Source organism: Ochotona princeps, chromosome 1, assembly GCF_030435755.1.
Source record: "Ochotona princeps isolate mOchPri1 chromosome 1, mOchPri1.hap1, whole genome shotgun sequence".
Taxonomy (NCBI): domain Eukaryota; kingdom Metazoa; phylum Chordata; class Mammalia; order Lagomorpha; family Ochotonidae; genus Ochotona; species Ochotona princeps.
Window position 1 is genome coordinate 113,712,833 of NC_080832.1, and position 134,964 is coordinate 113,847,796.

The window sequence follows — 134,964 nt, forward strand, 5'->3', positions numbered from 1 at the left end:
TTCCTTCCTGGTTTACTGCCCAAGTGACTGCAACAGCCAGTGCTGAGTCGATCTGAAGCCAGGAGCCTCTTCTGGGTCTCCCACGCAGGTGCAAGGTCCCAAGGTTTTGGACCAACCTCTACTGCTTTCCCAGGCCACAAGCAGGGAGCTGGAAGGGTAGTCGAGCAGCTGGAATATGAAACGGCACCCGTATGGGATCCCTGTGCATGCAAGATGAGCACTTTAGCCACTAGGCTGCCATGCCAGGCCCCTCAAGTATAATTTTTTGTTGTTAAATTTTTAGTTTGTGGCATAATATTGTATAGACTGGGATTCCCCACCAAACTCCCACCCCCAACAGATTCTCCCCATGTTGCTACAATAGCATAGTCCTTCATAATGAGTCATAATTCCATCCGTCTGTTATTTAAGTATGCCCTGACATTGCCGGTACAGACAATGTCAAACAGACCAGAATCCCATTGTCTACACATTTCCAAGAGTTTCACTGGGAGTCCATCTTTGATTTGGAAGCGGGGATGCATATTGCATTGTATCCCCAAAGTATAATTTTTTAAAGACAGCGATCCTTGTAGACTTCCCCATCTCTTGTTACATCGGTGATGTCTGAGTGCATGTCCTCCCAGAGCTGAGCCGTTCTGCTGTGGGATGTCTGAAGTGCCCAGTCAGTCATGATGCCAGAGCTGCAGCAGTCCGCAGACACTGGGACAAGTGCCCGAGTGCGTGAGTACTTTTTTGCAGGAATTCATTGAAGAGCTGCTGTCTCCCCCCTTTGGGGGTCTGGTGGCATTTGTGAAAGAGGCTGAAGCTTTGATTGAGCGTGGACAGGCTGAGCGGCTTCGGGGCGAAGAAGGTGTGAACCTGCTGTGGTAATGGGGTCAGTGGTAAGGTGAATGGAAAAGGACACAACAGGACACAGGTCAGTTGGAAGGGAGGCAGAGCAGGAAAGAGTGGGTTGGCAGAGGGCCTGGAGGGAGGGTTTGATGGTGAGGGTGGCTGTGCCATGGAGAGGACTTAGCTGAGTCAACCATCACCTGACTTAGTCTACTTCTCTTCTTCCTTTTCCTTCTGCTGTCAGCCCGGGTGACTCAGCTGATCCGGGGTTTCGGTAGCTCCTGGAAGTCATCAGTGGAGTCTCTGAGTCAGGATGTCATGCGGAGCTTCACCAACTTCAGAAATGGGACCAGCATCATCCAGGTGACCTGTAGCTCTTCCCTGCCCCCCCCCAGGGTGGTTAAACCTCATCTACATAACCCTCTGCCTGTTCTGGGGGACTGCTCCTGTCCAGCAGTAGTCCCGCCCCACAACCTGACCCTTGCCTGGCTCTCTCTGCCCAGGGAGCGCTGACCCAGCTGATCCAGCTCTACCACCGCTTCCACCGGGTGCTGTCCCAGCCCCAGCTCCGGGCCCTCCCTGCCCGGGCAGAGCTCATCAACATCCACCACCTCATGGTGGAGCTCAAGAAGCACAAGCCCAACTTCTAATGCACGGGATCCGCCCTGGGATTTGCCCTTCCTCGCCAGGGGTTCCCCTTCCTGGGCCTTGGACGCTCCCCCCTCTGTCTTCATGCCCAGGACCTTGCCTCAGTGGGATGAGCTAACCCCCTTGGCTTTCTCACTCTGCTAGTGTCTCAGGCTTCCCTGGGTTTCTAGAATGACCTTCCTCATTTCTCCAGTTTCGTCACCCTCTGCTCCCAAGCACGCAGGGCTCCTCCCCCAGTAAAAACCTTGGCTGCCACCATCTCCAATTTGCTCAACTCTTGTTTGTCACCATGTTCTGAGGGTGAACTCAACTCAGACTGGTGGCAAGGGGAGACTGCTTCCCAGTCATTTCCCCCCTCCCCCACAAAGTGTTTTATTTTCTGTAGCTTTTTGACCTAAGATCTCAGCAATGTGAACACTAACCCATTCCTTCCCAGCTTGGGAATTAGGCCAAAGTCAGTCTGCAGAAAACAATAAATATTTAATATGACATGACCCTCTTCATCCATTTTCTTTCTCCTTCCTCCTGGGCTTTCAAGCTGCCCCTTGCTTCTCCAGAGTCCCTTTACTCTGACTGCTCCCTGGGCTCACAGCCTCCAGATGGTTGAGTGTACACAAGGGGCATGGACAGTGATTTGTAACCTTTGGCTGCTTCAGGCTCATCCAACTTCCTCCAGTGCCTGAGAGGCAGCACATGATGGTCAAGCGGCTGGGCCCTTCCCCTCACATGCCAGGCCCAGGTGGAGTTTCTGGCTCCTGGCTTTGGCCTGGACCAGCCCTAACTGCTCAGAATATTTGGGAAATGACCCAGAAGGTAGAAGACATGTTTTTTTTCCCCCTCTGCCATCTTGTTTTTTGCTTGTTTGTTTTTAATGGCAGGTGCCTCAAGTGCAGGGGGCACAGTTGTACAGCCTGGGGCACTGTCCTAGAGCCCCCTGGATTGCCACCTTGTGGCAGGTAGTGGCTGACACTGCCTCCTACTGCAGCTGAATGCCTACATGCACATGGTTACTATGCGACAGGGGTGGACCATCTCCCCAGTTTGTCCATCTCATCATTGCTGTGTTTGGCTCGGAGCCTTCCCTCCCCCTAAACACCTCATTTGAACTCCAGATGGAGACACAGGGGCGCCTTTAAGTCCTAAGGGAAAGAGGCTGTCAAGAGGATAGTTCTTTCACGCCTCTGGCCTAACCCCTTCCACCCCAGATGCTCCGCGGGTGGTCAGGAAAGTGGTTTCCACTCTGCTTGGGCCCGGCAGGCGGCGTGGCGGGCTCTCCGGATAGGCTGTGCAATGGGGCGTGCTAAGTGCTAGTGGAAACAAACGGACTTCTTGGCTCCCGCCCTCTCAGGGTTCCAGCCCATTTCTGACTAAGTTCTCTGATTGGCTTTTGAAACTGTATTTCACCCTCCTGACCTATCCGCTTTGAGTGTCTGAGGTGGAGCGTGGAGGGATCGGGCGGCTCCCGATTGGTCCTTGCTCCTCAGGCGCGGTCAGGTCTGTCCTTAACTGACCTCCGTCCGCCACTGCGTCACCTCTCCGCGTGCTTCCAGGTTTTTCACGTCTAAAGCCCCCCTCCCCCCCGTTCCTTGAGGCCTTTCTGGGACTGAGTTAGGCTATGAGGGGTCTCAGAGATCCCGTGTCTCTAGTGGTGCCTTCCCGCTCCTCTTTCCAGCGTCACCCTCAGAAGATGAAGGTCTTCAGCATCCTGAGGGGGTGGGGGTGGGAAGGACCAAGAATTGGGGATTTGCGACCTGGAGAGGGTGGGTTCCTATAGGATGAGTTCCTGGATACTCCCTTGCTAGGCTTTGCAAAGTCAGCCGGTATTCTGATAGGAGGAGGGCTGTGAGAGGGCAGGCTCCTGGTCTTCAGTTTAGACCCTCCCCGTTCCAGAACCCAAACCTTAAATCTCGACCAGTGATTGCAACTTTTGCAGCCCTCGTTGCCGGAGGGAGAGCGATGGGGTTAAGCGATAGCTTTTGAGACCAGTGCAGCACACGGTTTTCCCAGACATTTAACTGCCCCCTGTGGTCCTCAGACCCTGCGAGCTCTCAGGATGGGTGGTCCTGGGGATCCTGAAAAGGAGGCCAGTGGGAGAGGATGCCGCGACACCCGCGCTGACCTGCAGGGGGCAGCAGGGACCAGAGAATGGAACTGCTCCCCTCGGCTCAACTCCCCTGCGTGCCGTGGTGTCAGCTTCCCTAAGACCCTTCCGAAGCTGCCCAGGGCCTCTCCCTATCTCTGTTCTGTCGCTTAGACGGGGCCGGTGCTCCTCACCTCGCGCTTCTCAAAATCCTCCCTCACTTTTCAACATAGACTCACACTGGCCTCGCAGATCCCCTACTGGGGTCACTACATGAGTTTCCTAATTTCTCTCTGCTAATCCTTGAGACCAGTATCGGGTGCAGTGCCGGGTTTCCTAGTTGTCATACAGGTTGGGGAGGAGGGGGAGGGACACATTGTTCCGGACCTCATATTTCTCCCTGCAGTCTCAGCCTCCGTGCGTCTAGCTTGTCCTGTGGCTTTAACTGGGCTCCCTGGGAAATGTCTGCTTCATAAGGGGGACACCCATCTCCGCATCAGTTTCAGAGCTAGTCCCTGTGGACCTGTGTCTTGAGGGCAAGAGAGAAGGGACAGCTTCCTTTCTTGTTGTCCTGTGAACAGGATGGAGACAGCTACCTCTCACCTAAGAAGAGCAGCTTTTCTGATTTCCTGCACCTGGCGTAATGGGAACAGGCAAATTGGCTGGGTTCCAAAATAAGCTAGATTCAAGGAAAGAATGGCAAGGGAAGACTGGTATAAAACATAGAGAACAGATACCAGTTCTGTTCATCCCAGCTATCAAGGGCATGGTTATTCAAACTACATACTAGACAAGTCAAGCGGTTTCAGGTGCAATATTCACTTTTTGAAGATTTGTTTTTTATTGGAAAGGCAGAGCAGGTTTACAGAGAGGAGAAATAGAAAGACCTTCCATCCACTGCTTCACTCCCCAAATGACTGCAATGGTTGGAGCTGAGCCAATTTGAAACCATGAGCCAGGAGTTTGTTCTGAGTCTCCTACATGAATGCAGGATTCTAAGACGTTGGGCGATCCTCCACTGCTTTCCCAGGCCATAAGCAAGGAGCTGAATGGGAAGTGGAACAGCCAGGACATGAACTGGTGCCCATATGGGATCCTGGCACTTGTCAGGTGAAAATTTAGCCGCTGAGCCATTGGGCAGGACCCCAGATACACTCAGGGTCTGCACCATGAAATGGGTTGAATCTCCACCTGTGGTGTCAGTATTCCATATGGGTTCCAGTTTGAGTCCTGGTTGCTCCACTTCTAATCTGGTTCCTGCTAATGGCCTGGAAAAGCAGTGATGAAGGCTCAGGGCCTTGAACTCATGTACCCACATGATATACACAGAATAAGCTCCTGGCTGCAGCTGCAGAGAGTCTAGCTCAGACCGTTGCAGCTGTGGAGAGTGAACCAACAGAACACAGATTCTCTCTCTCTTGTTGATTTTCAAGTAAATCTTTGAAAAATAAATATGCTGGGGCCAGTGTGGTGGTATATCAGGCTAATCCTCCACCTGTGGCACCTACATCCTACACGGATGCTGGTTTCAGTGCCAGCTGCTCTACTTCTAATCCAGCTCATTGTTAGTGACCTGGGAAAGCAGCCTAAGCTGACCCAAATCCTTGTCTTCCTGCTCCCACATGGGAGACACAGAAGAATTCCTAAAATGTTTATCAAAAAGAAAAGTGATATTAAGGCAGAGTTAATCCATCACTCTTTTCTGTTCTATTAGTTTAGTTTTAAAAAAGAAGAAAAACTATTTTTGATAGGACAGTACAGGCTGGCTTTGTGGTAGATTGGGCTGCCCCCTGTCATGCGCGCTTCCCATATGAGAGCCAGATTGAGTTCCAGCTGCTCCGCCTCCCATCCAGCTCCCTGCCTGTGACCTGAGAAAGTAGTGGAGGATGGCCCAAAGCCTTGGTGCCGTGCAACCACACTGGGGAGACCCGGCCCGGATGGCGCTCCTGGCTGCTGGCCTCTGCATGGACTAGGCCCAGCCTTTGCAGCCATTTGAGCAGTGGACCAACAGATGGAAGATATTGCGAGCGATTGTGTGCATTCTCTAACTCCACCTTTCAAACAAATATATATATATATATATATATATATATATATATATATATATATATATATATATAAAGCAAAGCACCTGCTTTGTGAAGAAACAGTGTGAGGACTATGAGGTTCAAAATGCAAAATGCGCTCACCCACAAAGTAGGACCTCAGGCACTGCTGGCTCCTCTGATGCAGTGTGCTCTCAGGACATGGCCCACCGCCAGCACCGCTTCCTGGCGTTTGCCCCGATTTAAATGCAGCATGTCACCTTCTTTATTGTTGTTCTTTGTTTTCAATATTCTTTTTCTTCCTTAATCTGGGGGAAGGGGGGAGAGAAGCTGCATCCAGCATCCTAACTGCATTAGTACCCAAGGATAGGGGACAACCACCTCATGTCATCCCAGGGTGCCCAGTGTGGAGCATGCTCTGAGGGTTACGGCTCAAGTGGTTTCCGTGGTTCTGAAATGTTGTTGATTTTGTTGCTTCAAGGATGAGGAAATCTTTCCAAGGTCCATTGGCTGACATGGTCAACCTTAGAGTCTCCATTCACCCAGATACTTGCTGTCAGAGTTTGGCCTGGAGAGTTGTCCAATTTGTTCTGCCCTCCATCCTCTGCTATGGTACAAGATGTCCTCTGCAGGCCCCAGTGGACTGCCATATCCTGTATGTGCAATTGGACATGCCATCTACTGCACCATCTTCAGCAACTGAGAAGGCCCAGTTCTGACTCATGACCCCAGACCTGACTCTTGTGTGTGCTAGCCAGTATGGGGTCTGGCCTAGTCCATCACTCATATCAGATTACACACATGCTGGTGATTGCAGCCTGACCTTCAGGTTCCTCACACCACACTGCTTGTCCTCTGCCCTTGGGGCCCTCTCTCCTTAGAGATGTAAGATGTCACTGTCCGTGTGATTCAGGAAAGAATCTTTTGACAGCTGAGCTGAAAGATCCCTGAGTGGTCCTCCAAGACTAACCCAACCTGAGGACTGGAAACTTCCATTCAAACGGTTAGTGTGTTGTCATTGAGAACCGGGTCTTCTCCCATTTTATTAAAATGTGCCATCTTTGGGGGCTTTGGCAGAGGTTGGGATGAAAGCACAGCAGGATAAAAGGTCAAGTAGATATGTGGAAGGTCCCTACTCCCTGGGCTTGGGCCAGGGCTTGGGATGAGGAGTGGCTGCTGGGGATGGAACTCTGACCACAGGCATTTCCTGTGGTCCCGAAGTTCGAGACCAGAGAGCAACATGTTCCCTCTGCCTTTTCTGTTCCATCTGGGTCATTACTGGTCAAATGTGGGATTTTTATTTTTAATTTGTTCATTTTTTTATTGGAAAATCAGATATATAGAGAGAATGAGAGACAGAGAGGACAGTCTTCTGTCCCATGATTCACTCCCCAAGTGGCCGCAACAGCCAGAGCTGAGCTGATCCGAAGTCAGGAGCCAGGAGCCTCTTCTGGGTCTCCCACGTGAATGCAGGGTCCCAAGGCTTTGGGCCATCCTTGACTGCTTTTCCAGGCCATAAGCAAGGAGCTGGATAGGAAATGGGTCTGCCTGGATTAGAACCGGCCGGCACCCATATGGGAGCCCATTGCGTCAAGGCAAGGACTTTAGCAGCAAGACTATCACACTGGGCCCAAATGTGGGGCTTTTTGTAGTAGTTGTTGTTTATTTTATTTTTAAAATTGTTTACATGGTGGAGAGGAATGCATGTCCATAAGGCCTCTAATTATGGTGGGGAAGATCAGGTCAGGTATGGAGGAAGGTAGGTGGAACACAAGTTTTAGTCTTTTTTTCTTTTGTTTTTATCTCCTGTGTCCACAGGGGAGTAGGGGGAGGGGCTGCTCCTTGCTGTCAAATACATCAGCACCCAGAGATGGAGAACAGTCCTCTAGTGACGCCTTAGAGACCCCAACGTGGGAAGGAGTGTTCTGAGGCTACCGCTTGAATGATCTTAATAGTTCTGAGATGTTGGTTTTGTTGCTCCAGTGTTGAGAAAATCTTTCCAAGGTCTGTTAGTTGACATAGTCAGCATTAGTGCACCCACAGACCCAGGAACATGCTGCAAGGCTTGGCCAGGAGTACTGTGCAATCTTTTCTGCTTTCATTCCTCTGATAAACCAGTCAGTGTCCCTTGCTGGCCTAGATGAGTTGGTTATCATGTCCTCTGTGTGCATTTGGGCATGCTGTCCACTGTACAGGCATCAGCAACTGAGGAGGCCCAGTCCCAATATATGCACTCCAAGGTTGGACCACACATCCTATGTTTTTTTCCCTGTGGCTGGAATCCCATCAGGCCTGCCTCCAGCCCTCAGCCCAGCTCATATCCCAGCCTGCTCTTGTGCATGCCCATGGGTGCTGCAACTTAGTCCAGCCCATCTTGGCCTAAGACACGGCCCTTATGTAGGCCAACAGGTACTGCTGCCTTGTCCAGAATAGCCCTCTCCCAACTCTGGTTCTCATACTCGCCAGTGGGTATGTACAGCCTAGCAGGGGAATGCCCACAGTTCCCCCACCTGGCATGTTCCCAGCCCAGGATTTTTTGCCTGCCAAGGAGTACTACAGTCCATCCTGACATGATTCACACCCAGTCCTAGCACTTATCAGCTGCTGCTGTGACCTAGCCTGGCTGGCTTGCACCCATTCTAGCCCTTATGTGAGCCAGCAGGTGCAGTAGCCTAGCCCAGTCTGGCTTGCCCCAGATCGGCCCACCCCTAGTCTCAGCTCTCACACTCACCAGTGGAAGCAGCAGCCCAGCAAAGTTCTCTCTACCAGGCCTGCTCATAGCTTCAGGTCTTGTATGTGCCAGCAGGTGCCATGACCCAGTCTGAGATAGCTTATTCCCAGTCTCAACATTTTCCAGCAGATGCTACAGCCAGTCTTAGACTGGTCCACCCCCAGTCCCAGTTCTTTCCGGCCATCTAGTGGTCTGATCAACCTCAGCTCTCATGTGAACTGGCAGGTTTTTGGTCCAACCCTGCCTAGCCTCACACCCCTTTCTGGCCCTTACATGTTCTAGTGTGTATTGTGGACTGGCTCAGCCTGGCCAACCCCCATTTGCCGCATGCTCACATATGCCAACAGATGCTTCAGCCCCATATGGTCAGACCTGCTCCCAGTCCAGGCCTTTGTGCTCACCAGCAGAAGCTGTGGCTTACCAGGGGAGTTCCCCAAGTTCCTCTCCCAGGCCCACTCCTAGGAAATAATCTCATGATCTCACGTGTGCTGGTAGGTGCTGCTACCCAGACTGGCAAGGCTGACCTTCAGGCCTGGCACAAACCAGCAGGTACTGTGGCCTAGTCCAACCAGCCCACACCCATTCCAGCTCTCGTCAATAGGTGCTGTAGCCTAGCACAGCCTGGCCTGCCCCCAAGCCCACATCTCATGTGACCTGGCAGGTGCCATGGCTTATCCTGGCCTGTTCCACACCCATTCTGGCTCTTGTAAGTGCCAGCAGGTGCTGGAACCTAGCCTAGTCTGACCCACCCCCAGACCACACAAATGCTGATGGATGCTGCAGCCTTGTCCAGTCTGGTCTGCCCATAGTCTCTGCTCTCACTTACACCAGTGGGAGCTGCAGCCCAGCAGGGGGATGCCCAGATTTGCCCAACCAGTCCTATTCCCAGTCCCAGGTCTTGTACGCATTGGCAGGTGCTTTGATCCAACCTGGCATGGCCCACTGCAGTCTCAGCTCTTGCTGGCAGGTATTGCAGCCTAGCCCAGCCAGGTACAGCACACACCCTGTCCTGATTTTCATGTGTGCCAGCAGGTGCTGTGACATGTTACCAGACCTGGCCCACACGAATGCTTTCAAATGCAAGAGTCTTGCCTGGTATGGCCTGTCCCCAGCCCTGGTTCTTGTGTCCCCCAGCAGGAGCTGTGGCCTCTTAGGAGAGTTCCCAAATTGTCCTAACAGGGCTACTCCCATCCCTGGATCTTACATGTGCCAGTGGGTGCAGTGATCCCACTGTTCTGTCCTCAATCTTGGCTTTTGCATGTGCCAGCGGGTGCTGTAGCCTAGCCCTACACAGTGTCCTCCTAGCCCCAGCGCCTGTGAGTGCCAGGTGATTTCCTGTCAGGTGAGTTCTGTGGTCCAACTTAACTCAGCCCTTCACCATCCCCAGCTTTCCATGTAAACCAGTGGGTGCTGCAGTCCCACAGAGGTGAACCCACAAGTTCCCATACAGAATCTGCCCCCAGATCCAGTTCTCTCATGTTCTGACAGGTGCTATGGCCCAGCCTAATGTGGCCCATCCCTTGTTCTGACACTTGCAGGCAGGTGCTGTAGCCTAGCACAGCCAAGCAAGGCCCTGGCCCCAGCTGTGGAGTGCACCGTCAGGTGGCAGGTGATGCTATTTAGCCCAGCCCAGGTCGCCCACAGGGGCAGGTGCTCTGGCTTGACCCAGACAGGCCCACTGATTTCTGCTCCTCTCAACCACTCTGTCTCCACTCTCTTGCCTGTCTGTGAGTGCAGTAGCCTGGCCCATAGAAGACTCCAGAGGCTTTTCCTCCCCTGTCAAACATGATCTCAGCTGCTCCCACTCCAGTATGTGCCCAGACTCCCCTCCCTGGACCTTCTGCAGCACCCCTGCCTGGGGCCATGGGCTGCTGTTCCCAGCCATCCACAATTAGATCAATAAATAAATAAATAAGCAAATGTGGTGGCATACTTGTATAGTTAACATAAATTTGGCATTAACCAGGTCCAAAATGCCCGCCAGATATCGGCTGCTTTTTTCCCACCCACTGTAACACTACCTAGATACAAGGCAACCTAGGCAGTTGCCTACATCTGAGTGTTGTTTTAAGGTTTAGTTGTTTTATAATGGATTTTTAAATTGGAAAGGCAGGTTTACAAAGCCAAGAAGGGACAGAGAGACCTTCCATTCGCTGGTTTGCTCTACAAATGGCTGCAATACCTAGAGCTGAGCTGAGATGAAGCCAGAAGCCAGGAGCTTTTTTCAGGTTTCCTAAGTGGGTTCAGGGTCCCAAAGCCTTGAACCATTTTCTGCCTCCTGCCCAGGTCACAAGCAGGGAGATGAATGAGAAGTGGAGCAGCCAGGGCATGAACCAGCACCCAAAAGGGACCCTAGGCCCACAAGGGGAGGATTAGCCAACTAAGCCATCACACTGGGCCCAATATTTATATATTTATTAATTACTTATTTAAAAGGTGGAGTGACAAGGAGGGTGGGAGTGAAAAAGAGACAGAGAGAGGGAGAGAGAAAAGCACTATCTACTACCTGCTGGTTTACTCCTCCAATGCCTGCAACAGCTGGGGCTGGGCCAGGATGAAGCCAGGAGCCTAGAACGCCATCCTTGCTTCCCACATGAGTGGCAGGACTCAAGTATTTGGGCTGTCATTTGCTGCCTCCCACGTAGCTCAATCAGAACCAAAGGAGCCAGAACTGGAATCAGTACTCCAGTAATAAGGGATGAAGGTGTCCCAAGTGTCAGCTTGACCTGCTGCACCACAGCACCAGTTTTACCAGGTTATTTTTTTTTTTTTTAAGATTTATTTATTTTCGGGCCCGGTGCAGTGGCCTAAAGACTAATGTCCTCGCCTTGAATGCGCCAGGATCCCATATGGGCACCGGTTCTAATCCTGACAGCCCCACTTCCCATCCAGCTCCCTGTTTGTGGCCTGGGAAAGCAGTCAAGAATGGCCCAAAGCCTTGGGACCCTGCACCCGCATGGGAGACCCAGAAGTTCCTGGCTCCTGGCTCCGGATCAGCACTGCACCGGCCGTTGTGGTCACTTGAGGAGTGAATCATCGGACGGAAGATCTTCCTCTCTGTCTCTCCTCCTCTCTGTGTATCTGACTTTCCAATGAAAATAAACAAATCTTTAAAAAAGATTTAAAATAAAAAAAGATTTATTTATTTTATTGGAAAGTCAGATACACAGAGAGGAGGAGAGACAGAGAGGAAGATCTTCCGTCCGATGATTCACTCCCCAAGTGGCTGCAATGACTGGAGTTGAGCCGAACCAAAGCCAGGAACCAGGAGCTTCTTCCAGGTCTCTTCCAGGTCTTCTTCCAGCCCCAAATCTTTGGGCTGTCCTCGACTGCTTTCCCAGACCACAAACAGGAAGCTGAATGAGAAGTAGAGCAGCTGGGACACAAACTGGTACCTATATGGGAATCCAGCACATGCAAGGCAGGGACTTTAGCCATTAGGCTACCGTGCCGGGCTCTCTACTGCTGTTTTTACATCACCTTTCAAAAACATTATATATGCTCATTGTTGCTGTGTAGATAATGGTAAAGGCAGAACCATAATTAGAACTCATGATCAGACAGTTTTAATTGTATGACTGCCTTGGTGTTGTCATTTTCCTTCGCTTTCCTGTGTGCTTTGTTTAATGCAGTGGAAGGTTATTCTGAGACTCCTGACTTCACCAGCCCACCATAGGCAGATCTAAGGCATGTAGTTAAGAAGCCCCAGATGTCTAATGAGACAGTGTAGTTTCCTGTTTTGTATCATTTTACAACCACCATACTTGGGAGGGTCTTTGTGCATAAACTAGATGCTTGTGTAATTTCTACTCCTGCTTTTTCTTGACTCTATTGTTACTGTGATTGATCACTCATTCACCAAATACATATAAAATGGCTCCCTTACACAAAACTGTGCTGCAATGGGCAATGCCAACGCCATTTACCACTCACCTGCTCAGTCTGGTCAAGGAGCTGGACTCTGCTCGCACAGCCACTCACACTGCAGCATGGTGGGAGGCCAAGCCAAGGGCTGTCCTGGGTGCAGGCAATGATAGGTTGTGTTGTTTGTGAACTTAAAAATAATTCTAAAACCAACTCCGCATTGTGACCATGCACTGCAATTACAAAACAATGTTAACAACAAAATACTGTTCCCTGTGGTACAGACTGCCACTCACCCTGTCCATGAGCAAGTAAATGTAGCTATCTCCAGGACATATCCACCCACACCCACACCCACAAGCCTTCAGGCTTCCTTTCCCCTCTGCACCCATGCCAGTCCTTACCTCTCTCTATTCAGTGAACTGCTGGGCTGGCGCTAGGATGAGGGTCCCTTGGCCCTCTGTGTCCTCTATAGGCCACGTGGGATCCTGCACACTCAGCTTCCGTGGGCTTTGTCTCTGTTCTCCTTCCTGCCCCTGCACTGGAGCCCTTGGGTGGTTGCACTTGGCAGCACAGATTTGTTTCTTGTCTCCAGATTTCCCACTCTTCCAGAAAGCTCTGGCTTTCCTGGCAACTTCAGGGTGTCATGAGCTGGCTCACGGGCATCTTGGGTCTCGGGGTACCTCTTGTCCTTTGCTTTTGGAGGACTTTCAGTGGTTCTTTGGAAGTATCACTGAGTACATTTGTTTCTTCCTGAACTTCTTGTGATTCTTTTTTGTTTTAAAGATTTCTGTTTTTATTGGAAAGTCAAGTTTATTGAGAGAAGAAGAGATAGAGAGGAAGATCTTCCATTCATTGGTTCATTCCCTGAGTGGCCGCATTGGCTGGAGCTAAGCTGATCCATAGCCAGGAATCTGGAGCTTCTTCTGGGTCTTCCATGTGAGTTCAGGGTCCCAAGTTTTTGGGCCATCTTCAACTGCGATTGCAGGCCACAAGCAGGGAGTTGAAAAGGGAAGTGAGATACAAACTGGCACCTATAAGGGATCCCAGCACATGCAAGGCAAGGACTTTAGCCACTGTTTTTTGCAGCCATGGGGCCTCATGCAGGGCAGGTAGGGAGAAGATGCCTGGTCTGAGGGGACCGAATAGAAGGGAGGAGGTCTCTGAGGGTGAAAGCATCTCTACAGCCACTACTGAAGGCCTTGACTGTGGCCAGGCCATACCTTCCCCACATTGTTTCGCTTTGGATTAAGTCAAAACAAACCAATTTCAGGCTTGAGTTATATCTGCAAAGTCTCTTCCCAGAAGCTAACCTAAAACATGATCAAGGGGCTGGCATTGTGGTGTAGAGGCTAAACCTCCACCTGCGTCACCAGCATCTTGTATGGGAACCAGTTTGAATTCTGGCTGATCTGTTTTCAATTTGGTTGCCTGCTTATGACCTGGGAAACTGAGTGGGAAATGGCACAAGTCCTTGGGACCCTGCACCCACCTGAGAGACTCTGAAGAAGCTCCTGGCTCCGGGCTCCTGGTTTTGGATGGGCTCAACTCTACACTGCAACCATTTGGGAAGTGAACCAGCATATGGAAGATCCCTATCTCTCTCTTTCTGAGTAACTTCACCCTTCAAATTAAGCAAGTGAACAAAAAGACTAGAGATTCCTGACCTATTCTCCCTTTTTTATTTGTTTTTTTCTTTTTTTAAAATTTTGCTTTAAAATATTCAATGCTGGCCCGGAGCAGTGGCCTAACGGCTAAAGTCCTCGCCTTGAACGTGCCAGGATCCCACATGGGCACCGGTTCTAATCCTGGCAGCCCCGCTTCCCATCCAGCTCCCTGCTGGGGTCCTGGGAAAGCAGTCAAGGACGGCCCAAAGTCTTGGGACCCTGCACCCACATGGGAGATGTGGAAGAGCTCCTGGCTCCTATCTTTGGATCGACTCAGCTCCAGCCATCGCAATTACTTGGGGAGTGAGTCAATGGATGGAAGATCTTTCTCTCTGTCTCTTTTCCCCTCTATATATATCTGACTTTGCAACAAAAATAAATAAATCTTTAGAAAAATATTCAATGCCTTCTTATTAGAGATTTCTTTATTTATTTACTTGAAAGTCTATGTTACAGAGAGAGAAGAACACATGCACAGAGAGAGAGAGAGAGAGAGAGAGAAAGAGAGAGAGAGAGAGAGAGGAATTTTCCATCTGTTGGTTTACTCCCTAAATGACAATGGTGAGACTGGGCCGGTCTGAACCAGGAGTGTTTCTTCCAGGTCTCCCACGCGGGTGCACGTGCAGGGTCCCAAGGCTTTGGGCCGTCCTCTACTGCTTTCCCAGGCCACAAGCAGGGAGCTGGATGGCAAGTGGAGCAGCTGATACTCCAACTGGCATTCTCATGGTGTCGTAAGTGGCAGCTTAATCTGCTGTGCCCCCAAAGCAAACCTTTTTGTGCAGGTCCCATTTTGGGGGGTGTCAGCCCTCTATTGCCTGTAAGAATCAGTTTTCTCCACACTATTTTGTTGCTGGATGTTATTGTCCTTGACATCTCCCTATTCTGTTAGATGTCACACCACAGTGGGGATGTCTTCTGACAAAGGAATGCTAGGCAATTTCAGCTTTGTGCACACATGGTGAAGTGTATTTATTCAAACTGGATTGTAGAGCTTGCTGCATGCATGGGCTACCTGGCTTATATACATGTGTGTTTATATGGCATATATAAGGCTATGTGGTACACTTATGGTATAATATAATAAAGGACTCAGTGAGCATGAAACGTAGAAGGCTGTCGCCGGTGAAAATGGTCTTAGAAGAAAGTTTATGACAAGTTGAAGGTGTATACTTTGTGGAGAAAAGCAGTGTAATGAACGCATGAGCCACAAGCACAGGCTTTCATTATCACTTTGAGGTGTCGTGAGCTGTATCTAATTGCACCTGCTATGTGTGTGTAGGCCTGAGGGCACAGCAGGGGTGTGTCCACCAGCATCCCCTGCAAACACATGAGTGGTGCAGTTTTCTACAGAAGTATGTCACCAGGCCTTGGGAATTTCTCAGCACCACTATAATTTTGTGAACATGTGTGGTCCATTGTCAACCACATGGCTGTCACTCGTGCCTTGGCAACTGCTGATCAAGCTTCTTGTCCCCATCCAAGTTATTGCTGTTTGTCACCTTGCCCCAGAGGGCAGGAGGGTGGGGCATGTCAGTAAAGAGGCTGCTCTACCAGAAGTGGAGACCCCTCCCCTGCACCCCAGAAGGTGGGCACTACTGTTATCTCAGCTTCGCAGAAGAGGAAACTCCAGCCCAGCCCAAGGTTCTGGCAGCTAGTACATGACCAGCAAGGCGGGGATTTAGATCCTGGCAGGACCGCGTCTCTAACTACCACTTTCTCCTGTCTCCAAAAAGCCTCCTGCCTGCCTCCTAACCCCATTATTCATTGAAAGTTCCCTAACCTGCCGTCTTCATGATTGCACACTGTCTCCACCGAGCTCTCTGTGCCTGCTGGCTGCAGCCCAGCCCTCCGCTTGCCCCTCACTAACCCACTGTCTCAATTACTGTATTGCCGCCCCTCAGCAACAAAGCTGCTCCACGGAGCAGTGTCTGCACTTCTTGGCACCCCCTGAAAAATAACTTTTCCCCCTGAGATCACTGCCTACTCAGCAGGCTCCAGAAATGAGAGTAGTTAATTTTCCCATGGGTGAAGGGGCTTTGTTTGCTCCAGTTTCCACCTGCAGACTACCCCTCTTGCGGTCCCCAAATCTAACTTAAAATAACTCCTGCCTCTGAGACCTCAGTCACTGTGCTCACCACCTGCCCCATCCTTCTCCTGGCTGCCATCTGCCAGTTCCCACACCTTCTACCAGCCCCATGTCCCCACTCCCCCCACACCCCAGAATGCTGGCGCCCACTGGTCTCTCCACTGTGTGACTTCTTGTCCACCAGGAAGAGCCAAAGGACCTTCTCCACTCCTCAGAGCCACTCCTTGTCATTGTCCCACCTGGATCTTGTCCCCCACTGGAAGCAGCCCCTTGTGGGAGTCACTGCAGTTGCCTGCTCTCTGCCCTGTTGTCCACCCTTCCTTCTTGGCTTCTGCTCTTACAACCAGCTCCAGTCTCTTGAGCACTCCAGGCTAGTGATGCCTCCCTTCTGCCCACTTCGCAGCCTCTCACACCGGTGTCCACACCAGAGCCCGCCACATTTCAGCAGCCCTCAATGCTGCCCTCAACGGCCTTGCCCTCTGGGTTTTCACCCTCTGCAACAACACTGGATGAACCTAGTCATCTGTTTCTGTCAGGTGTTTGCTGTGATAGTCGAGAAGTGTTGGGAGACATCCCACAACCAGGAAACGCTCAGCACTGCTCCATCCTAGTCATCATTCCTGAGGCCCAGCAGTGTGCAGTGACCTGATCACTTCACTCAGGTCAGCTCTAATTTTCTTTTATTTTTTTTTCATTTTTTTATTTTAATGATATTTATATAGTTGATTAGGGCTCAAAGGGTCAAGGGCTACAGGAAAGTGTATAAGACCATTGTTTGCACATTCTCTTTTTTCCTTCCTGTATCTGGGAGAAGGGAGAGACAAAGGGAGAAGCCACAGCCAGCCTCCCAGCCATCCCAGGGTCTCTGATGTGGGGCGTGCTCCGAGGGCGCTGCTCAAGGGTTTCAATAGTTCAACTGTTCTGAATTGCTGCCAATTTCAACATTCCAATCACGATGAAATCGCTGCAGAATTCACAGGCTAACATAGTCCACTTAGCATCTCCACTTGCCCAGATTTTCACTGGCAACACTTGGTTGGGGTAGTTGATCAATTTTTTTTAAAGATTTATTTATTTTTATTGGAAAGTCAGATATACAGAGAGGAGGAGAGATAGAGAGGAAGATCTTCCGTCCAATGATTCACTCCCCAAGTGAGCCGCAATGGCCGGTGCTGCGCCAATCCGATGCCGGGAACCTGGAACCTCTTCCAGGTCTCCCACATGGGTGCAGGGTCCCAAACCCTTGGGCCGTCCTCGACTGCTTTCCCAGGCCACAAGCAGGGAGCTGGATGGCAAGTGGAGCTGCCGGGATTAGAACCGGCGCCCATATGAGATCCCGGCGCGTTCAAGGCGAGGACTTTAGCCGCTAGGCCACGCCGCCGGGCCCAGTTGATCAATTTGTTCTGTCCTCTGTTGCTATACCAGGTGTACTATGCAGGCTCCAATGTACTGCCATATCCTCCTGTGCACCTGGATATGCTGTCCACTGCTCTGTCAGAGTCACCGAGGAGGCTCAGCTTTGACACATGCACTCCATGGTCAGACCATAGAACCTGCAATTGTCTTCATGGTTGGGGTTCTGAGTCCAGCAGCTTGATTGAGGGGATCCCCAAAGAAACTTTGTCTGAGGTGGTCCCAGACCTGATTCTTGTGTGCTTGCCAGTACAGGGTCTGGCACAGACCGTCGCTCCTATCAGTCTATGCTTATGCTGGTGTTTGCAGTTGCTTGGTCAGTTCTGCCTTCAGCCCATCTTCTACATAAACCAATGGGTGTTGGAGCCCAACACGATCCTGCCCACCACACATTCAGCCCTCATGCAAACCAGTGGGAGCTACAGCCTAGTCGGAGCGACCTGCAATAATGCCCACCAGGCCCGCCCTTGCTCTGGTTCCCATGCTTGCCAGTATGTACCGCAGACTGGTCCACTCTGTCCCACAGCCCATTCAGCTCTCAAACACGCCAATGGACATTGGAGCCTAGTTCCACCAACCAGCCCCACTATTCAGCCCACATACCTGTTGACGGGTGCCACTCTCTGTCTAGCCATGCCTGCCTCAATCCTGGTTTTCATGCTCACCAGATGGAGTGGCAACCCAAGAGGGAGGTGCCTACTGTTTCCTTACCGGGTCCACTGGCAGTCCTGGATCAAGTACTCTCCAGGTGGTTCTGCAGTTTGGCTTGACATAATTAGCTCCCCACCCCACCCGCATGCTAGCATCTTCCAGTTGATGCTGCAGCATAGCCCAACCAACCCACACCCACTCGACTGAAGCTTGCACCAGTAGGAGCAGTCAACGCAGCCTGGCTTTTCCCTAGTCCAGCTCACATGAAGCCAACATGTGTTGTAGTTCTGCCTGGTCTGGTTTGCCACCATCCCAACTCATGCTCTCCAGAAGGAATGGAGATCCAGCAGGAGAACCCCGTATAACCCCCACTATGGAAGTTGCCCACTCTCCCCTGGATTTCATGTGTGCTGGTTGAGTGGCCTGTCTGGCATGGCCTGCCTCACCTCAGCTTTTGCCAGTGGGTGCTCTAGCCTGGCTAGGCCCATCCCCAATTCCAACTCATGCTGGTGGGGGCTATAGCCTAGCCCAGCCCAGCCAGCGTCCAGTCCCAGCCCTCATATGTACTGGCATGTGTTGCGACCAAACCTGGCCCAACCCACACTCCATTTTGGTGCTCAGATTTACCAGCAGGTGATGTGAACTGGCTCTGCCTGGTTTACCCCCAACATGCGCCAAATGTTTGCCAGTGGGTACCGTTCCCCGGCCTGATCTGGGCTACTCCCTATTGTGGTTCTTGCGCTCACGTGCAGGGACTGTATCCTGACAGAGGAGTTTCCCAAACTCCTCTATCAGAACCTCTCCCAGTGCCAGATCTCATGCACATGGGTGGGTCCATGGGGCAGCCCTACTCAGTCCACCTCCTGACCTAGTGGGAACAATGGCCTTTCCTGACTGGCCATCAACCCATTCCGGTTATTATCACTGGGTGTTACGGCCAGTCTAGCCTGGTCCACATGCAGACACAGCTCACACCTGGCTCAGCAGGGGCAAAAACCTAGCCTAGCCCATCCTACACCTACCGTGGTCCTCACAAGCACCAGTGGATGCTGGGCTCTAGCCCAGCCCAGCACACTCAGCGCCAGTCCACACTTGTGCCAAGGGACACTGCAGCCATGTCCGGACCAGAATGTGATTCCCATTCCAGCCCCCACACTTACCATGGGAATCACAACCCAGCCAGGGCATCCCCTTACCTCCCCAATCAGATCTGTTCCCAGCTATAGCTCTTTTTTTTCCTTAAAATATTTCTTTTTATTATATTTTTGACATTCTTTACATAGTTTTAGGGTAAAAAGGTTCAAGGGCTACAGGAAAAGTGGGTAAGACTAGTATTTCCACCCAAACTATAGATATTGCACATGCCAGTGGTTGCTCTGACCCAGTTTGGCATAGTCCCTCACCTGTCATGGCCTTTGCCTTTGGATGCTGTAGCCTGGCCTGACCCGGCCTGCCCCCATCCCCACCACTCACTGGTGGGTGCTGCAACCTGGCCCTGCTCAGTCTTTTCCCATCCTAGCCTCATGTAAACTGGTAGGTGTAACAGTCTAGCCCAGCTTGACCTGTGCTCCGGCCTGGTTTCTGCTCTTGCCAGTAGGCTAAGGTTTGCTTAGACCTGCCCTATCTGCATCCCTCCAAAACCAACCCACATATTAGCTAACAGTTGGAGTTGCCCTGCCAGGTTGCCAAACACTCAGGCCTGGACCACATGCTCTTCAGCGGGAGCTGTGACCCCACTGGGGAGTTTCCCAGGTTCCCCCATAAGGCCCACTCCCTGACCAAGATCTCACATGCTCCAGCAGGTGCTAAACCTTTACCCAGCATAGCCTCCCCCTCTGCCCAGCCCACTCCACACTCTGTTTTAGGATGCACACGCAGGTGCTGTAGCTTGGACCTGCCCAGCCTATTCTCGGCTCCAGTACCCGTGAGTGTTGGCGGGTTCCATGTTCACACCTAGTTCAGCCCATCACCATCCCAACTCTTGAGCTAACCAGCGGGACTTACATTTCCACAGGGTTGGGCCCATTTATCCCTCGCAGAATCTACCTCCGGACATGGTTCTATTGTGTGCTGGTTAGTGTCATGACCCTGCCTAATGTGACCCATCCTCTGTTCTGACACTCAGTCAGGTACTGGGACCCAGCCCTGCCAGACAGGCCCCCAGTCATAACTTTCGTGTGGTGTGTGGTGGTCAGCGATGTTCTGTGCTCACAGCTCATCTCAGGACTCCCATTTTGGCTAGTGAATCAGTCTGACCCATAGAGATCTTAGGAATTCTTCCCTCCAAACCACCAGGTCTTAGTCCCTTCATTTACCTGCAAGTACATGTCACTGGGAGTCATAAGGATTCATTCCTCACCTACATGTACAGTGGCCTTACCTATGGATGTCCCTAGGCAGCAATTGCATACCCCCAAGACCCTAGAGCTTGCCACCGGGTGGCCAGTGGGTGGAGTCCAGCACTACTTAGCCGTGGCTTCCTAAAGCCCAGGACTCTCTCACTGCATGGCAGTGGGGCCATGGCCAGGGCCCCAAGCATTGAATCTGACCTGGCTCAAGTACCCCTAACAGCTGCCAGGCTGCTGGAAGCTCCCACCATCCTAGCCCTGTGGCTGAATTTCAGCGGTTATTTTCTTTCTTTTTTTTTTTTTTTTAAGATTTATTTATTTATATTACAAAGTCAGATATACAGAGAGGAGGAGAGACAGTGAGGAAGATCCTCCGTCCGATGATTCACTCCCCAAGTGACCGCAATGGCCGGTGCTGCGCCGATCCAAAGCCAGGAGCCTGGAACCTCCTCTGGGTCTCCCACGTGGGTGCAGGGTCCCAAGGCTCTGGGCCATCATCGACTGCCTTCCCAGGCCACAAGCAAGGAGCTGGATGGGAAGTGGAGCTGCTGGGATTAGAACCGGCGCCCATACAGGATCCTGGCGTGTTCAAGGCGAGGACTTTAGCCGCTAGGCCACCATGCTGGGCTGAGGAGCGGTTATTTTCAACATGCTCCTTGAGCCCATGAAGCTTTGCTCTCGGTCTCTCAGTTCACTCGTACCAGATGAATCTTGTTCTTTATCCCCCATTTTTTTAAAAAAAATTTATTTATTTTTATTGGAAAGGCAGATGTACAGAGAGGAGGAGAGACAGAGAGGAAGAACTTCCATCCGATGGTTCACTCTCCAAGTGAGCTCAATGGTTGGCGCTGCGCCGATCCGAAGTCAGGAGCTAGGAACTTCTTTCTGGGTCTCCCATGCGGGTGCGGGATCCCAAGGCTCTGGGCCGTCCTCAACTGCTTTCCCAGGCCACAAGCAGGGAGCTGGATGGGAAGTGGAGCTGCCGGGATTAGAACTGGCGCCCATATGGGATCCCGGCGCATTCAAGGCAAGGACCTTAACCATTATGCTATCGTGCCTCATTTTAAGAAAAAGAGTGATTGAGTGAGAGAGATCATCTGTCTATTGATTCAATCACCAAAGGACTGCAAAGGCCGAGGCTGGGCCAGGAGACTGAAATTCCTTCTGCATCACTCAGATGGGTGATGGGGCACAAGCCCTTTCACTTTCCAGGTGAATTAGCAGGGAGTTGATTAGAAGTGGAGCAGTCAGGACTTGAATTGGTGCTTATGTTGAATTGGTGTTGCTATCAGCTGCTTAACTTATCAGCTGCCACAACCTGCCCCACACAAGTGTCAAGATTAGTACTAACACATTGTTATTAGTTTTGGTCACTATGTTACAGATAAAGCTCCAGAATTATCCTGCTCTTGTCTAAATGAAATGTTGTATCTTCTGACAACATTTGCCTCCCGCAGCCCCTGGTAACCAACACTTTTGCCTTTATGAGTCTAAAGCTTTCATTCTTTTCTTTTCTTTTTTTTTTTTTTTTTTGAGATTTACATTTTTATTATTTGAAAGGCAAATTTTACAGAAAAAGGGAGGGAGGAATGGAGGCTCTTCCATATGCTGGCTCACTCCAGCACATGGCTACAACAGTCAGGTCTGGGCCAAGCTGAATGAGGTCAGGAGCCAGGAGCTCCATCCTGGTCTCCTTCATGGATGGCAGGGGTCCATGTACTTGGGCCATCTTCCATTGCTTTCCTGGCACATCAGCAGAGAGCTGGGTAAGAAACAGTGCAGCCGACACCCCAGTATGTGAGGTTGGCCTTTGCCAACAGCAGTTTAGCTCCCTGTACCATGAGGTTTCCAGGGTTTTATAGTTTTGTATCTTATCTTTTTAGGATGGTGTTGTCTACAGACAATGACAATGTAACTTCCTCATTTCCAGTTTGGATGCTTTTATTTCTTTTTCTTACTTACTCTGACTAGGGCTTCTGGTACTTGTTGAATAGAATTGGGGGAGTGCACACCCTGGTCTATTGCTCTTGGTGCCAGAGCTCTCCACTTGGCATGACATTGCCTGTGGGTTTGTCATACATGACTCATGTTATGCTGCATCACACCTGTGTCACACCTCATGTGTTGAAAACTTTATTGTGGAATGATGCTGAATTTTGTGAAATGCTTCTTATGCATCCATTGGCAGCATCATATACAGAATCCTTTCTTGTGAGTGGTTTGTTTTTGCTTTATTTCTTATATAAATATACATATTTAAATATTTTATAGAAATATAAAACATTATTCTCTACTCTGATATCATTAGATAGCTTTTTTTTAGCTTTTTTAAAGATACATTTTCTCTGACGTTCTCAGCCTTACCTTCCACATATGTAAGCTCTGTAAAATTTGTTCAGCTGATTTGTGTCATTTTTATCATACACTGAGTCTCATGTGTTTTCAGAGTCTGAGTCCAAAGTGTCCTACCCTGTGCCTGCGACTTGGCCATGTGCCAGGATCATTCTAACTTTCCAGTGAAGTTGGAAGTACATGGCAAGGCAAGTGCCCTGATCCTCATTCACTTCACACTGGTGGCTTTTCTTGATGAAAACTCTTACATAACAATATTAGCTGTGGGAGTTGTTGCTGTGCTGTAGTGAGTTAAGCCTTCATCTGCAATTACATCATCCTATACTGGTGTTGGTTCAAGTTCCAACTGCTCCACTTCCAATCCAGCTCCCTGCTAACATACCAGGGAAATCAGCGGAGGATGATTCAAGTCCTTGGGAAACATTGAAGAAGCCCCTGGCTTTCACCTTGCCCAGCTCTGGCCATTGAGGTTATTTGGGAAGCAGCCAAAGGAAGATCTCTCTCTCTTTCTGTAAATCTGCCTTTCAAATAAAAATAAGTGATCTTTAAAAAAAGGAATACTGACAACGGAGATGGTGTTGTGGAGATGTCATGTGTAATGTGTCACCAGCATCATATGTGAGACCTAATTTGAGTCTCAGCCACTACTCTTCTGATACCGTTTTTAAGAATGCACCTGGGGAAGCAGAAGAAGATGGCTCAAGTGTTTGGGCCCATGTATTTATTTTGAAGACACCAGTGAAGTTCTGGACCCCTGGTTTCAGCCTATCCCTGCTCTGGGCATTGCAGCCATTGGGGACTGATGCTGCAAATGGAAGAGTTCTCTCTCTCTACCTTTCAACAAAATAAAAATAAATGTTGGGGCTGGCATTGTGGCATAGTGAGTTAAGCCACCACCTGCAATGTCAGTATCCCTTATGGGTATTAGTTTAAGCCCCTGCACCCATAAGGGAGACCCAAATGAATCCTCTCTCCTGGTTTCAGCTGGCCCAACCTGGGGCTGTTGAGGCCATTTGGATAGTGAATCAGCAAATGGAAAGCTCTCCGTCTCCCTCTTTCTCTTCTCTCTGTAACTCTGCCTTTCAAATAAATCAATAAATAATTTATAAAAAAATATAAGATATTAATACAAATGTATTCCATAAAATATATTGTTTCTGTTTTGCTTAGAATTACACTATTTTCATAGATTTGGGGAAAGTTGTCAGGTTTGTATTGATATTTGCGTCTTCATGGGCAGGCTGTACCCCTCCAGTTTTTTGGTCTTCGATGTTTTCCAACGTTTTAGTTTTTTTCCCTGGAAAGATCAGACACATATTTCACTAAGTTAATTCCTACATATCTTAGTGTCAATGTCATGATAAAGAATACTCCTTTTTTTAAAAAAAGATTTATCTATTTATTCTAAAGTCATAATTAAAGGCACAGAAACAGAGATCTTCCATTTGTCAGTTCACTGCCCAGATGGCTGCAGCATGCAGGAATGAGCCAGCTCAAAGTCAGGGGCAAGGAGCTTCCCCTGGGTCTCCCACCTGGTTTGTAAGTTCAAGCACTTGGACATCTTCTGTTGCTTTTTCCCAGCCATTAGCAGGAAGCTGGATCAGAAGTGGAGCAATTGGGACTGGAACCGCACCCATATGGGACACTTGTAGCACAACATCAGCTTAACCTATAAGGCCGCAATGCAGGTCCCACCAAGTATGTTTTTAAAATGAAATATTTTATGTGATTATTTTTGTGATATCAGCATGCTTGTATTTATACATTCATCTTGTTCCTAGTCAGAGATGTATTAATTCCAAGGTTTCTAGGTTCTTTTACTTTTTTGGGGTAAATCAATCAATCTATGTAGAGTAGTTATCAAGGTTTTATGATATGGTTTTATTTATTCTTTTTTGTATTGGGTCATTTCAGACACTTCAGTCAATGGTTAAATAAAATCAGTAAAAGTTGGTAATCTTGCCTTGACTTTAAGAGTTACTTCCTAGGCATTTCTTGCTGGCAATAATAATAATAATAATAATAAATCATGTGGGGCCCGGTGTGATAGCATAGTGGCTAAATCCTCACTTTACATCTGTTAGGATCCCATGTGGGTGGTGCCCCAGCTGCTCCGTTTCCCATCCAGCTCCCTGATTGCGGCCTGGGAAAGCAGTAGAGGATAGCCCAAACCCTTGGAACCCTGCACTTACGTGGGAGACCTGGAAGAAGTTCCTGGCTCTTGGCTTCAGATTGGATCGGTTCAACTCCAGCTGTTGTGGCCACTTGGGAAGTGTACAAGCAGACGGAAGATCTTTTTCTCTGTCTCCTTCTCACTGTAAATCTGACTTTCTAATTAAAAATAAAATAAATCTTTAAAGAAAATCACGTGTTAGTGCTCACCTTTATTGAAGAGGTTCTCTATATCTATTGAGTCAATCATATTTTTTCTTTGAATAGGTCAATGTTGTAAATATTACTACTAGGTTTTCAAAGTAGGGAATTTTTGCATTTTTAGAATAAACCCTGCATGGTCAGTCACTTAACATACACATGCATATACACCGGATTCAGTTTGCTAACATTTGATTTGGAATTTTTAGTCTTCTAAGTGTGATTTGACTCTTTAAATGTTATATGAAAAGTTTATATAAGTAACCAAATACATTGTTCCTTCAATCATTTGCATCTGAATGCAAATAATACGTTCAGAACCTTGTTTGTACTTGAAAAAAGTTTATTTGAAAATCAAGGTGACACAGAGAGAGAGAGAGAATCTTCATAGGGCTTGGTCAGATTGAAGCCAGCTGCCAGACACTACATCCAGGTCTCCAATGCTAGTGTAGGAACCCAAGTACTTTTGCCATCACCTTCTGTTTGCCAATGTGACCATTAGCAGGGAGCTAGAATAGGGACTGGAACCAGGACTTGGACCCAGCACTCAGATAGGAGGCACAGGTGTCCCAAGTGGCTCGTTAACCGCTGTGTCAGACGCGCTCCGGTCTCTGAATCAGCTCTGGCCGGCTGTGCTGTGGTTTCTTTACTTCTTCTCCTCTAGTCTCTGCCCCCGTTCCTTTTCTTTTTCTCTGTTCTTATTTGGTGGAATGCAAGCCCTTGGTTACCAGAACGCATCCCCCCAACCCCAGCTCAACCTCTGGCCTCCAGTCTCTCGTTCCTGGGTTTTTTTTTTTTCTCTGTTCCTCTCTGGTCTAGTATTTCTACATGATGCAGGAGGGTTGCTTTGCGATCCCTAATTATCTCATACTTTTTGATGCTGAAGCACTTTCCATCTTATGGACAGGAAAATTGGGATTCAGATTGGTTTAACACCCAGCTGGAGGTCCCATCCCTGGCCATTTTAATAATTTCTGAGCCAGACATTCTTGTTCTGGAGCCTGTATTCTGACTATATTGGCTTGAGGCAAAAACTAGAAAGGGGCACCAAAAGTTCAAGGGGACAGGGCATACAAGATGGAGGCGGCCTAGGATGAAGGTAGGCTGTGGGACTAGCTTGTTGGGAGCACTGCACGAGTGCCCTGCCCTAAAATAATGACTGGTTCAAGGCCAGGAGGCAGCAGGAAGACAGGAGGTCACAGGTGAGGCAGATCTGCCTCCTTTCCAGGGCCTGGCCAGTCAGGTAGCACCCAGTGGACCCACGGGAATGCAAGTGATGGGAGTGAGAGCTGAAATTGCTATGGCAATAAGTATAGTTATTGTTATTTTATAGGCTAGCCTGTTTTTGCAATTTTTTGGAGCATAGAAAATGTAGCTGTTTTAGCCGCTTTTATAATTTTTAGCTAGAGGAATTAAGGATGCTTTTATTAAAGAAAATGTTTTTTGATTATTGTTTTATTTATGGGGTTGCAGGGTCTATAGTTGTAGAGGGATTTAATATTTGTAATTTTTGTTTTTAGATTTATATTTTTTCCCTTGTAAACTATTTTCTCATTGAATAATGGGCAAGTTGTAGAAATAGAAATGTGGTAGGAATGTACTACTGATTAGCAGGTAATCGCATGTGCCTTGGCCTTGGAGTCCTGGCTGCCGCTCCATGGCTACTGTTGAAGAATGAATAATGGCTTGCTTTGAAGAATATGAATACAGTGTTTTAAAGAATTATCTCTGGGGACACCTGCTTAGCCCTGAAGTGCAGACGGAATGACCGAATGTCTGTACATGCCCCCTTAGTCTTGAAGTAAAAAAATAGAACAATTAGTTGCTTGTGCAGAAGCTTGTGAGGTGTCTGAGTAAATAAAAAGGACACCTTTTTCTTGGGCTGTTGTGAGAATGCACCAAGTGTCAGTGTCTGTGTCTTTCTTTATCGCCGACTCCACACACCCTTCCCGAGCTCCGAACTCTCGGCTGGAGCTGGACTCCGGCACTAGCTGATGCCAGCAGGACTGGAGCGAAGGACATGTCAGGCACATGGGACTCCCATGCTGCAGTTCCTGGAGGGAAAATGATGGCCTCGAGTTGTGAAATATTTAGCTCCCTGCCCAAGGTCCTGGCATGCACACAAAAAGTTTAACCAATGAAAGGTCTCTAGTGCTGGGTTTAGGGACGAACCAGAGTGAGCACCTGCAGCCCAGGCCCCTGCCCTCAGGGAGCCTATGCTGTGTGGCAGAAGTTAACCCAAGGGTCCCCAGCCAATAAGGAACTCCAACAGTGCCGAGTGTCTCCAAGGACAGGTGCGAGGGTTCAGAGGAAGGAACTCTGACCCTGAAAGGAAGCCCAGCTGGGGAGACTTCCCTGGGGACACCATAAAGCCGCCTGGGGTGGACCCCAAAGTTCTCTGCAGGAACAAGCAAGAAGTATGCAGGAACTGGCACCTCTGAGAGTGGGGGCTGAGGCTGGAGAGGCAGGACGGCACTTTGCCAGGCTTTAGAGGTCAGGTTAGCAACCTGGGTCTTTAACCTGAGATCAGTGGGGAACTGCCCGCTGAGTTGAAGCAAAGCAACAGAAACAATCAGATTTGCATTTGAAAAAGATTTTTCTGAATCACCACCCATGGCTATGAGGTCACTCCAAAACACTCAGAAAAAATAAAATTAAAAGGTGTGTGTGTGTGGGGGGCGGCGCCCGGGAACACAGAAGGCAATAGTGTGGCCTAGTGGGTAAAGCCACAGCTTGCAGCACTGGCATCCCATCACATGCTGGTTTGAGTCCCAGCTACACTTTTTTTTTGAAAGATTTATTTATTTTTATTACAAAGTCAGATATACAGAGAGGAGGAGAGACAGAGAGGAATATCTTCCGTCCGATGATTCACTCCCCAAGTGACCTGCACTGGCTGGTGCTGCGCCGATCCGAAGCCAGGAACCTGGAACCTCCTCCGGGTCTCCCACGCGGGTGCAGGGTCCCAAAGCTTTGGGCCGCCCTTGAATGCTTTCCCAGGCCACAAGCAGGGAGCTGGATGGCAAGTGGAGCTGCCAGGATTAGAACCGGCACCCATATGGGATCCTGGAGCGTTCAAGGCGAGGACTTTAGCCACTATGCCACGCCACTGGCCCCACTTTTTTTTTTTAAAGATTTATTTTTATTGGAAAGTCAGATATACAGAGAGGAGAGACAAAGAGGAATATCTTTTGTCTGATGATTCACTCCCCAAGCAGCCACAATGGCTGGAACTCAGTTAATCCGAAGACAGGAGCCAGGAGCTTCTTCCAGGTCGCCCACATGGGTGCAGGGTCCGAAGGCTTTGGGTCATCCTTGACTGCTTTCTCCAGAACACAAGCAGAGAACTGGATGGGAAGTGGGACTGCCGGGATTAGAACCAGCGCACATATGGAATCTCCGTGCTTTCAAGGTGAGTACTTTAGCTGCTAGGCTTCCGTGCTGGGTCCCTAAGCAATACTTTTGACCCAGCTCCCTGGGCATGTGCCTAAGTAAGCAGCAGAGGATGGCCCAAGAGTTTGAGCTCTGCACCCATATGGAAGATTTGATCCTGGCTATAGACTGGCTCAGCTCTTGTTGCTTTGGCGTAGAGGTAAAACCCAGGTTAGGATGAGACAGACACCCATGAAAATGCCTGGATTTGGGCCCGGCGGCATGGCCTAGTGGCTAAAGTCCTCGCCTTGAAAGCCGTGGGATCCCATATGGGCGCCGGTTCTAATCCCGGCAGCTCCACTTGCCATCCAGCTCCCTGCTTGTGGCCTGGGAAAGCAGTTGAGGACGGCCCAATGCACTGGGACACTGCACCCGCGTGGGAGACCCAGAGGAGGTTCCAGGTTCCCGGCTTCGGATCGGCGCAGTACCGGCCCGTTGCGGCTCACTTGGGGAGTGACTCATCAGAGGGAAGATCTTCCTCTCTGTATATCTGGCTGTAATAAAATGAATAAATCTTCAAAAAAAAAAAAAAAAAAAAAAAAAAGAAAGTGCCTGGATTTGATGCCCTCTGCTGTCTCCTGACTCTAGCTGGGATGTAGTGGTGACAGCTCAAGTGACTGGGTTTCTGTGCCCACCTGATAGCTGGATTGAGTGTTGCGGCATCCGGCTTTAGACACCCCATACTCACTCACCCCGACCATTGTGGGCTTTTGGGAATGAGCCAGTAGATGGGAATTCTTTCTCTCTCCTGCCTTTCAAGAAATACATTTAGTCTCTCTCCCTCCCTCCCTCCCTCCCTTCCGGTCCCTGGGTCAGATTGGCTCAGCTCTAGCCATTGCAGCCACTTGGGGAGTGAATCAGCAGATGGAAGATCTGTTTCTGCTTCTCTACATATCTGCCTATTCAACAAAAATAAGCAAATCTTTTTAAAAAGCAGCAGCAGCAGCTTGCTGCATGTTTTGCCCAAGAAGGTAACTCACTAAAGGAAGCTTCCACGAGAGTAAGCTAGAGCAGCCCTCCTTGTTCAGTGCCAGGCTAGTCAAGGGGTGTCAGTACCAACCAGTGGGGGCTGAGAGGTGTGTGTGTGGCAGCGGGGTGTGTGTCTGTGTGTGCTGGTGGATGAGGGAGAGGCTCCCCTGGCAGGAAGGTTTCTCCCACCACTCGGCTGGCCCAGAGCTCCTCCCTCCCAGGATCTTGGCCGCTGGCCAGGGCGGAGAGCAGGTAGGCCTGCAGTAGACGGGACCCTTGTGTGCAGATCGAGCCCCCAGGGAGCACCGCGGGGGGCCGCCCCAGACTTTGCAGAGCAGCGGGTCTGGAGTGAGGACTCACTATCCCAAGGTGTCCCTGGTTCACTCCCAACTCTGTCAAGCATTGCGCCTTGTAGAAAGGGAAACTGTCACCCGCCCTCAGAAAGGGGTATTGCTTCTTGAGTGTTGTGTGTGCCTGGCAAGGGATGTGTCACTTCACTTCCCAACCCCACCTTCTAGCAAACTCCTGGAAGCTCCCCGTGTGATAAGGTTCCACCTTCTCAAGACAGGGAGACTCCTGCGGTTTTTTTTTTCTTTCCCTGTTTCTAATAAGCTCCTCGGTGGGTATGGCGGGGTGCAGGGATCCCTGCTGCAGGAGGGCGGGGTCTGTTTAGCAACCCCTGTCCGCATCACTTCCTTAGCATATTCCTGTGTTCTTCCTGGCACAAGTGGCTGCTCAGTTCGCAGTCTGGCGCCAAGCTGTGCATCCAGTTTCCCTCTGCCTCTGCACGCTCAGCTGTTCTGCTCCCTGCACTCCTTTTCTCAACAGATCCCTCAAGTTCCCTCTCCCGTACTGTGTACCTCTCACTTTGGCTGGCCTGGGGACACAGGCTTGGCTGCAGAGGTATCCCCAGTCCCACTTTTCCCTCTCTGGCCAGGGCTCTGCGGGCCAGGAGGGGGATGGAGTCTAGTTCAGGGCTCCCAGTTCTCTGGTCTACCCCACGTTCACTGGGGGCAAGAAGCCAAGGACGCCACAGCAGAGACAGCAGAAGGGGGGTTGGGGGAAGTGGAGAGCAAAGAGCAGCAGAGGCAGGGTGTGTGAGAGGGGCAGAGGAAGATGAGGAACGACGCCCAGGGCAGCGTCTGGAACCAGATGACGCTGTGCAGGTACATTCCACTCTTCGGTCCTCTCCCCATCCCCAAAGTCCCACCTGTACATCCTGGAAGCCACAGCCCTGGGCTCCCATCCCCAGGTTCTGGCAGCACCAGACCCCAGGTCCTTGGTCCCTGAGAGAAACAAGTCAGGGTGGCTTAGGCTCTTGGGTTCCAGGGATTGCAAGGCGGCTCTGAGACTTACGGCAAGCTGCAGGTGAGGGTTCTGGGGTTTTCAAAGGGGCCAGAGCGCTGTCCCCCACCCAGGGTTGTGGGAGAGGGAGCTGGTTGAGTGGGGTGCCCTGGGAGAGTGGTTGGAATTGAAGAGGCCTAGTGGGCTTTACGGTGCAATATGACAGACCTGAGGTGGGGGAGGGATTTGGGGCAAGTACGCTGGGGACAACTGAAACCGGAAGTGAGGTGACAGACCTGGGGAGGCATGCAGTGGAGACAGCTGGTCCTCCTCCTACAACCCTCTCCTCCCCCATGGCTTTGGATCCTGCTATCCTTACTGCACCTCTGGCTTCTGCCTCTGTCCTCCAGCCTCAGGCTTGAGGACCAGCCCGGCCCTAGGAACTTTATGCCCCATCTGGTCTCAGCCAGAATCGTTGCGACCGGCTCAGATCTGGATTCTTCCTAGCCACGGAGCCTCTCTGTTCAGCACTGCTGCTGGGTGAGCCCAGGCTGCATGCTCCTGGAAACTGTAGTCGCCTGTGGAGGTGTTGAGCTCCGGTGTTGAGCAAGGAACTTCTGGCAGTACTCCTCTCCCAAATATCCCTCCCCTTTTCTTGCCAGCTTTCGGCAACACCCAGGACTCCTTTCCCTTCCAAACCATCCCATTCCATGTTCCTGGGACTTCAGCCTAGGTGATAGATTCAGGGGTCAGGTGGCAAGTCTGGGATCTGACTTGGCACATCCCCCACTCTTCCCACTTCCCAGGCCATCCTTATTTCACACGTTTGCTAATTTGGATGTTTAGGAAAAAGGCAATCACACAAGGAATAACCTTTGACCAAATCCTCTCCGCCTGGTCCAGGCTGCCCTCCCCAAGTGCTCTCCTGAATCCCATAAAGATACAGAACCGCAGATTTCAAAGAGAAAAAAAGCAAATTTGTTGTGAGTCAGAGGGTGTGGAGGGGAGGGGTCTTCACCTTCCCCATTGTCTTGAATTGATGGGAAGTTGGGAGGCATAGAAAAGGCAGCAGATGGGGCGCACGCCCCGCTCTGAACAATATAGAAGAATCTGATATAGACACTTTGTATAAAAGCCACTTGTCCTCATTTGTGTCCTCTTGCTGGCTGGCCGGGCGGCACTGGAGAACAAAGAAGCTAGGGTTGCAGGCCTCAACGCAGCAGGGACACTCCCTGGATGACCCCTGTGGGGTCACTTTGGGTCCTTGGTGGGGGCGTAGCAGAGCTCCAGTGGCCGGGACACCTTCCAGAACTTCTCGTTGACAAGCTCCAGGGTCAGTGAACCATTCAGCGTCTGCAGGTGATGGGGAGGAGGAAATGAGAGGCAAAAGGTGAGCAAGGGGGCAGGAGGGGAGGGGGAGAAAGAGGAAGTGACAGGAGAGTGACAGGCGAGGAAGAGGGGCAGAGGAGGGAGGAGAAGGCGGGGAGCTGGCCGTGGGGCTGCCCCAGTGGGTGCTCACCGTGAACGCTCCGCCTCCAGGTGCGATGTAGATGGTATACTGCTTCTCACTGACGCCCTCCAGGCTGGGCAAGGCAGGCTCCTCAGGGCCATCACCTCCTCCGGCGCCCCCACCCTCTCCACCACCCCCATCCGGTCCCCCAGTGTCCGAGGCACCCCCTCCAGGTCCTCCCGGTTCCCCGGCCTCTTGCTGCTGCCGTCGTTCCAGGGCAATACGCAGGGCCAAGTATTTGGAGAGGTGGTCCACGGTGGCATTCCCAGTTGTCTTCACGTACCTGGAGGGGCAAGCATGCAGGATCAGGACAGGGAGGCAGGGATCTCTCCACCAGAGGGCTTCGGGGTTCAGCTGGGATTCTGGGAGTCGGGGGGGGCAGGTGGGGAGACAGGGCTCCTCACCTGGTCTGGCAGTATTCTCCCTTCTCCACGAGTAGGGGGTGGGGCCGGAACACGAGTTCAATTTCTCCACCTGGCTCTGGAGGGCTGGGGGCCCCTGGAGGGCTTGGGGGTCCCAGAGTTCCCCCTCCCAAGGTGCCTGCCCGGTCACCAGAATCTTCGGAACCGGCGCCCCCACCTACCCCTCCAGTGCCACCCCCTCCTGTCCCTACACTGCTCCCCCCTGCGCCTCCCCCACGGGGCCGCTTGGGAGCAGGGCCTGGGGTGGAGTCAGGAGCTGAGTCTGAGCTCACGTCTTCTCCATCCCCTTCTCCCTCCCCAGGCTCTCCTTCTCCCCCACTCATCGTGGTGGTCTGGTCGGACCCTGGCATTGGTCGCCTTACACGCTGGGCCCTGTAAAAACAAGTACCTATAGTTAGAAGCACTGGGGATAAGGTGCTTAGAGTTCAAACCTCTCACAACGAAGACACACAATGTTTATTCAGTGTTGTGGGCCAGGCCCCCTGCTAAGTATCGGTCTCGATCTTAGGACTGAGGCCACAGTTTGGAGAGGCTATGTAGCTCATTTGAGTTCATGATAGACTGTCACCTCGCAAGGTGTGGTGGAAGAACTTATGGCACGAATGGTTTGTAGAAGGCAACCTCAGGTCCAACACCAGACCTACTGAGGTGGAGTTCTATATTTCTAGCGAGACCCACAGGTAGTGTGGATACAGCGGGAAGACTGGGAGACGCAGCTTCATGGGTGTGTGTGGAGGGGAAGAGGGGGCTCATCCCTTGATGCGCGCTCAGAATCCCTCTATGGCTCTAACGGCCAGAGAGCCGGCTCACTAGGCAGCTGCCATTTCCAGTCCTGGTTTCCAGGCTGGCCAGGCCATGGTAAAGGCTCAGAAGCTGACAGGCAGCACAGAAGGCAGCAGGAGTCAGCCCTGGGGGATGCAGCACTCCAGCCCCCCACCCACCTCCCTCCTCGCACACCTGTGCATGGCCTGCATGCGCAGCCCCTCCTCGATGCTGGAGCTCAGGGCCTGCTGGTTGTGCAGGCGGCTGAGGCGGATGAGCACTCGGTCTTGATGAGCCTCGTACTCCTCCCGGCTCGGGTAGATCTTTGAGATCAGGGCGTCAAAGTTTGGGTCTGGCCGCAGGGACCTCTTGGATACTAGCTTCTTGCGGCAGGTGGGACACTCCTTGTTCCTGGGACAGGAGAAAGGAGAGCTTGAGTGGTCAGTCCCCCTAGTATGTTGTGTGGGGGGAGTTGCTGAGCTGGCTGGGATCAGCGAGGGGCCCCCAGTCTCCACCCTGTCCTCCTCTGGTCACCCGCTCCGCAGCGCCGTGACGATGCAGTCGGAGCAGAAGCGATGCAGGCACTCCTTGGTGGTCATGGTGTTCTTTAGCATGTCCAGGCAGATGGGGCACATGAGCTCTGAGTGCAGCGACCGAGGGGAGACCGCAATCTCTGTGCCATCCATTATGGCTTCCTGGAGGGTCAGCAGGTGCAAGGGCTTTTAGAAACAATTTAAAAAACCAGGAGTTTTGAAGAGCATAGGAAGAGGGTCCCGGTGCCCTGGCTTGTCACTGGAGAAAGGTGGGATTTCTGATAGGCTACTGACTTGAAAGGATTAGGGTCAATGGATTGAGTTGTGGACTTGGAGGTTCAGTGAGGGGCCTGGGGTGGGAGTGGCACAGACTCCTCCGACACCTGTTATAAATGCAGATGGCACTACTGAATCAGAATGGGGTGTGTGGGGGGGCAGCTGTTTGTGAAACTTCAGATACCACACTCTCCACAGGTACTTCTTATGGGAACTAACAGCGGACCCGGGAAGAGGCGGCCTTTCTGGGTCGCTCAATTCCCTTTCAAAAGGGAGCCTCTCCAGGGCGGAGGGCGAGGCGCTGGCGGGGGGGCCTCGGGGAGAGCGGGCAGTGCAGGGTAAAATTTGCACGGGAGGCAGTGCATGGTGGGGAGGGTCTGTGCAAGGATCGGGGAGAGGGGAGGGAGCCCGTTGGGAAAGCAGTCACCTGCGGGGTCCGGTGCAGCTCGTAGAGACTCAGTTCCCACGTCTTGCTGGCATTCTGGGCATTCGCCGGCGTCGTCATGGTGACCGGGCACGGACCCCCCACCAGCACTCGGCGGCCGAGCAGGAGCAGGAGAAGAGCGGCTGGGGAGGGGAAGGGGAGGCGATGTTAGGGAGGCCGCCCCTGCGCAGACCCCGCCCCTCCAGAGGCGCCCCCCGCCGGCGCGCGCCCTCACCCGGCTGCTCCGGCCGTCCGCGCGCCCACCGCCGCCGCGCCTCTCCTCAGGCTTGGGCTCCCGGGTCGAATTCGCTCGGCCCGCAGCCGCCTCTCAGACAGCAGCTCCCGCTGCCGCCGCCGCCATGGCCCGGGCGCTGGGCCCTACGTCACTTCCGTTAGTCCCTCCGATTCACTCCACCGCCGCCCCCCCGCCCTCCTCCCTCCCCCCGCCCGCGGAGACGTCACCGGCGCTCAGGCCGCGAGTGGGACGCGACGCGGACGCGGGGGCTTCCCTGCCCGCGCCTCGCGGGAGCAAGGAGCCCGCGGCCCGGGATCCCCGCGCCACGTGGGGCCGCGTCTCCGCCCCGAGCCTCCCGGTTGTCGCCCCACTTGGGGGCCTCCGCCCCGGGGGGTGGGGCCTGGCTCGCCGGGACCCCTAGAGGGACTCGGGGAAGGGGCTATCTCCCCCGCCCCGCGTCCCCTGGCGGCCCGGGGTGGCGGGGGAACCCCGGTCCAGACACGCACGCAACTTCTTCGTAACCCCGTAGCCCGGGGTCCCCGGGGGGGAGGCTGCAAGCAGCCCCTCGGCCGCTGTGGCCCAGGGTGGTGGACGCGGATTTTGTAGGTCCTGAGGCGCTCCGGACCCTCCTCTGGCCACCCTGTGGGCCCTCTCCCCCCTCGAGGTCTAGGGGCAACGGCTCGGGACGTCCAGACGCAACTCTCGGCCGCAGCCAGACTCGAGAATTGCGTTTGGACAATCAAGAGCCGGGGCCCGCGGCGGGGGAGGGCGCGCCCGGGAGGGACGGGGGCGCGGAGTTAGGGGATGGAGACACCACGCGGAAGCAGGGACGCCCGAGCAAGATGGGGCCCTCTGATGGGGAGGGAGAGTGCGCGTGGGGCGGGGGCACGAGGGCGTTCTGTCTGGAGTGGAGAGTGGGCCAGGGGCTCCTCCAGGGCTCTAGTCAGGGGAGGGTTCGGTGAAGAAGAGGAAGGGAAAGAGCCGTTCCCTGGAGGGCAGAGTAGTAAGAGGGAGATAGGAAAGCGACCCAGAGGCCAAGCCGGGCGTCCTAATCCTACCAGGCCTGAGCTGGGGCTCGCGGCCTGAGGCTGTAGTTACCCGGAGATGGGTGGCCTGTCTCCGGGACCAGGCAGCCTTGGGTCCCTTTACCCACCCCACCCTTCCCCAGATCCCCCTACTTCCCTGTCCTCTCCTTCAGTCCGTGGCCAGTCCTTATGTGGGCGCCGGAGTGGATCAGCGCAGACCCCCTCCCCTTCCTCCTCCTCTTCCCAGCCCCCTCCCTTCTGCTTTCCTCCAGCCCCTTTCATCGTCTGGTCCATTCCCCTAATCCTGGTCCCCTCCCCTAATCTCCCCCATCCGACCCCAGGCCGGCTGCAGCTATTGTAAGGTGGAGAGAAAAGGGAGGGGGGCCCTCAGAGAAAGGAGCTGGGTGGGGGGAGGGCCACCTGTTCCAAGACCCTCTCCCACAGCCAAACTGGACATTAGGATGGAGCCAGGAGCAAATCACCCTTGGGGAACCGTAGGGACCTGGGGGGCAGGCCTGATGCTGCAGAACCAGGGTGGACGGGGGTGGGGTGGAGACCCCTCCCTCCAAAAGACCCAGAGTGTCACGCAGACACAGTGACACACACTCTTTCCTCTCGCACCCGGCGGCGGGGGTTGCCCTGGGAGACCAGGCAGTGAAAGGGAACAATCCTTGGGGAAAGGGAAAGAGGGGGAGGTGGGGAAGGGTCTGAGGGCTTGGACACAAGACGAAACCGGAGGTGGCAGGGAAGAGGATTTGGAATTTATTAGGGTCACAAGCACCCCTGCCTCCCATATTCAGCATTCCTGAGCCAGACACCACCACCCCTTTTGTAGCCTGGGAACTTAGAGTCCTCATCCGCAGGAGGTCGGCCACAGCAATGGGGGTGCGTGCAGGGTCCAGGGTCCTCCCTCGAGGCAGCTACATGAAAAGACCTCCTGGGAGGGGCAGGAACATTTGGACAGATGCATGAGTAGAGAGACAAATGGGCTGGGGACTGCCCACTTCTGTCCCTGGACTCGGGAGCCCCCGCCCTTCCCACAGGGTGGCTCTCCACGCCCCTCACTTTGGACGGGATCTGGCTCCATTTCTTGGCCGTCTCCCTCCCCCACACTGGCCCCATACCAGTGACTTCCACCGAGGCCCCTGTGATGTAGCCACTGTCTTCCGAGGCCAAGAATGCGACCACGTCTGCCACATCTATGGGAACAGTGGGGAGAGCACAGTGGGGAGCCATCACCTCCACAAAATATACCCCTCCTGCTAAGCATCAACCACCAAACCTGGTGAAACTCTCAACAATACCCTAGCACTTGGGGTTTCCCCAAGCCCCCTCCCGGCCAACATACACATTCAATGCTCACCCTCAGGCTTCCCCATGTATCCCATCGGAATCATTCCAGTCACCTGCAGGGAAATGCTCAGGTGGGGCAAAGTTTCTTTTATAGAAATTTCCATAGACACAGTCTGTGCCTTTTTTTCTTTTGTTTGCTCCCTCATATGTTGAGGGTCCCTGTCTGCCAAGCACTGGGTGCCACATTCTCTCTGTGATGCCCAGAGTCTCTGGGTGCTTCTGCCCTCTACCCCACTGCCTCCTACCTTGTCTATCACTTTCTCTGGCACTTTCTGTGTCATGGGTGTTGTAATGAACCCAGGGAGGACAGAGTTACAGCGGATCCCGTGTCTGTAGAAGGCAGAGTGGTGCTTTAACTCTGAGGAGGCCTACAGACTGGCCCCTTCTCCAGGCTCATACCTCAGCAAATGCCCCAGGGCCCCCAGGAGTCACACCAACCTTCCCAGCTCTTTGGCTACAGTCTGGGTCAGCCCAATCACTCCAGCCTTGGATGCGGCATAGTTTGTCTGCCCCAGGTTCCCCACCTGCAGGTGAATCAGAGATGTGGGCTGTGGCAGGAGTCCCAGAGAGGGACTCTCTGTGCCCATTGGATGGCTGACTTGATCCCCACCCAACCTGACCTTTCCTACGATGCTACTGATGTTGATGATGGAGCCTGGACGACCGCTGGCCACCAGGGCTTGGGCTGCAACCTGAGTGACCAGGAAGACACCCTGGCAGGAGAGGATAACAGGGCAGAGCAGTCAGCTGAGGTGCCAGCCCTCCTCAGAGACCCACCCCACTAGAGAGGAGTCAGAATCGCCACCTTGAGGTTGATCTCTAGGACTCTGTCCCAGTCCTTCTCCGAGAGGTGGAGCAGAAACTCGTCCCTGGTAATGCCTGCACAGGACACCACGACAGATGGCGGGCGAGAAAAGCAGGCCTATGGGAGAGAGAGGTCATACACCTGCGGCTGGGCGCCGTACAGGTACTGGGGGGCTTCCTCGGGGAGAGGCTGCCCAGCATTCACCTGCACTTGCGCCAGCAGGTGCCTGACGGCCCTGGACTCTGACACGTCCGCCTCGAAGACCGCATGTTTCCCGCCGGGCGCCCCCGCCTCGCTCTTCGGGCCGTCCAGCAGCCGCACCGTCTCCTGTGCTGCTGCCCCGTTCAAATCGCAGGCGACCACAGTGGCCCCCTCTTGGGCCAGGCGCACACAAACCGCTCGGCCGATGCCACTCCCTGCACCTGAAGTGGGGGTAGACCATGTGGGGGAGGGGCAGGGGTCAGAGGGCGCAGTCAGTGAATATTGGACTAGGGATCGTAGTCGCAGCGGTTTCGGGTGCGTCCTGATGTTACTCTGACACCCCAACCCGCCCGGGGAGAACATTCCCTCCTCAACCTGTGACCAGGGCCAGCGCGGAACGGAGCCGGAGCGCAGACGCCATGGCGGGCGGCGAGTGGGCGGACCCCAGAGCACGGAGCCAATCAGAGCACAGGGAGGGCGTGGCGAGGGCAAAGCTGGGGCTAACCCAGGCCCCGCCCCCCTAAGCCATCTGTGGGGCCAGACATCAAGGTTTGCGACTTGAGCAGACTAGGGGCCTTGCTGCCCCCCTCTCCCCAAAAAGACAAAGAATGCATGTGAGGCGGAATATCCAAAGACTTTATTTCTGGTCACCACCCCCATCCCCTCAATTCAAACACAGTGATACAAAATGAATAGAAACAAACCAACAAAATACCAGGCAATCAGATTACCAACTAACCCTCCCTCCCTCTTACCCAGTCACTTCCAAATCGGAACATGATTGATGTTCATCTCCGCTCTCCTCCTCTCCTCTTCCCTCTGTCCAGGATTTTGGTCTTGCCTTGAAAACTCCAGCAGCAGGTGGGGGAGGGAGGGAGATGGGCTCTGGATAAACCCTATGTGGGACAGCTTGGTCCTCTAAGTATAAGGGGGCAGGGGACACAACCATGGGCTACACCACTTTCTTCCAGCCTGTTTTGAAGCTCCTTTTAGTTCTCTACTCCAAAAATATGGTCAGGCAGTGCCAGCCCCACACAATGGTCCCTTTAGCCACTTGTTCTGACCGCTGCAGCCCGCCAAACAAAATTTAAAGGTCCAAATGCCAAAGTTCTCCTTCTCTGAGGCTGCAATACTTTCCTCTGGCAGGTGTCCCAGGCCAAACCACCAGCCTCTGAGCCCTGGCCTGGAGGCAGGGTTAGAGGCAGCTCATTGCGCCTCTCACTCAAGGTGGGCAATCAACACCATCATGGCCACGCCGCCCAGCAACCCCAGCACCTCCAGAAGTGACTGAAGCGGTGATGCCTCCCTCAACAGCTCTGGCAGTACGGACACTGTTGCCACGTAGATAAAACCACCTGCGGTGAACGGCAAAATCCAGCCAGGGCCTGTACCACCTGTGCCATCACTGCCCACTGTCCCTCCTTCAGTTAGAAGGGCACAGGCTGTGCCTGCCAGTGCCCCTACTGCTGTCAGTAGTTGTAGACGCATCGCCTGGTGAGCAGAAAAGAGGGAGAAGCACTCAGCAATAGCTAAAGATGGTAAGAGGTTCAGATGTGGCCGATGAGGTACAGGTGTGTAGGTGTGTGTCTTTAGAAACTAAATCAGGGCCTGGTGCAGTAGCCTAGTGGCTAAAGTCCTCGCCTCGCATGCACTGGGATCCCATAGGAGTGTCAGCTCTAATCTCAGTGGCCCCATTTCCCATCCAGCTCCCTGCTTGTGGCCTGGGAAAGCAGTCAAGGACGGCCCAAAGTCTTGGGACCCTGCACCCACGTGGGAAACCTGGAAGAGGCTCCTGGCTCCTGACTGGCTCAGTTCTGGCCGCTGCAGCCACTTGGGGAGTCAATTATCAGATGGAAGATCTTCCTGTCTCTTCTCTCTGTATATCTGCCTTTCCAAAATAAATAAAATAACTAAAAGTCAAAAGGAGTATATGTTAAAGTCAAGGGGTATGTGTCAAATCTGATCCAGTAGGAATAGGTGTGTACATGTGAGATGTGTGTATGTAAGGTCCCCATAAATCACCCATCAGTTCAACAAATACTGAGACTTAGGATAAAGAAAACAGAACTTTTCTCTCCTCGTAACTAGAGGAGTCGCTGATGATAGTACAGTTGGCACTGTGTGAGACTTTGGATTGAGTGAGAAGTGGCACAGGATTTGAGATGCTCATCTTTGAGGATGTCCACACCAACCTGCTTTTTGCTGCAGCCAGACTGGACCAAGATGGCAAAATCCCCGACCTCATGGGGCACTTCATGGAGCAGGACGGTCATCGTGGTCAGAATGCCCAGCCCTTGGCCCCCTCGGAAGGAGGCGCCAATGGCCAGGCCATCCGTGAAGTTGTGTGCCAAGTCAGCAGCCAGATTCAAGTACCCAGACACACGCAGATCTTGTGCAGGAGAGGAAGACAAAATGACCAGAAGCTTCCGTCAATCCCAGCCCCCTGGTGCTCCTCTGCCATCCCTAACAGGGCCTCACAGTGAGCCCCTTATCCAGGCTGGTCCTCAAGCCCAAACCCGAGCCTTACCTGAGCCCGTTTTCTCCTCTTCAGGGTGCTGTGCTTTCACAGCCCCGTCTTTGGGCCCGGTGCTTCCTCCCTTCCTCTTCCGCAGCCCCCCAGCTTCCTTTTCTTCTTCCTCTGAGCTCTGCTTCTCCTTTGGAGGAGCCTCTGAGGGTAGAAGGAGTCAGTCAGGTCCGGGAACATAGGTCTGCCATGTCCTCCCACCCGCCAGCCAGGAGATGAGAGGATTGGGAGGCAGGTAAGGTGCTCCTGGGCTCACCCTGTCTTCCCTGTCCGTGACTTCCATGGGTGTGACCATGAGCGTGTCCGTGCCCATGACTGTGTCCATGGCCGCCTTTCACATGCCTTACAAACTTCTCCACCACGAGGAAGGCGACAATTCCGCTGAGAACCCACAGTCCCACAGACAGAATGGGGCCTTGGCCTGGGGATGGGAGCAGCGCAACACTCAGGAAGAAGCAGACTCTAGATGCAGCTCCACTACATGAGGTGCAAACAGGGAGAGACAGACCTTCCCACTCTCAGCACTCCAACCCCCCCGGTTCCTTCTGCCTCTTCCTCACCACTGTGTGAGTGTCCGTGTCCGTGTCTGGGCTGCTCCACAGTGTGGTGAGAGTGAGGCTCTGGGGGAAGAGAAAAAAACACACAGAAATGGGGGGGTACCTGGCCCCAAGGGGGAACACCTGAAAATCAGGAATCACAAAGGAGAAAGAAGTCTTCCCCCAAAGAAGAGAGGCTGCTGCTTAAGGAAGTCAGAGCTAGCTTACCCAAGGCATGTGGGATGAGGTGCAGGAAGGCATCTCCCAGGAGTCCACCAGAAGCAAAACTTAACAAGATCTGGAGCAGAGAGCTGTGCCGGGGGGAATTGGACTCCACAGGGATAAGGAAGAGGAAGAAAAATGGAGCTGCGGATATTAGCACTGTGGCCCCCAGTGCCTGGCGAGGAAGAATCAAGTAATCAGGTGGTCAGGTGGTGTGGGATTTCCCAACAAACAAGCACTAACCCTTCTCTTCCCCATCCCCTAGGGGACTCACATAAGCCCAGAGGGTGACAGTGTCCAGGTCCTGCTTGATGACTGGAGTCCCAGATGCCCCATAGCCTCCGTGGCTATGCTCACTGTCATGTCCATGGGAATGGCCATGGTCGTGTGTGTGCCCATGCCAGATGCTTTCGTGGGTATGGCCATGGCCGTGGCCATGGTGGAAATCCTCATGGGAATGTCCATGGTCGTGGTCACCGTGGGTGTGCCCATGCCAGATGCTTTCGTGGGTATGGCCATGGCCGTGGCCATGAGCATGGCTGTGTCCATGGTGGAAATCCTCATGGAAATGTCCATGGTCGTGGTCACCGTGGGTGTGCCCATGCCAGATGCTTTCGTGGGTGTGGCCGTGGCCGTGGCCGTGGCCATGGGCATGGCTGTGTCCATGGAAGCTCTCTTGCAGGTCCTCGTGCTGGTCACCATGGCCCCCGTCTGCAGCCACCAGCAGCCCCAAGGCCGCGCAGGTCAGCAGTCGCACGGCCACCCCGTGGGGGATCTCCAGGCCTCTGGCCATCACGCTTGACCAGCGGGACAGACAGCGACTTCAGTCAACTGGGATCCGTTTTATTTTGCTCACGTCCTCCGTCCACCACTACGGGCTGCTCCTCGATTCCATGCTGCCCCAGCCCCCACACCCACAATGTTCCCCCAAACTCGTCCTCTTTATTTCAAAACCACTCCCGGAGGTGCGGCCCCCAGAACACCGTTCTAGGCCTTGCTCGGTCACGTTACGGTCTTGCTGGGCCCTCGTTTCGGACTCACTAGAGGGGGAACAGGCCTGAAAAGGGACGAGAGAAAGGCAGCGGTTCTCACCGGCTCCGGAGTCCTTTCCCGGCTTGCTCGGACGTGGCAGTCACGCCGCCAGCTCCCGCGAGAAGAGCAGCTTCCCGCTCTCCCTCCCCCCACCGCCGCCGCCACTTTTGTGAATATGGCGGCCGCCAGGCCCGCGGAGCCGCCTCGGCCGGACGCGCACGCGCAGCAGCCGCGGGTCGGCGGCGGGGAGGCCCGGCGGGCGGCATCCTCGGCCCGAGGAGCCCGCCTCCTCCGCTTCCAACTGGGCGAGGGGGGCGGGCGCTAGCGACGAGACTTCCCGTTTGTGCAAAGATGGCTGCCACAGCGGCGCTGTCATTTTGGTACCGAGGAGAGGGAAGCGCCTAACTCTGATCCCAGTTCAGGCCCAGTCTTTTCTCCTCGGGGATTTCCTGTGCTCAGTTAGTCCCTCGACCAAACCTTTGGGAATCCCTGGCACATCTTCATCCCTACACTTAGCCAGGGAGCATGTCTTGGGCCGCTCGCCCGCCCTTCCTCCCCGAGCGGCATGCCGCGGGGCAGTGTGGGCCGGTGGGGGTGCGAAAAGAAATGCATTGTGGGGTCGCGTCCCGGTGGCGGCGGCGGCGGCCCTGGCTGGACCCGGCGGCGGCGGCGGCGGCAGCGGCGGCGGCGGCCGGAAAGCAACAAAGCCCGGAGCCGGAGCCGGGGGAGGCTGGACGGGACGGGATGGGCGACAGCGGGCGGGGTGAGTGTCCTGGCGGACGGGCCGGCCATCCGGGGCCCGCGCTCGCGGCGACCCACCCCCACCCGCTCCCCGGCGCTCCGGCCCGGCGCTCCCGCCCCCTTGTTTGTAAACACGCGTCTGCTCGCTCCCGAGGGCCCGAGCGCCCTCCCCCCGGGGCGGGGCGGGACGGGGCCGCTGGAGGGCCCCGGGCGCGGGGAGGACACCATTCCCCTGCAGCTGGAGCACCCTGGGCGCGCCTGGGTCCGCGCTGCCGGTGCTGGGGCCACCCACGTGCCGCCTCAGCCACCAGACAGGGCCGGCTTGGGGGAGCTGGTGTTTCTTCTCACCACAGCTGCACGGCTGTTTGCCACCAGGGTATTTCTGGGGTGTGTGTGTGTGTGTGTGTGTGTGTGTGTGTGTGTGTAGCAGTACCTGGTGGGGCTGGTGCGAGGATGCGGGGTTAAGAACATGAAAACGTCTTCACCCAGATGATGGAACACTCATTTTCTCTTTTTGTCTCTCCTGTGTCTGTGTATGTCTCTGTGTGTACCCCTCCCTCAGACTCCCGAAGCCCAGATAGTTCCTCCCCAAACCCCCTGACACAGGGGATCCCTCCTCCTTCTCCTCCTGGGCCACCCCTGCCCGCTTCAGCAGCTCCATCCCTTGGGGGCTCTGGGGCTCCACCCCCGCCTCCAATGCCACCCCCTCCGCTGGGCTCTCCCTTCCCTGTCATCAGTTCTTCCATGGGCTCCCCTGGCCTGCCCCCTCCAGCTCCCCCAGGATTCTCCGGGCCTGTCAGCAGCCCCCAGGTGAGAGGTGCTGGCCCACTTTCTGCCTCTCCATTTTATTTCCTTGTTCTCCTGGTAACCCTGGATCCTGGCGGGAACATGCCCAGGGCCCACTGACCTGCCAGCTCTCCCCCTCCTTGAGACCCCTTGCCCTTGGTGAGGTGACTGGTTACCTCGTGTTTATGCATGTTTGCCCCCCAACCCTGTAGAGGAGCCTTAGTATTCTTGAGCCCCTCTGATCCCCTGTCGCAGTGTTGTGCCCTTTTGGGGTTGTGCTCTAGAGGTGGCCCTTCCCCTAGACCGCAGGGGGACTGCTGTCTTTTGGAAGGGGCGGTGCTAGGCCCTGCTGAACCACAGGGAGTGATTTCCACTACCTTCTCCCCCTGGGTCTCCCTGTGACTTCCCTGTTTCCCCCTTACCCAGATTAACTCCACAGTGTCGCTCCCTGGGGGTGGGGCTGGCCCCCCTGAAGATGTGAAGCCACCTGTCTTAGGGGTCCGGGGCCTGCACTGTCCACCCCCTCCAGGTGGCCCTGGAGCTGGCAAACGGCTTTGTGCAATCTGCGGGGACAGAAGTTCAGGTATATCCCTAGGCGAACTGTCAAGGAAAAAGGGGGAGCATCTGGACCAGTGACCATCATTAGTCCCGGGATGCTGGGGTGCAGGCCTGCTGAGAGGTGGGGAACCTGAAGCTCAGATGTGGGTGGGCAGCAGGGAAAGGGGATTATTGTGGAGTTTCTGAACAGTGAGGAGGGTGGTGCTGAGTAACCCTGAACTTCCTGGCTCCTCCTCCTGTAGGAGTATTTTGCAAACATGGGCAAGAGTTCAAACTGCGTCTTTTGTGGAGGTGGGCAGGCAACTTCCAGGGGAGGTCTCCATGCGGCCTTCTCCTTCTCCCCTGCCCCTGTAGGCAAACACTATGGGGTGTACAGCTGTGAGGGCTGCAAAGGCTTCTTTAAACGCACCATCCGCAAGGACCTGACCTATTCGTGTCGCGACAACAAGGACTGCACGGTGGACAAGCGCCAACGGAACCGCTGCCAGTACTGCCGCTACCAGAAATGCCTGGCCACAGGCATGAAGAGGGAGGGTAAGGACCAGCTCTTGGCAGGCTTGGCAACCTACAGCCCCTTCACCCTGGGACAGGAGGGGCGAGGTCAAGAGGATACAGAGGGGGGCCTCTTGGGAGGATGGACTGCTCTCACTCTCCTCCAGAGGGCGCTGTCTGATTTCTCTCTCCCCTCCTCATCAGCTCTTCTCCCTGGTACCCTGCTCTGGTCTCTTGAGTTTCCTTCTTAATGGCCCTGCCTCTGTGACCTGTCCCCAGTGCAGTCTGGCCCTAGGGTAGGATCACTTTTCCTTACTCGTGGGCTTTTCTGTCTCCCCCTCTCTAACCTGCATAGCCCCTCCTTTCTTCCATCTCCTGCTCTTCTGGTCTCTGTTTTTTTGTCTCTCTGGTCTTTCTTCTGGCCCCTGAGGACTCTGTCCCCTGAAGCTACAGGTTATACTGAAACCTCAGGGCTGCCGGCTCTCTCCTGGGCTTTATCTGGTCATTTTGATGCCCAGAACTTTGAGACACTATGGAGGGTCTTTTGGCCCAAGTTCCCATGTTAGAGAAGACGAGCCAAGGGCTCAGAGGCCTGGCTTCTCCACGGCCGCCTCCGCAAAGGGCAGTGGGACTGATCCAGGACCCACGTCTCTGCAGACCCATGCTGGGCTGCTTTGACTGCCTGGTTAGCAAGTCAGAAGAGCACAGACTCAGGCCAGGCACGGGTAGCTTTCCAGTGTGTGAGCTTAGGGAAGCTGTGGAACTGTTTCAGCTCCCAAAGTCTTCATTGCTGAGAGTGCAATCAAGGACTCACAGGGTTGCTCAGATAGCTGAGGGAATGTTAACATAGGGCTATCGTGTTTCTTATATAGTAGTGCTGTGCTAAATACCAGCTGCCTTAATTGTGTCATCTTCTTCCTTTCTCTTTTCTCTGCCCTTTTATTTTCTCTGTCCTTTTAGGACTTCTGCTTCTAGATTGTCCCCAGTCCAACAATTCCTGTAACTATTTCCCGAGGGACATGAGACCCTGCTAAGGCCCTAACAGTCCTTGGGGATCCCTTCATGGTTGCCTGCTGACTTTGCATTTTTTCTTCCTCTCCTTGCCCCTCCACAGCGGTACAGGAGGAGCGTCAGCGGGGGAAGGACAAGGATGGGGATGGGGAGGGGGCTGGGGGAGCCCCCGAGGAGATGCCCGTGGACAGGATCCTGGAGGCAGAGCTTGCTGTGGAGCAGAAGAGTGACCAGGGCGTGGAGGGCCCTGGGGGAACCGGGGGTAGCGGCAGCAGTGTGAGTGATGGGGTTGATTCACCTGCCTTCGTGGTGGGGGCTGGGGGCAGGGGGCAGGGGGCAGGGAGTCTCGGCTTGTTCTCTCTTCCCCTCACAACCCTCCTAAGTTTGCCTGGGTCTCCAAATGTTGCTTCACAAGTTCTCTTAGACATCCGTAGTGGGTGTGTTAGCTCTCTCCTTGCCAACTCTCAAAACAAATTATTGGCAGAGCCACTGGCCATCGAGACCAGTGCCAGTAGGGAAGCATGGCTGGTGTAGATGGGCTTGAAGAGAGACCGTGTGTAATGAGGGGGCATCAGAGGCTCTTAGCAAGGGGGATTCTCAGTATGCTTCTAAACCTTTCCTGACTCTTACCCTCCCCTGTCCCTTGTAGCCAAATGATCCTGTGACTAACATCTGCCAGGCGGCTGACAAGCAGCTGTTCACACTGGTTGAGTGGGCGAAGAGGATCCCACACTTTTCCTCCTTGCCTCTGGATGACCAGGTCATATTGCTACGGGCAGGTCAGTGACCTTGGACCCCTTTGACCTCTTGGCGTTTGACCTGCTAACCTTCAGTGACCCCAGTGGCCTTACCTCACATACTCAGGGAGCCAAGCTTCCTGACCTCCTTGCCCTTCTCCTTCTCATCTGTACCTTGAATGCAATGCCTGACTTCTGGACCCCGACTTTTGCCACCCTCACCCAGGCTGGAATGAACTCCTCATTGCTTCTTTCTCCCACCGGTCTATCGATGTCCGAGATGGCATCCTCCTGGCCACAGGTCTTCATGTGCATCGCAACTCAGCCCATTCTGCAGGCGTGGGAGCCATCTTTGATCGGTCAGTGGCCTTCGACTTGGCTGACCCTATAAGTAGAGAGGGGGTGGGGCTATAGGCTGGTCCGTGTCCAAGGCTGGCTGAGCTGTGACCTTTGAGTGACCTGCAGGTCCCTCTCCAGGGTGCTGACAGAGCTAGTGTCCAAAATGCGTGACATGAGGATGGACAAGACAGAGCTTGGCTGCCTGAGGGCAATCATTCTGTTTAATCCAGGTAAGAGGAGGAGTCACTCCGTCTCTCGAGGCAGAGGCATCCTTGGAGCCTCCTCTTCTGCGGAGACTCCTAAATTACCCAGCTATCCCCTCAGTGAGACTTGCAGTCCAGGAGCCTCCCAGCTGGCCATGGGAAAACCCACTCACACATTTCCTTTGTGACCCCCTTAGCCCACAAGGCGAGTGCCCCTGCTCTCTGGCAAAGAGCAGGCATCTGGTAATGGGCAAGTCGGGTGCCCTTAATGAGGTACCCTCTGGCCACAGTGCCATGATTGCCTTTGTCTTTCTTCCTCTTTCCCTGCCATGGCAGACGCCAAGGGCCTCTCCAACCCGAGCGAGGTGGAGGTCCTGCGGGAGAAGGTGTACGCGTCCCTGGAGACCTACTGCAAACAGAAGTACCCTGAGCAGCAGGGACGGTGAGATGGAGCAGTGGGGCCCAAGGCTTCTGAGGGGGGGGGTGGGTCCCCGGGGTGTGTGCCTCCAGCTCTCACTTCCCTCCTCTTGCTTCCACCGCAGGTTTGCCAAGCTGCTGCTACGTCTTCCTGCCCTCCGCTCCATTGGCCTTAAGTGTCTAGAACATCTGTTTTTCTTTAAGCTCATTGGTGACACCCCCATTGACACCTTCCTCATGGAGATGCTTGAAGCTCCCCACCAGCTGGCCTGAGCCCAGACTCCAGTTTGGGCCATCTCAGCCTGAGGAGGGCATCTGTGACGGAGCATCTGCGCCTGGGGCGGGGCTGTGTGCCACACAGGACCTGGGTGGGGTGAACCGACACCTCCACCAGGACCCGTAAACCCTGCACATGGGTTACTTGGGGTCCTATCAGAAGGGATCCCAGTTCCCCATGGGGACTGGATGACTCCCTTCAGTGGCCTTGAGTCTCTGAAGCTGTTAGGATCTGCCATGGTTTGGGGTCATTTCTCAACCCCAGTTTCCCCAGCACAAAGCACTGGCCCTGCTCCTCGGACTTTGTTTCCTGCTCATCTTGCCTCACTTTGTTCCCCATCTGGAAAGTAGGAATGAAGGATTCCTCTAGAGATGAATGTTGGGGGGCAGGCTCCCCCATAGGCTGAAGGACATGAGAGTAGGGCTCTGGCAGGCCTCTTTGGGGGCCTCTCTGGAAGAAGGACATGGCCCTGTGCCTGTGCTGGTAGAGCCCCTTGAGCTTCTCAAGTCAGACTGAAAAATAAAAGCCCATGGTGGTGGTGGTGAGGGGTTGGTAGAGGTACAGAGACCAGTCTATTTTTAATTTCCTCTGAGGATAGAGACTTGCAGTTAGACTCAAAGAAGTACTGTACTGTTCCAGGTCGACTAAGGAATGCCAGTGGTGAAAGTGGGTGTTGGGGACTGGGAGGGCTCTGGCCTCCCAACTTTGCTGTCCCACACCTGTGGACTAGGAGGAATGGGCCTGGGCCTTTTCCCCAGCCCTCCTAGAGCTGGGCCACAAGGACACCTTAGGCTCACAGGCTCCAGGGCCCATAGTCGAGGGGAGGTGGCCAGCCTGCAGAGAGGGGGGTGCTGGAGTGCATGATCTTTTGCCCTGCATTTCATCTCTTTGGGGTTCCTTTCCCCTCTTTCACTCACATGAAATCGCTTTCAAATTAAAAACGCTGTTTTTCTGGACTCGGCTGAGTGTATGGGGCCGCGGTGTGTGGGTATCCGGTTGGGAAGCTCCCTTTCCCCTGACGCCACTGCGAGGTTCCCTGCAGGCCCCAGATGCAGGAGCAGGGTGGGGGACACAAGGCGTGCTTTGTCGGGGAGGGGGCCGAGGGTGTGCCAGGCTGGGGGCGGAGTCGGCCAGAGGAGGAGGGAGGGGGCGGCCGCTTCTCAAAGGCGCCTTGTTCGCTGCTGTCCTACCAGCGTCAGCGGGCGGCGGCGCCTCGGCTCGCCCAGGACTTCTCCGGCCGCGCCGCGGGCTCCGGGCAGGCCCGGCGCCGTGCCCGTTCGTGAGGGCATGCTGGACGCCGGGCGCAGCCGCTGCGGCAGTCACTGCTCGCCTGAAGACTTGCGTCCCTGAGTGACCTCGTTGCCCATCCTTCCAGCCGCGCCCACAACTCCTTATCCACCTGGATCTTGCACTCCCTTACCTTTCCGATTTCGGTCTCCTTGGACCTGATTAGCCTGCTTGTCTGCCGATCTGTGCCAGCCTCTTTCTGTCTACCCGCCCCCCCTCTCGCCAGCAACCCCCCAAACCAGCGAGTCGCTATCTATAGCCTCGTCTATAAATACCCCGCCCCAGGTCTACTCTGTAATTACGCGGGTTGGGCTGAGGGAGGTAATTACGGAGACCTGATTACGGGTCGGGTCGCGTGGGGGTGGAGTGGCGACCCCCCGGCCCGCCCCCTCCCCTCCTCCTGTGCCTCAAATCCAGCCCAGGAATCTGCTGAGAGGGAGACGCTGGGCTCCCAAGGGAGAGGGATGGGAAGGGGTGTGCCCACGGGTCCAAGAAGGGGAAGGGGCTGGGGGTGGACAGTCCTATGTGGGATTTCCGAGAAGAGTCCGAGATACCACGCCCTGCAAGGAGCAAGGGAGAGCAATTGGAGGGTGGGTCGCCGAAGGAGGGAGGGGAGAGGGTTTCCGCCCCCTCACCCCAGGTGTAGCTGGGGGTGGGGTTTCCCCTCTGCTGTGGGCGGGTCGGGGGCGGGGGGCGGAGTGGGGGCTCTGGGCCGCCGCTGGGGTGGCCGGGGACACACTGGAGCGCCGGCCACCAAGGAGACAGCAGCGTCCGAACCCTGACGGCACCTGGTTGCATGGAGCTGGTCCCCTGAAAGGTGTTGACGCCTGACAGCCTCTGAGCTCCCTGGGATCCCCGGGGTCAGGGACTAGCAGCGAACTCGCTGTCCCCTGTCAGCTGGGCGTCCAACGCCTTCCGCGGACCCTGGGTGCCAGGGATCTGGCGCTCAGGTGGCCCCGCCATGGAGTGGTGCAACCGCTGCCATGGCTTCCTCTTGCTGCTACCTCTGGTGCTGGGGCTGAGTGCCTCCCTGGGCTGGGCAGGTAAGAGGAGTCAGGCTGGGCTCTGAGTATTCCCAGGGAGAGAACCGCTGATGCCTGCCTGCCATCCAAGGAGGGGGTTTGGATGGCAAGGCTGTAGGCTGGAGAGCAAAACAGCTGGGGTTCTGAGAGCCAGGGCAGGACCGAAGTACATGGCAGAAGGCAGGTAAGGTGGAGAGGAGGTCCACCCTGCAGGGAACAGGAGGGGTGGGCTACCTGCGGCTGTGAGTCCGGGAAGGCGCTGAGATGGCTAGGGCCGATCTGGTCCAGGCATGGCTGCTGTGGCGGGGTTTCAGTATGAAGATGGGTGATTTGTGTTAGCTTCCCAGCTATGGGATGCTGGGGAGCATCCGTGGGTCACAGCAGAGCACAGTGAACCAGAAAGAATGGTGCCTCGACTGTCTGTCCCACTGGTTTCCCGCACAACCCCCCCTCCTGTACCCTCGATGCTGCCACGCGGCTGGCTCTGGGGAGCCCTGGGGCTGGCTGCCAACAGGACGGCTGCCGGACAGGCTGGGATCAGGTGTCTGAGGCCAAAGCCAACTCGTTGCATTCCTGCCCCTCCCTTCCCCCTCTGGCCAGCCTGGCTCCCCTGGGACCCTCGTGTCCAGAACCTCAATCTTTTCCTCCTCTTTCCCAGGGTTGTGAAATCCTGACTTTTAGGCAAGGGGATTTAATATCCAGGGTGGGGCAGGGCTAGGGGCAGGAACACGGGGTCCCAGACAGGCTGAAGCAAGCCCCCTAACTCCAGAAACACTGGGGGGGTGATTTGTGTATAAGTGGACCCCTCATTTCTTCCCTGCATAGTCGGGCTAGCTGTGTGGATGCCTTAGATTGGATTGCAGGAGGAGGATCTCCTGGGATGTGACCAGTGTGAGCCTCAGGGGCAGGAAATTGAGGTGTATACTATTTGGGGACTCTAGGAGAAAGAAGAACCCCTGGGCATGGAGGCAGAGGGATGGCCAAGATGACCATCTGTTATTTCAGGGGTTGAGGTGAGGCCTCGTGGAAGTGGAATTCCTCATAGGAAAGGATTAGGCATTGGGGAACCAGAGGTCAGGGGGTGCAGGGCAAGTGGTGCGGCTACCCCTGGGGCAGATGAGGCCCAGGATTGGAGCAGGGATGGGACTGAAGGGGGCAGACGGTGGGCAGACCTGTGGGCAGGCTGTGTATGGATCTGTTGGTGTGCCCTGGGTGTGGGTGCAAGGTTGGGGCCTCTGAGGTCCCGCTGGCCTGGGGTCTCTGGGAGTCGCTGTCTCACTTGCCCTGTGTCTTTCAAAGCCGCCCTTGTGTGTTGGTGTTTGCCGAGCTGCCACCGCGCGGGGGCCAGGCTGGGGCGGGAGGTGTGGGAGGGGGCATGGCCGTGGTTTCCCGGCTTCTGGGCTCAAAGGGCCTTTTCTCTGCCTGCCTGCCCTTCCTCACCCACCCCACCCAGCTCTGCTCTCCCCATTGCTCTGCTTCTGCCCTGCCCCACAGTTCTCCGAACAGTTTGCTCCAGCTGTCTTTGGGATTTTTCCAGCCTGGAGAGGACGGGTATGAGGAGTGTGCCTGTCAGGGATCATGTGAGGGAGAGATCATTTCTGTCTTCCAGGATTTTGGAGCCCAGGAAGCTGACTTCTAGGTAGACAGGCTGGTGGCCAGGTCTTCACTCCCTAGAGGCTGGCGGGGGTCAAGATTCCAGGTGTGGAGAGCTTGCCCGGGGTTTTGGGCAAGGACCCTGATGGGATCCACAGATGTGTGGCTCAGGGCCCTGGACCTGCTCGGGCTCTGCGTGGCAGCTTCAGCTTCCCCTCTCCTTGGCCCATCCCCCAAGCAGGGATCATGGGCTTCTGGGACAGTTCTTGCTCATATCTCTTTCCTCCACATGGGTATAGTGGTGCCCTCCCCTCCTCCCCCTGAGTCTGGCATCCATAGCCGCTTGAAGTCCCCTCCCGAACAGCCTTCTTTCTGCTGTCTGCTTGCCCCTCCTGTGCCCAGGATGATCTATTGCCCAGATGTTGTTTGTGCTGGAGACGGGACAGGTGCCAGAGACTGAGATACCAAAAAGGTAGTGAGAGAGAGGGAAGCAGGGAAAGAAAAAGATGGACAAGCTGGGAGGGAAGTGGAGGAAGACAGAGGGATGGGGAGATGAAAGACCTGTAGGTACAGAGACAGTGAGAGCAGGGAGGAGACTCAGATGAGGCAGAGGGAGGCAGGAGTTGGCACAGAGTTGACCAGGCTAGTGTTGCCCTTCACTTCTGGGCAGCTCTGTGTTTCCTACCCAGTCAGGAGCCAGTGAGAGAGCTTGAGCTGTAGGAAGCTGAGCCCTAGACCCCAAGGTCCTCTGTTTAGTGCCCCCTCTCTTTCTTGGAATATCCTGCCCCTGAACTTCATGCACTGTCACAGGTGCACCACCTGTAGATGTGCTCCGGGCTCTGAGGTTCCCCTCACTCCCTGACGGTGTCCGGAAGACAAGGGGCATCTGTCCAACTGATGTGGCCTACCGTGTGTCCAGGCCTGCCCAGCTCAGCGCACCTACCCGCCAGCTCTTCCCAGGTATGGGCCATGAATTAGGGTAGCTGTGGGATGGGGTCTGGGAGCAGACCCTGAAGGGGAAGGAGCGTGGCTCCTCTGACCTCTCTGTCCACTTGTGTGTGTCTTCTCCGGGCTCCAGGAGGTTTCCCCAAAGATTTCTCTCTGCTGACTGCTGTCCGGACTCGCCCTGGCCTCCAGGCTGCCCTCCTGACTCTCTACAGTGCCCAGGGTGTGCGGCAGCTGGGCCTGGAGCTGGGCCGGCCTGTCCGTTTTCTCTATGAGGACCAGACCGGACGACCTCAACCACCGGCCCAGCCAGTCTTCCGAGGCCTCAGTCTAGCAGATGGCAAGTAAGTCTGGCCTTCCTGGCCTACAGCTTTGGGAGAAAGTAGCCCAGAACTTCAGAAAACCCACTCCTTCAACTGGGAAAGCTTGTTGATCCTTTTGACCACACCACACCTACCTACTCCCTCAACTTTAGTCAATTCTAGCTCACAATTTGTGCCTTCGAGTTCTTGCTGTAGTTGTAGCCTATACCTTTGACAAATCACTTTTTTGAATGTTAATTTTTAAAAATTTTAGTGTTTATTTACTTGAAAGAATGACAAGAGAGAGTGACGAAGAGAAAGATCTTCCATCTACTGGTTCACTCTGGAAATGTCCTTAACAGCCAGGAACCAGGAGCTCCATCCAGGTTTCCCACATGGGTGGCAGAGACCCAAGCACAGGGCTGTCATCGGCCGCCTGCCAGGTGCATTAACAGGGAGGTGGCTTGGAAGCAGGGAGTAGCTGGGACATGAACCAACCACTCCAATATAGAATGCCAGTGTCCCAAGCAGAGGCTTAGCTGGCTGTTCCCCAACACCCCTAGCCTCAGTTTCTGTAAAGATGATGCAGTCATTATACTCCTAGGAAAGAATGGATATGTGGTACCTGGTGCTATGGAAGCACTCAGTAAATCAGTGCCAGCTCTTATTATGACTGGTGGCATGGGCTTAACTCTTCCATCAGTAGCTTCTGGGCCCAGTGGATGTCCCCACTATAGTCAATCAGTCAGTCAGTCAGTCAGTCATGTGAACCTTTCTTTTTGTGAACAGGTGGCACCGTGTGGCTGTGGCAGTGAAAGGCCAGTCTGTAACCCTCATTGTTGACTGCAAGAAACGAGTCACCCGGCCCCTCACCCGCAGTGCTCGACCGGTGTTGGACACTCATGGAGTGGTGATCTTTGGTGCCCGTATCCTGGATGAAGAGGTCTTTGAGGTAACCAGAGCATTTAGAGGAAGCAGGGAATCCTGCTCACTGACTTTGTGCCCTCTGTCTTTCTGGTCCCAGGACTCCATGCCCCTAACCCTTAGCCCTTTGCTTTTCCACTCCTGAACTTTTGTTTCCAGTGGAGAATTAGGGTACCCTGTTCTATAGTAGAACTGTCCACATTCACTTAACCTGTCATTTAGTCTTCATCAGTCTGCTTATCCATCCACCCCTTCACTCAATCACCCACTGACCCATCTACAAATGAGCCCATGTTTACTGTTTACTCACCTACCTCTTACTCACTCACCCATTCACTTACTCACCTTCTCACTGATTTAGGCTTGTATCCAGACACCACCCCATCTTCATCCCCGCTCAACTCCTCCCTCCTTCAAACTGTCACCTGTGCTTCCATCCATCTCTCCATTCATCCACCCCATCTACTCATGCATTTGTCACCTGTCTACCTATCCTTGCACCAACTCAGCCATTCCCTCCTTTAGTACACTCACCTGCTCATCTCCTTAACCACTCACCCTGCCTGTTCAATCATTCATTCACCCATGTATTTGATTCCATCCCTCTACCCAAAACCCAACAATCTACACATGTATGCATCCATTGGTGAATCATCCATCAACATTCCCACCTAGTCACACTTTTGAGCCCCTATTCACCCATCTACCCATTCACTGCTCTATCCATGCATCTATAGATCATCCATTCTCCTAGCCAGTCAACATACTCTGATTACCTGGGGGCCAAAGGGGGCATGGAAGAATAGGACAAGTTCTTGAAAAAGTTAATAGAAAATTCCCTTATCTTTTAAAACTTTTTCTATTTATCTGAAAGGCAGAGAGATGGGCATAAAGATGTCTTCTATCTGCTAAAGTGCTCACGACAGCCACTCCTATGCAGGCTTCGGCTAGGAGCTGAGAACCAAATCCAGATTTCTTTTTTTTTTTTTTTAAAGATTTATTATTATTGGAAAACCGGATATACAGAGAGGAGGAGAGACAGAGAGGAAGATCTTCCATCTGATGTTTCACTCCCCAAGTGAGCCACAACGGGCCAGTGCGCGCCGATCCGAAGCCGGGAGCCAGGAACCTCTTCCGGGTCTCCCACGTGGGTGCAGTGTCCCAAGGCTTTGGGCCGTCCTCGACTGCTTTCCCAGGCCACAAGCAGGGGGCTGGATGGGAAGTGGAGCTGCCGGGATTAGAACCGGCGCCCATATGGGATTCCGGGGTGTTCAAGGCGAGGACTTTAGCTGCTAGGCCATGCCGCCGGGCCCCAAATCCAGATTTCATTGCCTGAGCCATCACCTGCTGCCTCCCAGGGTGCGCATTAACGAGAGGCTAGAGTGGAAAGTGTAGTCAACCCTCACAACCAGTCTTTCTGATAGGGGCTTTGGGTGTCGTTCAACCACAGCTTAAGTGCTGTTCCGCACGTGTCTCTCTCCTCTCTCTCTCTCTTTCTCTTTCTCTCTGTATATATAGATATATATAGATAGATACAGATATACACAGATATTTACTTATTTTTATTTATTTGAGCTGGAGAAAGAGAACTAGAAAGCCACATAGAGAGAAAAACCCACTCTATTGGTTTACTCCCCAAATATGGGCAATAAAGAACTGGGCCAGGATGAAGCTGGGGAGCCAGAAACTCAATCCAGGTCTCCTACTTTAATGACAGGGACCCAACTACTTGGGACATTACATGCTGAAGAAAATGTAGAACTAGCAGAGTCAAATCCAGGTACTCCCATATAGGATGCTGGCATCCTAAGAGGCTGATCAACTGCTGTGCCAAACATCCACCCCTTCATGATCTGTTAATTCCATTCTTCCACACGTGTTTTGAAGTACCCTAATGTAAAGTTTCTGTTATCCCAAGGAGTTCCTAGTTTGGCCCTGGCTTGAGATAGCATCCCCAAACCTCTGTGGAGAGCAGGGTGTGCTAATCAGCATGTGTGGGCACTCATGAATGCCACTGGAGTTTAGGAGGGGTGCCTTGCCCCCAGTTCTCGAGGTCCTGAGAGTTCTCATCTCCAGAAGGCCTGAGCCAAGGCACTCAAAGCTGGACCCTCTCTGGAGAAGTCAGTGAGAAGGTTCATGCCTTGCCACAGGGCAGGGATCAGGCTGAGTGAGTTGAAGCTAGGAGCCTTGAGTGTCAGACCTGATTTCACTTTTCGGAGTGACCTTGTCCAGTATGGCTTTTTTTGAGCTTTTCTGCATGGAGTACTTCTGAAACGCTTGTCCTATTCATGTTCCCAGAGACCTGTAGGCAAGGGCATGGGGCTATGCCCCGGCAAGCGGGGCTTCCTATGAGCATCTTCTCCTGGCACCGGCCTCCCCGCTGTGTTCCTGCGCTGCTCCCTCTGTCTTTCTGAGCATGTCTGGGCCTCTGCCTATCAGCGTTCTCACTCCTTCCCACTGTAGGGTGACATCCAGGAGCTTGTCATTGTTCCGGGCGTCCAGGCTGCCTACGAGTCTTGTGAACAGAAGGAGCTGGAGTGTGAGAAGGAGAGAGCTCCACACCAACAGGCTCATAGAGCCCAGAGATCTCCCAAGCAGCAGCCTTCAAGACTTCACAGGCCACAGAGCCAGGAACCACAGCGCCAGGTGAGTGCCCCCCTGCAGTGCACCCCACAAAGGTTATGACTCAGTCACCCCCCCCAGGGATCTCACCCTGTAGTCTAGATATTCCCATCAGATCATCTGGGGCTCCTGTTCCATCCCGTCCTTGGCTCCCATCCCCAACCACACCTGCCTATCCCCATTCCTCCCCTCCTCCCAGTCCTCATTCACCAACCTTTTTATTTTCATTTAAAAATAAAAAGAGTCAGCATGAAGAATCCATGACTGGGAGCTGTGTTCTCCGCTTGTGTCCCCTCCTCTGCCAGTCTTCCTGGAACTGTGTCCTTGGGTTCCATCCCTTCTTTGGATTAAGAGATTGGGAGATGGGGGTGTGGCTGGTGACTGAATCTAGGGGAAGGAGGGAGGTGGGAGAGCAGAGACAGAATCCAGAGGTTGGGACCGAGCTGGAAAAACGGGAAGGAGTAGGAGGAACAGAGGGGAAATCAAAGGAGTGATGGTTTGGGGGTGTGTGTTGGGGGAGCCCAGCCCATGGCCCCCTGCACATGAAAGTGCAGGATTAGGGGCTGTGGGGGCAAAAGGGAGATTGGATTGGGTGGGGGCTGCATGGTTGGGTGGTATGTGTGATCTGGGGTCTGAAAGTTGGAGGGCCAATCTCTTAATCATGTCTGCTTCTGTCCCACATGGGGATCCATTTCCCCTTTCCCACTTCTCCCACCTCTCCCTTTTCCCTGATGCCTTTCCTCCTCAACCTCTGTCCCCCAATACCATGCTTCCCATTTCCCACCCCACCCCATTTCCTTGTCTGCTTTCCCTACCTTGTCCTCCCTCCAACGACCCCATCACTTTCCTACCTCTTCCCCCCACCTGCATCTTCCCCCAATCCCAGCCACTTGAGCCTCTCTACTATGACTACGAGCCCCTCTATTACGATGGGATGACCACGGGGACGACCCCTGACTATCAGGTAAACCTGAGGGACCCCTTGCTTCCCCCCTTCCTCCAGCACCCCCCCATACACCTCCACAAACTGTAGACAGGATGAGCATCTAGATGGTGAAGGTTTCCTTACGCTCCACCCTCTCCCATGTTTCTCCGTGCAGCGGTCTCGCAGCCCCCACCACAGGGCTCCCCCTGCCCCCAGGGGTCGTCGGACCCCTTCCCGAAAGCCAACCCCACCTACAAAGAGGTCAGCGACCCGGCAGGCATCCTCCACACCAGGCCGGAGGGCTTTTCCAACCAGAGGCTCTGGCCCAGCACGCAGCCAGCCTCCCCACTCCCGAAACCCGGCCCGGCGGGCAGCTCCCCCTGCTGCCCGGGAACCCCCCAGGACCAGAGGCAGCGGTTACCGGCAGGTAGAGCCGGGGCATCTAGATCTCTGCCCCCAAACCTCTGTGACCTAGGACAGTCACTCTCCCCAAAGGGGCTGCAAGATCTGAGATTGCCCCCACCCCCCAGCACAGACAGACACAGCCCTGGGTGGGACAGGTGCTGCTTCACTTCCTCCCTCTAACCGCCTGCCTCTCCTTCCTCCCCTTGTGCTCCTCTTCTGTCTCTTTCCCTGGGGTTAGGACCCCACCCCAACAGAAGAGGAAGGTGTCCTGGAGGCCAGCCCCTTGCCAACCCCTGAGGAGGTAACTCCACGCCCAGCCCAGCAGGGACTGTGGCCCTCTCAAACCCCTCCCCAGTCCCCACCTCTGGCCGGAGGGCTTCGTGGTGTGTACCTGTGGCCTCTGTCCCCTGGTCACTCTGATGGCCGCTCTGCGTCTAGCCGTTGTCTTTCTGAGTCTTGCCTCCTTTTGTTATGAGTCCAATGTAATCTCCACGTGGGTGTCAAATAATCTGATTTCTTATACTGTATTTCTGTTTACAGGAGCTATTTTTTGGTCCCTTGTTCTCACTTTTGTCTTTGCCTGGTCCCCTTATCCAGTTCTTTGGTCATTCCCCATGTCTGTTGTGTTCACTGATTGTCCACAGTGTCCAGCCCTCCGGCCACCCTTCTTGTCATCCACCCTCTCTCCCCAACCCCCGGGCTGATAATCTGGACATCTGACCCCACTGATGGCCTTTGATGGCCAGCCTCTTTCTGTGTACCCACATCCCTTGCTCTCCTCAGGAGAACTCTCCAGGCCCAGCTACCCTCTGAACCCTTTGGGTTATAAGTTGGGTCCATGGCAGAATTCCTCTCAGCCCTAATACCCTGTCTACCCCCTTTTCCTCCCCGCCCCTGGGAAGGAGCAGACAGATCTCCAGGTCCCCCCCACAGCCAGCAGGTTCCAGGGAGAGGAGTACGGGGTGGGTGGCACTGCCGCCCCGGCAGGGCCCTACGATTACGCCTATGGCTATGGGGACGATTATCGGGAGGAGACGGAACTTGGCCCTGCCCTTTCTGCGGAGACAGCCCACTTGGGAGCCGTAAGTGCAACGAGCTCCTTTTTCCTGCGTGGCCACCCAGGCCCAGAGTGTCCTCTGAGAATGGCTTCCGTTGTCTTTGTTCATTGGCTGTGAGCTGCTTCTCAGTGGTGATGTTTCGTCTTCTGTTCACTTGGGACATGTATGTTGCTTGAAAACATGAGTTTGAGCTTTTCCTTGCTGAACGGCCTAGCCTGTGACTCTATGTGGATCCTTCCGCTCAGGGCAATTGGGATTTGTTTTGTTCCTGTTAATCCTATGGCTACTTCCCGTTGTTCTTGGCCACTTCCTGACTAAATCAAGCTGGGTTTGTAAAGCTTTTGATCAGTAAGCCTCACCTCATGTCCATTTCAATCTGTTTTCATGTCTTCTGCTTGACCAAAATGTTTCTTGTCCGTGTTAATGCCTCGTGGTCTGACCTCCTGTGTTCCCATTTCTAACGTACAGGTGACTTCTGAGCTGTCTCCTCTTTTCTCCAGCCGTGGCATTCATCTGAGTGACTCTGTCGGACTGGCCTGGAAGGAATGTATTATTTGTGTTCTGACTGTAGCTTTTATGCTGTTTGTGACAATTTCCTTGGATAATAACCCACTTCCTGTGTGTCTCAGGGCACATGGTGGGCTCAGGTGTCTATCATGTCCATTTTCTGTATGTGTAGACTTGATGTTTGTGCTGTTACAATTCCCCTTGTTGAGTTATTTTCTGTCTGTTTTGTGAATTTCTCTCTCTTGTCATGGCAGCCATTTTGTGGTTAAAGATCCACTTCCCGGATCCTCATTTCTTGGCTGCTTCCCGACTTCCTGTTTGTCTAGTTTGTTTTCTAGTCCTTTTGGCTGTGTTTAATTTTTCTTGGCCCTAGTATCATTCTGGTTTCCAAATGTTCGTCTCTTTGTTGTCTCCTGTACTTGTTTCCCATGTCAGTTGGAGTATTTCCTGTCTATTCCATTTCATCTTTTGCCTGCCTCGCAATTCACGGCTGCCTCCTCTCCTTTGCTGCCTCACACCACCCCTTGCTTCTCTAGTATTCCCACCCCTAGACCCTCTGTCGCCTTTGTCTGAAGCTGCTTTGTGGTTCCTGGGGGGTTGAGCCGGTATTTGGTCTGGAGGGAGATTGGGAGAGGAGTCTTTAGGAGGTGTCCCTTGGGGTGGGCACCCAGGACCTCCATTCTCCCTCTGCTCATTTGGGTTCTGATCCTAGAACTGAGGACAAGCCCTGGAGGGGAGGTGTGGGAGGGAGGGAACTTGGTATACAAGCGGGGGCCAGGGGGAAGTGTGCAGTGTCCTGCGGGGAAGGAAATGGGCCTGAGAGAACAGACCCAGAGCTGCATTTTTCCAAAAGCTGGTTATTAGGTTTGAGTTTGGAGTCTCGGGGGGATGGTTTTCCATGAAGCTCTTGAAATTCTAAGCTCATTTTGACAAAGAAAGACATTTATTTATTTATTTATTTATTTATTTATTTTTATTGGTTACATTGCATTATGTGACATAGTTTAATAGGCAGTGGGATTCCCCCCACCCCCCCAAGACATTTATTTTTTATTTTCTAGAGAAAGACTCATAGCTTTGGTCAGATTCTCACAAGGGTCCAGGTCCTCCTCCCATCCTCAAATAAAAATCTGTCTACAGTCTTATATTCTTATTTGATGGATGGGATAAGGGTGAAGAAGAAGTGGATGCTGTCTTAAGGTCCTAAGGAATTCTGGGGCCTGAGGGTGTTTGGAGGCAGGATGAGGTCCTGCAGAACAAGGTTTGGGAAGGCCAGGTTTGGCTCTCTGGGGCGCAGGGAGGTTGTGTTTGTTGAGGTGGGGCATGGGAGGTCTGTGAGGAAGGGTGTCTCCAGTGGTGGTGGGGAGACTTAGAGGTGGGTGAGGGAGGTCTCCAGAAGATGAACTTGTAGTTGGGAGGGAAATCCCAGTGTCTCGCTGCTCACGGGCCCCACTGGGGGTTACATGTGTGTCTCCCTCAGGCTGCCCATGGACCCCGGGGGCTGAAGGGAGAGAAGGGTGAGCCTGCAGTGCTGGAACCTGTAAGTCACACTGGTTGTTGAGCCGAGCATGGTGGAGGGGAGCAGGACATGCAGCTTTGGGTACAGCCTTGTAGCTTCTGACTTCTCACCTCTGGCCCCACAGGGTATGCTTGTGGAGGGGCCTCCCGGTCCAGAAGGTCCTGCGGTGAGTCTAGCCATAAACTTGCACCTTCTGTTCTTGCCCCACACACACCAGGCCTCCTTCTCAGGACCTCTAAGGATCCTTGTGGCCAGAGCCTTTGGGATCCCAGATCGCTGCTGTAGAAACCGCTGCCCAGCCACCTGCTGCCCCCCACCTGACTCCTCCATTTTTCACTCCTCAGGGGATGACTGGTCCACGAGGCATCCAGGGGAACCCAGGCCCAGTTGGTGATCCTGGCGAGAGGGTGAGGGAGTGTTGTGTGTGTGTGTGTGTGTGTGTGTGTGTTTGTTGTGTGTATGTGTGTGTGTCAGTGCAGGTATGTGTACATACATGTGTGGGTGTGTACATGTATGTATATGTGTTATGTGTGTAAGTATATCCGTGTGTCCATGTATGTGTGTAGGGGAGTTGTACAGGAACTGCTTATACTTAGTATGGTAACCATACTGGCTGATTCGTGAATTAGGGTCTCATGTGTTCCCCAGCACCCAGAAAGAAGGTCAGAGTCTGACTGGCGAGGGGAGTAAGCTGGTGCCTTATGCTCATTTTTCTCCATTGGATGTATGTGTATGTGTGTGTGTGTGGTGGGGTAGCTCAAGAAAGCTAGGGGGAAGTCTATTTATTCTGTCAAGGAGCGTTTCAAAATGGTGCCAAGCTCTTAACATTCCCTTGTCCATCCTCCTCCTGTTTTTCTTTCTTTCCCTTCTGCAGGGCCCTCCTGGCCGAGCAGGACTCCCTGGATCGGATGGAGCCCCTGGCCCTCCTGGCACGTCCCTCATGCTCCCAGTGAGTTGCCTTCTGGGGAGACCAGGGGAACAAGAGACCCAGTGAAGCCCTGGGGGAGTCTCCAGGCACCCCCAGCCAGTGGGCACAGGTCTTTGGGTCTGGGGTGTCAGAGCCTCATTAGGTGACCTAGAGCCAAACTTGGGTCATCTGAAACCAGACAGAAAATTCTGTGTTTCCACAGATTTGGGCCAAAGGAGAACCCCTGGGGAGAAAGAGACTAGGGGTGGATAGGGCAGAGGGCAGACCACTGAGCTTCTGAAACCCAGAGTGGTTACCTGGGACCCCTGGCGATGCAGTGGCAGGTGGCAGGGTGAGGCCTGCCAGAAGCCTGGGGGATGGAAGTGCTGGATGGAGTCCCTGTCTGGAGGGAAGTTTTAATGAATTTCTTGGTCCTCAGTTCCGATTTGGCAGTAGTGGAGGTGACAAGGGTCCTGTGGTGGCCGCGCAGGAGGCTCAGGCCCAGGCGATTCTGCAGCAGGCTCGGGTGAGGAAGGGGGTCCTGGGGGATGGGTGTGATGGGGGAAAGAGGGAGGTGGAGAGAGTGGAGGCGAGGGAGAGGCCTGGGCCGGGCTGGGCCAGGCTGGGGCTAGGAGAGAGGTTGGGGAGAATGTAGGTTGGTGGGGAGTAGCTGGGGTCGAGGGTGTTTGAAGGACATGCTGGGGTTGGGATTCTGCAGCTACCACCTCCTCAGTCTGCCATCTCCCCTGCTTCCCTAGCTGGCGCTCCGTGGACCTCCTGGCCCCATGGGATACACAGGCCGCCCGGGACCCCTGGTAAGTGGATGGGGGGTACTGGGACAAAGGACTCTTTATTCATTTTGGGGTTACAGAGAGTTATGGAGAGAAGCCACATTGCAACTTGTTTCGCTCCTTTTGGGGTTACTGTTAACTGTGTCCTTGACATAGCAATCCTACTCCTGTTCTCACTTGCAGGGCCAACCTGGGAGCCCTGGCCTGAAAGGAGAATCAGGAGACCTGGGCCCTCAGGTAACCACCCTGCCTCTAGCACCCAGCCCAGGCCGCTCCCTCTGTCCATGTCCAGTAACTGTCCTTGTCTCTCCCTATGCCAGGGTCCCAGAGGACCACAAGGCCTCACTGGTCCCCCTGGCAAGGCTGGGCGAAGGGTGAGTGCCCCATGCTGGGTACTGGGTGTTGGTGTGGGAACCATGTTACCTTGCCTCCTGGGGTCCCCTGACACTCCCCCTGCACCTCCAGGGCAGAGCCGGTGCTGATGGAGCCCGAGGGATGCCGGGAGAACCTGGAGTAAAGGTAGCAGCCATGCCCTCTGTGACACCTGCAGCTCCTGCCCCACCAGGGCTCTCTGTTTTCTGAGGATGGCTTAGTTCTCATGTTCCTACATGTTTCAGGGAAAGAGGGAGGGGTGGGCTGGCAAAGGGGCTGGGCCCTCACTGTGGATACCTGTCTTTCTCCTAGGGTGACCGAGGTTTTGATGGACTGCCAGGGCTGCCTGGGGAGAAGGGACACAGGGTGAGTGTACTGGGGATAGGGGAGCAGATGTCAGAGAGGAGGTGGCAGAAGTCTCAGTGAATGGGACCAGCCAACTAACCTGGTCAGGTCAGTGTCTGCCTGGGCTGGGAATGCACAAAAGCCCTCATCTGTGTCCCTGTTTTCCAGGGTGATACTGGTGCACAGGGCCCTCCTGGGCCCCCTGGTGAGGACGGAGAGCGGGTGAGTGTATGGTGATGGGACGGGCTGGGCGCAGGAGGGGCCCAGCAGGCAAGGCTGACCTCACTGAGTCCTCCTCCTCCTCCAGGGAGACGATGGCGAGATTGGGCCCCGGGGGCTGCCTGGAGAGTCAGTGAGTGTACAGGGCCGGGCTGGGGGCTCTGGGGAGGCCAGGACATGGAGGGGACTCCATCTCTCCATGTCTCTCTCATTCATGCTGTCTTCTAACCCTGAATACAGGGACCTCGTGGGCTGCTTGGCCCCAAAGGCCCACCTGGGATTCCTGGACCCCCGGTGAGTGCATCCCTGATTTTTGACCCTGACCTTGCCCCTCGATCTCACCCTTCCTAACTGCCCTCCTTCCGCCCTCTCCCATTCCACTTCCTCCTCTGACCCAGCTCTGCTTCAGCCTTTACCCAGGAGGCCATATGGCCAGGGCACTGAGGGCTCTGAGCAGAGCAAAATAAAATAGCATAAGCCTCAAGAGAAGCAAAATAAAAACCTGAAGACCCACACCCTGTGGCCTGGGTCAGCTCCTTGTCCGTGCTGAGGCGCGACCATGCCTTTCCCTTCGGTGGCTGGGCCCCTCAGAAACCACAGGGCACTCAGTGCCTCCTGCCTGCCAACCTGCTCTCACTCCTCTCTTGTTGCAGGGAGTCCGTGGCATGGATGGTCCCCAGGGCCCCAAAGGGAGCTTGGTGAGTGATGAGCAGGCCCAGCCCACCCCTGCAGTTCCTGTTGGGGTCCTGTGTGCCCCACTGTGACCCTTGCTGGCTCCCGCTCCTGCCTGGGTGGTCGGCTCTGTGGGTATTCAGCTGTCTGCCCTGTGTCTTTTCACTGGTTCCTTATGATCTGCCTGGTTGCCTGCTTCTAGGGACCCCAGGGAGAACCAGGACCTCCTGGACAGCAGGGCACTCCAGGGACCCAGGTGAGTGGCCTGCCCCTCTGTGTTCCTCTGTAGCCACATACCCTGGGCATCCACAGTGTCAGCCTGGGTGAACACTGGAAGGTTGGGGTCCCAGGTCTTCCTGTCATCCTGTTCTGAGTGGAAGAGGGCTGCTGGAGAGTGTGCCCCCATGACCTCTCTCCCGCTGTGTGCAGGGTCTCCCTGGGCCCCAGGGTGCTGTTGGCCCTCATGGAGAGAAGGTGAGTGACCAGTGGTTTTGGGGATGGGGTGGGGTTCTGAGGGAGCTTTGGTAGCCCTAAATGTCTGTTGGGACTCCTGCTGTGCTCAGACGTGACCCCAAACCTCCTCATCTTTCCGCAGGGTCCTCGCGGGAAGCCAGGCCTCCCGGGCATGCCTGGCTCTGATGGACCCCCGGTGAGTAGGGCCCCCTTCCAAGTCTAGATTTCCTTTGGTCCTGGTGCATGAGCTCTGAGCACCTGCAGTGGTCACCTGTATTGGGTCCCTTGGCCTGGAAGGTCACTGGGGGTGCCTGCCCATGGCCAGTAAGCTTTTTCTGGTCACAAGGGGGAGTGTGAGTTGGAAGGAAAGTAGGGAATGGTACAGTGAGGGTGTCAGGGTTCGGCTGACACATTCACCATCTCCTATTCCTCAGGGTCACCCTGGGAAGGAAGGCTCCCCTGGAACCAAAGGCAACCAGGTGAGAGCCTCCCCCTTTCTCCTCTGCCCGCTCCCCAAAGGCCTCTCCACCCAGACCCTGAGACCTGCAGGTTCTTAGGGTTTCCTTATCTTGGTCCCACACCTCTGATTCCTCATCATACCCAAGTCCTATACCTCCACCCATCTCTAAGGCCTCCCCAGCAGTGCCCAGGCCCCCTGGTAAACGCTTTTCCTTCTTCTTTCAGGGTCCCTCTGGGCCTCAGGGGCCCCTTGGCTACCCAGGACCTCGTGGTGTCAAGGTAACGGCCCCTGGGCTGGGACATAGAAGCCTGTGGTCTGGGCAGTGAGGGGAGCTTGGGAACATCGTCCTTCCTAACTGGTCCCTAATTCCCTCTCCTTCCAGGGTGTGGATGGCATCCGGGGTCTGAAGGGGCATAAAGGAGAGAAGGTGAACCTTGTTCCGGACCCTCTACCCCTCCCCACCGCCCCTCTCTCCCTGCCCACCGGCCACCGAGTTCCCTGACATCCCCCACCATAACCCCGCCTCACTTTTCTCAGGGCGAGGATGGCTTTCCTGGGTTCAAAGGTGACATAGGAGTGAAAGGCGACAGGGTGAGTAGAAGCCCCACCCAGGCCCTCAGCTCTTCATCCTTGTCCCTGCAGCCCGCAATCAGCCTTGGTCCTGAGACCTCAGCTTCCCCGCGTCTGCGCCTGGGCCAGACCCCACCTCCAGCCCCTGACAAGCCCCTCCCAACCTTGTCATTTAGGGCGAGGTCGGAGTCCCTGGTTCCAGGGGAGAGGATGGTCCCGAGGGGCCGAAGGGACGCACTGGACCCACGGGAGACCCTGGGCCTCCTGGACTCATGGGCGAGAAGGTGATCGGAATAAGGGGCGTGGGGAAGTGCAGGGGTCAAGGTTGGTGGCATGGGCACTGGGGTCTGAGTGGGCAGGAGGTACCAGCAGCTCAAATCAGTGAGTCAAAGATAGCTGTGTGTTCAGTATGCTCCTGTCTGTATATGGCACCTCTGGGCACCTGATGGGTGGAGGGGGATGTGTGAGTGAAGGAAGAGCCTCCATCATGGTGAGGCATGGAGACCACCTGCTGATGTGTGGGAGTGAGACTGCATCCGACTCACAGGAGTGGCAGGCAGGGCACATCTGCCACGGCCAGAGCCAGCTCTTGCTGCACACCTGGTACGTGCCAGGCCCTGGGTTACTTGGCCCTGTGGTCCTGGGAGGTGACAGCCCTATAGTGCTGGGGAGATTTGACACGGGTCACAGTGCTTGCCAAGTACAGGTCTAGGGAAGGGCAGCTCCAGGGTCCCTGGATGCCTGGCTGAGAACCCATCCCTGCTCCCACCTGTCTCTGTGGACTAGTCCTGGAGTCCCAGCGGGAAGTGGGTGGTGCCTTGGGAGCCTGGCCTTGGTGCTGGGGCAGAGGGCACTGAGGCTGACAGGTAGGCAGTGGCTGCATCACGGCGACTTCTGTCTCCAGCCTCGGTGGCAGGGGGCAACGTCCCTGCTCTGGAGCTGAGGTGGCCTGTGGGCCAGGGACTGGGGGCTCAGGGCGAGCAATGGGCCCTGCCTTGGAGTGCTGCGTCCTTGGGATAAAGCGGGGTCCGGGCTCCTTTCTTAGCTGCTTCCTGTCTCTCTACAGGGCAAGCTGGGTGTTCCTGGTCTGCCTGGCTACCCTGGACGCCAGGGACCCAAGGTGATGTGATGTCCTCTGTGTGTACTCCTTCCCCCCAAGTCCCAAGAAGCACAGATTAGTAGAGCAGGGGGCACCCTGAGGACTGGAGCCAGACCTGCCTATTCTGCAGCAATCAGAGATGGGTAGGGGTGTCCCGGGCCACCTAGATACTGGCAAGGCCCAGCTTGCCCACGCAAGACCTCCCTGACCCCCTTGCCCTGCCTGCGCAATCCCCATGTCCCCCGTGACATCTCAGCTTCCCCTTTTTTCCACCCTCTGCAGGGCTCCCTGGGATTTCCTGGTTTTCCCGGAGCCAGTGGCGAGAAGGGAGCCCGGGTAAACAGGGGGGACCAGTGAGGGTGTGCACAGGGTGGGGCTGGAGGGTGGGGAGGGGGTCTTGGGGCGTCTCTCGCCCTGGGTGATAATGGTCTCTGCTCCCTTCCCCCCCAGGGCCTGTCAGGCAAAGCAGGACCTCGAGGAGAGCGGGGCCCCACGGTGAGTGCAGAGGGGCGAGAAACAGCCCACCCAAGAGGCCAGGGGCGCATCCGGGCGCTTCTGACTACCCCTCCCCCTCTCTAGGGCCCGCGGGGTCAGCGGGGACCCCGAGGTGCCACTGGGAAGTCTGGAGCTAAGGTGAGTGGACTTTGCAGGCCTTGACAGCCCCCTGCAGGTGTGGCCCGGCCCTCCCTCCACCCCTCTGACTTTGGGGACAGCTGGGTAGCAGCTCCCAAACTCTGTGTCTCCTCCACAGGGTACATCGGGTGGTGATGGCCCCCATGGGCCCCCCGGAGAAAGAGTGAGTGTGGCTGGCGTCTCCTGCCCCTGCTTCCCCACCCCAGTGCTCCCTGGGTAGAAGCTGGGTGTCCTGGCCAGCGTCCTCCTCCTCTCTCCTGACTCAGCCTATCCCTATCTCTAGGGTCTCCCTGGACCTCAGGGCCCCAACGGATTTCCTGGTCCCAAAGGACCCCCGGTGAGATGACCTCTGACCTCTGACCCACCTCTGAGTCCTTCTCCACCTCCCCTAGCCTAGAGCTTGTCTAACATTTGAACTCCTTCCAGGGTCCCCCAGGGAAAGATGGGCTGCCTGGACACCCTGGCCCTAGAGGAGAAGTGGTGAGTGATGGCCCCAGTTCTGGCAACCCTTGGCCCCTGACCTGGGTAGAAGGGCCTGGCCCCATGGAGCACACACTGAACCTATGCGTACCCTGCCCCTCGGCAGGGAACCTTGAGGCCAGTCGCATAACATCTACACCTGCTCTGACCACACTGTCCTCTCTCCTCCCTCAGGGCTTCCAAGGAAAGACTGGCCCCCCTGGACCCCCAGGAGTGGTGGGACCTCAGGTAGGTGTGTCCCAGCTAACAGTGAGCCTGAGACTGTGGGGTTAGTCCATTTACCTTCTCCCTTGTCACCTCTTCCCAGGGCTGATTTGCCTGGTCTGAACCCTGCGGGGAGGATTCGAGGGCGGGGAGGGGGAGTTTTCCCGGGCTTTCTGACCAAGAGAAGGCAGTTCCCCAACATGAACACCAGGTGGCGGGGTTGCTCCATGCTGGGGAGGAAAGAGCCAGGGGCCTGGTAGAGGTGGAGGTGGAGATTGGGGTGGCGGGTGGTGGGGTGTAGGCTACCAGGAATTTCGGGTTAGCTTTGGGGCAGGGATTAGGGGTGTTTCAAAGGGCAGTCAGGGTGGGCTGTGAAGTGTCTGAGAATGGAACCCTCTGCCTTTTTCTAGGGAGCAGCAGGAGAAAGTGGCCCCATGGGGGAGAGGGGTCACCCTGGCCCCCCAGGACCTCCTGGAGAGCAAGGCCTGACTGGGACAGCAGGAAAAGAAGGCACAAAGGTTGGTGAGCGGCTCTGTGGGGGCCAGTGCACTCTGCCTGAGGCAGGGTGTGGCTGCGGCCCTTATGCCTTCTTTCCTTGTAGGGTGACCCTGGTCCTCCTGGGGCCCCAGGGAAGGACGGTCCTGCTGGTCTGAGGGGCTTTCCAGGGGAGAGAGGCCTCCCGGGCACTGCTGTGAGTGTGACCCTGTGCAGAACACTGCATGCTGACACTGGCTACGCCACTGCCACTCCCACATCTGCCCTGGCCTCCCTTCTGCCTCCTCTGTCCTCCCCCTCCCTCCTTCATCCTCCTCTCTCCCTCTCTTCTCTCTTCTCCCTCCCCCTTCTCTGTCCTCCCCCTCCCTTCTCTCCTCCCCCATCCTCCCCCTCCCCCTCAATCCTCCCCCCCTTTCTCAGTCCTCCCCCTCCCTCCTCCATCCTCTCCTGCAAGGTTTGGAGCCTCATTCCTGTGCAGTCCCACTTTCCTATCTCATCCCAATTCTTTGGTTCCTAGGGTGGTCCTGGCTTGAAGGGTAACGAAGGTCCGGCTGGTCCCCCTGGCCCTGCGGTGAGTCCTCAATGTGGCAAGGAGTGGGAAGGGAGCCTGAGGGGCAGCCCCTGCCAGGGGCTGTGATCTGGCAGAGCGAAGCCAGGGTCAGCCGGAAAGTGCGAGTCTTCAGTTCTGCTGGGAGTCACAGCCAGGGGTGCTCTGGAATAGGGGTGTTGGGCCTTCTTCCTGGGACCTGACTCTGTTGCCTCCCTCAGGGCTCCCCTGGGGAACGAGGGGCAGCAGGAGCCGGGGGACCCATTGGTCCTCCGGGGCGCCCAGGCCCGCAAGGTCCCCCTGGAGCAGCTGGCGAGAAAGGCGTCCCGGTGAGTGAGGGGGGCACTGGGTGGGCACTGTGTGCTGCGGAGGGGGTGAGGACAGGCTGTGGGGGTCTCCTACTGGTGGTCCAGAGTGGGACAACTGCCCACAGGCTGTGACTCCTGTTTTCATTCCCCACAGGGCGAGAAGGGGCCGATTGGTCCGACAGGGCGTGACGGGGTGCAGGGCCCTGTGGGGCTGCCTGGTCCTGCTGGCCCCCCGGGTGTGGCTGGCGAGGATGGAGACAAGGTGGGGACCCATAGGGTGACATTGTGGCCTCCCCAGTCCCCTCTGTAGCTGCCTCCCTTCTCTAACCTCTTGTCTGCCTTCTCCCCAGGGTGAGGTGGGAGATCCTGGACAGAAAGGCGCCAAAGGGAATAAGGGCGAGCATGTGAGTGTTGTGGCCTTGACTCTTGGCTCCTGGCCTCAAACCCCTGCCCAGCCTCTACTCGTGCTTGGCGTCTCTGACTCTCCTTCCCCCTGCAGGGCCCCCCTGGACCTCCTGGACCCATTGGCCCTGTGGGGCAGCCCGGAGCGGCGGTGAGTGCCCTAGGAGAGGGCGATCTAGTGCGCTGTCTGGGGCCTGGCTCTCTGTGGGCTTGTGCACAGGCAACACCTGACCGGGGACCCATCTTGGTGTCTTTGTCCCCGCCCTGTCCCCGCAGGGAGCAGATGGGGAGCCCGGGGCCCGGGGACCCCAGGGACACTTTGGAGCCAAAGGTGATGAAGGAACAAGAGGGTTCAATGGGCCCCCAGGACCCATTGGTTTACAGGTGAGCTGAGAGGTGAGATAAGGGTGGGGCCGTCTGCCCAGGCCCCTGCCTGTCTGCTGCTGAAAACCAGGGATATGGTGGCAGAGGGCTGGGGGTGGGGCATGTGGGATCCAAGAACGCAGAGCTGGTGGGCCTGCTGTACACTGACCTAGGTGGTCACTGGGTCTGTGTTTGTACACCTGTGCAGGGTTTGCCAGGTCCCTCTGGGGAGAAAGGAGAGACAGGAGACGTGGGTCCTATGGTGAGTGTGACTCCTACTGACCCTGGCTCCAATCCCTACCCCGCCAGCCCCCGCCCAGCTCCCCACTGCCAGCCCAGCTGCCTGCATACAGGGTCCCAGTGCGACTGCCCCCTCCTCTCACGCCTCCACCCACTGCTCTGCCTCACTCCCCCTCCTCATCTCGGCTGTGCCTGTTTTCCCCAGGGACCACCCGGCCCCCCAGGACCTCGAGGCCCAGCTGGACCCAACGGTGCCGATGTGAGTCCCATGGTGTCAGGGCGGCCCACCCCTGCCTCCCTGTCCCCTGAGCAGGCCTCCAGCTGCGGTCTCACCACTGCGACTGCGGGCCTGCCTCCAGCTCTCTGCCTCCCTTAAGCACTGGCCCCTGTTTCTGTTCCTCTTTCAGGGCCCACAAGGACCCCCAGGAGGTGTTGGGAACCTGGGTCCCCCCGGGGAGAAGGTAACTGACAAGTGGGTTAATGAGGAGTGAGGCAGCCTTGGGGGCCGTGCGAGGGGAGGGTGATGAGGGGTGAACTTCTGCCTGTTTGGATTGGGAGGGCTGGGACAGAGTGAGAAGTGGGGCACAGCAGGATTGTTTTGGGGGGCAGGGGAAGCAGGATTTTGACCCTAGTGTCTTTGCAGGGGGAGCCAGGAGAGTCCGGATCTCCAGGGGTCCAGGGTGAGCCAGGTGTCAAGGTGAGTAATAGTTCTGAGGCCGTGCCCCCCAACGCCCGCCACCCCATCCAGACCGCCTCCTTGAGTGGAGCTCCCCAGCAGGCCATACGGGGCCTGATCCCCTGTCCTCTCCCAGAAAGGAGGAGCGCGTGGGGAGAGGTGGAAGGGTCCTGGAGGCCAGGGCTGCCTGCCTGACCTCATGGCTGTCGATGCCCTGTGCTCCTTTCTAGGGCCCACGTGGGGAGCGTGGGGAGAAAGGAGAGTCGGGGCAGCCAGGAGAGGCAGGACCACCAGGGCCTAAAGGCCCCACGGGCGACGATGGCCCCAAGGGGAATCCTGTGAGTCTGGGGAGGTGCAGGGATGTGGGGAGTCCCAAGGATGAGGGTGCTTGGAAGGGGCTCTGGGGTGGGGTCTCCTGGGGGTGCATCATTTCTGGGGTCCAGGGGCGGGGGGGAGATGGACTCTGCTTATTCTGAAGGTGCTGGGTGGGCTGCAGTGCATGGCCGGGGAGCAGGGCCTGCGGAGAACCTCTTCCTGTGGTGGTGCCAGTGGGCACAGCCTGCACAGAGGGATGGGGTGGCATGTCCTGGTGGGAGCTGGGACCCTGACTCTCCTTCTTTCTCTGGACTAGGGGCCTGTTGGTTTCCCTGGTGACCCTGGCCCCCCTGGAGAAGCTGGCCCTCGGGTGAGTCTTCCTCAGGGAGGGGTGGAGTGAAGAGGGTGGGACTTGTGTGTGTGTCCTACTGTGGCTGATGGGCTGGGGTGTCGGGATGCCAGGGGAGGCAGGGCAGGTGGAGGGACACTGCCCACTAGATCGGGCTCACCTATGACCTGCTGCTTCTCTACAGGGCCAGGATGGTGCTAAGGGTGACCGCGGGGAGGATGGCGAGCCCGGACAGCCTGTAAGTGACCAGTGGTCCCCCTCCCAGCTGAGCTTCAAACCCCTCCCCCTTTTGAGCCCCCTCACACTCACCTACCTCACTTCCTCCCTAGGGATCCCCTGGTCCCACTGGGGAGAATGGACCGCCTGGACCACTTGGAAAGCGGGTAAGCAAGGCGGGCTTCCGGGGCAGTGGCAGGTGATAACGGAGTGTGCCAGTGATGCCTGGGTGTGTGCCAGCCTGTGGGCTCCCCGTGTCCTGTGTGTCTGGGCTGTGCTTGTTCGCGGGCTTTGGCACTAGGTTCTTGCCAGGGCTGCTGGCATTTGCCGGGGAGGGAACTGACTTTTCTGGGGTACCACTTTTCCATGCTGGGCTGGGGGTAGGGTTCTAGGTAGGGTGTGGGCAAGTAGCTCTTCAGTACATGGAAGAGCCACACTCTGTGTCCACGGGTCCTGCTGTGCCCATTCTCACCAGCTGGGATTCCTTGTGTGAGTGTGTCCATGTGTGTGTCCATTTATGACTGTGTCCACATGGGAGTGTGTCTATGTATGAGTGTGTGCCCATGTATGTGCCCATATGTGTATGTGCATGTGCCTGGGGGACAGGAGCCAAGAAGGTCCAGCCTGGCTATGTGCTGACCGGCCCATCTTCTGTCCTCCCTGTCTGCCCCTGCAGGGTCCTGCTGGCACACCTGGTCCAGAGGGACGACAAGGAGAGAAGGGCGCTAAGGTGAGGGCAGGGTCACTAAACTAGAACATTCCTGCTGCCCTCCAGATGCCTGCACTGTGGCTGCCTCCTCCATGCTGAGTGCCTATGGGGACAGGAGGGCTTAGTCCTTGCTCCCCACCTCACCCCTGCCTTGCTGGACTCATGGATGCCCCTCACACCCTTTCTCTACCTTTGTGTTTCAGGGGGATCCTGGGGCTGTGGGCGCCCCGGGAAAGACCGGCCCTGTGGGTCCTGCGGGCCCAGCAGGAAAGCCAGGCCCTGACGGTCTGCGGGGGCTACCAGGCTCAGTGGTAAGTCAGGGCACGGAGGGGCAGGTGCAGGGCTGGGGGACAGGTGTCGTGTGGGCATGCCCTCACTGACCCTGTCCCCTGGGCATGTGCAGGGTCAACAAGGCCGTCCTGGAGCCACGGGCCAAGCTGGACCTCCAGGCCCTGTGGTGAGTGACAGGGACTGGGACCTGTGGAGGTGGGCAGAGGGCAGTGGGTACCAAGTGAGGCCCTGGAGGAAGAGGGAGGCCGTGTGGGAGAGCAGCACTTTCCTTGGAGATGGTGACTTCCTGTCTCCCCACAGGGACCCCCAGGGCTTCCTGGGCTCCGGGGCGATGCTGGAGCCAAAGGAGAGAAGGTGAGTGACAAATGAGTGCCATCACCATCACTCAGGCACCCTGAGGGCCACCGGTGCATCCCTGGGGTCCCCACTCAGTGGGACCAGTGCTGTGGCCCCAGACCCTGTGCCTGGGCCCTTGCCGGCCTGCCTGGCTCTTCTTCCCCATTTGTGCAACTCCTCTCTTGCCCCTTCTGCAGGGTCACCCAGGCCTCATTGGGCTGATAGGGCCCCCCGGGGAGCAGGGAGAGAAGGGCGATCGGGGACTTCCTGGGCCTCAGGGCTCCCCAGGACAGAAGGGAGAGACGGTGAGTGGAGGGCATGGTTGGACTGGCTGGGGCATGAGGTGGGAACTCACGGGGGATTGGGGACAGTGGGGCTTGGGACTTAATGTGGGATGAGCAGCTCAGAGGGAGCTGGGAAGAGGACCAGGCTAAATGTGGCCCTTCCCTCCCTAGGGCATCCCAGGAGCGTCTGGTCCCATCGGCCCTGGAGGGCCCCCTGGCCTCCCTGTGAGTACCTGTTGGTTCCTCTGCTGAGTCCTCTAGACCCCACCTTCCTCCTGTGACCTTCCAGTGCCTTCCAGCGGCTGCCAGCCAGCCTTGGTCCTCAATGTCCCCCGTCTGTGCTCACAACCCTGGCGCTGCCTCCCCTGCAGCTGCAGAGCCTCCCCAGTATCCCTGCATTCCCTCCTGTAGCAAGCACAGGCCCCTCCCTCCCTCTGTGTCTGGCCCTTGTCCCGCGCTGACTGTTCCTGCTCCTCGTTTCACAGGGACCTGCTGGCCCCAAAGGAGCCAAAGGAGCCACAGTGAGTGACCCCCACCAGCACCACCTGCTGCCCTCCCCTGCCAGACAGGACAGCCATGGCCCCTGGGGAGTGCCTACCCCCTTCTGTCCCCTCCATGCGGGCCTCGACCTCCTGGCTGCCCTGTAACCTCATCTACCCCTTTTGTCAGGGCCCAGCTGGACCCAAGGGTGAGAAGGGCGTCCAGGGCCCTCCAGGACACCCGGTGAGTGAGGGTCTGGGTTCCCTGTCTGTGAACCCCACGTCTCCATGCTCCCCCCTCACCCTCTCTGTCTTTCCCTCCACCAGGGTCCCCCGGGAGAGGTGATCCAGCCGCTGCCCATCCAGATGCCCAAGAAGACCCGCCGCTCAGTGGACGGCAGCCGCCTGATGCAGGAAGATGAGGCGACACCAACTGGGGGCGCCCCGGGAAGCCCTGGGGGGCTCGAGGAGATCTTTGGCTCACTGGACTCCCTGCGGGAGGAGATCGAACAGATGCGGCGGCCGACGGGCACCCAGGACAGCCCGGCTCGCACCTGCCAGGACCTGAAGCTGTGCCACCCGGAGCTGCCTGACGGTCAGGCGCGAGCGGGCGAGCTGCAGCAGGGCCCCTGGGCTGGCAACACGGCCAGGGTGATGGGGGTTAGGGGATGGAGGGAGGAGAACTAGGAGAGGGTGGCGTCGGGGGAAGAGGGCAGGTGGGGACAGAGAGCATCTCGGGGCTTAGGCCGTCGGCCCTAACCTCCCCTGTCGCTCGGCTGACAGGAGAGTACTGGGTTGACCCCAACCAGGGCTGTGCCCGCGACGCCTTCCGAGTTTTCTGCAACTTTACAGCTGGAGGGGAAACGTGTGTGACACCCAGGGATGACGTCACAAAGGTGACTTGCTGGTTGGACTGTCCCTCTTCTGTCCCCCTCCCCGCTCATCCCCTCAGGATGTGGGGGATGTAGGTGCCCAGCTCCTGTCCCTGTCCCCACAGAGTTGGCTGGCCTCGCCAGGCCCTTCTTGTCCCTCTTACCAGGGCCCTGCTGCTCCTTTGGCTGCTTCTAGACAAAGCTTGTCTTTTGTTTCACAGCCCCTTTGGTTCTGACCCTTTCCTGTGGCCTGCTGCCTGCTCATGCTCCTGGCACAGCCACCCTGCAGATGCTCGTGGTTGCCCCTGCCTGTCCTGTCCCTGACCCCAGGCTGTTCTGTGTCCTGCAGTTCTCCTACGTGGATGCAGAGGGCTCCCCAGTGGGTGTCGTGCAACTCACCTTCCTGCGGCTGCTCAGCGTCTCCGCCCACCAGGATGTCTCCTACCCGTGCTCCGGGGCCTCCCGGGATGGTCCCCTGAAGCTCCGGGGAGCCAACGAGGACGAGCTAAGCCCTGAGACCAGCCCCTATGTCAAGGAGTTCCGAGACGGCTGTCAGGTGCTTGGCAAAGCCCAGACACAGGCTGGAGAGAGACACAGGGCAGGGAGTGTACCCCATGCTGATGTCAGAGAGGCCCCAGGCAGCTGGGACAGGGTGAGGAGGCCAATAGGGATGGAAGCTGCCCTGTGAGCCCTCCATGTGGGTGGCCCCGGGCGTACACAGGCTGAGTCAGGGGGTTTCTACACACGGCCCACAGGCACCCAGGGTGTAAGTACACACAGGCAGGGTGATGCAGGTGTTGTCATTCTCCTGGGGTCAAGGTGCTCAGAGCAGACCAGCTCATGGAAGCTGCCCCCGCTGCACTCACTTCCTGTGCTCCCTCTCTCTCCCTAGACGCAGCAAGGCCGGACGGTGCTGGAGGTGCGCACACCTGTGCTGGAGCAGTTGCCCGTGCTGGACGCCTCCTTCTCGGACCTGGGAGCCCCTGCAAGGCGGGGCGGGGTGCTGCTGGGGCCTGTGTGCTTCATGGGCTAGGACCTTCTCAGGGGACCCTGCCCATGGGAACCTGCCCACAGCTGCCACTCCGTGCTAGCACCTGGGAGCCTGGGCCTCAGCTCTGAGGGTACCCCACAAGCCCAGGGAGGGCACCCCAGGAGGGCTGGCTCCTGGGCCTCTTGGCCCTCCAACCTGGAGCCGTGACCTGTAAGAGCGCTGAAGCCCTTATTTAAAACTCACCTCCCCGTTACCCCAAACAAGTGGAAGAGAAGAGGAAGGACACTGTGTATTTTGTATTTAAAAGTAATTATATTAATTATTTAAAGAGTGGAAAACAACATAACACAAAAGATAAAGTGAGAAATGCCAACCCAAACCAGCAGATGTTTTAGATGTGGGTCTGGGGTGGGCCTGGCACCCCTTCCTTGCCTCAGGGCTTCCCTTAGTGAGTGGGGGTTCTGGGATGGACCCTACCTTCCCTACATCCGCCTGTTGCACCTGCTGCCGTGAGCACAGGGATGGAGGGTCTTCTTGGCCTCAGGGCTCCATCCCTTCCCAGCCCACGCACCCTGATCTGGTCTGGCACCTGCAGGATATGCCTGCTGTCTGGCCAGACCACTAATCCATGGTGGAAAGGAGTCGTGAGTGGCTGTGTGGGTCAGTTCTCAGCAGGAGGGTACATAGTAAAATGCTCCCACATTGGCAAGTGAGTCACCGTGGCCTGAGCACCTCACTGCCGTTTTGGTCAACCAGCCACCTCCTGACCCTGGGGGGGCAATTGAAGGAGTCCTGTCTGGCATGTGGGTGCCAAGGACTCCCTGCACTCCATCTAACCTGGTGTCCCTTCTGACTGATGGCGAAATAATGTGATTGTCTCCTCATGGTGTGTGTGGTTATTTCCATCTCCCTGCTGCCAGGACTCACCCAGAAAGGCAGGGCTTAGGCCTCACTCCCTGGAGGGCCTGTGGTGCTGGAGCATTGGGGCTGAGATGACGAGGCGCACACACATGGGTGGGGGATTGTTCCTGCACGCCTCTGCTGCCTGGTGCCAGCTCAAATACAGCCTTCGCCGCTTGGGTCTTTAGGGTTTGCCTGAACGCTTCACAGAATGGGGACCAAGGTCCACTTTCACCACACCCACCCCGTGGTCACCCTTCCCTCTGTCTGCGGCCTTGCCGTGCCCTGCCCCTAAATGTCAGCCTTCCAGACCTGGTCATGTCCCTATCTCGGAGACTGGACATTGTGCCTATATGGAGATGCACAGGCTGGCCACTCTTGGCTGTCCCCACTGCCCTGTTACCTATGCTGTCCTCGCTCTGGGGCTTTACTCAGCAGCTCCAGGGAAGATGTGAGGTTCAGCCCCTCTGTCCAGGGCTGGGCTCTGGCCCAGAATGGGGCATCCTGGTGCACTCAGCACGGCCAGGCTCCCTCCCATACTGGCAATAGATGAATTGATGCTCAGGCTTCTTTCCTCCTGAATGCCCCTTCCCTGCTGGATGTAGAAGGAATGTGTGCGGCACAGTGAGGCTGCCTCCTGTGCTCCAACCCGGGCTGGGCAGGCAGTGCCCGGTCTTTCCTGGGCTGTGCTAAGCCTTCGGGTTCCAGCGGTGGAAACCCGGAGCATTGGCGCCCATTGGCACCGGGCCGACCTCCCGTGGGCGCCTGGAGGTGCAGCCTCGCCTAGGCTGGCGGGCAGGAAAACCTCCTGTTGGAGCCGGTGCCCCTTGTCCCTGCGCCTCTGCCGACCCAGTCAATCTGGGTCTGAAAGACATTCCAGCGCCTCTGCCAGGCTTCTCTGCCCTCCCAACCCTCACTCTCTGAAAACCTGCGGGAGGCCGAACCAGCGAGGACGACTGCCCGGTCAAGTCATCTTGTGTCCGGGGTCAGTGAGGAGTCAGCGTTTCCCCTCAAGACACCCTCGTCCCCTGCCTTCCAGGCCCCAGATCCAGAGGGCAGACCTCTACAGGCGCTGCCACCTGCCTCGCCCATACCCTCTCAGCCAAGCAAGCCGGCCAGGGTCGAAATTTCCTGCGCGCCTTCGGCAGTGGGTGCCAAATCCACAGAGGTCGCCCTGGAGGGCAGAGAGGGGAGGCTGCCAGGGTCACCCAGGCCGGAAGCGCTGGGCTCCTGGGCCCTTTCTCCATGACAGCGCTGCCCAGTTATTCAAATAACATGTATCTGCATAGCTGGGTCCTCGGGCCAATCCACAAATGTTTATTTAACTCGAGTGCCAACCACCCATCCAATGGCTGTGTGAGTGGCTGTGCCAGCTTGTGTGGGAGATGCCAGCCCAGGCTCTACGGAAGGGTGGGATGAGTGCTCAGGACAGAACTCCAGTGGTTGGCGTAGGCGGGGATGGATGGGGATGTGGTGCAGTGCCCTGGCATTTGGGCAGGTGCTGGCTGGCAGTGGCACCAATGCAGGCCCCCGAATGGGGTGAAAGGAGAGCGAGGTAGAGGCTGTGGGAGAAGTTTTGGGTCCGACGTGGAGTGGGGTGGGGGCCAGAATATGAACTCTGCTAAGAGAATGGGGTTCTGAAAAATTCTGTCTCTCAAAGGAGTTCACTTGAACCCAGAAGTAAAAGAGAGGGGCTGGTGTTATGGTGCCAGCTGCCTCCCATATAAATGCCGGTTCAAGTCCTGGTTGCTCCACTTTCATTCTCCCTGCTGATGGTCTGGGAAGGCAGTGGAGGTCTGCCAAGGCCTTGGGCCCCTGCACCCACGTGGGATATCATGATGAAGCTCTGTCTGGGGAGTGAATCAGTGGATAGAAGGTTCTCTTTGTGTCTCCCTCTTTCTCTGTAACTCTGCCTTTCACATAAATAAATCAATCTTCAAAGAGAAAATTCCAAGAGTTCCTGGAATGAGTCGCCTGTAATGTGGCCGCAATGGCACTGGACAGAGCTCCCCTGGGCACCATGGCTCTGGGCCGCACAGCTGGCCTCTGGGAGATAGGGGGCTGGCCTGTCCTGGGTTATCTCCTCAATGACTGAGAGTTTAGGTCACCTGTGAGAAGACACGCAGGGCACCTTTTGATGGGATGGAGGCTGCCGGGAGCGCTGTGCCCAGATGGCCCAGGGATACTGAGACACCCCAAGCACAGCTGCTGGCATTGCCTCCCCTGCTTCCCACTCAGCTGACCTTGGCTTACATCTGCCTGGCAGTCCTACTGGTCGCTTTGTACTGGCAGGTGCACACCCCACACACTCTGTTCGTCACATGGCTTTGATGTTGTGAGCGCTCCATCCCCCGAGTTTCGCACCTCTGCCAGGCTGGGCTTTGCTGCTTCATTGTTTAGCATGCTGGGAATCCTGGGAGCCCTTGGCAATTGGGCCCCTGACCCATCCCAAACACTTCAAAGTGATGTTTACGATTGTGTTGGTACACCAGCAAATGTCAGGGCACTACAGAAAGCTCAAGGAGGGATGGGTACGTGGCTCAGTGGCCAAGCACCACTTTGTGCCACCTCTCATATCACAGAGCAGGTTCAAGTCCTGGCTACTCGGCTCCCAAGCCAGCTTTCTGTGAGCACTGGGAGGCAGCAGGGATCGTTTTGGGGCTGGGTTCCTGCCACCCACATGGGAGATCTGGATGGAATCTCTAGCTCCTGGCTCCTGGCTCCTGGCTCCTGCCTGGCTCAGCCCTGGCTGCTGTGGATATTTGGAGAGTGAATCAGCAAATGAAAGATCTGTCTGTCCCCCCTCCCCTTGTCACCCTGCTTTAAAATAAATAAATACACTTTTTTAAAAAAAGAAAAAAAACACCTAAAAACTTTCCCAATTATCACATGGAAAAATGACACTAAAAGATAAACTTTTTTTAAACATTTTATATTTATTTTTCTGTTGTTTTTAAAATTTTTAAATGTTTTTAAAATTTTCTTAAATACCTATGAAAAAAGGATTCAAGAAAATAAATTACAAATGGGAACTGTAAGCATTAGATGGCTGTTTCTGATTTTCTCTACATTTAGTATAGACACAAACATGAACCTTGAAGTGTTAATGAAAATGTGAACTGAACTGTTAGCATAAGCCTAGCACATGGCGTGTCAAGATTCCACTGCTGGGAATTCTGTTAAGTTCCATTTGATCATGAACACTACATCACGGAACACAGGAACACGTGCCAGTACAAGTGGTCCTTGCCCCGTAGTCTCAGATTGTATCTGAAACCCCAGGACCCCAAGGCAACTCTTGAAGCAAAGAATACACTCTGTTATACAATGAAAAATAAACTTTATCTTGATGTAAAAAATCTTTTGAGTGCTCGCTTCGGCAGCACATATACTAAAATCGGAACGATACAGAGAAGATTAGCATGGCCCCTGCGCAAGGATGACGTGCAAAAACCTTTTGAAATCCATGCGTGGCTTTTTCTTTCTCTCTCTTTTAAAATACTTATTATATTTATTGGAAAGGCAGATTTACAGAGAGAAAGAGAGACAGAAATATCTTCTGTCTGCTGGTTCACTGCCCAAGTGGCCGCAATGGCTGAAACTGAGCCAATCTGAAGCCAGGAGCCAGAAACTTCTTTCATATCTCCCATGTGGGTGCAGGGTCCCAAGGCCTCAGGCCACCCTCCACTACTTTCCCAGGCCACAAACAGGGAGCTGGGACTCGAACCAGTGCCCATATGGGATTCTGGCACATGCAAGGCAAAGATGTAACTACTAGGCAATTGCGTAGGACCCTTTTATAATGATTTATTTATTTTTATTGGGAAGGCAGCTCAGATTTCCAGAGAGAAAGAGAGACAAAGGGGAAGATCTTCCATTTGTTGACTTACTCCTCAAATGACTGCAATGGCTGGCTGGGAGCCTCCTCCAGGGCTCCCATGTAGATGTAGGGTCCCAAGGCTTTGGGCCATCCTCTGCTGCTTTCCCAGGCCATAAGCAAGGAGCTGGATAGAAAGTGGAGCAGCCAGAACATGAACCATACCCATATGGGATCCAAGTACTTGCAAGGTGAGGATTTAGCCAGTTGAGCCATTGCCCTGGGCTCAGTAGCTTTTTCATAATGCACATCTCCACGGAATTTTGAATATTTGTCATGCATTATTGCATATTAAAACTTTTTTTTTAAGCTGAAAGTTACTTTCTCTGTTTAGTCACTGCTCGGGCACTTTGTCCACTGTACATAATGAAGAAGTAGGACTGCAGTCTTCGTTGAAGGTTTTAAGTTTTACTAATTAAAAGTATCCCTTTGCATTTTAATGAATTTTGGTCAATCTGTTTTGTTTCATTTTCTTGCAAAGTATGTTTTTCTTATTTCCTGATTCATATATGCTTATTTATTTATATTAGAACTTTTCATTATGGAAAATTTCAAACATCCAAAAGTTGAAATAAAAGTAAAATGACTCTTTCTGTATTCTTTAGCCATAAGTTGGTGAAATATTTAAAAAATTTTATTTTTGATGATGTTTACATAGTTGATTAGGGTGGGAAGGGTCGAGGATTAGGGGAAAGTGGGTGAGACCATTGTTTCCAGTTTCCTAACCGCTTCAGTACCTGGAAAAAGTTGGTGAAAACTTCAATTAAGGGCTCATGTGGTGTAGCTGGTTAAGCCACCACTGGCAACAGCAGCAGCCTACACCGGAGTGTCAATTGGAATCCCAGCTGCTCTGCGTCCGACACAGCTCCCTGCTACTCTATGCTTTGGAAGGCAATGGAAGATGGCCCAAATGTTTGGGCTCCTGTCACGCACGTGGAAAACCCAGAGTTCTTGGCTCCTGGTTTTGCCCTGGCCCAGACTTGGGCAACAAATCAGTGGGTGGAAGATTTTCTCTGTCATTATGTCTCCTCCTCTCTGTCTTTCAAATAAATGAATGTTTAGGAATTTTTTTCAACTCATGGGCCAATCTCGTTTTACATTTACCTCTTACTCCTCCATTATTCGTATTATTTTGAAGCAGTCCCAGATGTCATAAGGTTTCATGTATGATTTTTCAGTTACGTATCACTAAAAAGTAGCAACTCTTAGAAACAGGACCATAATTCTATTATCGCATCTGGGCATTCATAGGCATTCCTGCCGTCGCCAGCTGTCCATGTTCACACTTCCCAGGTGTTTTTGTGATTTTTGTTTGTTGGCTGGTTTTAGCGTGCATGCGAATCACAATCCGAAGGAAGACGATAACGTTTCAAAATTAGTTAATTAATTAATTATGGGAGAGCACAGGGGAGAGCACAGCGGGGTGGTTCACCTTCCTGACATTGGGTGGCTGGGGGAGCTGGGACCCCACATGGGACCCAACCACTCGGGACATCACCCCTGCCTCCCAGGGTCCACATGGATAGGAAGTTGGAGTAAGGAGCTAGAGCCATGGCCAGGTAAGAGAATCCAGGTACTCCCAAGTGGCCTGTGGGCGCCTCAACAGGTGCCTTGACCCCCAGGTCAAATGCCCTCCTCTACCCTGAACAAAGCTCTTTGGACTCAGCCAGTGAATCACAGGAGGCACTGCCGTGCTTTCTGTGGGTGCAGAAGAAACTGGCTCTTCAGCTCAGGAGCCTCTGTGCCCCTCGGCTTGCGTGCTGCACAGTGAGCCTGTGCCAAGGTTATTCTGGCTGGAGCTTCTGAGTATTTAGAACCGAACCATTGGGATCTGCCTTAGCCTCTCTGTAGTGTCCTGCACGGGTTAAATGGCTTATTATGCCCTGGGTCCCAATGGCCCCAAATCTGATGAGCCGGGAACACACATCGTCACTTACCGTTTTTTGCTTCTTAAGTTTTTTTGCTGTTTGGTTTTAAAAATATTTATTTTCATTTCTTTTTTAAAAAGATTTATTTATTAATTTTTTTTTTTACAAAGTGGGATATACAGAGAGGAGGAGAGACAGAGAGAAAGATCTTCTGTCCGATGATTCACTCCCCAAGTGAGCCGCGACGGCCGGTGTTGTGCTTATCTGGAGCCAGGAGCCAGGAACCTCCTCCAGGTCTCCCACATGGGTGCAGGGTCTCAAAGCATTGGGCCGTCCTTGACTTCTTTCCCAGGCCACAAGCAGGGAACTGGATGGGAAGTGGAGCTGCCGGGATTAGAACCGTCACCCATATGGGATCCCGGGGTGTTCAAGGCAAGGACTTTAGCCACTAGGCCACTGTGCCGGACCCAAAAATATTTATTTTCATTTCAAAGGAATATTTACAGAGAGAAGAAGAGACAGAGAGGGAAAGATCTTCCATCTGCTGGTTCACTCCCCAAATGGCTGCAATAGCCAGAGTTGAACTGATCTGAAACCAGGAGCTTCTTCCGGGTCTCCCACGCAGATGCAGGTTCCCAAGGCTTTGAGCCATCCTCCACTGTTTTCCCAGGCCACAAGCAGGGAGCTGGATGGGAAGTGGAGCAGCTGGAAGATCAGCCAGTTGAGCCACCACAGCAGCCCTATCTTCTCCCATTTTGTAACGGGATTGTTGTTTTTCTGTTGTTGAGTTATTTTGGATTTCCTGATATATTCTGGTTATTAATCTATTTTTTTTTTTTTTTGGCTAAGTAACTTTTTCCTCCCACACTGTCAGATACCCTTAACTCTATATTATTAGTTGTTTTGGGGATCTTATCTAAAAAATCATTTTTTTACACCAGCATCATGAAGTGTTGCCTGTTTCCTTCTAGGAGTTGCGTCACTTCAGGCCTCACAGTGAGGGCTGTGGTCCACCTGGGATTGGTTCTTGTATATGGTGACAGCAGGAACCTTTCATTCTTACACATATTTCTTGTCCAGCTTTCTAGTTCAATGCAACAAATGGAAGATCCTTTTTCCAACATATGCTCTTGGTGCCTTTATCAAAAATCAGGTGTTTTTAAAATAAAACATGGATAAGTTCTGGGTGTTCTATTCTATTCCAGGGGTCTATCAGGTGTGTGTGTGTGTGTGTGTGTGTGTGTGTGTGTGTGTGTGTGTTTTCAATAGGACAACTTCAGCATAGTTTTACAATCACTGTGAAAAGAACAGCAAAGCCACAGAAGACTTGGTGCCTCAAAGCTTATCTGTGTGGTCATACTTAGCTTGACTCACACTGTTTTGCATACCTTTTTTCACAGAGTGTTGCAGTATTCCCAAGTTGTTGGAAAATTAATTCCCTTATTCTTGTTTCAAGTCCAGATTTCATTTTTTAACCGCTAGGTGGAGCTGGGATCCTATTTAGTATTCTCTAAAACTTGAAGTTTTGATGGTTTTGGAACAGGCAGTCCAGCTTTCAAAAACTTCAGAATATTTCTCGTGAGAAGTAAAAACAGCCAACAGTTTTTAACTCCCTTTCTCCCTCCTTTCTCACTGGGAAAGGAGTAGGGAAATGTACTGAATGATTTACAGACCATGTTTCTATGAGATTCCATCTGCCTCACCAGACCAAAGCATCACAGCCACACTTGACGTGAGAATTCAGAGTGATCCCAGCTTCATGCCTGCACCTTGACACCTCCAGGTTAGGAGGTCTCAGAGGTCTAGGGAAGCTTCCATCTCCTGCTCAGACTGTCCCATAAAGCTGAGTGTTGACTCTTCAGGACCCAATGGTTTTTAAGTGAAATCACTTTAAGACTTAAGATAATAAATATTTTATATGTTTATATATTTTTGTCTTCCTGGAAGGCAGACAAGGTATGGGGAAATGTATCATCCATCTGTTGGTTCACTCCCCATATATCTGAGAGAGCCAGGCCCGGGCAAGATCAGAGCCTGAGTCTGTCGGAGGCAGCAGGGGCCCGAGAACTTGTGTCATCATGCAGTGCCTCTCAGGATGCATCCACTGGGAGCTGGATGGGAAGTGGAGGAGCTGGGACTCGAACCAGGTACTCTGCAATTGGAGCTGGGCATCCCAAGTGGGGGCCTAACCCTTGGTGCTATAATACCTGTTCCTCAAGATAACAGTGGATAAACTTCAAGGATTATAAACTTCAAGGATTATAAACTCCGCCTCCCAGTCCACTGCTGAAGAAGCTGCTTCTCTGTGTGTTTCTTCTTTCTTGAAATCCCAACAGCGACAGTTCTCTTAGGCAGAGCAGGCAGTGTGAGGCGTGCCCGTAGTCAAACTCCTTGAATATCAAGTTGGCTGGGAACAAAGTAAAACTTTTTTTATTTTTATTTTTTAATCAAAATGATTTGCAATGGTTATATCTGATTTTAACTTCTCTCATTTGGGGCACTGAGGGATGAGCTGCCCGCATTACAATAAGTATTCTAAATTAGGAAGCTTGTATCATGTCTTATGGCCTTGAGCAGAAATTTGAAAGTTCACAGAAAACTCCTATTTGCATCCTTAGTTTAAGTTTTGAAAACTGGCTCAAGGGTCTGGCACGGTAGCCTAGTGGCTAAAGTTCTCGCCTTGCACATGCTGGGATCCCATATGGGTGCCCAGCTGCCCTGCTTCCCATCCAACTCCCTGCTTGTGGCCTGGGAAAGCAGTTGAGGATGGCCCAAAGCCTTGGGACCCAGCACCTGCATGGGAGACCTAGAAGAAGTTCTTGGCTCCTGGCTTCGGATTAGTTCATCTCCGGCCGTTGCATCCACTTGGGGAGTGAATAAGCAGATGGAAGATCTTCCTCTTTGTCTCTCCTCCTCTCTGTATATATGACTTTCCAATAAAAATAAATAAATCTTTAAAAAGTACTTAATTGCTAATGGGTCCTCATAGCACATTTATAATAAAAATTATAGAATGAAAAGTTGTTCTATGAATTTTCTGAATGACCTATGTTTCCATAAAAGGATTCTAAATGTCTTTTGTGCTGATACAGGGCTTTCCTTGATAGAAAAGAATACCATGTAATTTAAACATTCCACACCAACAGGCAGCTGGGCCTGGGTGGCAGAGTTAGCACAGCAGCTCTGGCTGCTGTGTGGGCTGGCAGGTGTCTGGGAAGGCAGAGCTCTGAGTGCGGTGGCAGCAAGGAACTCTCCACCCCCAGGCCTGACAGGAGTGGCCGCGCCCCACTGTGTGAATGAGGTGCTTTATGCTGAGCACCCACTTCCCTCTGGGGTTCTGTCACTTTGCTGTGTTCCAAGCACAGGGTCCCTATGTGGTCAGCTCCGGGATGGTTAAGTTTAGGTGCCAACTTGAGTGGACTAGGTGAGACCCCGAGAGCTGATGAGGCGTTGTCTCTGGGTTCACTGTGCTGGCTGCCTAAAGGCAGTAGTGTTTGAATGAGCAGGCTAAGTAAGGAGGGTCTTCCCTTGGCCAAGGTGAGCAGGTGCCATCCCATGGCCGATGGAGCAGGCAGAGCCAACAGACGCAGGATAGTTTTTTGGATTCGGCCTGAGCTGTGTGCTGACTGACTTCCTGGCTCCCCATCCTGCAGGTGCCACGTGCAGGCCTGCTGAGCCTGTGTGGTTGAATGAGCAAATCCCATAGTAAACCCTGTCAATATGACTTCAGCGGCAGGTTCAGAGTCTGCTCTGTCTGGGGTTATTGGGGCAATGGCTCGCCTCCTTGCTGGGGAGGACACGGAATGACCTGGACATCTACAATGACACTAAGCCAATTTTAGGAGTCCTCTGTCAGCTGCCCTCATACTCGACACGGAGACCTGGTCACCATCAAAAAGCTTATTTCTCCAGGCCTGAGCGAGACAATGGTGATATCTCCCCAAGTTTTTCCTTGGATCAAATGAACACCTAACTCTTGAAGCCTCAGCAGGGCTGTCTCCCCCTGAAGGAGAAAGGAAGATGGTGATACAAACTGAGGCAGCACTCCGGAGCCTGGAGAACTTGAGAAGCAGGAAGCACATCAGAGCAGGATGCAGAGACAGCAGGCGGGTCGCGGGCACAGAGCTGCTGTGCTGCCACCTCCTGGGGCTGGTGAGCGCTGGGTAGCAGGACAGCCGACAGCCTCAGCTCAAAGACCCTGCGAAGAAGGATGGGAAACCACAGCAAAGCGTCGGACCTCAGAGACTGCCCTTCCTTTCCCTCTAAGGGCCCAGGAAGGAAGGACTTTCTGAGGGGCCATGTGCTCGCCCCTCAGACACTGGGATGACCTTTCTGGGACTCCTCCTACAATGAGGCCAAGTACAGCTAGCCGCTGACATCTTCCATAGCTCAAAGTGGGCTGGGGGGAAACCTCTGGGAGTTCATGCTCACCCCTGGTCACGTCCTGAATACAAGGTATGCTCTAGATGCCCCCACACTCATCTTACGAAGAAGGAAGAAGGAAGCAGAAATACCCCCCAGGTGGGTGTGCGGCCCAGCAGCTAAGACCCCCGTGTCCTTCACCAGAATGCCTGTGCTCAGTCCCTGCCTCCAGCTGCTGCCTCTGCTTCCGGCCAGTGCACACACCCCAGGAGGCAGTGGTGATGGCTCCAGAAACTGAGTTCCTGACACCCACGTGACAGAGCTGGACTGAGTTCCTGGCTTTGACCTCAGGCTGGCTCAGAGCCACTGTGGGCTTTGAGGAGTGACCCAAAAGAAAGAAGTTCTGCTCCTTGTGACGGACTGTACTACAGTAACAACATGGGGAAGGAAAGTCAGGGGTGGGAATTGGGGGAGGGGAGAAATCCCAGACTCTATGGAATTATACCATAAAAACAAAAAATTCAAAGTAAAAATAAAAAGGAAGTTCTGTCATATTAAAAAAAAGAAGAAGAAGATGAATAAGAAGAAGGAAAAATCACCTGTTGGTTGAAGTCCTCGTTGTCCTGAAACAAAAGCAAAAGGAAATATGTGGCCAATTATTGAAAAAAAACAAAGAATAATGAGATCTTAGAAAAAAATCCTACAGGTAGAATATCACTTATCCACAGTGGTTGGGGCCTCAGTGATTAGAATTTAGAATTTTTAAAAGATTTGTTACCTGAGGTACCTGCCCTCCCCCGCTGCCAAAAAACAATCTAGAGTACTAGTATACATGCAATGAGATAGTTTGGGGAATGAAACCCAAATATAAACACAAAATTCATGTATATGTTATGCACATGGTTTGAAGATAATTTTATATGATCCTTTTAATAAATCTATGCACAAAATTGCCACACTCATGGTCAGATGCGCAATTTTTCACATGTGTCATGCCAATGTTCAGAAAGATTCCAGTTTGGGAGTATTTTGGAGATTGGGATTTTGTAGTAGGGATTCTCAGTGTGCACAAACACCTGCCTCTGGCCCCCCATGTCACCAGGAACGAGTGTTGGGGGCCATCTGTGGGTGTCAGCCTCCTTGCACGTGAATGGACACTCGCAGGGCACGGAGCCAGGAGGCTCAGCCATTGCACTGGTCCAGGGTCTTGCTTAGGGCACCCTTCCCTGCCCCATGGGCCGTCCTGGCATTCTTAGACTCTAACTTCCAGGGACTGCTGGGTGCTGGGGTTTCCACTGGCCTAGTCTGACTTCATCACCAAAGGATAAGCAGCAAAGGCATTCTTCTCAACTGGCCGGCTTCTAAAACGAGACCCAGGCTCAGTGGGAGGGAGACGAGCCCCAGCAGCACCTTGCCAGGAGCAGAATCAGACTGCGCCTCTGGGAAGGACAGGCCCACAGTCAGTCACCCCAGCTTGCCACGGCCCCTGGGCCTTGCCTGACAGCCTGGAGTCTGACCTAGCAGACGGGAGAGAAGAGCAGCTATGGCAAGCAGTAGAGGCTGGAGGCTCCGGGTCTCAGGGTGGCTTCTTTCAGCTGCAGCCTTTAGCCACTGCCCCTCAGATCAGTCTCCAAGGTCATGGACTGAGAGCTGAGGCCCATTCCCATGTCTAAAGGTCAGTCCTGCAGGGGAACCGCCTATTGAAATTTTCTGATAAGGAGAGATTCTCTAGGCTTCCCCGGGACAGGGACACATGCCCGTGACAGAATCACTAGATTGTCCTGCTCCCAGCCCACACAACAGCCAGGGGGGGGTTGGTTAGGGTACACATGGTTGGGCAGAGGCTGGGCGGCTAAGCCCAGGGTGCAGACACGTGGACCCCCAAGCCCGGGAACTCGCGAGTCACTCACTCCAGTCCACCGTGATGGGACTGTCCAGGCTGGGGTGCTCCATGTGGCAGGTGTACACGTCCCCTGCACGAGGGTTCATCTCCAACATCACCAGGATCTGGAAGGTCCAGTCCCTATTCCGGATCAGGTTGGTGGACACAACCCCATCTGTTTCTTCCTGTCCGTTCAGGAACCACCGGACTTGAAGGTCTCCTGGGTAGAAATCTGTCACGTGGCAGATGAGCAGGTGTTGGTGCTGCGAGGATCCCTTCTTGGAGGGGGAGATGTTCACTTTAGGCTGGACTGGGAGTGGGGGACAGAAGCTTGTCAGGTCACCAGAGCAGCCAAACTTGAGCACTCAGCTACTTCCCCCAGCAAATGGATTTCTAGGTGGGAAACAATCACCCTCTAAGCCATGTGAAGACAGAGGATGGCAACCGGGGCAGGAAACAGAATAAGACATTCAAGTATGAGGCCTGAAGAGCAAGAAGGGCTCAGAACCAGCCAGATACCTGCTACCAACCAGTATCCTTACACAGAAATAAACAACCAGGAAGGTCACACAATCCCACCAAGACCATCCTGGAGCCAGACTCCCTGTGTATGCAGCCAATGTCATTCCTGGGACCTTGTGTCCAGAAATCCTGACTTAGGGAACGGGGCAGCTCGTGTGCCATTCTTCAACAACCGCTGTGTCCCATTCTTGGCCACTAGCACGAACACACACAAGCTGAGACACAGACCCACCATCCTCAGCCCTTTCCCGTCAGAAGCCTGGCCTTTGGCCACGCTGGTCCGATTCCGTAGAGGGGGTCCCAGGGTCTCTCCCTCCTTCGGGCACCCTTTTGGCCTCGCCTCAGCGCCAGGAACTCCTGCTGGATGTTCCAGTTCTTGATCGTCTCCCGGCCCAGCTCAGAAACGGCCTGAAACGTCCCCACAGCACTGTCCAACTGGACCAACTCCTTGTTGTAAATGTAGCGCTCCAAGAAGCTGCGCGTCCCATTGGAATCACAGCAGTCATTCCTCCGCTGGTACGCATACAGCTCTGCGCGGGGCGGGTGGCGTTTAGCCAATGATTGCTTGCACCTACCCTGGTTCCCTGGTTCCCAGGCTCCTCTGCCCTCCAGCCCGCTCCAGGGAACAGGGTCCACTACAATCTTCTCTGGGGCTTAAGTTTCAGAGGAAACTCTCGAACCAGAGGTCCCCAGGTCAGCTTTCCCTGCTGCCATGTTGTTCAGTCTTCTGCCTCTCCACCTTCCTTTGCTCCCTGCCCCCATCTCTGGGCTGCTTCATTGTGTTGAGGGCTGTTGTCACTTCTCCTCTGTAGATTCATATGTGTCATCAGCAATAGTTGAGATGTGACCACATCCTCCTTTCTGGAATTTTCTCTTATCCCTAGTCTCATATGAGCATCTTCCTCCTTGTATTCTTCTCATTTCTGGATATTCTTTTGGGAGATGTCTTTGCTAGAATATAGGACCATACATTGAGACCTCTGATCCATTTTTCTTGGGGGGCTCAACCCAAACTTGCACCTGTACCCTCAAGAGGCACTCTCATGGTGCACGGCACTGAGACGAGGTCTGTCCACGATCTCACTCGCCCTCTCCCTGGCTAACTCTGTCTCACCAAGGCTCAGACTCAGCGTTTTATCTTCTCTCCAGCATCCCTCAGCCTCCCTTCCCCCTGTAGTCCTGGTGCCACAACCCTCCCTGATTTTCTCCCGGTTGCTCCGGCTTCCGTGTGCTGATTCCTGGGGACCCTCACGGCCTTCCTGAAGTTCCAGCCTGCTTGTCTTTCCCTGTGCTGCTGCCCTCACCTACCCCCTCATCACTACTATTAGTATTAGTAGTATATATTTTTAAATATTCATTTTTAAAAATGTAGTTTGAAAGATAGAGTTATAGAAAGAGAATTAGAGACAAAGAGAGAGGAGCTTCCATTCTCTGCTTCACTCCCTAGATAGTCGCAACAGCCAGAACTGCCATCCGCTGGTTCCCTCCCTGTGTGGCTGCAACACCCAGGGCTAGGCCAGGTTGAAGCCAGGAGCTAAAAGGTTTTTTTCTGGGTCTCTAATATGGGCACATCAGTCCAAGAACTGGTACATTATCAGGGATCTGGACTGGACGTGGAACAGCTGGAGCTCAAGCTGGTGCCCATGTGGGATGCTGGTGCCACATCCCACTCACTACACCACAGCACACTCTTCTGCCTTCTTCCTCCTCACACAGTGGACCACGTGTCCATGTATGCAGAGTTTGTCCAAACACACAGACCTTCGGGGGAGTACATGTTTGAGTTTGATGAGGATGAGCAGTTCTATGTGGACTTGGATAATAAGGAGATGGAGTGGCACCTGCCGGAGTGCATTCATGCCTTTGACTTTGATGCTTGGAGGGGTATTGCTGACATTGTCATGGCAAGGAAGAACCTGAACACCCTGATCCAACGCTCCAAACACACCCGGGCCACAAATGGTACTGCCTACCTCTGCTCACTCTTCCACAGCCCAGCTGAAGGGGAAGTGGGGACCCCCTGCCTCTCAGGGACAGAGACAGCATCCAGTGTCTGAGCAGCATTTTGCTCGCACTGCTGGGGTGTGGCCCATGGGAGCATGTGCTTTCTTACTCGGGAGTGGGGTTGGGGTCAGCTGCATGAGAGGTGGTGACCCTGGCCTGGGAGTCCCCAGGGGTTGGATTGCAAGCGGTGACCCTGTATTTGGAGAATATAAGTCTGTAGATGGAGCGGTCCTTGAGATTCAGCCAAAGACCATAGACCGTCTGGGTCCTGTCTGCCCCTCCAGAGGCCCCCGAAGTGACTGTGTTTCCCAAGGAGCCTGTGGAGCTGGGCCAGCCCAACACACTCATCTGCCACATCGACAAGTTCTTCCCACCCATGCTCAACGTCACGTGGCTGTGCAATGGGCAGCCGGTCACTGAGGGGGTTGCCAAGAGCATCTTCTTGCCCAGCCCAGAGTTCCGGTTCCACAAGTTCCACTTCCTGACCTTCCTGCCCACGGCTGACGATGTGTATGACTGCAAGGTGGAGCACTGGGGCCTGGAGCGGCCGCTGCTCACACACTGGGGTACGGAGCCCACAGTGGCCAGTGCTGCCTGGTGCCAGGACCCACCTATCCTTGACCCCTGATATCCGTGAGCCCACATCCATCATCATTTTACCCAAACCTTCCATCTCCTGGTTTCCATTACCTTGAGCTGCTGCACCTCAGCTGGGCCCCTGTTCTTGCAACTTCTGACTGCTGCGCTTTGTGCCACAGAACCCCAGGAGCCTGCCTGTGTGCCTGAGACCACGGAGACTGTGCTCTGTGCTCTGGGCTTGGTGGTGGGTCTGGTGGGGGTCGCCATTGGCACCGTCATCCTGAGGACCAAGTGACCCTGCAGCAGCCCTGGGAGGCATTCTGGAAGTATCCATATGAGGTTGGCAGGGAAAAGGGGAGGCTTGTGATAGGGTGGTGTGTGGGACAGGGAAGGCGTCTTATCTGAGTTAGCATGGAGCTGGAGCCTGGAGCTTCCTCAGTGTGTCCCACCTAAGCGCAGGGGCCCAAGCACTTGGTCCATCTTCTGCTGCTTTTTTTTATAGAGGATACCAGAGGTACAGGTGGATGCTTAGCTTGCTATGCCTCTGCGCCAGCCCCGTATTCCTCCCTCTTTTTCATGCCCAAATGGCTTTTTTTTCTAGCCTCCTCTTAGCTTTTCTTGTATATTTCCTACTGAAGAACTTTCCACATTGCCCCTGGGGTGGTTTCTTGGTCTTACTTTTTCTTTAGCAATTCTTTTTTTTGAAGATTTATTTTGTTCTATTTTTTATTGGAAAGAGATTTACAGAGAGAAGGAGAGACAGAAAGATCTTCCATCCACTGGTTCACTCCCCAAGTGGTTGCAATGGTTGGAGCTGAGCTGATTTAAAGCCAAGAGCTTCTTCTGAGTCTACCATGCGAGTACAGGGTCCCAAGGCTTTGGAACATCCTCCACTGCTCTCCTAGCCTGGATGGGAGGAGGAGCAGCCGGGCACGAACTGCCACCTATATAGGATCCTGGCAGATGCAAGGAGAGGATTTAACCACTAGGCTACCAGTGCCAGGCCCTCTGATTGATTCTTTATTTCTTTATTATTTGAAAGGGAGAGAGAGAGAGAGAGAGAGAGAGAGAGAGAGAGAGAGAGGGACCTTCCATCTGCGGGTTCACTCCCACATGGCAGGGACAGGCTGGAGCCAGGAGCCAGGCTCTCCACCTAGGTTTCTCACATGGGTGGCAGGAATCCAGCCTCTAGGACCATCTTCCACTGCTTTCCAGGCTCATCCTCAGGAAGCTGGATCTGGAGCAGAGCAGCTGGGACGTGAATTGGTGCTCTGATATGGGGTGCTGGGGTCGCAAGTGCAGCTTGGCCCACTGTGCCACCACAGTGGCCTCACAATGATTCCTCAGGTGCAGGAGTCCTGCTTGCTACCCCGCTCACTGCATAATTCGTCCTACTACTGAAACCCAAGGTTTTGCCAGATTCACTGGTTTCTGGTTTTGACTTCCTACTGTCGGTGCTTTTTCTTTTAACTGTGATCTAGAGGATATCTGTAAAAGCTACTCAAAACAACATTCGATGTAGTCACTGATTAGCAAAGCAAACTCCAATAGAAGTAGCACCAAGGTCAAGACCACTGGCAGCAGCCATGAGACCCCTGATGGTCAGCAGGTGACCAGACGTTTTTTGGGGGTCCATAATGTCTAACACAGGTCCTAGCACATGGCAGGCCCCCAGTAAAGTCTCTGGTAGATGTCTGCTATTATTTATTTAGCATGTTCTGACCACACACGTCCAACCTTCAAGGCTTCCCACACGTTTGAAGTCAGACGCAGCCTCGTGACGCGTGTCACACAGCAAGATGTGGAAGTGACATGTGGACCGGCAGGACCATCCACGACTCACCAGGTTCCCTTCTCTCAGCTCGGTGATCTCGGGAGCCGATGCAGGGAGCACAGCCTCCCTACTTCTTCTACAGGAAATGCACACAGCGAGGAGCTGGAAGAGATGCTAGAGAGGCAGAGAGGCAGGGACACTGGGAGAATGTTTCATCACATCAATCCTGGGATCAAACGCTTCAGAAGGGGCCAGGGTCGTGGTGCAGCACGTTGAGCGGATGTCTGTGATCTGGCATCCCGTGTGGGAACGCTGACTGGAGTCCCCACTGTTTTTCTTGCAATCAAGCTCCATGCTAACGTATCCAGGAACGCAGCATAAGCAGGCCGAAATACCTGGGCCCCTGCCACTCCTGGGAGACCTAGATGCAGTTCTCAGCCTGGCTCCGGCTTGACCCAGCCCAGTCCCAGCGGTTTCAGCCATTTGGGAAGTGAACCAGTGGATGGACTTTCTCTCTCTCCCTTTCCCTCGCTCTCTCTCTCTTTGACCCCATTTCTCTCTTCTTTTCAAATAACTAAATCTTCAAAAAAAAAAAATTGCATTTCTGGAGGAGGAAATGACTGACGTGGTGCCCTGGGTTTCGCCAGCGGCGCTGGCGCCCTCTGGAGGACGGCTCCGTGCAGTGCGCCCGTCTCCTCGCTCCGTCTTCCATCACTCCTGGCTGGGCGCTGGTCCTTGAGGTTCCGAGGGTGTGAACAGACAGGAGCTGCAAGGGGCGGAGAGACTCCTCCTCTGCTTCTCACTGATCGTTACCCGGGCAGCAGCATCTGCTGGGTCAACCATTTTCTCTTTAGGGGCTGAACTGGGATGGCAAATGAAAGGACAGGGGCCACAGTACCAAACTGGGAGTCTTGACGCTGTTTTCTTGTCCTTCTCCAGCGACCAGCTGTGACAGAAGAGCACCTGGGAGGTTCCCCGCCTCAGGTCTGCGTTAAAGCTCCTGACCAGCTTTCCTGACCCTGCACCCCAGCACAGCCATTGGACTGAAGTGCTAAGATCACAGCAGTACTTGTCTGTCTGATCCCATTCGTATGAGTCCCTAGCAAAGAGCTTCTCACATACAGGGTTGTCAATAAATACTGAAATTTGAAGATTGACGCAGTGGCACAGTGGGTTAAGCCTCCATCTGAAACACTGACATTCTCCAGGTCAACTCCTGGTGATTCCACTTCCAGTCTAGCTCTCTGCTGATGTGCTTAGAAGATGGCCAAGTGCTTAGGACCCTGCCTTGCAGTTGGGAGACCTGGATGAAGTTCCAGGCCACTGACTTCAGCCTGGCCTGAGTCCCAGCCATGGCGGCCATTTGGGGAGTAAGGAAGTAGATGGAAAATCTCGCTCTTTCAAACAAATAACTCTCTTACAAATAAATAATTTTTAAAAATTTATTTATTTATTTTTAATGAAAGATACACACAGGGAAAGAGAGACAGAGAAAAAGACCTTCCATCTGCTGATTTATTCCCTAAGTGACCACAACGCCCGGAGCTGTGGTGATCCGAAGCCAGGAGCCAGGAGCCTCTTCTGGATCTCCCATGTGGGTGCAGGCTCCCAAGGTTTTGAGGCTATCCTCAACTGCTTTCCTAGGCCACAAGCAGGAAGCTGGATGGGAGTGAAACAGCTGGAACACAAACCGGCACCCAGTGCATATGGCATCCCGGTGCATGCAGGGCGAGGATTTAGACATTAGGTTACTGTACCAGGTCTCTGAAACAAATCTTTAAAAACTTTTGAAGAGGGGGCCTGGTGCAGTAGCCTAGTGGCTAAAGTTCTCACTTTTAATGCACTGGGATCCCATATGGGTGTTGGTTCTAATCCCAGCTGCACCACTTCCCATCCACCTCTCTCTTGTGGCCTGGGAAAGCAGTCGAGTACAGCCAAAAGCCTTGGGACCCTGCACCCATGTGGGAGACCCAGAAGAGGCTCCTGGCTTCGACTCAGCTCAGCTCCAGCCATTGTGGCCGCTTGGGGAGTGAATCACCGGATGGAAGATCTTTCTCTCTGTTTCTCCTCTTCTCTGTATATTTGACTTTGCAATAAAAATAAATAAATTAAAAAAAATTTTTTGAGGAGAGTCACAGGATTTTCCCGACACTGGATGGTCTCTAGTCCCAGTCCCCTCTGGAACTTGTTCTTATTGCCATGTCACTCCTGAGGAATCCCAGAGCCCAGTGCGCTCCCATGCAGGTCAGAGCAGGTGTGTCTGGGCTGTCTGTGGTTCCGTGGCCTCTCCGCGTCTCTTCAGATCCTCAGTCCCCGGGGAGTGTGAGTTTGTGATCTTGCTGGAAGGCTGGTCCAGAGAACATTCACTCCCTGGGCACCGCCCCAGCCTGCAGTGTGAGCTCCTCGGATGAGGAGGGCGGAGCCTTGGCTTGGTCCTGTACAGCACAGTGTGTCCCAGGCGTCCTGGAAGGCGCTGAGGCTGGGGTGTACGCCTGTGGCCTGAGGACTTCACCCTGGCTTCAAGACTTCATGCAGAATGCTCACAAGCCCTCTCTTTCTGTGAATGGTTATAACCAAACTGACTTTTTGAAGAGTATTTATTTTTATTGGAAAGGCAAATCAGATTTACAGAGTGGAGATCTTCCATTTGATGATTCACTCCCCAAATGGCCACAACAGTTGGAGCTAAGCCACTCTGAAACTAGGAGCCAGGAGCTTCTTCCAGGTCTCCCATGCGGGTGCAGGGTGGCTGCTTTCCCAGGCCACAAGGAGGGAGTGGAGCAGCCGGAACATGAACCGGCACCCATATGGGATCCTGGCACAAGTAGGCAAGGATTAGCCAGTTGAACCAACGTGCTGACTCCCCATACTGTCTTTCTGATGCGTGGGTTCCTCTTGTGATGGCTCTGAAGCCAGAAGGGAAGAGACCACATGTTCTCATCTATTTCCCCGATGCTGTCCTAGGCTCCCTGTGACGCCTGCAGTCACCGCACAAACCAAGGCAGCAGCGTTTTCATTTTCGGCTGCAGGACACCAACGGGGGCAGCGGTGTTTTCACCGGGCCACGTCTCTCCACAGCTTAGCTCAGGGTGAGCAACAAAACAGTACAGGCTTTGGACACACGTCTGTCTCTGCCATGGGCTAGCTGCGGCACCTCCCTAAGGCTCAGAGTCCACACTGTCAGAACCCAGGACTGCGTCCTCTTGCCTAGGTCAGGAGGGATAATCTGACTGCCTTCCCCCTCCCACATTCCCCCTTGTCGTCACCCCTTGTAGACTCCAGCTGTGGCCATCTCTGTACAGAGGCACCCAAGTCGCACTTTTAGCCCGCGTGTGGACAACTGGTCTCAGATCCGCAGGGGTTTTGCAAGGGGAGCTGGGAGAAGGAGCACAGTGGCTCATGGGAACCGTCCAGGGACAAGGGCCGAGAGGCACATGATGGCCAGAAGCTGCTCGTGAGAAGCCAGGCAAGTGGGTGGGATAGAGAATGGCTGGACGCCCACCACAGGCAGCAGGACAGAACATGCTTCATGCTGACAGGAAGCAGGCCTGCTTGCAACCTCCTGAATTCGCGTGGGTTGTAGAGAAGGTGTGTGATTGAGTGTTGTCCATGATGCTTTGGTCTCTTAACAAGGGGTGCATTTCCCACTGTACCAAGTGCTGCGATGGGCGGTCTAGGTGGGCAGATGCATACAAACTGAGAAGATAACAGTTGTATCTTCTTCTTATATTAAATATTTATTTATTGGGCCCAGCGGCGTGGCCTAGCGGCTAAAAGTCCTCGCTTTGAACGTCCCGGGATCCCATATGGGCGCCGGTTCTAATCCCAGCAGCTCCACTTCCCATCCAGCTCCCTGCTTGTGGCCTGGGAAAGCAGTCGAGGACGGCCCAAAGCCTTGGAACCCTGCACCCGCATGGAGGCCTGGAAGAGGTTCCTGGTTCCCGGCATCGGATCGGCACAGCACCGGCCCGTTGCGGCTCACTTGGGGAGTGAATCATCGGATGGAAGATCTTTGTCTCTCCTCCTCTCTGTATATCTGGCTTTCCAATAATAATAAAATCTTAAAAATATATATATTTATTTATTTTATTGGGAAGGCAGATTTACAGAGAGAAAGATCTTCCATCTGCTGGTTTATTCCCCAAGTGGCCACAATGGCTGGTGCTGTGCTGATCTGCAGCCAGGAGTCAGGAGTTTCTTCTGGCACCCCACATAGGTGCAGGGTCCCAAGGCTTTGGGCCATCTTCTACTTCTTTCCTAGGTAACAAGCAGGAGCTGGATCAGCAGTGTAACAGCCAGGACGTGAGCTGACACCCAAATGGGATCCCTGCACTTAACAGGCAAGGGAGGGGGAGATTAGCCAATTGAGTCACTGTGCTGGGTCCCACCTGGTATCTATCAGAATTCAACAGGCTGAGCCCTATGGGTCAATGCGAATGTGTGATGGATACAAAGAAAATGCTCCAAGTTTATTTTAATTCTGTGCTGGGATCTGTGCAGTGGGTGTGGAGGACATGCAGGTGTGAAGAGAACTGTTCCATTGCAGGCAGGGCTGCAAGGAATTTCCCGCTGCATGGCAGGGTCCTGCGGATGTCTCTGCAACCACCTGAAGGCAGTTCCAGCTCCCTGCGCGTGGACACTGGAGCACCCCGTTGAGAATTCTATAATCTATTCAGCCATTGTTTGCTTCTGCAGAGTTGGTCTTTACTATCAATGTGAGCTTGGAAGTTGATGTTGCTGATAATGCCTTGCAGAAGGGCCTTTTACAATTCCTGCTGTCCCTGTCTCTGCTGCCCCCATTGACCATCCTTCTTTAGGTCCCTCCTTCTGTGATGCATTTCCTCCCTTAACTGATTCAAGATTAAGTTGTAGAATGAGGATTGTAGTAGGAATGTGTTATTGATATGCACCATCTATTGAGAACTTCCTGACCACAGGGTCGGATGGATAATATCCTGCTGTAAGGCGAAACAAACTGCAGAATTGCCCTTGGAAACATCCACTTGACCATGACGTAAACAGTCTGTGCCAGAGCTTGTGACTGCCTATGTATAAATAAAGGGGACAGCTTTCTTGCATTGTCCATTATGATCATGAAATTGTAGTGGTCTATTTCTTTTCTCTCTATGCCTACTCCACTCACCCTTCTCAAATTCTGAATTCAGCTGGAGCTGAACTCCGGGCAATTCTGATTCTATTTTAATTTTTCCATGGTGATGGGAAGACATGCTGCTGTTACGTTATACACTGAGTCAGTGCTATGTGAAGAGGGGAATTACAGCTCAGATTCAATCTGCTTGCCATTAAATAGCTCAGGACAGAGGAACAGCCCAGTGGGAAATAGTGAGTTCAGAGGAGGTCTGTGTCCACTCATTCATCTCACAAGAAACCCAAGTGTTCCTGGCTGTCTTCCCTCTGAGTGTGACAGTGAACTTCCTTCTTCACCCCACTCCCCAGATCCTCAAACAAAAGTGGAAGCAGAGATTTATTTTCATTGTTAAGGCAGATTCACAGAAAGAGACAGAAAGATCTTCCATCTGATGGTTCACTCTCCAAACGGCCACAATGGCCAAAGCTGAGCTGATCCAAAGCCAGGAGCTTCTTCTGGGTCTCCCACATGGGTGCAGGGTCCCAAGGCTTTGGGCCATCCTCCACTGCTATCCCAGGCCACAAGCAGGGAGCTGAATGGGAAGTGGAGCAGCCAGGACTAACCAGCAACCAGCTGGCTCTTACAGGTGGAGGATTACCCAACTAAACCGTTACACTGACCTTGGTGCTGATTCTTAAAAGACAGCAACATTGGGTTTTGATTCTTTTTTGGAGCTGAGAAGGGAGTTTGTGGGAAGGCCCATGATAGAGATGGCGTGGATTAAAGGGCAGAGCTGTGTTAGCTGGGTCCATGCAGTCTCCCATTACCCGGCAGTAGTAGCGGCCTTGGCCTTGGGCATGAAGGAGCAGAACAGAACGGGGTCCAGGGTGCAGCCTCCAGGCCAGGTCAGGAACCCTGTGGGGAGGAAGACAAAGTGAGCCTGGGCTGCTGACACTTCTTTCCCTAAGTCCCAGGAGAGAAAACCTGCAGTGAGAGACTGAGTCTCAACTTGATAGGAAAACAAAAAAGTTCTTCCTGTGCTGGCATTGTGGTGCTCAGGTTAAGACACTGCCATGCTGGATGGCTATCAGAGCGCTGGTTAGAGTGCCAGCTGCTGTGCTCTGCTGCCAGCCCAGCTCCCTGATAGTGTGTCTGTGAAGGCCGCGGAAGGCCCTGCCAACCACGTGGAGTTCAGGCTTCAGCTTGGCTTAGCCCCAGTGGTCGTGGCCACTTGGTGGGTAAACCTGAGGATAGAAGATTTCTCTCTCTCTCTGTCTCTCTTTGTCACCGTGTCTTTCAAATAAATAATGTGGGCTTCATTACTCCATGGAATAAATGAGTGTTTTTCCCCAGTGCCACCAAAGGACCCAGCTGGAAGGAGGGCCCAGGGTCCCAGCCCAGAGCAGCATCTACAGCTGCAGCCTCCGCAGCTTGGCTCCGCAGCAAGGGAGGAGTGTTACCTGGTTACCGGGATCCTCGCTGAACTGCAATGAAAGGGAGAAAGGAAGATATTGAAGCCACTTTATAGGGACATCATTGCTTCACCCCACCCTGCATCTCCCACTGCCTGTCATCGCACAGTCCCCTGGGTGACTTCAGGCAGTGGAGACTGTGTGATCAATTGTGCCAAGAACATGGCCTGGGGACTGCTCTCTCCCTAAGGGCCCCTTCCTCCACCAATGGCCATGGCTCCAGAACTCTGCACTTGGTTAACATGGAACATGGGTGAGGCAGCCAAGGGGCAGGTAAGCCTTGGTCCGCTCTCGGGCTGACTTACCTTTCTTACTCTTCCTGTGCATGAAGACGCCCACTGCGAGGAAGACGAGCCCCAGCACCAAGCCCCCGACTCCAGTGAGCATCTTGCTCCGGGCCAAGTCAGACTGTGCCTCTGCAAGAGTGGAGTCCAGGGTGAGCCTTGCCTCTCCCCGCTGTGGCCCTGCTCAGGTCCTGCCGGAGTTCCCGGGGGGACATCGTGGGGAAGGACCTCTAGGGACGGTGTTGGGGTGCAGAGGCGAAGATGCCACTTGAGATGCGCACATTCTATCATAGGGTGCTGGGTCTGTTTCCAATGTGGCTTCCCACTAAGGCACATCTTGGGGGTGACAGTGATGGTTCAAGTACTTGAGTCCCTGCCACCCACACAGGAGAACATGATTAGTTCCTGGCTCAGTTCAACCAGTCAGTGGGCATTTTCAGACATTTGGGAGGAGTGAACCTGTGGGTAGGAGATCTCTGTTTTGGCCTCTCTTTCTTCCCAATAGTAATTAAAACAAACAAACAAAAACAGGAAAGACCTGTTAGAGAAAAACAAAGAGGACCACCAGTTCTGGATCTTGGGCTTAGCAAAAAGGGGACAAATGCCAATTCTGCCAGTTGCCTCTCAAAGCAATGCCAAATAGGCTAAAAACTAAAGGAGCTGGGTCCAGTGTGGTAAGCTAATTCTCAGCACCATATGGGTGCGGTTCATGTTCCGGCTGCTCCACTTCCAATCCAGCTTCCTGCTAACGTGCCTGGGAAGGCAGTGGAAGATGACCCAATGCCCTGTGTGGGGGATCTGGAAGAAGCTCCTGGCTCCCAGGTATGGCTATTCGTGGCCACTTGGAGAGTGAACCAGTCGCTGAAAGATCTCTTTGTCTCTGCCTCTCTCTGTTAACTCTGAGTTAAAAAAAATTATACATAAAAAAGAAAAAAGCTGAAGGAAGAGAACAGTTGCCACATACGAGGGCAATCCAGGAAAATGCCCAATTCCTGGGATTTTCTGACAAAAGGGAAAAGCTGAATCCTCAGGATTCCCCCACACTGGGAGCAGGTGAGTCTCCTTTGCCCCGGGCTCAGGATTGGCCTCAGAATCTTGTACAGGGAAGCTACGGATCTGCGTATACCTTAGTGCATACACTCCTATGCCAAGAGCGCCTGCTCTTCAGAATGCCACTGAAGGTCACTCACTCCAGTCCACCATAATGGGGCTGTCCAGGCTGGGGTGCTCCACGTGGCAGGTGTACACGTCCCCCGCACGAGGGTTCATCTCCAGCATCACCAGGATCTGGAAGGTCCAGTCCCCATTCCGGATCAGGTTGGTGGACACCACCCCATCTGTTTCCTCCTGTCCGTTCAGGAACCACCGGACTTGAAGGTCTCCTGGGTAGAAATCTGTCACGTGGCAGATGAGCAGGTGTTGGTGCTGCGAGGACCCCTTCTTGGAGGGGGAGATGTTCACTTTAGGCTGGACTGGGAGTGGGAGTAAAGGAATGAGATGTGGGATTGTTATTACCTAGACCTTTTCACTAGGAAGTGCTTTCACATGTTTAAGATGCGTCATAAGAAGAAGTGTGGGAAAGGGATCAGTGGAAAGCACCAGAGCTCCACGTGGAGCGGACATGATCCTGAGCCTCATTGTAAAGCCTGGGAGTGCCGGGGCATGACAAGAGCAGCACTCTGTGAAACCTTCCCTCTGAGCTTCCAGTGACTTCTTGACTGTTTTTCTGCATCTGTGAAACCCTTCGCCCTCTCTCTCCTTTTGCTCTATGTTGATGTAAAGGATGCAAATTCACTCAAACCCTTTCATGATCTTCATCTGTAACAGGCAATGGTGTTTTCTCAGTCTGTCTTTCTAATGATTTTATAGCATCCAGCAAGTATGATGCTCACCGATTTTTAAGACAAGCTACATATTTTATGGCTTCCCTGCCTACAAAATTCCCCTATTTTCATGTTTACAGTAAACCTGGTCTGCTGAGCCTGCACCTGCTTGAGTAGCTGGAGTTTCAGAGCATTCCTCGGTCCCTCTTCTGCGAAATCCCTTCTGGCTTGTTGGACGTCCCTTCCCCCCCCGTGTGGAGCAGGTGCCTTCTGCACCTCTGTTTGCTGTCAGTTCCCCTCCTGTTGCCCACTTCCTGTGGTCTCCCCACACTTCCTGCAGTGTCCACTTTGGCTCCCTTCTCTGGGGAGGCCAGAAGACCCACTTGTGTCTAGAGGAGCACTTGTTTGGAGGAATTTCCCAAGTGGCTGTGCCTTAATAACTTGGCTCTGCCATTCCCCTGTCCCTCTTCCCAGAGAATGGTACTTGGGTCTGGTGAAGGCGCGTTTCTGAGCCACGTTTTCCTTAGTGACCTTCTCTCATACAGGTTCGTCCACATTCAGGTTCAGCCTCATCTACCTGAGGTGATCTGCTTTCAGGGACACCTTTTTACCTTGATGACTTTGTTAAATTCACACTTTGTCAGGCAGTTCAGCTCCTGCCTGTGTGTCATTGGTGAATTAGATTCAGTTTCTCCTTCTTATGGCTCCTAGGCTTCATGCAAACCAGGGGATGTGCCTGGAGGTCTATTTTAAATCCCAGAACTTTCCATGCTGACACCTGTCTGCAGCACACACCTGGCCTCCAGGGGGCGCTGGCGCCACGTCTAGCGATGCTGAGGTCTCCTGTCCCATCCAGCTCAAAACAGGCTTTTTGTTTGTTTGTTTGTTTGTTTTGAGGCCAGAGATGACTAAGCGCTGCCTTGTTGAATGCCCACTTCCACTCACTCACCTCTGGAATCCTGTAGGGTCTCCACACTGGAATTTTCGCAGCTCTCGCTCTCCCTGTCCCACGGTAAGTCATGCCCTAATGGTTATTCCTTATAAAACTGTAACATTGTTTTATTCCATTTCCAGCCCCCTTCCCTTCACATTTCACACCTTCTGCAAATACAGTGCTGATCTTATCATTTGCTTCAAAACCAAACCCCAAACTAAAACCTTCATGGTCTTGGTGACACTTTACTAGTCACACAGGGGGCTGATAAGAGTGTAGATTCCGGAATGCCCCACCTATGGACTATAACTCTCTGGGCAGTGATTCTGGAGGGATCTGTGCCTTAGAACCAACCCTGGGGCTGGTGCTGTGGCCTTGTGGGTTCCCATGGATGCCAATTTGAGTCCAGGCAGCTCCACTTTCCAATCCAGCTCCCTGCTAATGCACCAGGAAAAGCAGCAGAGCATGACTCAGGTCCTTGTTGGTGCACATATGTGGGAGATCTCGAAGAAGCTTCTGGCTCCTGACTTCAGACCAGCCCCACTCCAGCTGTTGAGGTCATCTGGGGAGCAAAAGAGCAAACGAAAGATCCCTGTCTCTGGCTCTCTCTCTCACCATAACACTGCCTTTCAACAGAATTCTTGGTTTATTTTTTTTTTTCCAAAAAGCTCTTTATGAGATCCTTTTCAGCAGAGCTAGCTGGAGACCCCACTGGTTTGGCAGATCAGCCCAGTGGGCATCCAGGGCTCTGTGGGATGGGGTCTCCACCTGTGCTGAAGGCCTGCCTTGGGCCCCTCCCTGATAGCCTCCCACCCTGTACATGCTGCCAGGAGGGAGCCAGCTCTTCCCACCCATCCTCTAACTCCTCTGACTCTGCCCACGTCTCTCCTCTCCTCCCTTCATCCTTGGACCTCCTGATAGAACAGCAGATTCAGCTCCCACTCCCCACACCAGCCGCGCAGTGTCCAAGGCCAGCTGCATGCCACCCGCACGAGAGGCCTAACGGGGCTTTACCCGCCCCCTTCCCAGCCCAAGCGGTCAGCGTCTGCTCTCCCTGGTTGCCGTGCCACACTCCAGCCTGTCTGCCTATCGCACAAGTCCCCGCCCAGGGTCTGCTGTGCCTCCATCACCCCTTCTGCTCTGCTTCTAGGAGGTCTCTGCCAGCTTTCCTCCCTGTCCCATTCTCTCTCAGCAACGCCTTGCTCCTCAGGATCCCACCTCTGCACCCTTTCCATCACACCCTGAATCCAGGTCCTGGGGGAGCTCACCACAGCTACCCTACTACTGCACACCCTCCATGACCCCCCTCACTCCCTGAGATATCCCAAATGGACGCAATCGAGGAGCTAAGTTGATTGGAAGCCAGGATCCAGGAGCCTTCTCCAGGTCTCCCACGCAGGCACAGGGTGTCAAGGCTTTGGGGCATCTTCTCTTGCTCGCCCAGGCTACAAGCAGGGAGCGAGATGGGAAGTGGAGCAGTCAGGACACGGACCAGCATCGGTAGGGGATGTTGGCATTGCAGGTGCTACTGCTGGCCCGCTGCAGTTTATTTTTATTGTTATTCTGTAGATGGGGGAGGTATCTGCTGCCCTTCACTGTCCACACTCCACTCTTGTAAGCCCCGTATATGTGTTTGGGGCACCCCCTCTCTCCTCCTCCCGAGCAGCCCGTTCAGGTCCTCAGCCTCGCCCTTCCGGACCCGCACCCGCCTCCACCCGGCCCTAGCCGCCAAGTGCCCTTCCCGCCCCTGAGACCGTCCCGTCGCTCCGGCCTGCCTGGCTGGCCCCACAGCTGCCCTCCCAGGCCCGCAGCCTCACCTCGGCGCTTCAGGGTGAAACCCTCGTCTAACTCGTAGTTGTGTCTGCACACGGTGTCCACCGAGGCCCGCCACTCCTCCAGGTATTGCCTGTTCCATAGCTCTGCGGTCCTCCGGCCGAGCTCGGTGACGGCGCGGAACTCCCCGAGTGCGCTGTCGAAACGCACATACTCCTCCCTGTTGTAGACGAATCTGTCCACCAGGCGCTGCGTCCCGTTCAAGGCGTAGCATTCAGATCGTCTCTGCCACACGTAGTTCTCTGCGGGGATGGAGGACCGCTGAACCGGGACCGCCCGCACCCCGGAGATCCCACAGCCTGATGCATCCGGCTCAGGTCTGCCGCCTGAAGCCCTGAACGCCCTTGCCTTCCAGACTGCGCCCAGTCTCTCTCCATTTCCCTGTCTCCCCCGAGAGAGAGAGAGAGAGAGCGAGAGAGAGAGAGAGAGAGAGAGAGAGAGAAGGAAGGGCTGCTGGGGAGGAGAGAGAGAGATTGAGAGAGAGAGAGGAGGGAGGGCTGCTGGGGAGGAGCAGGCAGGGCCTGGCGGTGGGCAGTGCTGACCCCCACTACTGCTGCCATTACAATGGCCTGAGTAAGGGGTTCATAGGCAGAGTTCAGTCCTAACTCCACCCTCACTGTACAGGGCCAGTGCCGAGGAGAGATTGCCTGTCATGGTCTCACGTGCCTTCCTCCTCTACAGCAGCTCTTGGCCCCAGCCCCTGAACCTGCCCCTTGGCTCCAAGCCCCCCTGGGCCCAGATCCCTTCTCCCTGTGACAGTCACCAGTCCCCCTGCAGCTGTAATTTTGATCTGTTCGTCCCTGTTCCTCCTCCTCATTTATAAATAAGGGTACATTTTTCATTCTAGAAAAAAATTTTTGAAATTTTTTTTAAAGATTTCTTATTTATTTTATTACAAAGTCAGATATATATACAGAGATGAGAGACAGAGAGGAAGATCTTCCGTCCGATGATTCACTCCCCAAGTGAGCCGCAACGGCCGGTGCTGTGCCGATCCGAAGCCGGGAACCTGGAACCTCTTCCAGTTCTCCCACGCGGGTGCAGGGTCCCAATGCATCGGGCCGTCCTCGACTGCTTTCCCAGGCCACAAGCAGGGAGCTGGATGGAAAGTGGAGCTGCCGGGATTAGAACCGGTGCCCATATGGGATCCCGGGGCATTCAAGGCGAGGACTTTAGCCGCTAGGCCACGCCACCGGGCCCTTGAAAATTTTTTGTTGGCATTTCAATTTTTAAATAGTATTTTCTGCAAAACAAGCATAGGTGAAGACTGGGTTGTTTGGTGAGTATTTAAAGCATTCATTTTTGTGTGATGAGAAATTTACACTGTGCAGCTCTTGAGCACTGATCTGATCTAAGTGAACTCACAACTCAGTGAGAACAGTGTTAAAGTGACATGCCATAAGGTATGGGTACAGGGTGACACTTCAATGGACACAAGCTGGAATGATCCGATCGGGGTAAATTTGTATCCATCATCTCAAACATTCTTCATTATTTTTATATTGAGAGTGTTCAGAAACCTACAAACTATTACAGTCAGTTGGGGGAGTGAACCAGTGGATAAAAGATCTTTCTATTTCTTTCTCTGTCTCTTTCTGTAACTCCACCTTTCAAATAAAATAAATAAATGTTTTAAAATGCAAGAGCATATAATGGCGGGAAGATGGTATGAAAAAGAATCATATTACACATATGGGTTCAAGTCCGCACACTACAATTTATTACTGTGTCATTCTGGACAAACAAACACACAGAAGACCAAAAAGCATACTAAGTCTCTGTTCCTGAAAGGTAAGATCTTAAACACCATTTACCTGGAAGAACTCTCTGGGGACAGAGTGAGTCAACATGCGTGAACTCTGCAGCCTTTGCCTGGCTCAGCTCACTGCAAGTTGGTCCCTTCTTTTCAGTTGCAAATTCTAAAGACCTTTACATGTAGAAGGGGCCATTTCAGGCCACCTGTCACTGGGAATCAGGGGAGGTGCCCTGGGCACCAGCCTCTTTTCGTTCTGTCTTGCCACCTCTGTCCCAGCTTAGTGATTTTACTTGGGATAGTGACAGGACAGAGGAGTAAGTCATGAAGCCCCAAGTGAACATGAGCTTTGGTAAGGGCCCAGCCATTGTGACAGGAGTGTGGTGAAAAGCTCCAGTGTGGAAACAGTGATCAAAAAGTCTGTCACTGTCCAGAGGATTCTGTCTCCATAGTCTGGTTCCTCTGAGCCCCGTGTACCTCCTCAAGTCATGCTCACTAGGGGTTGTCTCCACTAAACATTACTTTCCCTGCACATATCTAAGGCAAAGCCTGCCCTGTCACTGCTGGTGAGCAAAGAGCAGGTGAGCCCAGTTCTCTCATGGGGAAAGAAGGATTCTGGGCTATGGCAGGACCTGGGACAATGTTTTTCAGAATGGCTCTTTAAAAGGAAAGGCCTTTAGGATGCATTCTCCAAGTCAGACCCCAGGGAGTAGCCGCTTGGCTCTTACCTGGAGTTGCCCTGCCCTGGGCCGTGGGACTGAGCAGCACCATCAGTAACATGCCCAGGGAGGTGAAACTCAGGGACCTGCAGGACCTCATGGAGCTGGAGAAAGATGGTGAGATGGAGGAAGGAGCAGCTGGGGAATGAAGTGCCCGTCTGAAGTGTCAGAGCTGGTCTGGACCAAACTAGTTCCTTGTGATCTTAGGATTGGACAGACTCTGAGAAGAGAACCAATGGGCTGTGGGCTTGACATGAGTCATTGCTCACTGGGCAGAGAGTGTGGAAGCTCTGACCATCTAAAGAGTATGCTGCACCTGGGATGACAGAGGGAGGTCGCTGTCACTCACTTTAACCAGTGGAATAAGTCATCACACAGTTTGGGGAGATTATGCAGGTTTTGTTGTTGTTCGTTTTGTTCTGAAGGCAATCTCTTTACAATTTACTTATTTATTGGAAAGGTAGATTTGCAGAGAGAAGGAGATAGAGAGAAAGGTCTTCCATCCGCTGGCTCACTCCCCAAGTGGCCACAACAGCCAGAGCTGAGTTGGTCTGAAGCCAGGAGCCAGGAGCTTCTTTCGGGCTTCTAACATGGGTACAGGGTCCCAAGGCTCTGGGCCATCCTTTAATGCTTTTTCCAGGCCATAGGCAGGCAGCTGGATGAGAAGTGGAGCAGCTGAGATACCAACTGGTGCCCATATGGGATCCTGGTGCATGCAAGGCAAGGATTAGCCACTGGACCATTGCACCAGGCCCTGAGCACAAACTCAATTACTAGCATTCAGTTGGTTCACCTTTGGGGATTATCACTGCACCCTTCCTGCCATCTCTCACACCCCTGGATATAGTTTGGGGGTAGAGCAAGTACTGTGTTAGTATGTCAAGGACCATTCTATGGTATGAATCATAGAAGGATTAGAATACACATCACAGAACTCTGGGTGGGGCTGGTGTTGTAGAAACATGGATAAAGCTGCTGCCTGCAATACTGACATTCCATATGGGTACCAGTTCAAGTCCTGGCTGCTCCATCTCCAATTCAGCTCCCTGTTAATGTGCCTGGGAAGGCAGTGGAGGAATGATTATTTGTGGTACCCCTGTGCCCACATAGAAGAGCAGGAAGACACTCCTAGCTCCTGGCTTAGGACCTGCCTAGCTCTGGCTGCTATAGCCATTTTGAGAGTGAACTTCTTTCTGTTTAGAAAGAAAGAAGAAGGAAAGAAAGAAAAAGAAAGGAAGGAAGGAGGGAGGGAGGGGGGAAAAGAAGGAAGGAAATGAGAAGCAAAAATTCTCCAAGAATTTAAGCTGAGTCTTGTAGTCCGTCTGTCTTTCCTCTGAGCAAGGAGGGGTTTAGAATTAGCAGTCATCCACATCTCTTGCTCTCAGAGACCTGCAAGGACCCAGGGTCTTCCGCAGAACTGCCATCTGGGATGCCTGGGCTCGGTCCATCCTCAAACCTGGGTGAGTGGACATGCCAGCAACACTACCAAGTAAGGATGCAGCTCCAAGGAGAGTGCCATTTTTTTTTTTAACCTCAGTTCCTCATTTTCATCATGAGAAAGAAATCTACCTTTATAGTAATGCTCTTAAGGTCAAATGAGATCGAGATCTGAAATATCTTTAGAAAGTAATCCTTAAGAATAAAAATAAAGAGGCCCAAATAAATAGTAGTTTAAAGAGAAAAGAAGATTTCAGACATGGGGCTGGCACTGTGGCATGCAGGTTAAGCCACTGCCTGCCGGGGACCAGAGAACTGCCTAACAACAGGAGTGACTCCATTTTGTTATCTCCTCATTTTGTAATGGGCTTGTTGTGCAAGTTCCCACAACCTTTCACCTAGATTCTCAGTACAAGTTGTGTAAATGTATGGCCAAGATAAAGTTGTCATGGTGTTATATCCTCCCTGTCAGGCCCACATTCTGCTGTGGAAACCCCCACCCCATGCCTGCTGCCCCTTGCCTACTGCTTAAACACTGCTTGAGAAAAATAAAGTTTTTTTTTTTTTTTTAAGATTTATTTATTTTTATTACAAAGTGAGATATACAGAGAGGAGGAGAGACAGAGAGAAAGATCTTCCGTCCGATGATTCACTCCCCAAGTGACCACAACGGCCGGTGCTGCGCTGATCCGAAGCTGGGAGCCAGGAACCTCTTCAGAGTCTCCCACGCGGGTGCAGGGTCCCAAAGCTTTGGGCCGTCCTCGACTGCTTTCTCAGGCCACAAGCAGGGAGCTGGATGGAAGTGGAACGCCCATATGGGATCCTGGTGCGTTCAAGGTGAGGACTTTAGCCACTAGGCCACACCGCCGGGCCTGAGAAAATAAAGTTTTTGGAGCTTGATCGACATCCTGTCTTGCTCCCATTCTTTCGTGTCTCCTGTCCCCCAGTTGTCGGTTCTCTCCCCAGGACTCGGTTGAAGACTCCGCGACCCGGGGTAGCTGCCTTTGACACCTGACACTTCATGAGTGTCATTTTGAGTCATAGCTGCTCTGTCTCCAATCTCCTAATGCTTATGCCTTGGGAAAGCAGTGGAAGATGGCCCAGCTGCCTGGGCCCCTGCACCTATGTGGGATACATGGAAGAAGGTCCTGGTTCCTGACTTTCAACCCATCCAGCTCTGGCTGTTGCAACCATTTGGGGAGTGAACCAACAGGTGGAAGACCTCTCTGTCACTCTGCCTTTCAAATGAACAAATAAATCCTTTTTTTAAAAAAAATTCAGTCAGCTTCCCTATCAGCAAAACCTAAATAAGAAATTTGGGAGCTCAGATGCTCCACTTCCCATCCAGTTTCCTGCTTGTAGCCTGGGAAAGCAGTCAGTTGAAGATGGCCCAAAGCTTTGGGACCCTGCACCCATATAGAAGACCCAGAAGCTCCTTGTTTTGGATTGTTTCAGCTTTGGCCATTGTGACCATTTGGCAATGAACCAATGGATGGAAGATCTCTTTTTCTGTCTCTCTTTCTCTGTGTAGATCTGAACTGTCTTTCCAATAAAAGTAAATCTCTAAAAAAAAAAAAATAGAAATATAGATAATTCGAGTTATCTACAAATTTCCATAGAAGAATAAGTAGGAATAGAGAAATATTTAGAGACCAACTTCATTCAAGCTAACTAAAACCTCTGGATGAAAACTTTAAAGCTTATATAAATAATTAAATAAAAACCTCAGGCTGGTGGATCTTGTGGAATGATTAATTTTACATTTTACTAGAGAATGAATGCATTCTTAAATATCAGCAGAATATTTTTGTAAACTTGATTAGCAACTTTAAAAATAATTTTCAAAAAAGTAATGGAGAAAAACATGGAATATAATCTGAGTGAGATGGAGTAGGTGTGGGGAACATAGGGAAATGAACCTTGTCACGTAACAGGACCATGTAAGCCATCAGGAGAATGTGTGATAAGTGAGTCACACTTTTTCAAGTCTCTTTTTCTGAAAGTGAATCATGAATTGCCTGGTGATGCTGGTCCATGGCCCTTTACAGCATTATCTCTACCCAGCAACAGAGAGTGTCAGCTCTGTTATTTTAATGATTGGCCATGCCCAGCCATGCTGGTTCCTCCCTACCCTTTACTCTTGGCAGCTTCAGGCCTCCTATCTGCCCCAGCTGGGTCACTGCTCCTGTGTTCACAATTGCCAACTGCAGATCCCTGTGAAGACAATGTTCCAGATTAGAACTGTGATCATGACGGCCCTCTCCCTGACTTCCCTGCTGAATGCCCAAAGAGGGGTGGCAGCCATCAAGGGTGAGTGCTCTGGCTGGGGTGGAGTGGGGAGTAGTGGGGTCAGGGGCATTGGGCGGAGAGGTGGGGCAGGCTTCTGTGCCTTTAGGGGATTTTTTCGGATTCGCTGGTCTGCTTGCCTTGATGTCCTTCCTCTCTCCTTCATTTCTTTGGGGAAAGTCCACCCTTGGCCCTCTAATGTTAGCCCAATGCACTGGCCCACATTCGGTTTCCTTCCTCATTTACATTTCTCAGGAGTCTTCAGTCAAGGAAAAGAAAAAAAATCTGAAATTCCAAAAGATTAACGTATTTTCTGAGGTAGATGTGTGGCCAGCAGTGTGGGTGCCGCTTGGGAAGTGCCAGGGTTTGAGTGTCAGGTTCCCTTCTCAACAAGCTTCCTGCTAATGCACTCTCCAGGAGCAGCAGGTGATGGCTTGAGGACATGGGTTCCTGCTACCCATGTGGGAGACCTGGATGGAGTTCCTGGCTTCTGGCTTTAGCCCTGGCTATGATGGGAATCTGGGGAGAAGATCAGTAGATGGTAGATTTCTCTCTGTCTGTTTCTTTTTCAAATAAATGAAAACAGTTGTTCAACTACAAAGACTAATACATTTTGCAAGGCCAAGCCAGACCGTGGTGTAAGTCCAGACCCACTTCCGAGAATCATACCCGGGCACACAATGGCTGCATACAGTAGCAGAATGCTGCAGGGACCCCATCCTCGTCATAGCTCTCCCAGGTCCCCAGCGCTTTCTGTGTGCAGCTGCCTTTGAGGGATTTAGAGGTGGTTGTGGGTGCTGGGAGTCGAGATCCAGGAAAGTGTCTGGTACATAGTAGGTGCCCACCAATGTTGCTTGTATCTGTCAGTAGATTCTGGATGTCCAGACCTGCCAGGACCAGGAGCAGCCCTGTGATGCTTTCTCTGTTCTCTCTCCTTTCCTTCTATAGCTGCCCTGTCTGCTCACCTTTCTCTTTCATAATGTGGCTTCTTTTTGGTTTTGTCCTTCCTTTGGCCTCTTTCCTTCCACTTATTTTATTTGAAAGATTTATTTATTTGAAAGAGTTACAGAGAAAGAGAAAGACTGAAAGAGACCTTTCACCTTCACTTTGCAATGGCTGGGTGTTATCCAGGAGCCAGGAGCTTCTTCTGGGTCTCCCACATGAGTGCAGTGGCCCAAGGACTTGGGTCAGCCTCCAACTGTTTGCTAAGTCCACTAGCGGAGAGCCCGATCAGAAGTGGAGCAACTGGGACTGGATCTGACACCCATATGAGATCACAGCACTGCACCTTTAGTCCCTTACATCTTGCTTATTTATTTAGCTATATATTTATTTATTGTTGGTGGGGGAGAGAGAATGAGAATGTGAACACTTGCATCTGCTGGTTCACTCCCTAAATGTCCACAATGGTTGTGGTTGAATGGAATCTGGAGCCAGAAGTCAGGGACTCAGTCCAGGTCTGTTACAAGGACAGCAGGTACCAGGGAGCCAACTATTTGAACCATTTCCACGGACTCCCAAGGCATTCCCAATGCATTCCCAAGGCATGCTTTAGCAGGAAGCCAGCAAGGATCAGGAACTGAAGCCAGGAACTGAACCCAGATCCCCTGATGTAAATTGTGGGTGTCTCACTGCTTGGCAAATACATGCTCTTCTGTCTTTTTGTTATTAATTCATCTTTATCCTCTAGCCTCTACCACTTACAATTTGTCTCATTTTCTCTACTTCATTTATGCAGCAGACCATGTGTCAGTTTACGTCACATTTGCACAGACGCACACACCATCAGGGGAGTATATGTTTGAGTTTGATGAGGATGAGATGTTCTACGTGGATGAGGACAAGAGGCAGACAATTTGGCATCTACCGGAGTTTGGCCAAGCCTTTTCCTTTGATACTCAGGGTGGGCTGGCCAATACTGCTACAGCAAAGGAAAACTTGAAAATCTTGATCCGGCGCTCCAACTATACCCAGGCTGCCAACGGTACAGTTTCTCTTTGTGTCTTCTGTAGCCCAACTGGGCAGGCATGGGGTGGAGGCTGTCCCCTCGGCCACACACAGTTGGGAGACCCACATGCCTCTAATGAATGGTCTTCCTGCTGAGTGGCCTTGGACTTGTATCAGCATTGCTAGGGGTTCCTGTCAGTCAAGAGAAAGTTCAGGGTGAGTGAGAGTGATCAGCAGAATGGGACTCATAGGAACCCACAGACACCTTAAGGTCCAAAGGAGATGAGTGGGTGGCACTCCTATGGTGGAGCCTTTGTCCTTCATGCAGAACTGGGGGCTCAATGTGTCCTGTCTGCCTCCCCTCCCAGAGGCCCCTGAGGTGACTGTGTTTCCCAAGGAGCCTGTGGAGCTGGGCCAGCCCAACACACTCATCTGCCACATCGACAAGTTCTTCCCACCCGTGCTCAACATCACATGGCTGCGCAATGGGCAGCCGGTCACTGAGGGAGTTGCCGAGAGCATCTTCCTGCCCAGCCCAGAGTTCCGGTTCCACAAGTTCCACTACCTGACCTTCCTGCCCACGGCTGACGATGTGTATGACTGCAAGGTGGAGCACTGGGGCCTGGAGCAGCCGCTGCTCACACACTGGGGTACGGAGCCCCCTTTCCTCTACATAACCTTTCAGGGACCCTCCCCTCCCTTTCCAGGACCATTTTCCCTTTGTTCCAGCCTTCACCATTTGGTGGGTCTTGGTCCTCTGGTTCTCCTAGGATGCTGTCCAATGGTCTGTAACCTTCAACTCCCATGCACAGCCCAGGCCACCTCTCCTCCCCACACCTTCTGACCTCAGCTCGTCATTCTCCTCCCCAGAGGCCCAGGAGCCGATCCAGATGGCTGAGACGACCGAGACTGTGGTTTGTGCTCTGGGCCTGCTGGTGGGCCTGGTGGGCATCGTCGTTGGCACCATCCTCATCATACAAGCTCTGCGTTCCAGTCATGATCCCCGGGCCCGTGGGCCCCTGTGAGTTATTACAGGTGAGGGTCTTAGGATACATGGAAGAGGAAGGAGCATGGGGTCTGTAGGATAAAAGGAAAGGGGGAGACATTCAATTTGATAGATGTTTGACAACACCTTTTAAATCTTTTAAAAAAAGATTTATTTATTTGTATTGGAAAGGTAGATTTTACAGAGAGGAGAGAAAGATCTTCAATTCACTGATTCACCTGCAATAGCCAGAGCTGAGCTGATCCAAAACTGGGAATCAGGAGTTTCTTCTGGGTCTCCTATATGGGTTCTGGGTCCCAAGGTTTTGGGCCGTCCTCCACTGCTCTCCCAGGCTGTAAGCAGGGAGCTAGATAGGAAGTGGCACAGTCAGGAGATGAATTGGCACCCACAAGGGGTGCTGCTGTTGAAGGATTAACCTGATATATCACTGTGTTTGCCCCATGTTTAACTATCTGGAAAACTTACTGAGGGCTTAATACACTCAGGCACTATTCTAAACCTTTGCACTTACTACTTTAATGCTCACAAATACTATATGAGGCTGGCACTAATGTCAGCACTTTACAGGAGAAATGCCCATGTCTTCTCTTATACACAGAGACAGTAAGCAGCTTGGTCAAGAAGCAACCAGGACACACTGAAATCAGCATGTAAGCAAAAGAAGCCTGGACCTAATGCTGTCCTATAACCGTATTTTTAGGAGAAAAAAATTGGATTACTACTCAACCATAACAAGAAGGAAATCCTGTCTTTTGCAACAAGACGGATACAACTGAAGACCATTATGTTTAGTGAAATAAACCACACCAAAACAAGCAAACAAACAAAAAATGCCATATACTTTCTCTGCTTGGTTATAGCTAATAAAATACAAAAAACCCTTAGTGCATGTAGCTTGGTGACCAATTTGCGTTTAATTTTTTAAATTTATTTTTTATTTTTGATGATGTTTACATAGTTGATCAGGGTGGGAAGGGTCAAGGATTAGGGGAGAATGGGTGAAGCCATTGTTTACATTTTTCTTTTTCTTCCTCCCATATCTAGAGTAAGGGACAAGATAAAGGGAAAAGCTGCACCCAGCCTCCCAACTGCATCAGTACATAGGGATGGGGAACGGCCACCCGATGTCACCCAGGGTCCCTGATGTGGAGCATGCTTTGAGGGTTCTGCTTAAGTGGTTTTGATAGTTCTGAAATGCTATTGATATCACCACACCAAGGATGAGGAAATCTCCCCAAGGTCCATTGGCTGACACAGTCCACCTGAAAGTCTCTACTTGCCCAGATATTTGTTGTCAATGCTTGGTTGGTTTAGTTATCCAACTTGTCCTGCCCTCCTTCCTCTACTATGGTACTAGATGTCCTCTGCAGGCCCCAATGGACTGCCATATCCTTCATGTGCAGCTGGGCATGCCATCAACTGCACTGTCTTATCCATTGAGGAGGCCCAGTTCTGACACATGCAATCCACGGTCAGGCCACAGATCCTGAAATTCTCAATGGTTGGAGTTCTGAGTAGAGTGACTCAGTTGAGGGGATTCCCAAAGAAACCTCATCTGAAGTGATCCCAGATCTGACTCTTGCGTATGCTTTGGCTCAGTCCGTCACCCACATCAACCTATGCACACACTAGTAATTGCAGTTGCTGGGTCAGTTTTGTTTCCAGCCCCATTTTTTATGCAAACCGATGCATGCTGCGGCCAAGCCCAGCCCAGCCCACCACACACTTGACCCTCATATACACCAGCGGGAACTGCAACCAAGTCAGGAGTGACCCCCTAAAATCCCCATTGGCCCACCCCAGCCCATGTTCCTCTGCTTGCCAGTATGTGCAGCAGCCTGTCCAGTCCTTCCCACATCCCATTCAGTTCTCGTACACATCAGTGGATGTTGGAGCCTCGTTCAACCCAGTTGACCCCACTATCTAGCCCATACTCATGCCATTTGCTTTTAACATGTACACTCTTTGTTTGGAGGAGAATTGAGCCGCTGATTATAAAGTAACTTGAGGACCCGGCGTGATAGTGCACTGGTTAAAGTCTTTGCATTGCATGTGCCGGGATCCCATATGGGCGCCGGTTCTAATCCCAGCTGCCCAGCTTCCCATCCAGCTCCCTGCTTGTGGCCTGGGAAAGCAGTTGAGAATGGCCCAAAGCCTTGGGACCCTGCACCCGCATGGGAGACCCAGAAGAGCTTCTGGCTCCTTGTTTCGGCTTGGCACAGCACCAGCCGTTGCGGCCGATTGGGGAGTGAACCATTGAATGGAAGATCTTTCTCTCTGTCTCTCCTCCTCTCTGTATATCTGCCTTTCCAATAAAAATAAATAAATCTTTAAAAAAAATAAAGCAACTTGAAAGTGTGCTATAGCAAAATACTAGAAGAAAAAAAGGGAAAGAAAGGCCGGAGGAGAGAGGAACTGTAGGAGAGAGGAAATTATTGTATTCTTGGAATTATGTCTATGAAATCCATGAAATTTGATCTTTATATATTAGTAAATTAAAATATAAAAGAAAAGAAGAAGAAGATCAAGTCTGAAGTCTCCAAAAGCCCAGAATTGAGTGGTGCAGCCGCACCTACATTCCGGTATGTGATTACAACGCAGTGTGGAGATGCCTATGCAGTGTCATCAGTAGGTGTCCCCCACAGGTGGCAGAGTGTGCACAAAAATGCCCTTCCAGAACTCCATGGATTTCTACTTATCTAACTTCCCATGTTTTCTAAACTTCCCTGTTTTTGTAGTTCTCTTTCCATCGGATAGTGATCTTTCCATGCTGATGGCCACATCTAGTTCTTCCTTTTCGATTTTCATGGTGTACCTCAGGTGAAAAGTGTTAAGTAGTCACAGGTCTCAGTCCATGCATTTGTCTTCATTGGGACCTCCAAGTTCTCTCTGTCCCCTCAGCTGTTACTCTAACCTCTCACCCCCACCACGTAGCTGAACATTCTGATGAATCTGATGAGATGCTTGCCTTTCCAATAAAATAAATTTATTAAAAAAGGAAATTCCTTCTGTTAGTGTTTATGCTGCATGTTATATTATTCAGTCGGTGTGTTTTTAATTAAACAAAGTGGCATTAAAGATCTAATTTTGCACAATTTCTTTGCTATTTACAACTATTTCATAGTATTCTACTCTATACACCTAACTATATTCCCCATGGAATACCTGGATTAAATGCTTTTGAGTTTTGTATTATATCTTAGACTTCTTAAACAGCTATTTTCCAATACACAGATCTAAAAGGTACTCTTGAAAGTCTTTATAGTTTTAAAATTTCACATTTGGCTCTTTAGTTTCTGCGGATACTTTTGTACAACTTTTTGGTTGATAGAAATCAAGCTTTTTCTTCTGTATTTAGCAGGCTGGTCTTTCAACAACTTGTCTTTGTGAGTTTGTGGTGTCCTCATTATTATCCTGAAGTAAGGTCATGTCTGCTCAGCTTTGTTCTATTGCTTTATCTGTCTCTTCTTGGGCCAGTATCCCATTTTCCCTCTCTAAGATTTATTTAATTTTTTTTTTTTTATTGGAAAGTCAGATACACAGAGAAGAAGATCTTCTGTTGTTTGATTCACTCCCCAAGTGGCCATAATGGTCAGAGCTGTGCCAATCCGAAGCCAGAAGCTTGTGCTCGCTTAGGCAGCACATATACTAAAATTGGAACAATACAGGGTCCTGCGCAATGATGATGCGCAATCAGTCACAGCAACACCACACCGTTGTGTCCGCTGTTTTCCTGTGTCTGTCAGTCTCCAGGTACCCTTCTGCTGTTGTTCTGTCCTTTCCTATTTCCTGGAATGTGTTCTCTCTGCTCCACACTGGCTAATATTTCTCGGTATGTTTAAATGTTCCTTACTCTATTCTGTCATCTTGATTTTCTTGGCTAGTTTTTGGTTATATGTATTTGAGCAACTTAAGAAAATTTCATTTGTTTCTGATTTAATACGAGTTTCTGAGGTCAGGGTGATGGCTCACTTGGCTGATCCTCCACCTGCAAGCGCTCACATTTCATTTGAACATTGGTTTGTGTCCTGGCTGCTCTGTTTCTGATTCAGCTCTCTGCTAATAGCCTGGGAAAGCAGTGGATGATGATTCAAGTCCTTGGGCTCCTGCACCGCTGTGGGAGACCCAAAAGAAGCTCCTGGCTTCAGATGGCTCAGCTCTACCCATTGCAGTCACTTGGATAGTGAACCAGCAGATGGAAAATCCTTCTCTCTCCCCTACTCACTGTAAATCTGCCATTCCAATGAAAATTAAAGTTTTTTATAAAATCTTTAAATTCTTCCAATAATACTCTTAGATAGGCACTTCTATTATCCCTGGCTTATAAAGAGGATATGCATTTAAAAAGATTTATTTCTTTTTTATTTGAAATGCATAGTTAGAGGGAGAGAGAAACGGAGAAGTCTTCCATCCTCTGGTTAACTCCCCAGTAGTTGCAATGGCAAAAACCAGGCTGTCTTAAAACCAGGAACTTCCAGGTCTTTTATGAGGATTTGGGGATCCAAGCACTTGGGTTATCCTTTGTTTCTTTTCCAGGCCATTAGTAGGATGTTGGCTCAGAGAGTATCTGGGACTTGATCCAGCACCCAAATGGGATCCTGGCACCTTGGGAGGCTTAACCTGCTAACCAAGGTGATATGCATTTTAAAACATTACTTTTGTAACAGATCTAGTAATTGGTGGTTTATCACTGGAATTTGATAGCATGATGGATAATTTACTTTATAATGGGTTATTTTGGTCATGTAATCATATTTACAAATGAAATGATAATTCTGTTAGTTACTATAAACAACAAAAGGTTAAAGAATTATAAATGTTGGGTCATACCAATGACAGAATATACAGAGAGGTGAAGAAAGATTTAAGAGATCCATCAAGTTTAAATTCTACAGAATTGCTCCAAGACTGAATAAAGTCTCCTGTCTTAGACTGCAGATTGTGGTGGGGCTGTCTGCTGAGAGAATATAGAAATATAAGAGCAGAGATGGGTTTGGGAGAACAACAAGGGGATTCTTATTAATGTGCTGAGTCAGACGTCTCTGTGAGAATAGGTATGGGTCTGTGAAGCTCTGTGGAAGGTGCAGGCAGGAGGTCACCCTGGCAGCAATCCATGTGTATGGATGTTGAAGGCGCGGGAGAGAGCGACATGGGCCAGGAGACAGAACAAGGGCAGAAAGAGGAGAACAGAGAGCTCCAGGGTGAAGAGGGAGAGTGGTGAACAAGGCTGGGCCTGGGATGCGCTGATGGGTGGATGTGCCTTAAAAAAAGCTCAATCATCACAATAAATGAAATACTTCAAATATAAACACAAATTGAGCCTGGCACGATAGCCTGGGGCTGAATCCTTGCCTTGCATGTGCTGCAATCCATATGAGTGTCAGTTTGTGTCCTGGCTGCTCCACTTCCCTTCTAGCAACCTGACTGTGGCCTTGAAGGGCCGTGGAGGATGGCCTGATGCCTTGAGACCCTGCACCCCTGTGGGAGACCCTGAAGAGACTCCTGGCTTTGGATTGGCTCAGCTTCGGCTGTTGCAGCTACTTGGGGAGTTAACCAGTGGGCAGAGGATTTTTCTCTCTGTCTCTCCTCCTCTGTAAATCTTTCCAACAAAAAATAGTTAAATCTTAAATTAAAAAATACAAATCACAGGACTGATGCCATAGCTCTACAGGATAATCTTCCACCTTCAGGTGCTGGTATCCCACATGAGTGGGAGTTCATGTCTTGCCTGCCCCACTTCTGATCCAGCTCCCTTCTTATTGCCTGGGAAAGCAGTGGAGCGTGGCTCAAGTCCTTGGATCCCTCGGGTCCGGCTGTTTTGGTCATCTGAGGAATGAATCAGCAGATGGAAGATTTTTTTCTCTGTATCTCCTTCCTCCTGTAAACCTGCTTTTCCAATAAAAATAAATAATTTTTTTTAAAAAAAGATAAAACTGAAGTTCTCAAAGGAAATAGAGAAACACAAAGAGGGAGAAGAATTAGAACAGTCTGTTATGTAAGCCAAGGAGATGAATTTCAGGAAGAAGGAAAAGCTAAGTAGTGCCATACACTCAGTAGAGGTCATGGTCACATGAGAAGGCCCACATGAGCCTCAGAATCCCATCAGAGAGCCATTATACACAACATGAGCAGTTTTGTTTCCCACTTGCCATCATTTCAGAACTGTGCCTCTCTGACCTCAGTGGTGTGACCTTCCCTTCCTCCCAATCTTTTGGAGATTTGAAGCATGTAGCAGGTGGAATGCCCTCAAAGTCAGCTGGGGTGTGCGGGAAAGTCTGGCACAGACTTTAGGATACTGGGGGGAGCAGGGCTTGTGTAGAGGTGGCCACTTTTTTGGGGGGACCTGAGTGTAGAAATGGGGAACCAGGCACACCAGGTCACCCTGAGCCTAAGGAGGACAGTAACTGTGTGTATTTTACTGCAAGGGACAAAATTCCCAGAGACAAGAGGACTCAGGAGACCTGAAGCGCAGCTGCCTTACAAAGTTGAATCTGTTTCCTTCCCCAATTCCTGTGCTCTCACCCTAAAGCTGACTTAACTGCTCAACCTTCAAGTTCTATCCTTGTTTGTGACTTAGAGCACTCAGCCCTTTGTGACATTTCAACAAGCAAAAGAAGTTTTGAATTTTTTTTTTTTTTTTTTTGCAGCATTGGAATGATCACCAGATCATTCCTTTTGTGGGATTTGTGTCTCTCTGGTCTCCTTTGAAGAGCCCTCTGCTTTATGGAAGTACCCTGAGGGCAATACATTCTGCTCTGTCTCCCAGCTGGGAGACTGAGCTCCCCTGGCTAGAAAACAGTCGTAAGCTGGTGAATCTGAGCATCAGAATGGAGTCTGGGTCGAGTCAGGAGCTTGAACTGGGTACTGGCTGGGTGGCGGGGGCTTGGACTGGACTAGGCTGGGCTGGATTGGCTGTAGTCCCCACCAGCGTGAGTTAGAATTGGGGGTAGGCTGGGCCAGGCTGCAGCATCCACTGGCAAAAGCCAAGGAGAGGGGGACCATGCCAGACCGGGCCGTGGCACCCAATCAGCACATGTAAGACCTGGGAGGAGGAGGGAGTAAAGCTGGTAGAGGGATGTGGAGGGCTCCACTTCCACTGGAGAGCATGAGTTGAGATGGGAGCAGACTAGACCTGGCAGAGCTACAACACCTGTTGGCCTCATGTGAGCTGGACCAGGGAAAAGCCAGGCTGGGTTGACTGTTCCTACTAGTGTAAGCTTAAGTCAGAGTGGGTGTGGTTTGGTTGGGCTCTGCTGCAGCATCAGCTGGCAGATACTAGCATGGGGAGCTAATTCTGTCAAGCGAAACTGCAGAACCACCTGGAGAGTGCGTGATCCTGGAGAGGAAGTGGACCCAGTTGGGAAATAGTAAGCACCTCCCTACTGGGTTGCCACTCCGTCTGGTGAGCATGGCTAGAGAGAGAATGGGAATGGCACCTGTCAACAGGTATGTGGGATGGATAGTGGGGCTAGTTGGGTTGAACTAGACTTCAATGCCCATTGAGATGTATGTGAGCTGAACGGGATGTGGGACAGACTGGACCAGTCTGCGGTACATACTGGCAAAGGGCATGGGATGAGCCTGGTAGGGGTTATTGCAAGTTGCTCCGACTAAGCTGCAGCTCCCACTGGTTTACATGAGGGCTGAATGTGTGGCGGGCAGGATCGTGTTGGGCTCCAACACCCATTGGTTTATGTAGAAGATGGGCTGAAGTCAGAACTGACCCAGCAATTGCGAACACCAGCATAAGCATAGACTGATAGGGGCGACGGTCTGTGCCAGACCCTGTACTGGCAAGCACACACAAGAATCAGGTCTGGGACTACCTCAGACAAAGTTTCTTTGGGGATCCCCTCAATCGAGCTGTTGGACTCAGAACCCCAACCATGAAGACAATTGCAGGTTCCATGGTCTGACCTTGGAGTGCATGTGTCAAAGCTGAGCCTCCTCGGTGGCTCATTTGGAGCAGTGGACAGAATATCCAGGTGCACATGGAGGATATGGCAGTACATTGGCCTGCATAGGACACCTGGTACCACAACAGAGCACAGAACAAATTGATCAACTATCCCAACCAAGTGTTGGCAGTGAAAATCTGGGCAAGTGGAGATGTTAAGGTGGACTAAGTCAGCCAGTGGGTTCTGAAGAGATTTCATCGTGCTTGGAATGGTGAAATTGGCAGCAATTTAGAACAGTTGAACTATTGAAACCATTTGAGCAGCGCCCTCGGAGCATACACCACATCAGAGACCCTGGGATGGCTGGGAGGCTGGCTGTGGCTTCTCCCTTTGTCTCTTCCCTTCTCCCAGATACAGGAAGGAAAAAAGAGAATGTGCAAACAATGGTCTTATACACTTTCCTGTAGCCCTTGACCCTTTGAGCCCTAATCAACTATGTAAAGATCATCAAAATTTTTAAAATTAAAGAAAAAAAAAAAGAATTCGTGGCAAACAGAATTGAAAGATAGTTTATTTTAGTGCCGCCCCCTCAAAAAAAGACAGCAGCCAGGTCATGGTCACACATGACTCATGTTTCAAGCCGGCCTGAGAGAAGTTGCTATTGCAGATTCTGCCCAACCTGCATGGTAGGACTCAAGGTTTTCTTTACCAGAGGATGCAGCAGAGTGGGAAGAGGACACTGGGGAGTTTTACTGGGATGGAGCTTCACTGGGAATGAAGATCTGGATTCCTCTGAGCTCTCTACCCCTGGCAAGGTTGGAACTATACTGTTTCCCATGGAGTATGTTTTGCTTTTTAAATTTTTTATTGAAAAGGCAGATGTACAGAGAGGAGGAGAGACAGAGAGGAAGATCTTCCATCCGACGATTCACTCCCCAAGTGAGCGCAATGGCCGGTGCTGTGCCGATCCGAAGACAGGAACCAGGAACTTCCTTCCGGGTCTCCCATGTAGGTTCAGGGTTTCCAATGCTCTGGGCTGTCCTTGATGCTTTTCTAGGCCACAAACAGGGAGCTGCCGGGATTAGAACCGGCGCCCATATGGGATCCCAGCACGTTCAAGGCGAAGACTTTAACTGCAACACTATCGCGCCGGGCCTGGAGTGTGCTTTTCATATATAAACTAAGAGCCAGAAAGGAAAATAAGAAATTCCCTTCACTCACTCACATCTTCCACCCCACATGGGAGAGCTTGAGTTGTCATCAGCAGAGCTGCCAAAGGTTTGAGCATAGTGCTGGCCAGAAACACAGAGCGATCTTCCATCCAAGGTTCACTCCCAAATGGTTGCAACAGCTGGAGCTGAGTCAATTTGAAATTAGCTTCTTCCAGGTGTCCCACACGGGTGTATGTAGAGGCCCAAACACTTGGGCCATCCTCCACTGCTTTCCCAGGCCACAAGCAGGGAGCTGGACGGGAAGTGGAGCATCTAGGATAGGAACTGGTGCCCACATGAGATGTGGTGGCTTTACCCAACTGCATGGCACCAGCTCTGAGAAAGGATTTTTTTAAAAAGGGTTATTTATTTATTCTTGAAAGGAATTGTGTATATTGGGATGTGGGGAGAGACAGAAAGAAAAGAGAGATATTATTTCCAATCTTCTGGTTTAACCTTTAAATGACTCCAACATCCAGGGCTGGGCCGGCTGAAGCCAGGAGTCAGAAGCCAGGAACTTCTTCCAAGTATCCCATATGAATTGGCAAGGAGCAGGGTCAGAAGTAGAGCATCTGGGACTTGAACTGCATCCAGTTTAAGATGCAATAGCCCAGTAATGGTATCTGCCTCAATAAAGGATTTTGCAATGTAAAAAAAAATGTTTAATGAAATTTATTTTGAAGACAGCAATATGGGGGAAGGGAAGAGGAATAGAGAATGAGAGAAGGGAATGAGATCTTCCACTTGCTGGGTAATTCCCAGTTAGTTGCAGCAGCCAGAACTAGGCCAGGCAGAAGCCAGGATCCAGGAGCGTCATCCAGGCTTCCCACATGGGTTGCAGGGGCACAAACATTTGGGCCATCTTCCACTGCTTTCCCAGGCAATCAGCAGGGAGCTGGATCAGAAGTGGAGCAGTAAGGACTTGAACCAGTGCCCATATGGGATGCCAGTGTGGCAGGAGCCATTTTAACCCTCTGTGCCACAATGTTAGCCCCTGACAAACATGAGGCAACAGGTTATCATAGTTACACATGTGACCCCAAATCAGAGTGAGAACAGAGGGACAATGAAAATTCTACTTTACCTGTCTCTGTGTCCATTCTTTTAAACCCTCCAGTTCTTGTCTCCTGACCAAGCTTATTATTTTTTTTTTTAAGCTAAGAGGTGGCAGCCCAGAGCCTGATCTGCTCAAACAGAACAAGTGAGCTTCAATGTTTCTCGCTATATCTTTCCAAGGATTTGAGGACTTTGGAAGTTAAAGAAGAAGGTAAAGGCGAGTGCTCATTGCAATGCTGGCGAAGAGAAAAGGGTTAGGACTCTGCAGTGTTCTGGCGGAAATCATTGTCTCTGGGGAGCCGGGGGAGACATAGGCCAGGCCCAGAGAACAACTCACAGCATGTTTCGATAACGCTCTGGATGGTGATGCTGGAAGTAGCAGTCCCCGCCCCCCCCCGCCCCCCGCCAAATTGGAAAATCACAGGGCAGCAGAGAAAACAGCAAATGGCAGAATCTGGACAGCTCCTCCCTGGGGCAGCTAGCAGCTCTTTCCTCTCTTCCCTCCCCTCCCCTCCCCTCCCCTCCCCTCCCCTCCCCTCCCCTCCCCTCCCCTCCCCTCCCCTCCCCTCCCTTCTTCTCTCTCCCCTCTCCTCTCCTGCAGGCAGAGGATTAACCCAAAACACCACAATGCTGTTTCCCTCTCCAATTTTTATTTTTATAGATGAAAAGCCCAGGCATATAAAAGTCCTAATGTGTCTCTTGGTTCAGTTTTCCCTCGTGGGCAGCAGAAATGGAACCATCGGAACCATCACTTGCTGCCTCCCAGGGATAGTAGCAGCAGGAAGCTAGAACTGGACACCAGGGTTGAAACCCAAGCATGGGGCACGGGCGTCTCGAGTGCTTTGTTAACTGATGCATCAAATGCCTCCCTCCATACAGGGGATTTGAAGAATCCTGTTCTGGGAAATTCTGCAAACATTCCTCTGTATCCAATTAAAAGTGAGTGAAAGGCAGCATGACTAGTTTCTGGCAGACAAAACAATGAGAATGGTTAAGAAAGCTCACAGTGAGGCTTTTTGTTGTTGTATTGATTAATTACATGATGGTGGAAGATTCAGTGAGCCACCATAAGAGGAAGAATTTCAAAGCTAAACCAACCAACCAACCAAACAAACCAACCAACCACTCTCCTTTAAAACTGCATGTGGGAGTGGGTGGTGTGGAGGAGAATGTTATACCTTTGTATCCATTCTTTGTTGATTGTGGTAGGGGCAAAGGAGAGAGAGAGAGAGAGAGAAGGGAGGAACATAAAAAAAGAAAGAATGTGAATTAATTAATCAGTGATGGTCTGGCTTATCACATGGGGTTATTTCAGCTATTGAAATGTATGATTTTTAAAAATAAAGAAAAGAGAAATTTAAAAAGGGATGATTTGTGGTCAGAATTTGGATGAAAAGTGACCTTCAAGGAAGAAGAATGCTTGCATAGGACATTAAAGGTTACTTGAGAGGCTCACAAGCTCACCTTCTTCTGCCTCCTCTTAGGGCAAGCCTCTATTGCCCTTCCATCCCTGTTGGCCCTGTTATCCCGGCTGTAATGACATGGAGTATCATGAAAATCCTTGAGAGGGAAACAGAACCTCATCAGCCAGCCCTCATTTCCCACCACGTTCACACTCACCTGTGCTGCCTGACACCCTGCTCTATCATTCTACACTGATGCATTGCTTCAGTCCTTGACTGTTCTTTTTTTTTTTTTTTAGGAGTTATTTATTTTTATCACAAAGTCAGATATACAGAGAGGAGGAGAGACAGAGAGGAAGATCTTCCGTCCGATGATTCACTCCCCAAGTGAGTGTAACAGCGGGTGCTGAGCCAATCCAAAGCCAGGAATCAAGAACCTGTTCTGGGTCTCCCACACGGGTGCAGGGTCCCAGTGCACTGGGCTGTCCTCAACTGCTTTCCCAGGCCACAAGCAGGAAGCTGGATGGGAAATGGAGCTGCTGGGATTAGAACCGGCATCCATATGGGATCCCGGGGCGTTCAAGGCAAGGACTTTAGCTGCTAGGCCACACCGCCGGGCCCTTGACTATTCTTTTAAAAGATTTATTTACCTGAAAGTCAGAGTAACAGAGAGGGGGAGGTATGTGTGTGCTTTTGAGAAGGAGAGATCTTCTGTTGGTTGATTCACTCCCCAAGTGGCTATAACAACCATGGCTGAGCCAGTCTGAAACCAGGGGACAAGAGCTTTTTCTGGGTCTCCCACATATGGTCCAGGGTCCCAGAGACTTGGGCCATCCTCCGCTGCTTTCTCAGTCCAAAAGCGGGAAGATGGATTGGAAGTGGAGCAACTGGGGACTCGAACTCGTGCCTATATGAGATGTGGTGTCTCTAGTGGCAGCTTAGCTCGCTGCAGTATGACACCTACCTCCCCCCACCACACTCACACATACACAGTTCTTAAGCCTCCTATCCTTTGTGTCCAAAGAGTAGAGTAACCATGAATGTTATCGGGGAGTGTATGATGGAGAGAGTCTCATGCTACACTTTTATACAGGGAGCCTCTGTATAAGGAACATAAGGACTGTGAGGCAGAAGCAGTGGCAGAGACCTGCTGATTGCCGTGGTTGATGACATCATCGGGGCAATTCCTATTGCCGTGGTTGATGACATCATCTGGGCAACAGCTGACTGCTTTGAAGAAAGGGCCTGGGTTTTATGAAGTGGATGTTGTGAAGGAAGAATTTGAACATTCTCAGGTGTTGAAATGGAAACACTGTGAAGCAGCCAGGGTTCTTGATGAGACAATGCTTCATGTGAGGAAGGCAAGCTGCCAGGTGTACAAAGCCAACACCAGGGCTCATGGGTGAGTGTGTGGTATTGCTGATGTCCTTGGCAGGCCTGGTGACAGCATTGCTGTCAGGGAAATGTGAAGTGAGAGCAAAACACACACCTAGACGGATCCCACTTTTCCAAAACCATAGAAGGGATTCATGTGCCAGGTGCCTGACAGCCCGAGACCAGAAGCCACCACATGGTTGAAGGGCTTTGGAAAGTCCCTGCTGTTCCAACCGTTCTCATCCCATGATTGTGTCATAAATTTAAAACCACTACTTTGGGTGAGTTTAATTTCCTTTTTGTTACATATACACAAATAAGGATTTATTTATTATTTGTAATGAGAGAGAGAGGTTTTCTGCCCATTGGCTCTGTGCCCAAATGGTTGCAGTGGCCATGCTGAAGCCAGGAAGGAGCCAGAAGCTTCATCTGGAGCTCCCATATGAGTTTTGCAGCCCAAGCATTGGGTCATGCTTTGCTGCTTTCCCAGGTGCATTACCAGGGAGCAAGTTCAGAAGTAAAGCTGCTGGGACACAAACCGGTGCCCACATGGTATACCAGTGTTGCATCACAGTGTGGCTAAGCTTCTGCCTGCAGTGCTGGCAACCCATATGAATGCTGGTTCGAGTCACTACTATTCCACTTTCAATGCAGTTCCCTGTTAATGTACCTGGGAAAGTAACAAAGAATAGTCCAAGTGCTTGGACTCTGCACTCATGAAGGAGATTTGGAAGAAGCTCCTGGTTTCAGACTTGGCCCAGCTCTGGCTGTTGTGGCCATTTGGGGAGTGACCCAGCAAATGAAAAATCTGTGTTGTTCTTCTCTCTGTAACTTTGCCTTTCAAATAATAATAAAATAAAAAATGTAAATTGTCATATGATCAGGCAATCCAATTCTAGGCATATATACCTTTTTTAAGATTTATTATTTTGGGCCCGGTGGCGTGGCCTAGCGGCTAAAGTCCTCGCCTTGAAAGCCCCGGGATCCCATATGGGCGCCGGTTCTAATCCCGGCAGCTCCACTTCCCATCCAGCTCCCTGCTTGTGGCCTGGGAAAGCAGTCGAGGACGGCCCAAGGCCTTGGGACCCTGCACCCGCGTGGGAGACCTGGAGGAAGTTCCTGGTTCCCGGCTTCGGATTGGCACAGCATCGGCTGTTGCGGCTCACTTGGGGAGTGAATCATTGGATGGAAGATCTCCCTTTCTGTCTCTCCTCCTCTCTGTATATCTGACTTTGTAATGAAAATAAAATAATAAATCTTTTTTTTAAAGATTTATTCATTTTATTACAGCCAGATATACACAGAGGAGGAGAGACAGAGAGGAAGATCTTCCGTCCGATGATCCACTCCCCAAGTGAGCCGCAACAGGCCGATGAGCGCCGATCTGAAGCCGGGAACCTGGAACCTCTTCTGGGTCTCCCACGCGGGTGCAGTGTCCCAAGGCATTGGGCTGTCCTCAACTGCTTTCCCAGGCCACAAGCAGGAAGCTGGATGGGAAGTGGAGCTGCCGGGATTAGAACTGGCAACCAAATGGGATCCCCGGTACATTCAAGGCGATGACCTTAACTATTACACTATTGTGCCCGGCCCTAAACCTGTGTTTAAAACAAACAAACAAACAAACAAAAACCCAACCAAAACAAACAAACAAAAAACACGAAATGTGGTATACTTTGGACTAATATTTAATCTTTAAAGAAAAGTGAGATTCTTCTACATAATATTATGTGAAATAAGCCAGATCAAAAATACAGTAGAATTTCAGTTACATGAAATATCAAACATCAAATAATAGGAACAGAACATCCAATGATGATTTTCAGGGGCTGGGATGTTGGGAGTGGAGGGGGAAGGGCATCAGTGTAAGGTTTCTTTATATAATGTGAGAAAGTTCTAGAAACATCACACCACCATATGAATATCATTTGTACTACTGAGCTTTACCTGGAACATCATTAAGAGGCAGAACAGGGTGGGTGGGGCTCCAGGCATGCATCCTCCTGGGGTTGATTGCCCTCTGGCCACGAACCTGAGACCATACAGGCTATGCGCTTCCAGAACCGCATGATGGCACAGCCATTCGGCAGGTGTTCCTGTTTGGATGAAGAGAAAAACTAGAAGAGACAGGCAGGACAGATCATGAGCAAGCCCAAAGCCATTGGTTCAGCATGGTCCTCTTGGAATTGGGGCTCTGTCCCAGACCCAGGCACAATGGGAGGTTGTCCCTTGCCCACAGCTATGGCTGCCCCTGCCCTGTGGCGGTTCTGGGGGTGGCCTCATCTGCAGCAGCTCTGTGTCTGGGTGGCATGCCATGCTTCCAATGCAGCTTCCTGCTAATGTGAACCCTGGGAGGCAGCAGATGGTGGCTCAGGCACGTAGGTCCCCACGGTGGAGGCCCAGATTGTGTTCCTGGCTCCTGGCTTCAACTTGGCCCAGCCCTGCTGCTGTGGCCACTTAAGCAGTGAACCATTAAAAAAGAAATTCTGTCTGTTGTTCTGTCTCTCAAATAAATTAAAATAAAACAAACAAACTTATGAAGAAGAAGAAGAAGAAGAAGAAGAAGGAGAGCCCTTTTCTCCTAAAGCTTTCCGGGCCCAGGAGACAGGGTGTGAAGGGGAGGAGATGGTTTTGTGGTGGGCGACTTCCGTAAGACAGAGAAGTGAGAGCAGAACAGAAACAATTTGACTGAACTTGGTTCCGTTGCTCTACAGAGAACTTTCCCTACTCCATAGTGGGCCAATGGGCTGCGTGTAGCTGGCAGCATCATCAGTGTCCAGCACACTGGGTCTCCTAGACGGGCCTGAAGGCAGGCCAGGCCACAGGGCTGGGCGACTGGCTGGAAGGATACTGTGGAAGCTGATAGTGCTTATTAAGCAAGGACCACATTCAGGTAGAAAGCAACTGAAAATGAACTGCCTTTTGGTTTGAGAAAAGTGGAATGTGTGAAACCTTTGTCATTGAATAGTGAAACTAGGAATATGAATATTTTACAATACACAAAAGACATAGGGATTTATTTTGATTTTTAATTATGATCAGGTGGGAAGAGCCAAAGTAGAAAAATGAGCGTATCTCAGTAGGGAAAGAAACACAGGGGTGGGTGCTGTGATGCCTTGGAGCCCCTCTTCCTGTAATGCAGTACGTGAGTCAAGCCTTGGCTAGTCCACGCTTCAATCCAGCTTCCTGCAGCTGAACCTGGGAGGCAGTAGGTGATGGTCCAGGTGCTTGGCTGCTGCCGCCCTGTGAGAGATCTAGAGGGAGGACCTGGCTCCTCCTAACCTGGGCCTGGCCCAGCCTAGCTGTTGTAGGCAACTGGAGAGTGAACCAGTAGATGCAAAACCTATTTGTATCTGTCACTGTCTTTCTCCCTCTTTCAAATAACTAAAAGCTTAATTAAAAAAAAAAAAAAAACCCTGGGTCCAGTGTGGTGGCCTAGCGGCTAAAGTCCTCATCTTGAACACGCTGGGATCCCATACGGGCACAGATTCTAATCCCGGCAGCTCCACTTCCCATCTAGCTCCCTGCTTGTGGCCTGGGAAAGCAGTCAAGGATGGCCCAAAGCCTTGGGACCCTGCACCCGCATGGGAGACCTGGAGGAAGTTCCTGGCTCCTGGCTTCGAATCGACTCAGCACCGGCCGTTGCAGTCACTTGGGGAGTGAATCATTGGACGGAAGATCTTCCTCTCTGTCTCTCCTCCTCTCTGTACATCTGACTTCGTAACAAAAATAAATAACTCTTAGACAAAGAAGAAGAAAAGTACATCCCCACGCCAGGGAAAGAGAACTGATTAGACTTTGCTGTTCATTGCGGATCAGGTCTCAGCACTCAGAGTGCGGGCTGCATAGAGCTGGCTGGGAACAGACGGGGGTGTGACGGCAGTGAAGCTGTGTCTAAGCCAAATGTTGTGCTATGCCATGCCAGCTGCAACTTGGTGACTGGGGACAACTGAAGCGATAAGAGCAAATATTCACCCAAGGCGACACTGTCAAACTGAGGACAGAGCCCAGCAGGACACCAGCAGGTGGGCAGAGGAGCAGAGCCTCCAAACAAAGAATGGGACAGTGTAATATGACATGCAAGTCAGGGAGAGTTGCCAGCGTGGGCAGAACGGCAGAGGACAGCACAGCAGAGAACAACAGGACAGCCTGCTCCACTGGGTGATGGGTGGGAAGCCCTTTGAAGTGGCCGAGAAGGCCTGGGAGGGGAGAAGGAATGAGGAAACAGGAGGTGAAGGATCATCCTTCAGGAGCATCTGAAGAGCAACAAACAGGGTGGAAGTCAGGGAAGTGAGAGGCGTCGAGGACAAGGAGGGTTGAGCCTGGGTTTTCTTTCTCTCTTCCTTTCATTTCCTTCCTTCCTTTCCTTTCCTTCCTTCCTTCCTTCCTTCCTTCCTTCCTTCCTTCCTTCCTTCCCTCCCTCCCTCCTTCTCTCTCTCTCCCTCTCTTTTTCTCTTTTCTTTATGTATCTGAAGGGAGAGAGTGTGGGGCTGGCACCATGGTTTAATAGGCTAAGCTTCTGTCTATGATGGTGGTATCCCACATGGGTGCCGATTTGTGTCCGGGCTGCTCCACTTCCAATGTAGCTCCCTGCTTACGGCCTAGGAACGCAGAGGAGGATGGCCCAGCTCCCTGGGGCCCTGCGCTTATGTGGGAGATCAAGAAGAAGCTCCTGGGTTTGGATTGGCGCAGCTCCTGCTGTCAGTCATTTGTAGAGTGAACCAGTGGACGGAAGATTCTCTCTCTCTCTGTATGTGTGTATTTAACTCTGCCTTTCAAATAAAAGTAAGTCTTTTTTTTTAAAAAAGAAAGCAATCCAAATGAGTAGTTGAAAAAGAAGAAGAAAGAAAAAAGGAGAGAGAACCCCTCAGATGTATGGTGTGCTCGCACTGGGCGCAGACTTAAGCCGGGAGCTAAGAGCTCCCACAGGGGTGGCAGAAGCTCAGCTGCTGATGTCATCATCGTCACTGCCTCCCAGGGTTTGCGTCAGCACGAAACTGGAGGCAAAGCCGGGAATGGAATCACAGTACTCCAATGGGGGCTAAACTCCTGCTCTCTGAGTCTGCAGGGCGGGGCAGGTTGCAGATGCCGAGGATGGAGACAGCAGGGGGTGGGGCTGAGACCCAGTGCAGGTAGGAGAGGAGGGACAGAGGGGGCAAGAGGAAGCTTAGGGCTGGGTTACCCTGACAGTAAGAGGGGTCCCTGGCTTTGAGACTTGGGAAAAAATGGAGGCGGAGCTGGTGTCTTGGTGCACCTGATGCTTCTGATGAGGACATGCCTGAGTCTCTGTGAGGGAAGAGCATGAGGAGGGTGATGAGGAAAAGGGTATTGCGTACAGTCAATCAGGTAATTTGCCCCTTTCCTTCCTATCTAGGTCTTTGGCTTTCAGCTGACTCATCTGGCTCAAAGGCCACAGTGGTGCCTGCTCCCGTTATAACAGCCAGCAATGTTCACAGTTCGATATCAGCCTGGTCTTCACAGCACATCACCTCCCGCAGTCCATCACTCCACAGTCCCGTGCCTGGCGGGGGCCTTGGTGCCCTCCACTTGGGCCGAACTGACTTCATCTTGTGCCAGGCTCGCGCCCTCATCTCTGCACCTGTGCACTCGGAGTCATCTTTCCAGGCAAGTTACAAATGTCATCTGCCTTCCTTAAGCCCTCTTGCTAGGATTGAATGTAATCACTGTTTCCAATGTTACACAACAGTTTATTTGTACTTATAGGGAGGTAAGAAATTGCTGTTATGAATTCATAGAGTCAGAAGCCGTTTTCAAATTCTACAGATGGAGTGAACCATGAGGAGAAAATTGACCTTTGATTTAGGCAGACAAATTAATGGGCCTGTTCATAGGGACAGGTATAGACAAACCTGATAGAGAGAAGTTAATGGAGTTTTATTATGGGATATTAATCTATTAAAGGTCTCACTGATTCCTTCTATTGCTTCCTTGGACGTGCCCTTCACTTGTTCTCAGGGAGATATCCAGTGCCTTGGGAAAAATTAGGCTCTCGGTCACAGGATCAGAGAGAGAAATCCCAAACAGCATATGACAGCTGTCGCAAAGCCATCCTCTTCAGAGTGGACACTGGCATGGGGAGGGGCTTCTGTAACCCCAAGGAGCTCCGTTTTTGGAGCTCCTACCCCGGTTCACTGGAGACGGGGTCACCTCCTCTTGGAGGTTTATTCCTATGTTCTTGGGTCATTTCTATGTTCCTGAGATCTTAAATTGTGGGAATTCTCTCTTCATCTGTCTTCCACCTCCACACAGCACTAGACCCCAGGGGACCCGGGGTGGGCGCCTTGACCTTTGCACTCCTGCTCCCGAGGGTTGGGGTACCCTGTCTCTACCTAGGCTGTGAAGCAGTTGCCTGTGCGTGCTCTCCTTTGCAATCCCGACTCTCTCTCTCTCTCTTTTTGTAAGGCTACTTGGAGAAGTTACAACCTTCACCACTGGGCCCAGTGCAGTAGCTAGTGGCTAAGTCCTTGCCTTCCTTGCACCAGGATCCCGTGCTGGTTCATGTTCTGGCTGCTCCACTTCCCATCCAGCTCCCTGCTTGTGGCCTGGGAAAGCAGTAGAGGATGATCCAAAACCTTGAGACCCTACATCCACGTGGGAGACCTGGGAGAGGCTCCTGGCTTCAGCTCAGCTCTGGCTGTTGTGGTGAGTTGGGGAGTGAAGCAGCAGTTGGAAGATCTTTCTCTCTGTGTCCTTCTCTCTCTAAATCTGACCTTCCAAAATATATAAATAATTTTTTAAATGATAAATTTATTTGTTGTTAAAAATTGTAGAATCCATACAGCTTTTTTTTTTTTTATTACAAAGTCAGATATACAGAGAGGAGGAGAGACAGAGAGGAAGATCTTCCATCCGATGATTCACTCCCCAAGTGAGCCGCAACGGGAACCAGGAACCTCCTCCTGGTCTCCCACGCAGGTGCAGTGTCCCAATGCATTGGGCCGTCCCCGACCGCCCTCCCAGGCCACAAGCAGGGAGCTGGATGGGAAGTGGAGCTGATGGGACTAGAACCGGCGCCCACATGGGATCCCAGGGCGTTCAAGATGAGGACTTTAGCCGCTAGGCCACGCTGCCGGCTCCCACCCATACAGCTTTTCTTTCCTCATAATATGCATTTTTCAGGAACCTTGTGAAGGCTCCCATCCTATGTATGGGCTTCAAAATAATTTTGGACCAAAATGAACATTTTTATTACCTTTTCCACAAACTTACTAAAGCTGTTTTACATATTTTCAAATAGTTGCTTCCCACCCCCACACATGAGCCTTTAT

The 134,964-nt window shown here is 52.8% G+C and overlaps 9 protein-coding genes and 2 pseudogenes across 15 annotated transcripts in view; 6 read left to right on the top strand and 5 right to left on the bottom strand.

The window, feature by feature from the left end:
• VPS52 (VPS52 subunit of GARP complex) overlaps nt 1-1,533 on the top strand; it is a 10,486-nt gene extending 8,953 nt beyond the window's left edge. For all 3 annotated transcript variants that reach the window (XM_058664651.1, XM_004590459.4, XM_058664657.1), the window contains 3 exons: nt 742-853; nt 1,079-1,197; nt 1,338-1,533. In XM_058664651.1, the coding sequence (XP_058520634.1) occupies nt 742-853; nt 1,079-1,197; nt 1,338-1,484 (378 nt within the window). In that variant the 3' untranslated portion in view covers nt 1,485-1,533. The remainder of the gene's footprint in view (nt 1-741; nt 854-1,078; nt 1,198-1,337) is intronic.
• A 30,199-nt stretch (nt 1,534-31,732) lies between these two features.
• RING1 (ring finger protein 1) lies at nt 31,733-35,112 on the bottom strand. The gene is made up of 7 exons (XM_004590264.4): nt 34,940-35,112; nt 34,708-34,847; nt 34,006-34,166; nt 33,667-33,882; nt 32,692-33,081; nt 32,297-32,570; nt 31,733-32,130 (listed from the first exon to the last, which is right to left on the bottom strand). Exons 2-7 carry the CDS (start codon nt 34,783-34,785, stop codon nt 32,029-32,031), a joined length of 1,221 nt encoding a protein of 406 aa, XP_004590321.2. The 5' UTR covers nt 34,786-34,847; nt 34,940-35,112; the 3' UTR covers nt 31,733-32,028.
• A 1,591-nt stretch (nt 35,113-36,703) lies between these two features.
• Nucleotides 36,704-38,790, bottom strand: HSD17B8 (hydroxysteroid 17-beta dehydrogenase 8). The gene is made up of 9 exons (XM_004590263.3): nt 38,699-38,790; nt 38,327-38,544; nt 38,123-38,239; nt 37,938-38,030; nt 37,756-37,841; nt 37,563-37,647; nt 37,328-37,370; nt 37,089-37,163; nt 36,704-36,901 (listed from the first exon to the last, which is right to left on the bottom strand). Exons 1-9 carry the CDS (start codon nt 38,742-38,744, stop codon nt 36,885-36,887), a joined length of 780 nt encoding a protein of 259 aa, XP_004590320.2. The 5' UTR covers nt 38,745-38,790; the 3' UTR covers nt 36,704-36,884.
• Nucleotides 38,791-38,938: 148 nt separating this feature from the next.
• On the bottom strand, nt 38,939-43,015 carry SLC39A7 (solute carrier family 39 member 7). The gene is made up of 7 exons (XM_058664689.1): nt 41,880-43,015; nt 41,612-41,780; nt 41,408-41,467; nt 41,104-41,268; nt 40,851-40,991; nt 40,516-40,712; nt 38,939-39,814 (listed from the first exon to the last, which is right to left on the bottom strand). The coding sequence occupies exons 1-7, from the start codon at nt 42,396-42,398 to the stop codon at nt 39,542-39,544; spliced, it is 1,524 nt and encodes a 507-aa protein (XP_058520672.1). The 5' UTR covers nt 42,399-43,015; the 3' UTR covers nt 38,939-39,541.
• RXRB (retinoid X receptor beta) lies at nt 42,984-49,154 on the top strand. 4 transcript variants are annotated; one of them, XM_004590259.3, is made up of 10 exons: nt 42,984-43,400; nt 43,941-44,188; nt 44,591-44,747; nt 45,077-45,256; nt 46,329-46,501; nt 46,875-47,004; nt 47,189-47,321; nt 47,428-47,531; nt 47,841-47,946; nt 48,047-49,154. In XM_004590259.3, exons 1-10 carry the CDS (start codon nt 43,163-43,165, stop codon nt 48,192-48,194), a joined length of 1,617 nt encoding a protein of 538 aa, XP_004590316.2. In that variant the 5' UTR covers nt 42,984-43,162; the 3' UTR covers nt 48,195-49,154. The 4 variants fall into 4 exon arrangements, with proteins under 4 accessions (XP_004590316.2, XP_004590317.2, XP_058520661.1 ...); XM_004590260.3 differs by having other exon boundaries at nt 42,996-43,400; nt 47,440-47,531; XM_058664681.1 differs by lacking the exon at nt 42,984-43,400 and adding an exon at nt 43,450-43,754.
• A 1,102-nt stretch (nt 49,155-50,256) lies between these two features.
• On the top strand, nt 50,257-76,764 carry COL11A2 (collagen type XI alpha 2 chain). The gene is made up of 66 exons (XM_058664701.1): nt 50,257-50,528; nt 52,911-53,060; nt 53,179-53,389; nt 54,137-54,299; nt 56,735-56,917; nt 57,780-57,857; nt 58,462-58,524; nt 59,126-59,305; nt 61,269-61,328; nt 61,432-61,473; nt 61,652-61,714; nt 62,182-62,256; nt 62,654-62,740; nt 62,973-63,029; nt 63,189-63,242; nt 63,326-63,379; nt 63,471-63,524; nt 63,690-63,743; nt 63,891-63,944; nt 64,030-64,074; nt 64,182-64,235; nt 64,595-64,639; nt 64,816-64,869; nt 65,043-65,087; nt 65,209-65,262; nt 65,501-65,545; nt 65,751-65,804; nt 65,909-65,953; nt 66,064-66,117; nt 66,273-66,380; nt 67,163-67,216; nt 67,478-67,531; nt 67,646-67,690; nt 67,775-67,828; nt 67,947-67,991; nt 68,112-68,165; nt 68,255-68,308; nt 68,483-68,536; nt 68,923-69,030; nt 69,114-69,203; nt 69,525-69,578; nt 69,776-69,883; nt 70,017-70,124; nt 70,213-70,266; nt 70,362-70,415; nt 70,541-70,648; nt 70,836-70,889; nt 71,073-71,126; nt 71,275-71,328; nt 71,511-71,564; nt 71,774-71,881; nt 72,175-72,228; nt 72,392-72,445; nt 72,537-72,590; nt 73,100-73,153; nt 73,336-73,443; nt 73,536-73,589; nt 73,724-73,777; nt 73,957-74,064; nt 74,215-74,268; nt 74,529-74,564; nt 74,713-74,766; nt 74,850-75,117; nt 75,306-75,418; nt 75,744-75,950; nt 76,287-76,764. The coding sequence occupies exons 1-66, from the start codon at nt 50,447-50,449 to the stop codon at nt 76,425-76,427; spliced, it is 5,202 nt and encodes a 1,733-aa protein (XP_058520684.1). The 5' UTR covers nt 50,257-50,446; the 3' UTR covers nt 76,428-76,764.
• Nucleotides 76,765-80,652: 3,888 nt separating this feature from the next.
• Nucleotides 80,653-80,768, top strand: LOC118758390 (U6 spliceosomal RNA; annotated as a pseudogene).
• Nucleotides 80,769-88,706: 7,938 nt separating this feature from the next.
• LOC131481353 (HLA class II histocompatibility antigen, DP beta 1 chain-like) lies at nt 88,707-90,841 on the bottom strand (annotated as a pseudogene).
• LOC101516365 (HLA class II histocompatibility antigen, DP alpha 1 chain-like) lies at nt 90,840-92,674 on the top strand. Its single transcript, XM_058669804.1, has 5 exons — nt 90,840-90,862; nt 90,974-90,978; nt 91,513-91,758; nt 92,085-92,366; nt 92,559-92,674. Exons 1-5 carry the CDS (start codon nt 90,840-90,842, stop codon nt 92,672-92,674), a joined length of 672 nt encoding a protein of 223 aa, XP_058525787.1.
• Nucleotides 92,675-99,625: 6,951 nt separating this feature from the next.
• LOC101516124 (RLA class II histocompatibility antigen, DP beta chain-like) lies at nt 99,626-108,228 on the bottom strand. 2 transcript variants are annotated; one of them, XM_058664768.1, is made up of 6 exons: nt 108,070-108,228; nt 105,573-105,830; nt 102,189-102,392; nt 101,020-101,130; nt 100,703-100,726; nt 99,626-100,157 (listed from the first exon to the last, which is right to left on the bottom strand). In XM_058664768.1, the coding sequence occupies exons 1-5, from the start codon at nt 108,158-108,160 to the stop codon at nt 100,707-100,709; spliced, it is 684 nt and encodes a 227-aa protein (XP_058520751.1). In that variant the 5' UTR covers nt 108,161-108,228; the 3' UTR covers nt 99,626-100,157; nt 100,703-100,706. The 2 variants fall into 2 exon arrangements, with proteins under 2 accessions (XP_058520751.1, XP_058520741.1); XM_058664758.1 differs by having other exon boundaries at nt 102,189-102,470.
• Nucleotides 108,229-111,646: 3,418 nt separating this feature from the next.
• Nucleotides 111,647-115,548, top strand: LOC101533349 (RLA class II histocompatibility antigen, DP alpha-1 chain). Its single transcript, XM_058664750.1, has 5 exons — nt 111,647-111,807; nt 113,522-113,767; nt 114,099-114,380; nt 114,601-114,765; nt 115,437-115,548. Exons 1-4 carry the CDS (start codon nt 111,723-111,725, stop codon nt 114,753-114,755), a joined length of 768 nt encoding a protein of 255 aa, XP_058520733.1. The 5' UTR covers nt 111,647-111,722; the 3' UTR covers nt 114,756-114,765; nt 115,437-115,548.
• Nucleotides 115,549-134,964: the final 19,416 nt, after the last annotated feature.

Coding starts and splice junctions, on each gene's coding strand:
- LOC101516124 (XM_058664758.1), bottom strand. CDS start 108,160: ATGAGGTCCTGCAGGTCCCTGAGTTTCACCTCCCTGGGCATGTTACTG. Junction 101,131..102,188: donor CCCCATTATGGTGGACTGGA/GTGAGTGACCTT, acceptor CCACTCTTGCAG/AGGCACAGTCTGACTTGGCC. Junction 100,727..101,019: donor GCACAGGAAGAGTAAGAAAG/GTAAGTCAGCCC, acceptor CTTTCATTGCAG/TTCAGCGAGGATCCCGGTAA.
- RING1 (XM_004590264.4), bottom strand. CDS start 34,785: ATGACGACGCCGGCGAATGCCCAGAATGCCAGCAAGACGTGGGAACTG. Junction 34,167..34,707: donor AGCTGCACCGGACCCCGCAG/GTGACTGCTTTC, acceptor CTGACCCTCCAG/GAAGCCATAATGGATGGCAC. Junction 33,082..33,666: donor CGCATGCAGGCCATGCACAG/GTGTGCGAGGAG, acceptor TTGTTTTTACAG/GGCCCAGCGTGTAAGGCGAC.
- LOC101533349 (XM_058664750.1), top strand. CDS start 111,723: ATGTTCCAGATTAGAACTGTGATCATGACGGCCCTCTCCCTGACTTCC. Junction 111,808..113,521: donor AGGGGTGGCAGCCATCAAGG/GTGAGTGCTCTG, acceptor TCATTTATGCAG/CAGACCATGTGTCAGTTTAC. Junction 114,381..114,600: donor GCCGCTGCTCACACACTGGG/GTACGGAGCCCC, acceptor TCTCCTCCCCAG/AGGCCCAGGAGCCGATCCAG.
- HSD17B8 (XM_004590263.3), bottom strand. CDS start 38,744: ATGGCGTCTGCGCTCCGGCTCCGTTCCGCGCTGGCCCTGGTCACAG. Junction 38,240..38,326: donor ACCTGCTGGCGCAAGTGCAG/GTGAATGCTGGG, acceptor TCTCTCCCATAG/GCCTGCTTTTCTCGCCCGCC. Junction 37,371..37,562: donor CAGAGAAAGTGATAGACAAG/GTAGGAGGCAGT, acceptor ATTTCCCTGCAG/GTGACTGGAATGATTCCGAT.
- SLC39A7 (XM_058664689.1), bottom strand. CDS start 42,398: ATGGCCAGAGGCCTGGAGATCCCCCACGGGGTGGCCGTGCGACTGCTG. Junction 41,781..41,879: donor CTGTCACCCTCTGGGCTTAT/GTGAGTCCCCTA, acceptor CTTCCTCGCCAG/GCACTGGGGGCCACAGTGCT. Junction 40,992..41,103: donor TCACGGACAGGGAAGACAGG/GTGAGCCCAGGA, acceptor TTCTACCCTCAG/AGGCTCCTCCAAAGGAGAAG.
- RXRB (XM_004590259.3), top strand. CDS start 43,163: ATGTCTTGGGCCGCTCGCCCGCCCTTCCTCCCCGAGCGGCATGCCGCG. Junction 47,005..47,188: donor GGTCATATTGCTACGGGCAG/GTCAGTGACCTT, acceptor ACCCTCACCCAG/GCTGGAATGAACTCCTCATT. Junction 47,322..47,427: donor GTGGGAGCCATCTTTGATCG/GTCAGTGGCCTT, acceptor AGTGACCTGCAG/GTCCCTCTCCAGGGTGCTGA.
- LOC101516365 (XM_058669804.1), top strand. CDS start 90,840: ATGGTGCACGGCACTGAGACGAG. Junction 91,759..92,084: donor ACACACCCGGGCCACAAATG/GTACTGCCTACC, acceptor CTGCCCCTCCAG/AGGCCCCCGAAGTGACTGTG. Junction 92,367..92,558: donor GCCGCTGCTCACACACTGGG/GTACGGAGCCCA, acceptor TTTGTGCCACAG/AACCCCAGGAGCCTGCCTGT.
- COL11A2 (XM_058664701.1), top strand. CDS start 50,447: ATGGAGTGGTGCAACCGCTGCCATGGCTTCCTCTTGCTGCTACCTCTG. Junction 67,217..67,477: donor CTGGACGCCAGGGACCCAAG/GTGATGTGATGT, acceptor CACCCTCTGCAG/GGCTCCCTGGGATTTCCTGG. Junction 72,229..72,391: donor CTGGAGAAGCTGGCCCTCGG/GTGAGTCTTCCT, acceptor GCTTCTCTACAG/GGCCAGGATGGTGCTAAGGG.